Raw genomic sequence first — 118,659 nt, 5'->3', positions numbered from 1 at the left:
CTGAGAGACAATTATTGCAGTAATGCACACTGTACAGGTTTACTTTCAGCAGAAAGGTTTGGTTTTGTCACACGGCTGTGTCTTGGCACTGCTGCATGTTGAGCTCCTGTCTTCCACATCTGACAGGTACCTTCTCTTCTTGAACGTCTCTGTGGTGCTTCTGTGCTACACTGTGGTAGGTAGTGTTTCATTCATCCTCTGATGCCACTGGATTATTTTCAAAAATCTGTGTTCTAACACCAGGTCAGGAAACGAACAACTTGTATGTGACAGGTTGTTTTCTGCACACCGTACCTTGGTCTGTCCTCCTCAATTCCTGGGCCAACTGGCACAAGTGTAATCCATATGAAAGTATAACTGATGTGATATTTTCCTGATGGTCAGAATCTGGAATACCAAAAGTAGTATGTGCTGACCATCAGTTGGACAGTACAGTAGGAAGGAATGATGTCCTGTAGCTACCGTTTTTTCTCTGCAAGAGCTTCTTAAAATGGCAGGCATCATTCTTGTCCATTTGGCTTTTGTCCAGTACACTGCAGCCTTCTGCTTCAGCTCGCTTTTGGTTTTATCACCCATTCTGCCTGAGGATTTGCACGGTAGACATCTAACATGTACGCATCTGGATCCAAGCAGTGCTGACCTGAAACAGAAATTAAAACCCATGAATTATAGGATGTTTTGAGCACATCGGGACAGAGCTTCGTTAAATGTCTTCGAATGTTTCTCTGACTTGCACATAGCAAGCCTAGTTTGGTGTGTCCAGCTAACATCTTGCCAGGACACACAGAGGGCCTGTGATAAATTTGCCAGTGATCTTATTCTGTGGGAATCATGAATGCACTTTCACTTCCAGGCAAGATGACCTGCATTACATCGAGTTATGGACATTTAGTTAAATGGTGAACAAATATGTTTTTTTAAGAAGCATTAACAACACTCTTACTGTAAGTGCTACATTATGAGGCTTTTTATTTCTTTGAATTTACTAGGCTGGAATTACGACTCTCTGACTTTGTTGCTACACTATTTTTAAATGCTGAAAAGGTAGCTCTGTAAACAATGTGTTCCCATCTAGATGGGATCTTGCAAAGAAATACAGGGATTATATCAAGGTTTTAGATAGTTGCCATTTGGTTGGTTAAAATAAAAAAATAAATAAAAAAAATCTTCCTAAGGCTGTTTCAGGGTTTCATTAGGTGGTGATTGGGAAGTCCCTGCTGCCTTTGCCAGAATGAGGCATTTGGTGCCTCTTAATTGAGTAATAAGGCAATAAATTCTAGAGTTAAATTGATTTGTTGAACTATATTACATTTATGTGGGGTGATGAAGTCATTTAACTGGTGAAGTTACATTGCTGTGAGACAAAGGATTATGGTAAAATTTTTGTACAGTTACTTATAAGGTCACTGGGGTCTTAATGATTTTATTCAAGTGAAAGCAATATAAATGAATTAATGCCTAATCAGCTGACTAAGGTACCCTGAAGTATCTAGACTATAAAATAATTTTAAATGAAGATGCAAATTAAACATCCTGATTTTTTGAAAGAGCATGGTGGGAATATTTGGGATTGTTTCATAAGGCTTTTAGGATCTTCTTCTTTTTTAGCATCAGTTGGTCATCCTGTTAAGCCAGGCAAAAAAAAGTCACTAATCCAATTTAGCTTTGTGTGTCGTCAGTAATAAAGACTGCTTCTTGTTTGCTGCTGAACTAAGTCTGTGATATTTGGTAATAACTTTACAAAAACTCTTCTGGAGTGAATCAAGAAGAAATAAGGAATAATCTAATCAGATAGTTGACAACAGACTTGAACAGAACATCCAGAATTTTGGTACGAATAGAGAAAGAAGAGAGCCAGGATTGTGCAATATCAAATTTTGACCTTCAGGCCAGAAACTTGTGGGGCAAGTCACTGTTGTTATTACAAGAAGTGGGACTGCATGGAACATAGAAGAAGACAAAAGCCCTACTGCAAAGAATTTGCTATCTAAATAAAGCACATGGATTACTATAAGTATAGAACACCCATAGGTACAGGGAGGTGAATTCTCAATTCTGTGTTTTTTATTAGAGGGAGGTTAACACTTCAGTACACTGAGGAAGAAATAGGTCTTGGGAAAAGGCTTGACAACAAGGTGGAATGTGCTTGCAAGAGGAAGACTAAGGATCTCTTAACCACGAAAAAATGATGAGTTATGAGAGAGGTAAGACTGTAAGGGGTGCTCCTGTGGGGTGCCCCTCTAGTCACGCTGGAGTTGTAGTAAATCATGGCATTTGTTTTAGCAGCTTTTGGGTCAGGCTCCTTTCCTCCAAATGCACTGGAGGGTAGGAGTGACCCAGCTGTGTCAAAACAGTGCTGCCCCTGAGGTGTTTTAGGAGGTTAAGGACATTCAGAATTAAATCTTCAAAAATGAGACCTACCTATATTTCCTCCAATTTCATGTAAACTTTGGATCTGGCCTCTCATATTCTGTGATGATCCACGGCTAGGATGGAAAAACAAACTTTCAGTGTGTATTTCTGTTATAACCACTGCCTTATCACCCACCATCTATGGTAAGCAGAAGTGTGATATTTTTTCCCCTGTGAACTGCCTTATCAAAAGCAGGAACTTCTACCAAATGGACCACTACAGAATACTGAATCTGCTACAGAGGTAGATTACTGCATCACAGTTAACTAAACCTTCTATATTATTTATTTTATATTATATTTATTCAAAGAGCAAAATTATGTGGTAACATGGGAAGACTACAGAAAAGACTTCCAGATACAATTTACCATTTCCCATAACTGTTAATAATTATTACCTTACAGAAATAAAAGCATTAAAGATTTATGGACAGGTGTAAGACAATTCTTTTGGGTTCTCTATGCAGCAAGTCTATAAAATATATGTTTTATGTACATTTTTAGTAGTGATGTAACAGAGGGCAGATTGATTCTGTATAGGAACCAATTATTAATTAAAATAAAAAGAATAAAATCAGAGGTTAAAATTTCTTTGACCAACATAACCATAAATTAGCAATTTTAAATTAGAAAAAGAGGTTTTGTAACACAATGAATCTTTGAAAAGGGAACAATCCATTTATAGTTCTGACATTGTCGTTCAGGAAAAACAAAATGTTCTGCTTTACCCACCTGTTTTCACAGTGGAATCGAGCCAGGATGTCTTTGGCTTTTGTTTGACTGTTGAGCTGAATTGCCATAGAGACTTTTGAATGCAGTGGAGCATAAACTCTTATCACCCCCTCGGGTATGTCAGACTGCAGGTATGGGGGAAAAGTGACAGCTCCCTAAAATCGATATTCAATAGAGTAAGTCTAAGGCAAATATTACTCTAGCTCCATTCAGAAGCAGTTCTGCAACTCTTTTGAGGTTGCTTGCAAAAATCAGTGTCCTGCACTCACTTGATTATTCAAAAGACATATTTACAGTCACACAAATGCAAATTTGTAGATGTAGTATAGCGAGATGCAACACAAAGGCCCAAACTCCTTGGTAAGTATCACATAAATGCATACAGAGTAAAGCCTTTGAATTTTAAGTTATTTCTGTTAACATTGTTCGGTGAGCCAACAGCTTACGTAAAAACATATAAAAATTATTAGAAGTATCTGTTCTTCCTTTTAAAGATGAAATTCTCCTGAGGCATAAAAATCCAGTTCTCTGTTTCCGCTTCCTATAGCTTCAACTTGATTGAAATGTGTGTACAGTGAAATATCAAAGTACCATATGGTTTCTGTTAATTTGAAATTTGACCTTGTATAGGGTTCAAACAATCATCTATGATGCTTATGCGCTCTTCCATGATTAATGGTGGGTAAATCAATTAGCAAGGTTTGCATTCCAGTTCTAATCCAGTTAATACCATGCTGAGCAGAACACAATAGTCTCTCCAGTCTCTGTCTCTGTGTAATTTAGAACATCTGAGACCTGGGGATTGTATTAAGTGCTCTCAAAATTCAACTCAGTTATCCAAACAGAGTTTGCCTCCAATTTACTCTTCATATTTCAGCTACCTGCCACAGCTACCCTCGTTTTTATTAGATGTAAAGCCAATTACTACAATCAATGGACTTGTCTTCCTGAAAGTGCAATGACCGCAGTAATTGACTCTCCTCAGAGAGAGAGCCTTTCTGTGTTTGTTCCAGGCTGAATACAACTTTGCAACACAGTAGTCTACATCACCAATTTAAACAAACATCTCTGTCTCCATTTGCAGCACTAGTGTGTCTCCTACACACAATATATATTGGTCAGTGCTGGCAAATAAATTCTCCAGAAAGTTGAATTAGCATGGATTCACAATTCATACATTACATTTATTTTTCTACTTTTTTCCCTGTACATTCCCTTCTGCATTTTCTCTGTTGTCTGCACTAGGCAGCTCATTCTCTATTTCTTATAATCTCTTAATATCACTCCTTCCTTATGTGTCTTTTCTTTTTTCTTCAAGACTGTTCTTCAGCAACTGTAGAGTCCTTGACCATTTCTTTAATTACTTCTCTTACAATTCACCAGTTTTTATTCTTTTAAACGTCCATGGAGGACCCTAAAGACTTTTTCTCCAGGTTATTAATGGTAGTTACTACATAGAAATACTATATTTAAGCTGCTATAGGGACTGTATATGTTGTACATGTAGACACAACATTCTTTGTTGCTCAAATTATATGTTGAACCTAATATGTAAGTAACTTTATTTTAGTTGTCTATCAAAGCAGCATACCTCAAGTAACTTCCTAATCTCCGTATCTAGGCAGTGGAGAAAAGTTGGTGGCTTTAAGATCTTCAAAGAAAGATTTTTCTATCAGATTTTCCTAAGTTGGAACTGCACCTGGAACCCTGGAAATCCTCAAAAGTACTGACCTCTCTCCTCTGACTATACAGGGAATAACAACACGAACTACTTCACTGGGCGCTTAACATTTAGACCCAATTTAGGTGTCTATGGCAGGCAAACTGGATTTGCTTTCCACCTAGGAAGTTAATGCAAAGCTCTAAAACTAAACCTTGCAAGGAGACTATCAAGTGGCCTGGAGCAGGGCATGCATAAATTCAATTAATCCTAATACAGACTATTCTACTACTCAGCTACAGATCCATGCACTTGTTGAACATCTACAGATCACTACTGCCAAGGACAGTCCCCATATAACCATTTTCTTATGAAACAGGTTAAAAACCAGCATGCATTTGTAAACAGCTTACAGCTTGGGCTGCTGGAAATCATTCTGCCTTCCTCACCTCTTCTCATCAATTCCCAAAGCTTTGTCTTATCAGGATGTTGGACTGAGAAGCACATCTTTCAAGATAGCTCCCTAATCAGCTAATTCTATATGGCAAAATTTCCTCCCTGCCCCCAGTAGTTTTCATGAGATAAAGGAGGGAGGCTCATTAAAGCTGCCTTTGAAAACTATCTTTTTATCACACCTCTGGTCTTTCAGGTCTCTCCCGTTCCATGGTCTTTCTCCTCAGAAGTTTTCTCACTCCTTTGTCAAACATCAGCTGTCTCTTGCTGTTGTTCATCGCTGCCTCATTCATTTTTCTCACTTGGGAAATCAGGAAAGATGGGACCTAAAGGGAGGAAACCAGATCTAAGAATAGTCATTTTCCCCCCAGCATTGCTGTTGGGTCTTTAGAAATGCACCAAATTTTAGGCAGCAGAAATTCTATTTATTCCTAGAAGATACATGCAAATTGTAGCTCTCTCTAGCAGCCTACAGTTATTCCTTCGGTGACACTGTAGATCTTCATGCCATATGAAACTCTTAGTGATGTTTGAAGTTGCAGGAACTTCATTAGGAGGTAGTCTTTGCAATCCTCATCATACCCTCCTTTTTGGGGAAACAAACTGAGACTGCCAAAATCTTCATGCTAACCTTCAGCAGCCCAACAAGTAGTACACACTTTTGGTCTCATATTGCTATGGGCTAGACTCTAAACAGACATTTAATCTCACTCAAATTTAGACATATCACCTAGACATCTAGATTAAATCACTCTCTTATGCATTATTCTGTACAAACAATGGTGTGGGACAGGTCAACTCGTGCTAAAATAGATGACTCAGGTAAGTGAGGTAACTCAATCCACAGATATCCGTCACCCTATCTCATTTTGGATGTAGAAGACTTCAGCCAGTTTCCCAAGAAGAGCCAACTGTTTCTTCTTGGAAGGTCAGTTTACCCTGATTTCTGCAGAGCTCCTGCATATAGCAAAATACTGGCCTGTACTGGAGCCCTAAAGAGGGAACCAACATTACTCACTGTCCACAGAATGTCCTGGTACCGAATTAACAGCCGCACGATGTGTGCTGTGGTGGCAGCTGCTTGCATTTCTTGTTGGTTTGCACGTTTCCCTTTGTAGATGAAGAGGTTTGGTGCAACAATCATAGAAACATTCCACAAATTCATCTTGTTTTTCCCTTCATTAGCAACCACCTTCTTCAGGAACTGAAGAAAGGCCTGGAAAAAACCAACACTTGTTGAGTCTCATGAAATAATTTGCTTCTGAAATGCAACAATTGCACAACATGTCAGGCTCAAAAGCTGATATAATTGCACTTAAAGGTGAAATTTAGGGGTTTTTTGCATTTTAATTTGGATTACTCTGTTTGGTAGAACCACCTGTGTCAATCACAGAGGAACAGTTAATGCTATCAAAATACACATTAATAAATTATCTATCACTTAGAGCATAATCCCAAATTTGCAAGTTAAGTACAGTGTCTACGCTAAGGTACTGAATACTACAGTGGAGGAAAGATGTACAGGTATTGCAAGGGAACAGTTACTTTCTTCATAGATTTCCAAGTGTCCGTTTTGATGTATGTAACCAATGCTTTTTATATAACCATCACCAGGGTGATCAGTCTTTCTTCAAATGTGCACCAGTCCCAAATGTGATTTGAAAAATTTCTGCCAGCAACCCCCAAACTTTTATTTTGGGATGATGAAAACAAGAAGAGCTCTGTTGTTATTCACTGATGTTACTTCTGCACATGCATGGCAGAGTCAAAGAAAACTCATTTCCCTTTTGGGTAGTTTGTTCAGAATTTTCTTTGAGTGACTGAAAAGGATGAATTGCAGCTGTGGTTAGAGTTGAGGTCTACCAATGAGTCCTTTTGCAATACTGTTATGGTTTCAGCTGGGATAGAGTTAATTTTCTTCCTAGTATCTGGTACAGCACTGTGTTTTGGATTTAGGATAAGAATAATGTTGATAACACACTGATGTTTTAGTTGCTTCTAAGTAGTGTTTACACTTTGTCAGTGTAATCTTTAGTTTCTCAGGCTGCCTGGCCAGTGAGGAGCCTGGGGATGCACAAGAACTTGGTAGGGGACACAGCCAGGAGAGCTGATTTCCACTGACCAAAGGGATATTCCATACCATATGGCGTCATGCTCAGTGTATAAATGTGGGAATACTGATCTGGGACTGCTGTTCAGGGGCTGGCTGGGCATCAGTTACAAACAGTTGTGATCAGTGGTGAACAACTGCATTGTACATCACTTGTTTTGTATATTCTAATTATTTTATCGTTATTATTTCCCCTTTCTTTTCTGCCCTATTAAACCGTTTTTATCTCAATCCATGAATTTTTTTTTTTCAAATTTTCTAATCCATCCCACTGGGCAGGGGGAGAAGTGAAGGAACAGCTGTGTGGTGCTGTGCTGGTTGTGGCTGGGGTAGAGTTCATTTTCTTCGCAGTGGCCAGTACTGGGGCTATGTTTTAGATTTGTGCAGAACACAGTGCTGATAATATAGAGATGTTTTTGTTATTGCTGAGCAGTGCTTACACAGAGCCAAGGCCTTTCCTGCTTTTTTTGTACTGTCATGTTGGTGAGGAGGTTGCAGCTACATGAGAAGTTGAGAGGAGACAAAGTCAGGACAGGTGACTACAATTGACCAAAGGGATGTTCCATACCATATGACATCATGTTTAGTATATAAAGCTGGGGGGGGGGAGAAGAAGGAGGGACGGGACTTTTGAAATGATGGCATTTGTCTTTCCAAGTAACCGTTGTGCGCGATGGGGCCCTGCTCTCACGGAGATGGCTGAACACCTGCTTGCCCATCGGAAGCAGTGAATTCATTGTTTTGCTTTCTTTGTGTGTGTGGCTTTTGCTTTTCCTATGAAACTGTCTTTATTTCAACCCATGAGTTTTCTAGCTTTTACCCTTCCGATTCTCTCCCTGATCCCACTGGTGGGGGCATGAAAGAGCAGCTCTATGATGCTTGGTTGATGGCTGGGGTTAAACCACAACAGGTGTTTAGCTGTCTCCTGTGTTAAACCACAAAACCCATACCATTCAAACCACTGCCTTTGTACACCTGACATTGCAATTAAAACGTTTTTACAAACCCAAGAATTACAAAATAGAAACTGTGTTGGAAATATTTCTAAAATCTCATTATAGATAGCAAGTAGAGATGCATAGTGAGTTTTGCCATCACTTCTATTTTTGTAAAAAATAACCTAGTAATAATTAAGACTACTCTTCTAGCATATGTTTTCCATATGCAGCTCTATACCAAAGTGAACTTCAGTAGCAGAAAAAAATTCTTTACAGAGCACTACTAGGAGACCTCCAGATGCTTTAAAGAGGGTTGTTCTTGTCCATCATTACTGTATTTAAAACTACAGGTAAAGAAGGCACCTGAACTCGTAAAGTTATATGTAAACTGACTAGTGGGAGACTTTCAAAGGTGGGGGACCTGCATGGTCCTGATAAGCAGAGGACCTGATGAAATGTCTGGGGGCTCCCAGGCAGCTTGTTCCCTTAGGTTTCCTTTATGTAGAAAGAAGCCTGAAGATGCAACCAGTGTCTCCTAGGGTCAGGACATAGCTGCAGTCAGATTTGGGAGCTCCCAAACACCCAAGATGCTTGAAGCCACTGTGTCTGTATCAGGAAGTAGTACAGCGGGGTGGGCATGGGTTTGTAAGGCCAGCCAACTGAGGACGAGATCCTGACATCTGTGCTACAGATACACATTTTTACTTTGGACTATTTCCAGTCTGGTCCAGTGCTCCAGAAGCCCTTCAATCCTGGGAATGCACTAGGCAAGTTCCTTGAGGGCAGCTTCTCATTTAAATTCATCCTGGAGAATTTCTTTTATACAGAAAACCCAGAAACTGGACTTTTTTTCTCCAAACTATGTGAACTATGTGAGAAACACGCTTATTTGAAATGGGTGCCCCAGAATAAACAATGCCTGAGACCCAGCAGTTAGGTACCTCCAGCAACTGTTTCTTAATTGCTTGTAAAAGAAATCACAGCCAGGGAATTGGAACATCTTTTCAAGGAGATAATAAAAAACATGGATGAATTCTTTCCTGGTGAATCTTCTGAAAAAAAAATGTGTCTCATTTAAAAGTCAAAAGCACCACAGATGGCAGGTGATGCCAAACAAAGAACTTACCTTGGCTGTATCTCTGTTGGCTTCAGGCAGCAGCATGATCAACAGATGCAAAGCTTGTAGCTGTAACTTGATCTTGGAGATTTCTAAGGATATGAATAATTAATATTTCTGAAATCCCAATTGCAATTGGTTTGTTCAAAAACCTTGTGTGTCAGCAGTTCTAGAAATAACAGCTAGTACCTGGTTGAGACTAGCATGTTTAGGTGTTGTTTAGGTGTTGATTTTATATTTTCCAAATATAAAATATAAAATCAATTTAATGAGTGGAGTTTTCCTCATCCCCTTGGATGTTTGTCATATGGGGAGACAAGGCTCTATAAAATTCTGTCTACATAGTAACAAACCAATATTTTTCAGCACTAGCTAGTTTCTCTTAGATATTTGTGTATTTGTTGTAGGGAATAAAATAGTTCCATTCTGCACAGACACCTCCTCTTCAGTCTTCTCCAAATGGCTAAGCCATTGTAACTGCATGCAGTCTGGGACTCTCAAGGAGCACACTCAGGTATGTGAAGGTTACAGGAAAGGGACACCTCCTTCTGCCCTGTAAACTACCTAATGCAGACACTGAAAACTTGGCTGCAATCTTAGGTAAAGTTCCTCAGTTTTCTGTACCAAGTTGCCTAATTAATTCATCATCCTGAGAGTTTCACTCTGTACTAGCTCAAGTGACTTTACAGTGAAGTCATAGGTATGGCAAGGTACAACTGCATTCTTCCTGGAAGAGAAATGAACAAAATGTACTGAGAATGAAAGAGTGTATGTACACTGAAAACAAACCTGACTGCCTGAAGCTTTCTGTGATCACACTTATCTCTGTACCAGTATTCTGACCTCAACATAAACCTTAAGAGAAATAAAATAGATCCAAGACAATATTGGCTAAAGGGCTGATTTTGAGTTCACCTTGCAAAAATTTTCATTTGTAAAACTTATAACTGGTGTGAATCAGAGTCTATATATGAAAGTCATTTCTCAGCCATTGTTTACTCATAGTTTTCAAATTTTACATTAAACAGTTGTGTTATTCATACAATACGCTTATAGTACTAGCTAAATGCAGATACTTTTTTCTATTTGAAAACAAAATCTTGCAGAAAATTCAGATGTTTAGGCAGTGCACTGGGCCTGTTTTTCTTGCACTGGGCATGTTTTTCTCTCTACTTCAGAGAGAGAAAAAAAGCACATTTTTTTTCTCAGTACTTCAGAAAGAGAAAAAAATGTAATGTCTACTCTTCCATTCTATCTAGATCAGTCCACACTAACTCCATTGCCACATACTTTCCACTAGCGTGATAAAAGCAGGCAGATATTCTACTGTGAAGAGTGGGCTTGGGAGTTCTCTGATAAACATTTTCAGCAGTCCCGCTGCATCATTATTTCGTACTTGGTCCCAGTCAAAAGTGTCTTCGTAAAATTTTGCCTCAAGTTCTTGATGGAGATTCTGAAAGATAAAAGAAACGTTTGGCCTTTAATCATTGTTGCTGACCCAGCAGTTTGCCATCACTTCAGAAGTCCCATTACAAAGAGAATGCAGGTTTTGCACAGCACTTGAACTAAGGTAGCCCTAAACCACTGGCAGTCTTACACCCACATGGAGTTAAGAGCAGGTTAGCAAATCAAATTCCTGGGGATATTTGGCAACCCAGGCTAAATATGGTTTGCTACAGCTAGATTTCTGCCAGTGACCCCTTTGAACCATTTTAAAGCAAGACAATGTTGTGCAATGTCTTAGAACTAGAAACAGAAAACTCAGTTAACCGGGATCTTTTTAACACAGCTGTTCTTTTTGTTTAAAACACTCTCCAGAGGTTTTGACCCTTAAATCACAAAGGAGTGGTGTTTCTTCCTCACTGCTAGTGAACTCGCTAGATAGACTGTTGGCATCTGAATTCATGTGCCTTTAGCAAATGGCTTTAACTTTGTGTCTTCCTGTCTTCAGAAGGAAATTTTATGTCAGAATAATTATAGTTAGATTTTGTCAAAGTGCAGGAAAATAAAGGTATCAAACCATTACTGTCAGAAAAACCTCCACTTAAGGTATAACCCCCCCCAACCCCTAAAACTCAAAAAACACAAGAGAGGTCTAAGAATTGACGATTATACCATTTTAGATGCCCATTTAATCCTCTTGTTCTACTATGTAAGCTGCATAATAGAGGTCTGTTTAGTTCTGGAGGGTCACTAATCAGAGTTCAACACACGTGTGAATGGGAAATACTTAGCAAGGTTCCTAGTAGGAACAGAATTTGGCTTCAAACCCATATGACTGGAAAATGCAAGATCCTCAAAAAATTGTTGAGTTAAAATGATTGAAGGATGCTATTGTAATATAAGGATATCCATAAATAACACAGCTTTCATGATTATTACTGGCCAAACACTGTCTTATCCATAGGAGGGTGGTTGCTGCCTTTTATGAGACCATTTATGACAAAATTGTATCTGTAGCAAATATTCAGGTTTCACATCATGTTTTTGTCAAATGTTCTTTAATATTATGCAAAAAGTTTAGTCTGCTCAGGCAGAAAAGCTTTTAAAAATGAATTCTGTTTACCACGTCTCACATGAATGGAAGGAAATTACATATCAAATACAGTCACACATAATGAAGCAGAATGGTTGCACAAAAGGAAGTAGAAAGTCATTCAGGATTTGGCATATAATGTTACAGTCTCATTTTTACTAGCACATTTAACTGGTTGTAATCTGGGCTATCTCAGCTTCCTCTGTATTCACATCCCTTGCACATAATCCATACAAACACCTAGACTAAATTCTCTCCTGGTAATTGACTGGGAAATGTGGAACAGAAATCCTCACCTCATCAAAAGCACAAGAGGACAGATATCTACTCCACATTTTTCTGCTGAGAACTGGGAAAAAGCCGCAGAAAGAGAAAGCAAGATCTTTGAAACACAAACATTTTATATATATATATATATATATATATATACACAGGTAAGAATATATTTTATACACCCAATTCCCTCCACCCCCCATATATGTATGCATCTAAATACTTCTAAAATATGTGTTTGCAGTTTTTTTTAAACATGACTGACCCTACACTAGACCATCCTACATTTTTTGTTCACTGGAACTTCTGTTACAAACCAGATTACAGAGGAAAACTTGTATTTCTTTATTCTTTGTTTTATAGAACAGTAACCTTTAATCACTTCCATACGCCTTTTCTTTCTCCAAACAAGACTGAAATAAAGTTGGAATGCCCTCAAATCCTAATGTCATAATAATGTATGAAGGCTTTGAAGGATGAAATCTGGATCTGCTTTGAAAAAATCTCTCTTGCTCGTTGGCTCGTTGGACAGACTTAAATAAAACCAAACCTCAAATAATTTACAACTTTCATATGGGCAGTTTAATTTACCACCCAGTATAAGAGAGTTACATATAAAGTCATACCTTATTGCAGCTCCCTGGATATGGGCTGTGAATAAGAAGTGAACAATACACAGTACATCGTACACAAAGAATATGAAAATAATTGAATTAGAGCACAGCCCTGTGCTGTAATCTCCCTGAAGAGGTTGGTAAGATTTGAGATTGTGTGAAATAACATTTAAGCATTCATATGAAAAAAGGAGGAAGCTGAAAAGTACAGGGCAAATTAGGAACTTCCTTCTGCAAGATGAGGCACTTTTCAAGCCACTGGGTACTTTTATCAATCCACAGAGTCAAAGGAGCTGGGATACTACTGCCTATCTTTGGTGTGTTTCACATAATGTTTCTTTTCCATGTACAGTCATTTTTTATGATTCGCAGCCCCAGCCAGTTTAGCAATCCCCAACATTTGTATGGCTGTCACAATGTTGAGACTTCCTACCTCAGAAAGCAAGGCTAACTTTCTTGAGGATGAGAAAGTGGGAGTAAAATGCACTATAAGGTGTTTCTTAAACCAGAACAAAAAAAGCCTAGGGGGAAAAAAAAAAGGCAAAAATGTGGGAATGAGGTAGACACTACTAAGCCCAGAAAAAAAACACCAACCCAACAAAAAACACCTTGTTTTCCTAATTTGCCTGTGCCAGCTTCCAGAATCAAGTTAGTCTGGAGAAACAATAGCAAGCATTACTGCCCCACAATGTCAAGAGACTGGGTACCAACTATCCTGTGTTCACAGCTCGAAAACAGCCTGTGAAAATGCAGTACTTCAGGCTGCCAGCAGTGAACATATGCCAAATTTCTCTCACTTGGAACATGAAATTGTAAGATCACAGAAGATAAATGAGAAATAAAATGCCACAGAGGTTAAAAAGACATAGAATAAGATCTTTATCTGATGTTCACTGAGTTTAGCAACTTTGAATTTCTGAAATAAATTAAAACAGAGATAAGATCATAGCAATTTTGGATGACAGAGATAAACTGAAAGGATCCCTCACTGTTTCATGGAGAAAAACTGCATTCAACATCAAGACTGTGCTTTATATAGAACACTAACTAAAGAAAGCAATGGACTACATGTTCTGTGCATTATTGGTTCCCAGGAACCAATCTGACCTGTCACTGGCAGGAGAAGGAGCTAGACACATCAGTATTTATGTGCAGTGTGAATTTATGTGTGTGATATATTATTTTACACAGAGTCTGCGGTCCAGAAGATGGAAAACTGGCATGAGTGTGTACCTTGACTCTGGAGGCAGATCCAGGAACCCGTAGAATTCCTTCAGTTTCCAAACCTGTTTCCTCAAGCTTGAGCAGCAACTGAAAGACAACAAAACACTCAGAAGGGAAAATACTCAAAAGCACTTAAGAATACTATTCACTTTTTTTTTCAATCTTGGTATCCTTGAAACTAATTTGAAAAAGATACATTTCTATGGAATTTGCTCATGAAAAGATGCCAGCTCATGTAAATAAACCTGCCTAATTTGTTCTCCATATTCCTGAACCTGAAATAAGGAGTATGCAGCGTATGGAAAACTGCTAATGAAATAGGCCCCTCTGTCCTAGACTTGAGAGTTGTCACTGCTATAGAACAATTAACACATAAATGAATAATTAAAAGAGCAGATACACTGGGTAAAATACAGTGGTGTACTGAAGGACAAATAACCTCTGAGAAATGTTGAAGTATGCCCCAAGAAGCATAATGGAAAGGTCCATAGATAACATATGTTTTTGGGAACTGAGAACTCAGATTAGAAAATGATCCTAGGATATTCTATTTTGAAATTTCTGTGAATAGAGGAATAAGCTTTCCATTCTAATTCTTTATTAGAAAAATAAATATGTTTTCATTTGACATAATTTTGAACATTGTAAAAAAATAGTTTCCTAGCATTCAATCATACAGCTCTGGATTTTCACCACCAGATCTTCTTCCTGCCCTAACTTGGATTCTTCTAATTTCCCATGGTATTTTGACAGGGGAGCTGTAAAGCTAAATGCCAAGTCATGTAAATGTTCAAGTTGTGTCAGTCTTTCCCCTGACACTCCACACCACTTTCCCTTTTGTCAGTATTTACAAGGAAATTTGTTGTAATTGCACATGTACTTGTGTCTGTGTACCTGTCTCCAAGACATCCACTAGATGTCATTGTACTGCCAAATGGCTCATATAAGTGTTGTCTTGTCATACAAACCTCAAGGAGAATATACCACTTCTATTCTGGAAATAATAGCTAAGTAATACCTACAGTTTCAATTAATGTGAAATTAAAGCTCCTGAGACAACTCACATCTGCCATTTCTGCACATACATAATTTTGCCTGGCTCTCTAGTTTAACAAAAAAGGGAAATAGAAAGACATTTTTTTCCTAAAGTTTCCTGTGTGGTTTCATATCGTTACAAAAATAAAATGAGGTCCCCACCACAGATAAAACACACAAAAGGAGTAAATTTTGTCTCCTTGTCAAGAGGTTTTCAAACCACAATATACAGTCAGACAGCCTGCACGCACCCGCAAGTCTGTAAGGCCTGCATCTTCTCTCATCTGATGACTCATTTGAGTGTCAATGCAAATGATAGAGAAGCAAATCTTATTGTCCAAGCAAGCTGAGTTATACTCACTTTTTGGAAGATAAGGGGAACTTTTATTCCAGGAACCTTCTTTTGATCGTTCTCCAGCAGCACAGTGAGAGGGACTCCGAAAAGACCATTCTCTTAAAAATAACAACAACAAATGTGAAAAAAAGGAAACACAGCCTCGTATGCGCCTTCTTTGCAACGCTGATCGACACAGGCAAGTGGCTGCACAGGGGATGCCGTAGCACAGTACCTCGTCCCCGCACTCTCTCTGCACGGTTCCTCTTCAGTTCCACCCCCAGCGCATCGTAGAAGGCTGTTAGCTCAATCAGGGAGAGGTAGCGGATCTTCTTCATGTCTTCAGGGGAGAGGTCTCCGACCTCTGTCAGTCCAAACCGGCTTTTCCGAACAACGAATTTCTACAGTAGAGATGGGTCGCATCTTTATTTGCACAAAAATTGCAAGGAGTGAATTTTTGTTTTGAAGGAGGTGCCCGTATGTGATAGGAAGTCATGTTAGGGTAGATGGATAACAAAAAAAAGATGAACTATAGCTCTGTATACTGGCCTGGTATGATGACATCATTTGTGTCCACCTGAACATAAAGTTGAGCTTCTTGCTCACTATGTTCCCTTGCAGTTTGACTGGGAAGTGGTGTTGGAGCACCTCTGTGCCTGTACTACAGCTAGGACAAATGAGTTACATACTACTTTCAAACTTCTGCCCTGTTTCAGCAGGATGCAACATTTTGCTCTGCTTCTGCCTTCCCCAAAATGTCTTGAATGCTGTTGAAGTAGCTGACACAGTTCACCATGGATATGGTTGTGTATCAATCATGTGTCTGTAACAAACACATGCCTGCTTAGCATAATGCTATTAATTTATGAGGTCTAACAGAAGAGTTCAAACTAAAGACCTGTGGAAAAGCCCAGAAGCAAAATCACTTAGTCCTCATGCCAACCTGCCAATTTACTGGTATTTTTTATTGCTTAAAAAGCATTTGGGCTTAGAAGCAGGACTCCCAACAGCTAAGAAATAATTTATTCAAGTAGACTTGAACTAAATGATACTGAGGAATTTGAGGGCATGTGAAGATTTCTACATGTTTTAGAAACTGCAGTGTTGTAGACCGGAGACAGGAATGTTGCCTCATGACAGACACATTTGTACAAATGTCAAAAAGAACAAATACCCATCAGTTTCTAACATAATTGTTAGACATAATAACAAAGTTACAGTAAAAAACATGCTTTTCAAAGATCTTTGGTATTGTATGTCTTTTTAATTTAATTGTACTTTAAAAAAATGTTAGAGATATAAACAAATAGTATTACAAATCATCTCCTCCCTTTAGGGATCTGAGTGGAAACCCAGCCTTTAATAATGTTTTGCTTCTGGAGATTTCAGCCCAGTCTTTCTTTTTTTTAAACAAATTTGGACTCAATAGGTTTAAACCATCTTGAAATGAAGCCAGTCAAACTAATTACATAAAAGGCAAACAAAAAAAATTCAAACATACACCGGATTTCAAAAACAAGAGACTACAAAGGACATCTAGATCATGTAGTTTAGGACTTCCTAAATTATACTGCACATGGTCAATAGGGGTTAATAATAATTGGGGCAGAAAGAGTTCAGGGAACAGAATAACTAATGAACATGCTGTCTGTAGCATTTTAGCCCAGAATATTCCTTTTGTAGAACAGAGCAATTCCACAATTCCCTTATGCTGAAACTTAATAATGTAACAAAAGTTGCATTCAGGACAGTCTTCTGAAGATACATGAAATACTAAAGAATATCTATGCATTTTGGTTCCAGTGATGCGAAAAGTCCAAAATCAGTCAAAGCACAATAAATCACCTTGAAAATAAGAAAAAAAATCAGATAGTACACGTATATTTTCTGAGGGGAAAGTGAAAAGGTATGTTTGCCCGTGAAAAAATTCCAAACACTCAAAACTGGTTACAAAGGGTGCTACAATGATTTTCCATGGTGGCTGTTTGAGTTCTAGGGTCACTATGATGTGATGCTATGGTTAGCACAAGGTTTGGGGCTGGGCCTCTTTCTTCTGTCTTGTGTCACAATTTTCCAGTGGTTTTTCTTATGAACAGTCGTGTCAAAATATGCATCACTAAAGGAGGCTGTGCTATCCTGAAATTTGATTACTAATGTTTTGGCTAAGGACCATGTCTGATATATTTTGTGATGTTGTTTCTATGTGGAACTATGTAGTGTATTCAGATGGGCCTGATATGCTTACTGACTCGTAGCTTTGTAATATCTTTGACTAAGTCACATGGATTATGGTCCCGTGTTGGGGAAACTGCATGTAACACTATGCAGCCAGGGTTGTTGAGGTGGTCATTCTGGGAGCTGCATGGGACATGCTATTTTATGACATACAATATATCTTTGTGCAGCTCTGTATACGCTATCCATGACGTTGGTTATGTTGTCAGACCTGCCCTGGAGAAAGTATGATGTTGCACAGTCTTCGGTCTAGCCCCATTGGCCCACCATGGGGAAGGAGGGACAGTCCTCCAGGGTATAGAAGGCTGGTTGCTTGGTGTAACAGAGCAAGAGGTGAGGCCCATGACAGTCTGAGTCATTATGGGAAAAAAACAAATACCATGAGTGACAGCAGATGAAGTACGGGGAATGCCAACATCAACAGCTATGACTGCTGACTTTATTCAGAAATCTCTCTCTGTAATGACCTTTCTTATTTCTTGTGTACTCATGAACTCACAAAATTATGTCCTGTATGCAGAGTAGTTCAACCCCAGCACAAGACTGGCTTTTTCTAAAACTAATCGATTATGAATCCACAGATCCATGATATTCAATGTGGCATCTTCACTCTTTGTCAGCAGTTTCCCTCCTCTGTCAACTGCAAATTTTCTGAGCTGTTGCAGAGAACAATCTGTGTGTGTGCGTGTGGTAGTAAAGGCCAAAATTATGATGAATGCAGAAATACCCTTACTTTCCACAGGACACCAAGTTATCCCCCCAAAAAAACCCCAAAACAACCAAAGACACAATAAAACACAGGGATTTCACACAAGTTGTGTAATCTACTTGGTGTCTTATCTTTTGACAAGCAAGCTTACTTCTGCATCTCAGCTTCTTCCTTGGTAGAGTCTGAGATGGACAAATGAACGTCTGTGTGGATTATAACAGCTTCAGATTAGTTCAGGATCTCAGAACATCATGACACTCAGGAAATGCTTCCAAATAATTTACAGCTGACATCATAGATGTCACTAAAAAGGCGGCATATGAAGCACTAAACTAATGCTTCCAGTGATGGAAGTTGTGAGGGCTGATGGAAGTAGAAAACAGATTTCCTTGACTTCACGAAATAATTCCAGATAATGATAAAACTGCTCAGTGTATGTCTGGTTGGATGATATGGTAAATTTTTCTTTAGCCATTCATATAGTATTTCCTATAGCACTGAATACTGATTGGAAACAGTCAGTACTGCTGCAGGTCTAAGGTTTGCTTTCCTCCCTTCATCTATGGAGCAATTTTAAATCCATGTGTTAACTAAGGCAGATAATCTGTGGGGGAATAAAGTAGGAAAGCAAACCCATAATGAAAATGATTGTTAGTTTTCATGCCAGTAAGAGGTTTTTATTTCTGCGTGAAAAAATTGTGGATGATGCAATATTTGTGGAATGAGTTACACTTGTACTGTGATGGGTACAAGTAAAGACCTGGTTTGGATATCCATATTAACTTTGGTGCCTCTCTGGGAGTCAGTCACAGGCAGAAGGCAGGCACAGGAGGCAGTCTCTACAAAGCATGTGTCTAAAAGGACAGCTCATGTATCTTAACAGACTCCAACAGTGCTGGGGTGTAAAGCAGGAAATTGCTGTATTAAAGAAAACAACCAGGGAAATATGTCAAGAACAAACTTACAGGCAAAGCCGAGTCTTCTTTTTTGAACCTCTGATTTTTTGGCCACTCTTGGGTTTTTGGAAGGACTGTAATGGATTCTGAGAAAGAGACCTCATAAGAGAGCTCTTCTGTTACGGATGGGCTGCCTTTATCTAGTCCACAGTCTAGACAGCTATTAGCTGAAAATAAGGGAAATAATATATGAATGCTGAATATATGCTTGCATTTAGTACAGAGACATTAAAAAATTAAACCAAGATGACAAAAGTCTTGAGACAGTAATAAAGGAAGTGCTTCAAAGAGGAGTTTCAGTGCAAACCACAGCATGTTCCTGTTTTGTCTGGAGGAAATAACCCCTTAGAAATAAAATCCCTATTTTCAATTTAGATTATTTAACTTGTTGCTTTCTGTGAGAAAGATAGTCAAGCTGGAACTTCCTGTTTATCAGGAATTGCAAAGTTTTTGTACTCTGTCCTTGTCTACCCAAGCCAGCAAACTGTGGTAGCACTTGTCTAATGAACAATTAAAAATTAAAGGTCTTGACAGAAAAATGCTGTTGACATAGTTTCTTAGGTTACTTATAATCATAAGACATTGTGCATATATTTTATGTGGTCACAGACATACATTTCTCAATGTTGACAGTTTAGTGTATAGCACCGAAACAGGACACAATGTACAATATTCCAGTTTGAAAAACACTGTATCTACTGGCATTTATGGTAGATACTGTGAACTGACTTATTGCTCTTTAGTTACCTCCTGAAATTAGTGGATGCCAGAGGAAAACTTTTGAAATCAGTACAATCAAGTTCAGTAATATGCTATTGTCATGGAATCCAAAGTGTGATAACATACATGAGTTCCAGTGTTGCCAACTTTCACAACAGATCTCTCATATCTCAGGTCAATTTTTATTTTCCCTTAAGGTCCAACTCCTAGACTCACCTAACTGGAATATAATCATAAATTTAACTGAAAGTGAAGTAAAATTTCATCACCCAGGACTTCAGGAAAGAATTTACTAACATGACCCAAATGTGTTCAAAAGCCACGGAAATCAGAAAGTGAATTAAAAAACATTACATATTTTATAAACCTGTGCATGTCCAATGTTTTTTGAATCACTGTATTAACAGATACAAGGATTTAAATATTTTTTGCAACACCCTTTGTTTTGCAAGTCTGATATGAAAAAAGCTAAGTGTGTTATTGAGTGGCTTCCAGTTTTTGAACTGTGGATTTAGATTTTATCTAATAGCCAAGCCATTTAAGATGTTTTCCATCTCTTTCCCCCCTTGGACCTGAGACCACAGACTGTCTACAGTAGCACTGGGAATTTGGTTCCCCATCTGCTGCAGTACAACTGCTTGAAGAGCAGAACTATCAGGAGAGCAGCTTTTGCCACCAATGAAAATGCCTGTGGCACTATACCCAGAGGTAAACATCCAAGGGACTAGTTTAGTAACTTGGGAATTAATATTAATTTAGTTAAGCCCCGAACAATGTGGATGGGAAAAGCATTCAAAATAAAAGATGGACTTTCTCATGGAAGGCTACTGACAGTTATTCAGACACTAAGTAGAGTAGAGCTATTGTTTTCATTAGCAGTGCCAGTCACTGTCAGGACAAAGCATTTAAGGGGTAACACCATTAGTGGATCAGAATAATAGGGCAGAACCACAAAAATGATCCATTTCTAATACTGCAGTTTCTGCAGTACTAGAGAAATGTGGAGGAAAATAAGAATCTTTCTTGTCATCATATGCAAAAAGAAAATACACTGATGACATAGATTGGACAAATTCTGCAAAATATTGTTTAGTGATTGTTTTAACAATCCCAGCCTTGCAATGATCAGTATTTTTTAGATGCTGATGCCTCAAGGGCAGCAGTCTGAGTAGTACAACACTGGTCATTAATAGGAAACTTTGGGTCCTGCATGACAATAAGCTGACAATGATTTTAAGGAAATATATGCAGCACTGCCTCAACATGAAAGAAGGGACTAACCCCTGAACCACAAAAGGGTCTGTCTATCATTTTTCCAGGAGAAAGTGAATACTGGTTACATGTTGTCATACTCACAGGTAACTGATTTCCAAACTGCCTTCTGCCCAGGGAGCTGGATACCGTTAGAAGGAACTGGTGGCACTGGAACTGTCTCAAATGTGAGCTGATAAGCAAGGAAAAATGATCAGACTACAGTGAAGGTAAAAGTCGATGGACAAAAACTACTACAGTTCAAGCAACAGTGTATAATTCCCAGCTTACACTGTTTTGAAAAGATAGAACAATCTGTTGTGATTCTCAAGAGTATATTTTTCATAGCCAAGACTGAGAATTAATTTTGCTCATCCTGTATAGATTTGGATCATGTTGAGGTCAGTAATATTAAAGCTTGCTGTACCTAATGAGTCCTGTCCTATATAATGACTGAAATTAGCTAAGCAAATTGCTGTACAGAACTATGCTAAGAAAAAAGTCCTCGCAGAACTGTAATTCATCCTGCTTTTAATCATTTTGGCCACAAATCTTTTTGAAGAATCTTTGGCACATGTTGAATATCTGCTGTTCCCAGGCATCTGTCTTCTTTGGTGTCTCTTGCAATTTAGGCACCAGCAAGTTATTAATGGGCAGATGTCCTCCCACATACTAACATTTTTATCGGTGGACTGCAAAAAACGTTTTGAAGGAACGAAGAAATTTTCTGTAGTAAAATTAATTTCTTTCCACTCCAAAAGTCATTCTGCACTGCAGAGAAAGAGCTTAGTAGCCCAGGGGGTGACTTTTAAGCAGTGTCACCTCTTATTTGCAGTGGAATTTAGGCTTTGTTCTCAGCAGTTCTGTGACTCATAAAGACAAATTCGAGTGTTTCTGTGTACATGGGGCAGTAGCAGCTCATCTATGTGTTCATGGGTAAAAAAACCAAAACTACAAATCAAGGTCATGAATTAAAGAAATAGTCTGAAGATTACTCTGTGAAAATGACTACAATATTCCAAACCTTTCTCATATTTTTTTTCTGCTGTCTTCTGCATCCTTGTGGGAGTCCTTGGAGCCTCCGCCTTTCTCAAACCTGCTGCCTCACCCTCTTTGAACCTAATGGAGCAGCTCCAGTTTTCTAGCTGAACCTGCATCTGAGAGACCCCATGAGCCCTCAATACCCGCTCTTTAAATTGCTTTTTAAATTGCTAAATCGGTTGTTTACCAACAGCCAGCAATGCCTCAGGGCAGAAATTTTGTCTTCCCCATTTGTAGCCAACACACAGGAGCAACATTCAGGCTGCTAAAAAATGTCATATATTTAAAAGACAGGCAGCTCTTCAAATTGGAAGCCTGAAATAATGTTGCAGTTGTTTTATTCTGCCTTATCCTCTGAGCTATTTGGGTAACAAAGTCAAATGTAACATGAACAAAATCTCTCCTGAGAGACTCCATTCAATAGCTTGCTAACTTGAGAGCAAACAGGATTTAAGTCACACGGACTTCCTTTGCCAGAAGACTGTAAGGACTACCGATTTTTTGAAAAGGAGAACTATAAGATGCTTTTATGATAAAATCCCACAACATTTACATAAAAAGCTTCAGGACATTAAAAATACTATAAATTTCAGGTGGGAGTATGGAAGTGGAGGAGATGGTTAGACCTGTCTCACCAGTTTGGGAAAATCAACCATAAAAGTACTTATGCTTCTGCTTAAGTTCCAGATGGAGAAATTAATGGTAAACATTAGCAACTCCCTCATTTACTTTCAGTGCTCAGAATGTCTGACCCTTCTAACAGTTTTCAGAATAGATTTACAATGAGTCAAGTTTATTAAGGAAAAAAATACTTCCAGCCTTGTTACAAGGGTGAATTCAATAGCAAAGCACCTGCAGTAACCCACTTCCATAAAGCACAACAGAGCCAGCAGAAAGGAGCAGACAACACACCTCTGCTTCACACCCATCAGGGCTTGCAACAGCCCGTGGGCTGCTCTAGCTTCTGGCAATTATAGAATAATGTGGACCATGCACAGTATCAAGCTACAATGTCATATTCTCAGTCTCTTTTCCCAGCCTCCACAGTGAGAGTGTACAAAGAAGCCAAATCTATGTCCCTTTTGTGAAAATGTCTTCCTTCCCCCCCATTTTACTTTTTTAAAATCTTAAGATAATATGAAAAAAAGAAAGGGAAGACTGGGAATAAAACCTTTTTAATACATGAATTTTAAAGATCCAGATTATTTCTGTAGTATAAAAGAAGAATAAAAAACTGTGGAAGATCTTAATGAATGTGAAAGACCAAGAGTCAAATTGTGTCCTTAACTAAACTGGAACAGCTTTATTCATCTGGCTGGGGCTCCAGCTAAGGTGAAGCTTCTCATACCCTGATTTCTGTCTGAAAGTGATTCATTAGACATATTAAAAATGAACCCACTGTTTACTGCCACAATGTACACAGGAATTTCCAACGGGGAGAGGAAATCAGAAGAGCAAGGAGAAGCTAGAGATGAGGCTGACAGTTCTTTAGTAGCTACCCTCATCGTAGAAGATGTAAAACCAAATCATTGCAGCACCTAAGCAACCAAATTCTATTGTCAGCCCTGTAGCTAAGGGAAATAAAGGCAGAGGAGGATAACCTTATAGTTCTGGTCAGGGCATAATTTGCCAATGCTTTGAATATATTCATATTTCCAAGCACTGTCATTACAAACACCTTTTCATGCAAATAGGTCTGGGTTAGTGATTTCTCCTTAATCAGGACATGATTTTCTCATGCATTGCTGAAGTAAAATGCTTCCAAAAACTCTTAAGGAGTTTCACAAGGCATAGAGCTGGGCTGTTAAGGAGCATGATGCACTTCCTCCCTCCAATAACAAAATCCATGTGTGTGTGTGTCCATTTGTATTCTGCTGATTTTTCTAGGCTTTGAGCACTAGCAATGCCAATGGCTTCTGATGGAAGCAGCAGGGTACCAGCAGTAAGAAAAATCAGGCCACAGTGATTAATAAACCATCCAATTTAAAACTCGGTATTGTGGCTGTCAGTCAAGGCTCCTGGCTGTAGACCTGTCTGAAGCAGAGCAAAAGCACCTCAGCTGGGACAGGCTGCTCTTCCAAGGCATGGCTCTTGCAAGGGTGATGTACCACAGGGGCAGCATTTTGCCCCCAGGGATCATGGCACCTTTCCAGGATAGGCAACAGAAGAAAAAAATCCAAACAAAACGAGGAATGGCTGCATTTCCCTTTGAGTCCACTTTGTCTGTTGAGGGAACACTCCTGCCCTGAGGGGACGGACCTCAAGGCAGGAAGACTGAAAAAGCACCCTCTGCTCTGTGTTGACTCCCACAGAGGCTGGCCACCAGGTAGTAGTAGTAGCAAAACATGTAGCAGGGAGGCTTTTTTTTTTTTTCAGAACGGAGACAAAAAACTAGGGCAAATTTTTCTTTTCCCCCACTCCAGATGACAACTATTTACGCCTCTTTAGTGATCTCCTAAATCTCATCTCAGGTGACCTTACTGAGCTAATCACCTTTTATCTCATCATTAGCCACAGAAGACAGTAAACCATTCTGTAACCCGTCCCTCTAGGCTCTTGCAATTCTTAGGTCGTTGGGAAGAAGGTGTAAATCCATCCTCCTAATGGAGAGGATTATAGAGTTATGTGAAACAATTAGAGCTGTTTTGCTATTTGCACCATGATTACTTCTTCCTTCCCAACAGAAAGGCAGGATGGGAAAGCAAAACTTCATGTCATTTCAAGCAGTCTCCTTACCAGCCTCTCTTCAGCAGCTATGCTGAAAAGATTTGCCCCTTCCCGTCTCCTGTCGCTCTTTTCTTTTTGCTGGGTTGTTTTTAATGCGGATCTCTTTCCTAAGCTGATTCATCACAAAGATTCACCGCCAGCCGCGGTGCAGTGCCCAAAGAGGCAGCAGAGCGCGAGGGACTGCTGATACCCCCTAACAAAGACTGCTCGGGAAACCCTTAGGTCAGGAACACAAGCTCCTCTGAAGTGTGTTTATCCCTGAAGAGCTGATAATTAGCACAAAGTTCCTAAATCCCATAATAAGCAGCAGAGATAGGAGCAATGGTCAATAGGAAAACCAAAAGGGTGCTGGGAACCTTGCAGGCTTTTAGAAATACAATCTTTCACAGTCCATTGGAGGGAAGTGATGGTGTGTTCTGCAGTTGTATTTGTGCATCTGTGTTTAACATTTAGTTAAGTACCTGCCTAACTGCATATTTTTGTGGGAAGAAAAATTTGAAGACTTAATTATTTATTTGATTCTATCTTTTAGACTTTAAAAATGCAGAAGTAGTAAGTGAACTGAATTTCAGAGGAAGTAAAAAAGTGATTTGAAAGGCAATTGGCTCTGAAGATACAAATTCCTCTAGCAACTGAGAAACTTCAGAAAGTGAGAAAGTAGAAAATAAGCAGGTCAAAGATAAATCAATAATGTGCCTATCTGAGAGAACGGGTACAACATTTATTTTTCTGATTGAATTTTATTAGGAAACTTTAGTTTTTTTAAACACCTTAAGGTTTACAAAGACTTGAGTCAGGAGAAATGTGCTAATCTAATTAGAAGAACCATCAGCTTTTTAACGTTCATGCAAACATGCTTTTTTATTTCTCACGAAAGAAAGTCTGACCACAAGAAACTACTGGATACTTCTGGATGTATTTGTGGGATATCCGTAAGAGGTTCAAAAAAAACCAGATACTTAAATTCGGAGACAAATAAGTTAACTTTCTGCCCATTATATCTTTTTGATTTTATCATAACTATGAAGCTAAAATTTTGTATCCCAATTTTTTTTTGTTTTAAATACTCCAGGAAGCCAAGCCTTGAGGAGAAGATAGGACAAACAGAAAAGGACAAAGAAAAATCATAATGAAAAAGAGTTTCTTGGAGTTTTGTGATGGCAAAAACTTTAATATTAATTTCAAAGGTGAGACCGTGAGCTTATTGGTGACTCCCATTTAAGGTATCATGAGTGACAAAGGTAAAATCATGCATGTTGCTTTGAGCATTGAACTAAATTCACACAGTTTACTGCATTCAACAGAGTCAAAACATGTAGTGCTAGGAATTGGTTCATTTAGGGCTATCCTCAGGGAAAAGCAGAAGAAACCACCAGAGGTAACATTCATTTCTGAAGCCATGAAGCAAATGAACAGTTAATAGATTTTCATTTGCTACATAAGTGAAATGTAACTGCCAGTGTACCAGTTGCAATCATGCTGGCAGGTGTTTAATTGCTTATGCATATTTGAACCCCAGTTGCTTCATTAGAGAAGTTTTACTTCACCACTGAGACTGCTGAGTAAATAGCAAGTGTCCCCAGAAGCCGTCAAAAATTTGAATAGCTGCCAAGAGTAACTCACCAATTTCCAAAAAATAAAGGAGTAAATGTTAGTCTTGGTAGGAGATTGCAGGAGGAAGACTGGTAAAAGATACAACATTATGTTACAAGTTAGTTGCAAAACTGCGTACCATCTATTGTGTTTGGTGCCTTCCTTTCTTCTCAAAACATAGCATATAGAGTATTAAAAGTCTGATTTTAGGGTCAGGAGCTGCCACTGGCTGGCTGTACATTGTCAGCAGAAAAAGGTTCCTGTCTGGCAGAAACTTTGGTGAGCTACTTGCAAATTGCATAAAAATTAAGATCAAAGGGATACTTACAGAAGAGTCATTGGTGCCAAAGATGTCTCGCACATCCCGGACTGTGTGCTTGTTCTTCTTCCTCAGGGTCTGAGTGTAGGTGTTGTACCTCTTCTGTACGGCAGCAGCTTGAGTCCTGGTCAGAGTGGACAGCAGAGCTTGGCCATCCTCCTCTTCAGCTCCAGAGATCAACGTAGATAAACCTACATCTTGCAGCCATTCTGCCTCCAGTTCCCCTTCTGTGAAGGAAGAGAGCGTGTTACCAGGCCTGGCAAGGAAGGGCGAGGGGGCTGAAGGAAAGGAGATGGCATGACGGACTGCTGCCATAGCCTTTACCTTGACAAGACTCCAATTCCAACCTTTTCTAGGCCAGAAGTGCAAGTAAAGATGGTTTTGTCAACATGCTCTCCACTTCCAGTTTGTCAGTGTCTGCATAGGAGAGGCTTACAAGAACAGAAGAGGCATTTCTAACCTGTGCATCAGCATAGGCTGTGAAAAAGGCAACAGAGTAGCAAGCCTGACACAGCAAGGTCCTTAAAAGCTAACGCCTAATGCAAGAGCACAAATCTCCTCAGTTACCACTTATGCCATGCTTACCATTTTTAGCATGCTCTACTGGATAAAGACATTTGGCTGATGGAATTTAAATTGGTATTCGAATTCAAATAAACAAAAATACTGAAGACGTATACAACAGAATAATGTATTTGCACACTAACAATGGAATTTGAGATGTCAGAGGGCCAGCTGGTGGTCAGACTCCTAGTGAAGAAGCCACACTAAGAGAAGGGTGATGTCCACCCAGTCCAGCAGATTGTTTTGAACAAGATGATTAAGAACCAGAGCTGCTCACTAAAGAACAAGGTTCAGGAAGGGGTAGGTATCAAAGAGGTCAGGTAGGGGTGGAATATGCAAAAATAGCCATCCTTGCATGCTAGGTGTCATCCTAATTTCTGATAATGAAAGACTCACTAGCACTGTACACCCCAGCATTTCTTGGTATTTTAATTAGTGACTAATATCTTGAATCTTGTTTCTCAGCTGGTTCAACACTGTAACTGGTTCCATAGTGAGATTAGGCACTGTGTGAAAAATTGTTTTCTATCCTGGCTCTATTGGGGGAAGCTTCTGGCATCTTTTCACAGAGCCACACTTGCAGTCCCCCCGCTACCAAAACCTGTCCAGGCAAAGCCAAGGCAGGTTTTCAGCTTGCTACTTGTTACATTAAATTAATATGCCTTGCAATTATTGGACTAGCAGAAGCTCCCAGTCTACCTTCTCTGAATCATTTAGTGATTTTAAATTTTGCTGTCATTGCTTTTTTATTTGTCTGCTTTTTAAAGTAAATAGTCACAGTCTTTTAAAATCTCTCATCACATAGGAGATTTTTGAGGTCCTTCATTTCAGTTTTGGGAGCAATCCTAGCTCAGCAGTATGCTGCTTGAGACAGGACACTAATTTCATTACGGCTCTAACTGAAGAAGAGGTACTACAAATAAACATGTCAAACAGGAAATGGATTAATTTGCAGCATGTTCTATAAAACAACTAGTCAATGCACTTATTGTTCTTGTCCCAGTGCTGGTCTTAATGGCAGGTTGGTATTTCCACTCTCCCTTTATTGCCTCTTCTTGACATCAGAATGCAGGCTGATTGATGGACACCAGTTTGCTGCACTTTGGCAGCTAGATACACAAAAGAGAAAATTACAGGACTGGGCTGTAGGGACAAGCAAAAGCATCTTATGCATGTGCCATCACTGACTTCATTGTTAACTGCCCTGCCTCTTTACAAAACTCTACAAAAATAGCTGCTTCTAAAACCCTTGCTCTGTGTTAGCCAGGGGTGTGACCAGCCCTGTATGCCGTGAAACAGCTTCTCTGCTCTTATCCTTTCTGTATCCACAGACAGGAGTACAGTGTTCCCTTCCCATCTTTGTAAGTTTCGACCTTCCCTCCTCACTCTTCTTTCTAAGAAGGTCTCTTCTCATTCTTCTGTGCAGCTGTTGGAGCCACATCTGTCCATGTTTCAGTTTTTTAATTATATTAATTTTAGGTTTTGTCTTGACATATTCTTTCCAAGTATTGAGTTTTTAATCAAACTCATTTTTCATGATGCTATGAAAAATAGTAAGGCAGACATGAAATTCTGCCTGCTTACCACTTGTTTTCTCTGGCTTTTGGCCTCTTCCTGTTCCAACCACTCACAAACAATAGACTAAGAAATAGCAACAGCAATCAGAGGAATAAAACTATCAAAGAGAAGAAATTTATGCATTAAAAAAACTTCAAAATCTTATGTCACATAGGTTTTAAACATAGGTTAAAAACCCCTCATGTTGTTATACAAATCTTATTTTGACAGTTAGCTACTTATACAGCAGGGTCTTGATACTGTGCTCCACCAGAAAATAAACAGATAATTGTGAAAGTAATTATCTTTTTCTCATAGAGATTGCTAGGAAAGAGGTGTGCCTTGCTTTGAATTTCAGATATAATCTGAAATAACTCACAGATATAATCTTAAACAATGCACAGCATCCCAGCCTTGAAACATGAAGTTATAAAGCAGCTCAGTACATCACAGACATCTTAAATACCCCGTCTTCCTCCTCCCCTACATTTTCACATTTTCACCCCTTGTGTCACTTGTTATAATCTTCTGTTCTTTTTTGATTGTATTTACTAACATCAGCAGAGTAAGTGTGCTGTTGTCTGTCCCTTGCATGTGTTGTCTGGCAAACCACACTGTGGTTTTGACAGCATCAGTAGTGCCTGGCCACTATCACCCTTTGGCCTTCTTTTTAAGGATCCTGCATCTCTTCCTCTCAAAGACATCTCAAAAGGGCGACGAATATTAGTTTTTATTTTGTCCCAAGGGTTTTCACATTGATTTGGCAAGGAGATTTATCCTATTAGGACCTTAATAGAACTTCCAAGATTTATAATCCCAAACTGAATATACTCCTGATCTTAATAACTAGGACAAACATTGTCTGGTTGTGTGTGAGTGTATGCAATATATATATATATGTTTAAAACAACAAAACGAAGGTAAATGAAGTATGGAGATGTGCTGCACTTTGACCTGCAGTCTCATTTTTAATTCATGTCAGAGGGGAAAAAATCAATGCGTTGTAATGAGATGTAATCAGACAAAGGGTAACATAGGACTGCAGCAGAGTTTGGGCTGTTGTGACGATTTAGTTCAGCAGTAATGAAAGTGATGGAAAACTTTCTGGAAAATGAGGTTCTGTACTGACTTTCCCTACTAACTTACACAGCTTGGTAACTCACAGATTTGTGACACTCTCCTGACAAGTCAGAGATGCCTGTCAGTTCATGCTGAATGAAGGAGAGACACCAATAGGTTCACAACCTCTTTCTAAGGTCTCCCAGTTAAAGAGTATGATCAGACAAGACTTTTCCCAATAAGAAATGGAGGAGTGCAGTTTAGATTTAAGCTGACCGACCATAACCCTCATAGCAGACCAAGATTTCTGGTGAACCCGTCTTCTCCCTTGGCTTCCAAGAGAGCCCTACTGGGAACTACTGAGTGGGAGGTGTTTCCAATGGGAACAGTACGTGGTTGGAGTTAGATACCTCTGTATAAGTTACTTACCATGACTGATTACATATTTGTTTGATTAATAATGTAGTACTTTTCCCCCCTTTTCACCATTCTTCCTGGGAGCAGAATTAATTTGACATCCCATTGCGTGTCAAAGTAAAAAAAACCTCATCACCACTTGTGTTAATAACTGCAAGGAAAGAACACACCATTGCTTCAAAATCTATCCCTAGATCAGTAATTACCAGACTAGTAGCCATAAGCCACAAGATGTTCTCCAGAAAGAGTTATCAGTGGGTCATGACCTCAGAAGAAATTCTTTTTCATCCTATAGTAACACCTGGTATTTTGTGTTGCACAATATAATGCATTTGTAAATGGGGTCAAAACCGGAAAAAAATGTGAACTGCTGTTCTACATGTTATCAAATCTAACACAAAGCTGTATTGCAACAAGCCAGCACAGACTATTATGTATTTTTCCAAATACAGTACAAAACAAGAGAGAGGAAAAGGTTAAGATAACAGAATGAGGTAGTAATACCTTCAGGATATGTTGCATAAGTGATGAATGAATTTGGTCAAGTGGGGAGTCTGAACAATGTAGGCACCCATATATTCAGACTTACCTCTGAACTAAACTCTGAACTCTTCTTGAATTATATCTAAATTGGGTAATCTCATAGAAACAGGCAGTTATCAAATTCCTGATAACACTAAACAATATCTAACCAAAAAATTCTCCAAGACTTAATTAACTTCTGCATCATATCCAACCAAAAGCCAGAAAATTTAAAATTCCAGCATATTAAATGAATTATTAACAAAATAAATTTAACAAAATAAATTGTTTCACTTTAAATGTTTTGCTTTAGTCTATTTAATGCTGGAGATTTAGCTTTCATTGAGTGCCTCTCCTTTATGAATTACACCGTATCTGTTCTCCTGAAGCACAAAGTCAATGCAAAAAAACCTTACTTCAGAAGTTAATTACCAGCTCCAGTTATAAACCAGAGTGAATTATTGCTTCTTTCCAGTGATTGACTGTGATGTTCAGAAGCAGAGCTACAGTGACCCAGCCTAGTACTTTTGCTCATACTGAGTGACACAAGAAAGGAGATCTGGGCACGACTCTTTAGTGAGAAGGCAAAGCCAAGGCATAAGGAAGAAGTGATGTTTGTGTGCTCACCATCAGCAGGTTTGAACTCCAAGACTGTTGCTTCTTCAGATCCATCTTCTCTGCTCTCCTTGATGCTCTCCACTTCACACCAAAAGTCCTCCATGGAAGTGCTGTCCATGGAGGCCTGCGAATTGGAGCGACTGAATGTAGGAGGAGGAGCTGACTCATTTGAAAGCATCCTGTTAATTCTTCGACAACGAGAGAGGGACTTTCTGAAGAGACAGTAATACAAATAAAATTATCTTTCTATCATGCTAACTTGTGCCATGGAGATGAAGCAGGCAACTAGGGCTTCACCTGTGACTGTACCAGGGAGGAAGGAACAAGATTTCAGAGACTAAGTAAACAGTTCTAGTAATTGTAATGACCTCTGTTGCTCAGAACAATTATGGCTAGACATTTATTTTGCATCTAATAATTTATCTATTTAATGTTTAGTGTTTCTCACTCTAGAGAGAGATGCAGGAGATGAAATTTCTATTTGTAATACTGATATCCATCTAATGACATGCTGGAAAACTATTTTACCTTTTTTATACCTCAGTTTCTCTTTCTATCCCTTCTTGTTTTGCTGGCTGGCTGAAATTTTTCAGTGAAAACTCTGGGGAAAAATAATGAGACTTAGGAACCCTGAAATATTTTATAAACTTATACTGGCTCCAGAAAACAATTTAAAACTTGAAATACTTTAATTCAGAGAAATCATTACCTTTTATTTGAAAAGATTTAAAAAAAAATTTAAAAAAGATTTAAAAAGATTTCTTTTTTTTTCTTAAATTAAGCTAAAATAGAAAAAATTTTAACAAAATTTGTCTTTGAATTGAAATAGTATATTCTGGGTCAGGCAGAAGGCTTTGATCACAGGTTCAAAAAATTATGATTCACTAAAAATCAAGTTTAAACCTAAGATTCAATACAGTGATTGAATTAAAACAAAGTTTGTTCCTTACTCTTTTGTTCTGATCTTTTCCCACTGTAAGTACTTGCAGCTGAAGACAGTTATATAAGTTAATTCAAAATTTAATACAACATCCACCATGAAAGTTTCATCTGACTTTGCTCTTTTACATTATTATGGCTGCAATACTGTAAACAGCTTTTGTAAGTATAATTGTAGTAGATACAGTAATCAGTAATAATAACCACAACAGTATTTGTACAAAAGAGTTAGGAGGTAACACAATCATGGCAGAGAGCTAGACTACAGGAATTAATGGAAAGTTCTGTCATAAGGTCTTCTGGCCTTCGCTTATCTGAATTAATTCAAATGTAGTTTCCCTTTCTCTTCCTTTTCTGCATTCTCTTTCCCTTTCTCCATTCTGCCAACACGCCTTTGTTTAAAAACACAGGCAACACTTTTACTCCACTAAAAAAAAAAAAGAAATATTTCCTTTTCAGTATTTCCCTCTGTGTCAAAGTTTTGGTAATGGATGTATAAAGAATATGTTATTTAATAAAGCTGACCAAGTATGCTTTTTCCTCTTTGTGCTGCTGCCTCTGCTTCATCCTTCCTTGCCAGTGAAGGGCTAGCTGCTTTCTTGGGGCTCTTGCAGCATCCTTGCTCTATCTGAGTGGTTCCTTCTGGGCTAGGTCTGAGCCCCAGGTTAGGGAACTGTGGTAGAAACAATGGAGCACATCAAATCCAGCTTTGGATGTGATCAGGCTTTATAAAAGTTAAAGCTCAGGCCTTTGCCTTTTTCTGAACACATGCAGCTGTTATATGGATGATTCAGTTGCCAAAACTGCCCATGTTCTCTTGGAGAGCTGCTGAGAAGCAAAGCTTTGTGATGGGTGACAACACTGCAGGAGAAAATGTGCTATGGGGCTGTGGAGACATGTACTCCAGGCAGAGAAGTGCTATCTTCACTGTTTTTCTCCTTTTTCCCCCTTATAAACAGAAAATGATTGTTTACTTTAAAACACAGTGGTGAAACTGTTACTGTTTTAATTAGAACAAGCCACAGTCACCAAATCTGAGAGGAATTTGTGACACAACTGTGGTTAAAGCTATTTGAGTGTTTTCCACATAGCTTTCCCTCTGGGGAGACGTGTTTCAGTCGGCTTTTGTTTGCAAAGCCTCAGATGACTAGGGTACCTGATAAATTATAATCACTGGGATTATGTATTCTGGATGTGTCAGCCTCTGGTTTCTTATGGGTTTCCCTTTCTTTTATGGATTCAACTGTCTCTCTTCCCTGCGTCAGCAAGTAAGAAAAAAAAGCATGTCTCACTATCATGACCTAACTATCACGAGTTAATACTGTATCAAGCATCCCCAAGCAGAGGTTTTAACCAGCAGAAGCACAACTCCTGAGAAGCAGCCAGAAAACCCCATCTCTTCAGCTGGGAGCTGGCAGGGGGATGGGGGAAACAGCTACCACTGACCAACTACTTGCTGCTGTGAAAAGCTGAGCTCTTTTGTTTAAAAGGTGATAGTGAACACAAATAAGGAAAAAGGCAAAACTTCCTGGCACTCTAATGGCGTTTGGGGCCCCTGTTCTCTGGACATTGTGAGAGCAGAGGAGACAGCCTGGGCCGGTGCCTATCCTCCTGCCGCAGACTGCCCCTCACCAGCCTCCGCTTCAGCTCAGGGCTCTGCCTGAAACCCCGACACTGCTGCCCACTGAGAAATTCATGTCCCTACTTAACATAAACCTTTGTGAAAAATAAGTTCCTACATGTGCTATACAGCACAGCCCATAGATCTCAAGCCAGCAATTGCAGTACGGAACACTCTCACCAGTCTGGAATCAAACATGTGCTAGGAGGAGAAAAGGGCAGCTCTGATAGCATCATTGGATCCCATAATTTAATCATGGTCAGAGAATTTAAACATTTCCTGCCCTTCCAGTGTGAATCTTGACCATGACCCTGCTCCTTGGGCCCCGACTCCATCACCACTTCAGCTGGCTCGAACTATGGCTTTTTATTTCACCATATTAGGAAGAAAGAGGCTTGGTGGGTTGCTGCTTTTCTCCCCACAGCGAGTATGCTTATTTTGTAATACTACCATACCAAAAAGCTAAATGCAAAACAGACCATGTAGCATGGCAACAACTGCTGTGGCAACCAGCTTTACCAAATACGTCTAAGGTTCCTGGGTAATTAATGTGCATTTACAACAATATTAAAGTACAGAGTTTATTTGGAAAATCAGCTGAACAAAGTCTCCTGAGAACTTCATCTATGAGGCTTGTTATCTCAACCTGGATTAAATCAAGCTGTGTAAAATTTCTATAATGAGAAAGGTTAGGCAGAGGTGCTTAATCCTTATTGGTAAACATCTGAAGCTTGCTTCCAGGTGGTCTGGTACAAACTTTCTTCAATTATTGTCAGTCTGCCTATTAAAAGCTCATGTGTTTGAAAGACCTCCAGCTGCTGTTTTGACCCATATACCTGTGACTCTTGTTCTGGAGGAAGTGGTCTTGCCTTTATGTGATAATGGCAGTTGTCTCCCATTTCCTCCAGCCAAAGATGGTCAAAACAGTTTCAGGAAAAAAAAATCCTACTGAGGAAGCAAAGCATATTCTTCACTGCTTTTGATTAATTATTGAAGGACACTAAATGCCCACTGACTCAGCAATCAGCCTGCCTCTCAGAAATAGTTCAAGCCCAGGCTGCCTGTTAACTGGGAACTCTCGCAGCAGAAAACCTCTGTTCCTGACACCTTTTTCACCTTCAACCCATTCTGTCTCATTTGCTCTTTTTTTTCCTCAGTGTCTGTACAGAAGTTTAGAACAATAAAAAGTTTTCACTAAGCTGATTCTGTTGCTCCTATAGAAAAGCTGAAAACTAGTCCTGTTAAGTAAGCAGCAATCAAAAAGCTCGTGCTCAGTTTCTTTTGTTCACACACATGGGTAGTGGTGAGCTAATCTAACACTGACTAAATTAAACACAGGAGGGATCTCAGATCCTGGCTTACTAGATGGAAAGAGCTGGGAGAGAAGTATGAATCTAAAAGCACTGAGGAACAATTATAGCAACTCCACTGAACGAGCTGAAATTGTTTTCAGGGTGGAATAAAAAAAAAAAGGAGAAAGGGTTAAAGAGTGCCAGTAAGGAGAAATATGATGATATAATTTAGAAAGCTTTCTGCGGAAAGATTTTTGCAAGGAAGTAGGGTATTTCCATGGGCACAAGGAGACTGATTCAACTATGTGTGACTGGTTTTGGTCTGGTGTACGTTTAGAATTCTGATGAAATGCAACAGCAAAGCAGGCCTACTGACCCTAAATTTTATCTTCCATATGTAGTGCAGAAGTGTGCTGTTCAGGATCTGATACCACACATTGATTTCAGGATAGCCAAGCCAGATCCAATAAGCTATTCTTATCCTATCTCCAAAGTAAAAGTCTGTCAAACCACATGAAGAGCTGGCTCAGTGACACCTAATGATTGCTCACAGGCTCAGTAATGATAAAGCCAGGCTTCTGCTTTGAGTTCAATTAAGTAGTGGATAGTAAAGAATCCATAAAACAAATAGGAGCAATAAAGTCATCTTGTAGTTAAAACCAGCACTTAATCCTTGTTTACAGAGAGAGACAGGACATCTTACTTTTGTGGGCTGTTATACTTCATTTAATTTGGTGGGTCCTGAACCTGCTTCACCACAATTAATCACGTTTATAGGAATGAGGAAGATGAAGGAAGCATTATAGGATGAAAATCCACCTTTTCACATTGCAATCATTCTGGCAATATAAATGCTCAGCTCTTCTCAAATGTAAAAAAGAGGATGGTAGGTTGCACTGACAAGGAAATAACATTTATTCTTCTTTTTTAAGAATTGTTCTGAATTGTTAGGAAGCAGTCATGTACCGTTATTTATCTTCCTTTTAAATAAAATGTATACAAATTCCAGGCAGAGTCCAGCAATGGGAAATAGTATTTTTGTGCACAGTTCACTGCACAGTTCACCCTTGCCCCAAATCTCTCACCTTCTTGTTCCTTCCTGGAGACCCTATATTGTTTGCTGTCTGCTTATTTCCTTCTCTCCATGCTCGGTGGCTTCTGATCACAGAGAGGGGTATGTATCAGACAACATTTAACCCCCTAATCCATCTATACACTTCTGTTTCTGATTATCTCGCAAATGTTAGGCAAGTTGTATACAGTAGACCCTAAAGTTTCCCAGTCCTTTCTCTAACATCTAGCATAGCAAATATTTAAACTATCAAGCTCACTGATTTCACAGAGCTGTCACTCAGCCCCCCTTGTAATGGAGAATTTGAGTGAGAGGCAGAATAGGATTTTATTTCATTATTAATTTTCTCATCCTGTAGCCCAGCAGAATTCTGAAAACATATGAATCTCATTGCTCTTTGTTACAAAGCTCTGTTTGAAAATAAGCTATCGTCTTATTGTATCACTTAGACTTGAAACCACAAGAATTCTGTATTTTGCCTGTCTTTGTATTCTACAAAATATTCTTCAAAATATCATTCTGTCAACTTTAATTTTACTTCAGATTCTGCATCTGGGAAAGGTCAACTCTGGATGTACGTATAGTCTAGGGAACGAGATGTTGGAGAGCAGTGCCACAGAAAAGGGATCTGGGGGTCCTGGTCGATGGCAAGTTGAATATGAGTCAGCAGTGCCCTGACAGCCAGGAGGGCCAACCCTGTCCTGGGGGTTATCAGGTAAAGCATCACCAGCCGGTCGAGGGAGGGGATTGTCCTGCTCTGCTCTGCACTGGTGCAGCCTCACTTCAAGCCCTGTGTGCAATTTTGGGTGCTGCAGTTTAAGAAAGATAAGAAGCTCCTTGAAAGCATCCAAAGTAGGACTACAAAGATGGTGAAGGATCTGGAGGGGAATCCTCCAGAATACAAGAAGTGAGTGAGATTGCTTGGTGTTTTCAGCCTGGAGGAGACTAAAGGGAGACCTCATAGCAGTCGACAGCTTCCTCACCAGGGGCAGGCACTGATCTCTTCTCTGGTGACCAGGAGAAGGACCTGAGGGAATGGCATAAAGCTGTGTCAGGGGAGGTTCAGGTTGGATATTAGGAAAAGGTTTTTCACCCAGAGGGAGGTTGGGCACTGGAACAGGCTCCCCAGGGAAATGGTCACAGCACCAAACCTGCCAGAGTTCACAAAGTGTTTGGACAAGACTCTCAGGCACATGCGTGATTCTTGGGGCTGCCCTGTGCAGGGCCAGGTGTCGGACTTCAGTGATCCTTGTGGGTCCCTTCCAACTCAGCATGTTCTATGATTCAATGATTCCATGATTTTTGGGACCCAAAGGAGTTGTCTAATGAGTCTTAAGATTTAAAAGATTTAAAAGAGAAACGACTTGTAGGATTTACAGGAATTAAAAATTTAATTTATTTAATTATACTTTGTCTGCAATTCATCGAGGTACTAACAGAAGTTATGAGATTCAACTGTAGAGTCTGCATGGCAGGTTACCTGTCAACATTTAAAAATGTGTTTCACCTTGGGTTCTTCAGCTGTCTCATATGTAACTTTTTTGTAAATGTTAGGGAAGTCCTCTGCTGTAACAAAGGCCACATTGTGACCCGCTCTGTGGCTGATCATGGAGATTGCAGAAGAATCTCTCTCTGTTTGTGCATTTTGATGTGAGGGCTCTCACAATCAGACCCTTTGAGCTAAGGGAGTGCAGGGAATATCTAGGTATTGCCTGCTGGCAACAGTGACCTTTGGGGACATAACCCAGACCTCTCCTCCACACTGGCAATCACATCACTTCAGTGCTAGCCTGATGCAACAGAGACAGTGCACTACATGGCTGCAGTGTGTCTGTCAAAATCTGAAAGGGACTCTATTCCATCTTCTTTCTCCTAACAAGGCTGTTCCTAAAGGGCAGAAGGGATTCACAAACGATTAACACTAACAAGAGTATGTTCTGTTAACCATTTTTTTTTCAAGTGAATTGAAAAGAATTCTTTTCATATATATTAAGAGGAAGCAGTATAAGCCAGTTTTCAATGTTGAAGACTTAAGAACATGAGCAGATCATGGTAGAATATGTTAGATGTAATTTTCAGTGTGTATGGGTAAGATAAGAAACATCTGGACAAGGCCTAGAGCAGGCAAAAGCTGGTTGTAAGCAGCCAGTTTAAACATCTTACACATTTCCAACACATTTTTATTGTTAGAGGTGACAAATTCTTTTGTTGTGTTGATGCTTAAGTCCAATTGTTTTTATATGAAAAAAAAAATCCATGCATCCACGTTGGCCCTGTATTTGGGCAGGCCAAATTTTCCAGCAGGAAACACAGGCACATGAGCCACGTACTTTGGGCTTAGAAAATCCTGTTCTTCCAGAAAATGGTTGATCTATTGTGCCTCTACAGTATAAATGTACAGTACAAATGTACAGTACAATGATTTGTGCCTGAGCATTGAACCCAATGGATGTCACACTTTATCAGCTAGAGCTGATGAAAGCCTCCAGGAGCACCAGGTTCACTGCGCATGCACTGTACAATGTATCCACTTCTGTTCAGTAGATGCCTCCAAAAATTCCATCTGGCACTCACTCAGACAGATTCTAGTTAGCTTAGCACCCCAAAATTCAAGGCAAACCCTTCAAATTCCACCTGGACCAAATCTGAAAACAAGATGTATGGCAGCCCTGGATTTACTACTGCAACATTACCAGTCCTTGGCATGGATTACTCAGTCAAGCCACACAGTAAACATGAAGCTGACACATCTTGTTCTGCAGTTTGGTGCAAGCAGCGACCCAGCATCTCACCCGAAGTAGGAATCAAAGATGAAGTAGTCACATGAATGAAAAAGAGAGGAGGAAGCACAAATGCATTACATTGTCTAAACTCTAGTACTGCACAAAGTGTGATGCTGTTCACTGCTCAGGCACTTGGTTCCTCCTCAGAGAGCTATCTGTAGCAGTGAGGAAGCTCTCACAAAACGCAATGGAAAAGCTGTGATTCTTTTTTGCTTCCTACTGCTCTGGTAGTGTCACTTGTAAGGTAAGCAACAGCCCTGTAAGCACTTTCTGGGGACAGCACAGTCTCAAGTCAACCGAAGTACATGAGGCCACTAAGCATGCACATGTGTGTGACAGTAAGGAGGTTAGAAGGAGGAGGAGAGTAATGTGCAGACTAATCCAGAATCTTCTTTCACAATAAAATTGATAAATCTCTGCAAGCAACTCACATTTAGCCAGATTCATTATTTATAACACAACAGGATACAGTTAAAACGGCAGGAAATGCACAGGTTCAAGAGCTCTAATGAGGCTTAAATCATTCATCAAGCAAAGAAGCAAACCAACTAAACCCCACAGAGGATATAACCTGGATAGTGTTAAAAGAGTTTTGGCTCCAAAAGCACAAATTAGATTTTTTAAAGAAAAATAAATATTAAAATACTCAGCAGGTACAATGAAACACTGAAACATAAGGGGTCAAACCTTCTACAGCTTTCAGTACATCTTATAACATTGCCTGGATTTATGTGGCAAACATGCAAGAATACATATATTTTTAATTTAGATCATTGTAAAGGAGCTATCCTTTCAACCAGCATGATTATTATCACTAAGAAACTCACAAAATTTGTGGGACATTCTCTCTCTGAAACACTTCAAAAGCCAAATTTAGTCATTTTGGTTGAATTAAGGTAATAATATTAAGAACTGAACTATACTGTTTACTGGAAGGCAACTAAATACATTTCAAGGGTAAATATTTTAAGGTCTTGATATAAACAATGTAGGGAGGCAGATAAATCTAGAGAGGGAACATGGAAGCTAAACAGGAGCTTGAAATCATGCAATATGTCTTTGAAGTTTTCTTGGTGCTTAGTTTTAAGTGAAGTCCAGTTGTTACTTTCTTCCTTCCTATAACTAATGCATGCTTTTAAGTAAATGTCACCACTCCACCCATTACACTTTTTTTTCAAAGGCTTCAGGACCTAAGCAAACAAGCACTACTTATTTTTGTGAGTTACTGCGTTTTCCTTTAGATGTGTTTTAACTGTATTGAAAGCCATGTCTGACCTACAAAGTGTCAATATGTAAACTCTAATGTATTCTTTTACATTTTTGTCATGAATGGTATTGGTTACCATACAATTAATGAGAAAATGTTTTGAACGTTGTGCTTAACAGTGTTTACAAGACCGGACTGAAGTAACATAAAACAACACACTGAGCTTTTAAAGCTAAGAAAATACAACCTTTAAAGCTACTTTATTGAAAAAAATGCATATGCAATGAAGATACTCTTGAATCTTTTGACAGAGTGAGGAGCAACTTTATGCTGCCATTATAAAAATCCTGGATCAGATTCTCAGATAATAATAAACAGTTACAACCCCGCTGGCTTAATTTATCCCTTATGTTTAAATTCAGAACATCCCTCTTTGTGGTACTTCTAATGTTGAAGATATTACAAATTACAAAATTTTCATAAGCAAATGTACACCATATAAATTTTTCTCAGCAGCTCTGGGTTCCTGTCTGGCAATTCTGAACTCTCAGTTTGTATTTTTCATCCTGTATTGTACTTTGTGGTATACTGAATCAGTCAGAAGGAATGAAAAATTTGCTGGAAAGTTCTGCAGCCAAATAAAAATCGAGATGTGAGCATAATTCTATTTTTTACCACTCAAGTACATTGGTAAAGATTGTATGAGTTACTCTGGAAAGAGTCCCACATTTGCTGAATAGGCTGTTCTTTTGTTAATGAAACTGCTTAAAAAGCAGTGTAGATAAAGAATGTGAATGAATAAAGAAATGTAGATGGATCCTGGAGAATATCTCAAAGCACTATGCTGAAGAAAAATGGTTACACAGTCAGGAAACTGATGGAAAGTACATCAACAGGGAAACTCTTGTCAATGTCCTGAACAGTCTGTGACTATTCTTGATGACTTGAAGCAACGTGGAGCCTCATCTCTAACTCTTGTCTCCCTTTCCGTCCCTCTGTCTGCAGCTGTCTCTGAACCCCACTTCTTTCCCTTCCTTTTCCATTTTCCAGAAATCAGGTGCTGGATGAGAGATTCACGTAAGGATGGAGCAAGCAGGGAAGTTGAGAAGGGCTCTCTACGCAGGGAGGAGGTGATACCATTGCAGCACAGGGGGACCAAACACAAACACACAAGGCACAGGATGGGAATTGCAGGTGGTGGATGCATTCCCACATGCTTATCCAACAGCATTTGACTGTCATATATCCTTATCAAAAGAAGTCACACATCAGCCCCTCTTTCCATTCAGTTCTAAATATTTATAAAAAGCTCAGTCAAAGCAACCAAGGCACTTTACGTTCTAAAAAAATTTATGAATAAAAAATCCCTAACAGCCAGGTAATATTAACAGAAGTAAATCCTCTTGGCTCTGCTGAGCCAGTGGAAGTTTTGCTAATGTGGCGCACATTTTACCTTCAAGCTTTAAAAGGAAACCGTATCAGAATAGGTTTTTGACCTACACTTTTTCTTGGAACAATGAATGACCAATTTCTTCCGAATTCACTCATGTTTTTTCAGTCAAAATTTCAGGCTGTTTCAGTCACTTTAAAATTAAATTGCAGTATATTATTTGATAACCTCTCCCATTCAGGACATAAGTAAGCATATAAGCATAACTGTGTAAGCATAAAGCTAAATTTAAATCAAAACCTGGTAGAAGACTCCTACTGGAGATTGGTCAAGACATTTTTCATTTATAATGTAAGTACAGAAACGTGTTGGCAAGAACCGCTTGAGTTGCCAGATGAGTCTAGTAGCATTACCAGTGCTATGAAAGGTCATGGTGAGATGATGGCAGATGTCACAATAAGAAATGACAGAACAGAGGTGAAAATGAAGAGTGGAGGCTAAAATATGGCGGAGACAAACAGACAGGGAACACCAAGTAGAAGATCACAGAGCAGAAATTCCCATTTTCAGAGGAAACAATGGACCACAAAATCAGATTCAGTTTATTATATTCTCAGGTCTTCAACAGAAGAATGAAGAGGTCAAGCAAAAACAACAACAATGCATTTTCTTCTACATTGGCTATATCGTTCCAATCTATGGAGTATAAAAGGTTTTCTGTGATCTTAAAATGATTTCTAAGCTTATGTTAAAGAGATAGACAGAACATCTTCATGAGAATTGTGAATGCAACACCCTAGTTTTTAAGTGGTATTTTTCTAATTTCTGTTCAAACGTTTATACTATGTGCCTGTGAAAAACATGACCTTTCTATGTAAGAAGTTAAATGAATCAGTGATGCTTCCAAACCACTTGGACTCCAGTGAGAGTTGGAACTGTTGGACTAAGCTACACTTCCCCACAATACCCATTAAAAAGACAAATGTCATAATAAGAAAAATCACTTTTTAAATGGTAAAACTAGTCCATGATGCACAACAGCTTTCTGTTTTCTTTGAATTTTTTTTTCTTTCCTGCTTATATGATTTTTGAGGTTTATCTCAAATATTTCATTCATGAGCACTCTGAGGGAAGCTGCAGTGTGCCAGGTATTTCAAAGCTAGGTTTTCAAACATACTGCAGCTCCTGAAGGTCTTAGAGCTCTTACAGCTACAGAGACCACTAATATTTACAAAGCACAGTGCCTTTGTCTTCATTACCTCAGTGATGTGAGTAATTCTGAATCCCACAAGCAGGCCTGCTGAAGTCAGCCAAATGACTCCCGTGCATAGAGTTTGAATGTTTAACTTTCTTAATATTGATGCTAGAGGAGTTAGATATAGCTCTTGGAAATCTCTGAGGAAAATGAGCTCTTGTTGCATGGAAGACTGCAAGACTCCAAAGACATAGAGAGACAATATTATCTTTTCTTGAAGCATCTTAACATAGGCACAAAATGCCTGTTCATGTTCTCCTGGGAAGCAGAAACCTTAGATGGCCCAGAACTACACTGGAAAGCTTCTCAGCACCTTTCGTGCTGTATTGCAAGAAGGGATTACTCTTAGTTATTTTGACATTTACTGGTTTGTTCTGGCTTTTTGTAAGCTCTTCCGAGTTGTCTTCGGACAATGGAAAGAGAACTTTGGACAATTACCTGTTTAAGCTCTGTTGAGTTCTTCCCCGTCAATCACAGTCTGGAGTCTGAACTCAGATATCAAATCATCATGCAGTGGATAAAAACAGCAGAACCAAGAATTTGGTAACTACCAAAACACCCCAACTCCTCTCTGTAGCATTAACTAATTACAACCACAGAGATATCAAATAAGATTTACAGAGGGAGGTGAAGTGAGATCTCCAAAATCACATGGATGTTTTGCCACAGAAGAGGGTTAAAAATATAAGAGTTAGTTCATGACTTAAAGCAATGGCACACTTTGAGTAAAAGGACTACTAAATTTCCGTATGTCCTACAGAGCTTGGCTGAAGTTTCTATCTGACCTTTTTCAGCCCTGTACATATTCTTGGCTAGATAACCACTAAAAAGTAATTAATATTGCTATGCAAACATAGTAAATCATGTTTGGAAGCTCACATGCTCATGTCAAAGGAGTACAACTAAGCTGTTGTTGTGCCCTCTGTCACTGTAGGTTCACGCTCCTCTTCCCACACCTGGCTAGATAAGAGCCATGATCCATGACAGGAGGTGAAGATTCATCGGGCATTCATCCATCTTTTAATGATTGTATTAGATTTTTCAGTGTGCAGGCACTTTATGAATGTTGTGAAACTGTAATGCTATCCTTCCCGTGAGGACATCAAATTACTTATCCATGCTTTTGATATAATGCATCTTGGCTGAACTGCTGCAACTCGCTCTCTCCCTGGAAGATTTCCAGTCAAAGGCTATATTTACGTCAGTTACAATTGATTCAAAATGCTTCCACAGGATCTTGAACAGGCTAACACATCTTCAGAGTTTAATCCAAACCAGATGATATATGGCTTTCCAGTAAAACAGGGGAATAATCACGCTTGTAGCTCTAGTTCTTTGGTTTGAGTTGGTATCTCTGCTGGCATTCAGCCACTGCTTGGACCAGCATATTTTTGGACTTTCAGGTGACTACAGATTACACTTCCAAAAGGGACAAAGGAGGGCAGTCACCTAACTCCTATTTTCAGGAAAGACTAAAAGATTCACAAACCCTATGGACTTAATAGGGAGAGTAAATGCTCCTGGTCTCAAAGTCAGTTTTGACTTAGGCTTTTAAGTCACAGAAGCGCTTTTGAACATTTATCTTCAACTTAATTGTATACCAATTGGAGTTGGAGTCTTTGTCCTTGGAGTCCTTTTTCTGTGGGCATTAAGCTTGCCTGGTTTTCTGGGACTTTGACCACCTAAATTCAAGTCTTATCTTTTAAATTTGGCTTTGACTAACACAGCTGTTATTTACTCTTGGTTGGCAGCAGTTTCTGCAAGCCTGTCATAAAGTCAGCCTATTTGTATTGTATTCTACCGTTAATCTCCTTTTCCTTTATGATATACATGGACAATATCCTAAGGGGAATATTACTGTACATTTGTACGGATTCATGCTCACATATAAATATATGTATGAATACACAACAAAGATAGGAACAAGGGGAAGGAGCATTTTAGTAATCTCCTAAAAGCTTTTGTGAAAAAGTCTAGATAACACATAAAAAGGAATGTTTTATACAACATGAACCAGGGGATTGACATCAATTGGTTGCTTAATGAAAACATAATTCAAGATAAGAAATGGAACAGATTTTATTCAAAGAAGTTGGAATCATTTGGGTGCGAGAAAGATCTGTCAAAGTAAGAGGCTGCTATATTATTATGATAACTTACACACCACTCACCACCTAAAGTTTTTCAAAATAATGTATTTGAAGAGACTTTCTAGTAAGAAGTAATTAAAAGAGTTGAAGGAAATACAATATTTCTTAGAGTTGCTAGGTTAATTTTCATTAGAATTTGATCATCATATTAAAACAGCATCAACACTGGAAAATTTGTGGCTATCTATACACATCTACACTTCTGTGCTGTGCAGAGACTTTCTGAATTAGGAATTATTTTGTAATTTTACTGCAAAGCCCTGCCTGAAAAAGCCCTAACATCTAAGTGTGAGCTGCCTTTTCATGGCAGGTACGTGATCATCTTCACTGGGAACAAACAGGAGAAAATCCAGTGATGGGAGATCCCTCAGAATCCTTCCATTCATATGAAAAAAGAGTCACAAAATCAGAAAAAGCAACTTGGACAATCATTTATGCCAGTAAGCCCTATCTGCCATTCCGACAGAACACAGCTGGGACTTGTAATGACACTGTATTTACCAAAGAAACTACTGGTGCTAAGAGTACAACTCTCTAGAAGATTTCTTAGTAATCCCACTTATTTGATTATCTTTTCTAAACAAATCAATCAAGAATCTGGAGAGCAAAAGCCAAATCTCCAGGGATATTTGCTGCCTAGACTTCCTTTCAGTGAGACTTCATGTTTGACAAGGAAAGAAGAAAGTAGTTGCCCTTTCATCCTGATCGAAGTCAATTAAAATCTATTATGTACTTATAATTTGGCCCACGATCATCACTTTGTGCTGTTCTGCAGCATCTCATGTCATTTCAGACTTCCCTTTGATCCCCAGAATATAGGCCTCATGCTGCCCCTACAGAGGGAATATTAGGGTAAGAAATCCTTTGGAAGTTTTCCCCAAGGCAAGGAGTATTCTTTCAGCTGATGGTCATGACCTTGGCTCATAATATTTTGCTGCATGGGGACTTTGGAACCGGAAAGGTTGAGCTGGCCATTTCAGCGTGTGCAAAATGTCACAGAGCAAGAACAGCTAAAAGAAACTCCTCGAACACTCCTGATGTTTACTCTGGAGGTACAGAGCTGTAAGCATCATGCCAGCCAGCCAGCAGGAGAGGAATCCCCTGGAATCCCTCTGCAATGGATGAGAGCGCCTGTTTTGAGTGCTAGGTTGATGCTCTATTGTTTTCATTTATTTAGACTACATAAACATGCTTCCAGTTTCCTCAGAACTATGGGGTCAAGTCCTAGTTTTCAGCTCCCTTGAATTTCTCCAGTTTTCATTACTGGGTAAACAGTTTTAGCTGCTCTTCCTCACCAGTCCCTTGCTGCCTTGGATTTTTACCTAGTTACCAGTTATAAGCACTTTCAAACAAGTAGCCATTAGAAGGAGCCTGCACTACCTGCAAATCCCTGCCTGCAAAATGTACAGGACCAAGCCAGATTTGAAAGAAATTTGAAAAATGAGGATTAGGATAATGTATTTGTGAATGTAGAAGCCCTTTAGCTAATTTAGTCCTGTAATCTTGATGAACGCATCACTTAAATTGTCAGACCTGGCTTTCCTCCCATGGAGTAAATCCTAAGTTTCTCCTTTCCATACAGCTAGGTTTGTATAAAGCTCTACTTGTGCATGCTAGAGTCAGGCCATGACACTGAGCTGAAATACATGTAATTGCCACAAACACCTATATGAGAGCAGAAGGCAAAACTTGAAAAAGACAAATTTCTGACCCCAAATCAAATGAAAGGAAAAATGGGAAAAATTGTGAATAATCCAATTTGAAGTAAAGATTTTTCTCTCTCTGGAATATTATTTCAGAGGAACACATTTTTAAATAGAGTAATTGGTAAGAAAAACATTGCATTATAACAGAGTATAACTTCCCAGAAGCACACCTCATTAACAAAACCCTAAAAGGGCTGATGTTAATAGATTCTTGAGCCATATTTTCACACAGCTTTAGTCAATGCAAACCATGCATATGCCCATTCTGAAGTTGCCTATGTTTGCACTCTGTCCAGTTGTTTTTCTACAGTGGATCATTTTTTTTTTGTTCCAGCTTTCCTGCCTGGTAAAGCTGGAAAATTCCACTAGTGATAACTTTGACAGCTTGCTCCCCCTCCTGTCCCTCATGTTTAAGGAAACAAGAGGGAGGGAACAAGGTCTGGAAGGCTGAGAAGTTACTGATTTAGTAAATTTTATGAAGTCTTACCTCAGAGCAGAATAGAGGCTTGATGTTATCCTTAAAGAAGCAGAGCTGAATACTTCTTAAACCCAACTTCTTCATGCTTCTAGTGGCAGTCAGTCCCTCCTCAGCCTATGATCACCAAGTTGCATATTCTGGGAGTTATCTGACAGCCTGTGATAGGATATTCTGCCTCTAGGCATACAAGGGCTGCAGGAACAAAGAGTGGTGGAGCTTCTGGCCCTTCTGGGAAACTGACACTGCTCCATCACTATTTAAAGAGCAGATGCATTCAGGATAAATCCTCTTAGCATGTTTTCCTGTTTGTGTCAGAACTTAAACCTTTTATCCGTTTCCTAAGAGGAGAAATAAAAATGTAATCAGCACTAAGCTGCGCTGTAATTCAGGAGAGTCCCTGTGGGGTGGCTCAGAAAAAGACAGAGCCAGTCTATGTGTTTTCTTCTAAAGAGAAATGAGACACTGCCAATAGCATAAAGCAAAAAATCATAAATGGCCAGATGCATATTAATGAGGAGCTCTTTCTGCATGGAGATGGCTGTTCCACCCATAAGAGAAGCGTACTGTGCAATGCCAGTGAGGAAGGAAAAGCGAGACAGGGTACAGCTGCTAAGAAATCAAGTGTTTATGGGGAAGCCTTTCTTACTTTTCTTACAGTGGGATGATCAGACGAATACTAAAAAAAGCATTCACCAGGTTTGTATGAACAGCGGCCCAGAACGGGGTTGTGGCCACAAGATCATAAAGCTGTGATATTCAGGGATGGTTTTGAGCTGCAGCTGGGGGATGAGAAAACACACTGTGCAAAAAGTTCACTATCACAGGCAGTAAATGCTGTCAAAGGAGCCCTAAGAAATAAGTCTTGAGCATGGAAAACATATGAGACGGTCAAACTTTACTCCCTCCCTCAAACCTTTGTTTATGCATTGAAATGCTTAAATGGGTCTATTAAATTTACAGCATTCCTATCATCATTCCTCCAGCCTGAAATACAGGAGGAAAAGCTGACATTCTGGTTATAAGCATTTTGACATCCTTCACTTCCTCCAAAGATGTGGCTAAAACCCTACAGCAGAATAGAGGGAAAAGAAAGCCTGTTATTTAACCAGAGAGAGAAAAAAAAAAAAAGACTGAAACAAAGGAGAGAGAAGGGAAAGGACTTCCTGAATCAGACACAGATTTCCTCAGGGGCAGAAAAGAGCAAAACCAGAAGTGGCTTGGTTTTACAGTTCATCTTGAAGTTAAATTTGCTCTATGTTTTAAACAGGACTTAATGTTACCTTTCTTCTGGTGAACTTTTATGATTGCATAAATCCTTGAAAATTTTGAAAACTTCTGGTAATTTACCATGGTATGTATGTCTGTTTAAAGACTGATAGATCATGCTTTAAAGGACAAACTGCAGGAAAGAGTGAGCATGGCTCAGGAATTTGGAGCTGTGGGGCTGTTCACGCTACAACTGTAAATATGCTAGTCCAATATCATCCCCACTAAATGCCTCTACAGTGTTACCTCCTACAGGCATTCAGAGGCAACCTCTAGGCCGAATAGCTTTGAGACTGCCTTCTCTGCTTCCTTCAAGGATGTCCTCTCCTTCTGTTTAGTGGTGATATACTGTCCCTGCTATTATTCTCCTTGAGCTATTGCTACATGAAGAAATGTAAGTTATTTTTTTACCTCATTCTAGGCTTTGTCAGAACAGCCATATAAATATAGTTTTTGGATTGCCTTTTCCCAAAGTTGCTCTGTGATGGAATTTATACAAGCCTCGATAACAGTGACTTAGTTTTTCCTAGAGATTAAGGTGACATTTGGTTGCATTGTGTAAATATGAATTTTTCAACCCATGTCTCTTGCAGCTCACTGCCTGTGTGGTAGAGAAAAATGCTATTGCAGAGGGAGAGGAAGATGCAAAGATCGGCTCACTTGCAGCAATTCACAATGAATGTATCTTCCCTCTGGCTGCTGTCAGCAATTAAAACACTCCCTGTGTTTCAATAAATGCTGGATCCTCTCATTTAACATGAAGTGTTGAACCAGGATGTGTGAATTAGCATGCTGCTTGCCACAGGCTTCTGATTACAGCCCACAGAAAGAAAGTCACCTCCAAAGAGCAATTCAGCTCACCTACTGATGAGAGGTCTCTCTTGCTGTCCATAAAGTGAGGGACTCAACAAAGAGCTATAAGATGCTGGAAGTGGGTAAGCGCTCACTGGGCACTGGGTACATCTAAAATTAAGGGAAGTGTGACCTTCTACCTCCAGGTCCTCGTACTTTAACATATTTTACCTCCAACAATACAGTATTTTCTTTAACTACATTTTAAATAAGCCTTAGGTCAAAAGTCTTGCCATAAAACTGTGTAAATATGTTTAAACATCATTTTTTTAGCCTTCATTCTTTCAGGATCAGCACAGTGGTGAGCCTTAATCACATCTGTCCTACGAAAAATAAACAGTGGTGAACTCATATACACAGGTGTCCCTCCAAAGCCAGTGGGGATTTGCATGACACAGAGATCTGTCTGTCCTGGCATCTTTATTCATATTTGAGTATTCTGTTTTATGGTTTGTACAAAAGTAACTCTGAACTAATTCCATATGTGGGAAATAATGATGAAATATTTCAGCCAATATACTAAATGTCATGCAATTGATAAATGGTTTCATGCTATTCTTTTTTTAATGTTAAATGCTATAATCAGTCACAAACAATTAGCTATGTAAATAACTGATTTTTTTTCAGGGCTTTGTCCAAACCAGTAATTGAACAAAGTCTTCATTTAAAGTTAATCTCAAACTAAGCCATTTTCTTTTCCTGTAGAAATTCAGAACAATAAACAATTTGATCTCAGAGATTTGTTTTACTTTTCTGTTGAAAGTTAAATCCACAGAAATTAGAAAGAAAACTGTTCATTTAGAAGATGTTGCAATGGAATGTTTCAGCTTTTTCTAATTTTCTCCTGTTTTTTTCCTTGACTCAAAACATGCTCCGTAGATTGTTCTGATCAACCCAAACTTTTTTTTTTCCCTTGAAAAAAAAATGTTCCCTTTCTATTTAGTCCCACTTCTGAATACAGTCTCCTGTTTTAACAGGTCACTGCTGCTGGGGAATAGCTTTAAGGACTTGTCTAACTGAGGTCATATGGCAGGCATGAAAATAAAACTATAAGAAAGGAACTGGAACAATTAGCACTGGAATAATTATTCCACAGAAATAAAACTGGCATGATCATAACTATGTGGTGGTTTCTTCTGAAACATGACTGCTATTTCCAGAGTCTCTATATATTGATCTATTCCAGCTGTAGTGAGCAAAAACCAGAGGCTCTTCTGCAAGCCGGATTTTACATTAACACTGGGATACATTTAGCACACATGCTCCAAATCTGGCTTGTTTTTCGTGGTATAAAAATGGCAACATCCTAAAGTCTAATAAGTGATGTATTTGAAAGCAACTATGTAGATAGGAAGAAAATAGTCATTCATGGCCAAGCAGTCCAGCTCCTCAGATGACATGGAAGATTAAACCTTCCCCTCAGAGATCTGAAGATCTGCTTCTTCTGTCTGGGCTTTGACAGAGGATCTGTGAAATGTCCCACCTACATCCATGATCGATTAAGATTTAATTGTGGTCTTAGCTCTGCCTGGGAGACCATTAATTTACAGAATACGGTTTTTCAAAAGAAAATACTTAACCTCAAGACCATTTAGACATAAAACCAGTCAGGCATGAGAAGAGGGTTTACAGAGCATGACAAAAGAAGGATTGCAAAATGCGCAGCAATGATCTATGAAAGCTGTGGAACAGAGAAATCCTTGCAATGCCTGCAGGAAGGGTTTTGTTTGGCAGCGCTCTTGTGCCTCCTTGTAGGAGCCCCACTGCAGACCGCTGAGCTGGGCTTCAGAAATACGCTGAGGCAGCATTCTTTATCTGCAGGAACGCTTGGTGTCGGCTGCGAAGGTCACCTTGACAAATGAACTTGCCTGGCGGGAAAAAACCCTCCTCCACTGGTAAATTAGCAGGAAGAGACTGAGCTTGTTTTCCAGTGCCCATTGCGACAGGGCCATATGTACACTGGAAACAGCATGTGGAGCTACGTGTGCTAGATTTGCGAGCACAGAAGGTTTTCTCAGGTGGCTGTTTGATCTTTGGACAAACACTAATTGTTCTCTTAATTTTCAGTCAAATTGCCAAAGGTGACTTTTGGCAAGATTCTCCTATTAGACCCTCCAACAAAAGCATGTATCGCTTCTTGCATTATATCATAGACAAGCTGCTAGTTTGTTATCCTAATCCCAAAGATTTACAGTACAATTCCCTAAGGAAGCCACTTAGTGTCCCTTAGAGTCATCATTTCTTTCAAAACTAAACCAAGAAGACCAAGAATAAAAAGATGGCAGTCTGAAAGAAGAATCACTGACAGAGGAGGACACGAATAACAAACACTATCAGTCACATGGCAAGAAGATGAAGAAAATAATTACTTGCTAATATTGCTGATGTATTTTCACCTGGAAAGAAGGACCTGAGCAGATTGTCTCTAATGCTACTTTCACCAGGACCAATTTCTGGCTTTATCTCCTCTGCAACAACAGCCTGACAATAGAATCATAGAATAGTTTGTGTTGGAAGGGACCTTAAAGATCATCTAGTTCCAACTGCCAACCATGTTCCAACCCTCAACCATGAGTTCCAATCATGCTTACTCCCTGAACCAGGTGTTGCCCTGAAGAGGCTTTTCTAGGTATAGTTTGGATCACCCCTCGAAAGCAGTGAAATTCTGATCTTTAAAAGCAATCTTTTTTGCTGATCCTTCTCCATTTTTCTTTTTCTCATTCCAAACCATCTTTCAAACTTGACTTTCTGCAACTTCTTCTGCTTGATGCTGCTCCATGTCTTTGATGCACAGGGAAATGTTAGGGGCAGGGTTTCTGCAGTCTAAAATGATTGTCTGCCTCTCTACTCCAAAACAAGAATATTCATAACATATGATGTGGGCTGAAGGTTCAAAGATTATTATAAAGAGTATAGAAAACCCAGAATGCATGATATCAAGGCCTGAAGTATTATTGCAGCTTGAGCAAAAACAGAGGAACATTGTCTAAACCCAAACAAAGCCAAGCAATGGGTAAAAGCCCTGGCTTACTGATCGCCAAATGTAAGGCATTACCCTCCCTCCTCCCTTAGATGTTAACCAAGTACTTCTAAACTAACTGCAGCTAAACCACTGTAATGTATCAGAGATATTTTTATATTAACAGATGTTCTTCACAAATGTGACTTTTAAAGTAACTGCCAGATTCACATTTGGCCAGTAGCTTTTATTTTAAGAACTGGGGTGAGTTTCTGCTGTGTTTCTAGTGCTCTGTCGACCAATTCACTTCTCCTTAAAGGTGTGGTTTTAATTTGAACAAGAGACCTTACTACTTTCACTCATTAGGTAATGCTAATTTAATCAGCAATATTACTTGAGCGGGACTGTAAACCATGAAATGTGTTCCAGTAAAAGGACTTTAAAAAAGCCCTAACTAAACAGGCATTACATCTGAAAATTCTGTTGGACATAGACAAAGGAATAAAGAAATTTTTACTTTCTTTATGTAATGACTCTGAATATGCTCAATGCCTTACAAATGGCCCATCTCCAAAGTTCAGTCCTTTAAACAGAAACATAAGTCAAAGACATATCTAATTACCATGGATAACATAAATATTAGGTTAGTCTAAAATTTTGTTAATTATTTGACATGAAAGCAGAACTGGGCGTGGCAGTCAAGCAGAATTTGGGGTGCTTGTCTTGTACAATACAGTGAAATAGAGGATAGGAGAAAACAAACTTCTATTAGCAAGTTTAAAAGAAGGAATCCATATTATCCACTCCACTGTGAATCATCACAGATATTTCTAGAAAAATAAAAATATAAGAAATTTGAAAATATTAACATGATGTTTAAAAAAAAAAAGCAGCAGCCTCCCTCTAAAAGTAAATGCAATGCTATTTACCATGCCACTGGGCATTAAGAGAGTGAGAGTAGTTGACACCACAGATCTCCCTTGCCTGACTTCAACCCAGAGACCTAGAGCCCACCATGCTCAGCACTTGGCCTGCCCAGAGCAGCCAAAATCTTGTCCATGCCACCCAAGGAACCAAGACCATCACTTGTGGTGTTTTGCCTTTCTTGTGCAGGTCTGAATGGCTGAAGGTAGTGGAGACACAGGCTTGCCAAGGCACTTGCATCCGCTTGGAAAATGTACCTACTCCTTGTCAAATGCAGATGCCTTCAGAAGCCTGAATGAGGTTCCTGCTTGCTTTCAAGATCAAGGCTTTTCTCAAGATTTAGAAATCTCTGTCTGCAACAGCACTATCCGAGCAAGATATACCCAGACTCATTGTTTTCATGAGCAGAGAGATACAGAGGAGCACTTCTTCAGGGCCAGCTGTCACCTGCTGTTTCCATACAGCTTTTCTTTCCCAGTTCTCACACTTGATCAAACCCAGCTGGGAGGCCCGAGGAGGACACCAGCCATGTGACAATGTCGAAGATTTCATGTAGTCCTGCAAGATCTGGCAGTCATTTCCTTTTGCAACACTGTCTCCTGCATCAAAGCTCTTCAGCTCCTTGTTGTTTGTGTAGCAGCTGGTACTGACCCCACACCAGTGGTTTTACTGGCAGAGCCTTTTTGGTATTGGCAAGACGGAATAAAATTGCTGATTATGACTACCAGAAAGTTCTGGATCAAAGTAAGGGAAAATTCAAGATATTTGATAAAAGATGGTGTTTCAAAAAGGCTTTCCTGGCAACACAGCCAAAACTACACTAACAGCCTTGTTTGCCAGCTGTTGCAACCACAGGCAGTGCTCTTCAGATGGTCTGATGGACAAGTGTTTCACATGACCCCGTTAAGAGCTGAGAGGGCAACTTATGTGTTACAGGACATGAGTTATTAACTTAGTGGTGGGTTATGGCCAACAGGTTCTAAAGGGAAAGCAGTGAAATCTGACGATGTCACCCACACAGGACACATACAAGAGCTATCTGATGAAGATGCCCCTTACTCCTCTGCCCCACCAACATCTAGTTGGGGGTTTGAGTACAAAAGACCTGCTAAGAAGTTCCCTGGGACCATTTCTTGGTAGGGTTGTGGTGCTGTGTCTAGTATTCTGGACCATTCCAGCATACAGCAAGGTCTGTTTATAGTACTCATGAAATTTCAGTCTGCTGTTTAGGCCACCTGTGCTTACTGCATTTGTTTCTGTGTGTTGTGAAAATGTTTGTTGTTATTATTTTTTATTATTATTGTGATTATTATTATTATTATTATGCACTGAGGTGTGAGTCAGAAGCAGAAGTTTCCTGGTTGCTGTGCTTTGTACCACCTACATTGAAAATTACTGTTTACCATCAAGACTCTGCAGTCCACCTGTGCCCATGCAGAGTACTGTGCTCCCTATCCATGTCCTGATTGTAGTTTAGGCAGAAAATGTCATTTTATACCCCTAAGATAGCTACATTTTCAGAGATGGGATCGCTTCTTTCTCACTACATAAACTCAGAAAGTTAGGGATATAGGAAAAGCGTTGCAATAACAACAAAAAGCCAGAGTCTTTCCCATATTCAATTACATGGCAATTTTAAAGCTGCTGTCTTGGGGCCTATGAGGCATAGTACTCTGCTCCAGTGAAGAATGATTTCTAGACTCAGAGGATATGAACATATGTGGAGATATACAAGGCCATAATCTAATCAATGATCCAGGACTATACTTTGTCTTTTTCAGGCCCTAGGCCAATTTCATAACCGAGGAAAAGAGGTTAATATTTCCTTTATCTTTGTTTTTCTTTCTGGCTGGCTGTTTAGAGAATATAGCAGCTATTTGAAGACAGCTGGAGGTTTGCAGTGCTGGTAAAAATTTGTTGTGGGGGAAATGGAAAATCAGCAGGGTGTAGGTGAACAGGAATGGTATTCCTGGAGAGTGTTGTTTTCCACATGGCTAAAATGCTGGGTGCCTGCACTTTGGCACCACAGCTGATGCATTGCACCACGCTGAGCACGTGCACACCCACCCACCCCCACCCTACTCCCTATGGATGCACAAATGCACATGGAGCACAGGAGAGACCATAACACAGTATGTCTGTACACCTTGAGGATTTTTAAAGCATTAATGATCAGCTGATAGGGGAATTACGCAGCCTGACCCTGAAACTAAAACCTTGAGCAGATTTGCCATGACTCTGCTTGCTTCACCATCCCTTTCTGACTACAGTCTTCAGACTGGTTACAGATCTGGCTATGAATTTTGAAAATTTGCTTAGGAATTGTAATTTACAGCAGCTCTTTGCAGAGATTCACTGTTATAGGAAAGAGATGGAAGTTGAGTGCACGGAGGTTGCACATCATGTTGACAGCCACGTTTAGAGCTATCGACTTGAAATATTTCATGTAGTGTATGCTGTCAGACACATCATGAATCCTGGTTTACTAGGGATTTCTTTGATTTGATTTAACAGCTTATTGCCCCTTTGGAACATATGCTGACTCTGCCTGAGAATTTATTACACACCCTCCCTTCTGCCCTATAGCTGAAGTTTTTCTTTTTCACAGGTTGAGCAAAAGGAGTTTTGAATAACTCTAAGTAGAACAGCAGCTCAAGCAAAAATATTGTCCCCTGGAGTTTCCTCAGAGGCCAGTGGTCTCTCCTGGAGTTTCTACAGTGGGGAACCAGTGGCCTAATCCCGCTTGGCACTGACTATTCAGAATAAAAAATATGGCGGTTGGAGTGGAGAAGGAAAAACCTCAGAAGTGCCAGGGCTCAGAGCTGGAAAGAGTTTTTTCTACAAACCTGAAAAATTAAGCAAGATCTGGTTCCTTTGAGGTGCTCAGCACGTTGGCCACAATCCAGTAAAGCACTTAAATATTAAGTGTGCTCTGGAGAGTGCCCTAGGAAATAGTCTAAGCACTAAGTACCCAGCAGGATCAAGCTCCAAATAGGGACCAGACATAAAACAGATGGCATTATGCTAGCTTTGCCATATTAATAAGCTATTTGGTTTGCATTTTCATCTCTGTCCTTTTCCCCTCTTGCTTGCTTTGCCTTTTCTATAAAACAATCCATGTGTACCAGGAGAGGACGGCAACGTACTGAAAGTGCGCCTTATCACCTTTTCACAAGTACAGAGTTAAAACAAGAGATGGGAAAGCTGTTGCTTGATTTTAACTTAAATCAGCAGTGCTTGGACAAGAACCATCAGGAGTTTGGAGCTGCTGAAAGAAGGAAAATGCTGACTGTCCTCTAATGAGCTCTCCAAACGTGCCTGCGTCAGAGGTTATTGCAATGCCTTGGAATTTTTTTGGGGATTGTGGCAAGTGGGATGTCTGAGCGGTAACAATGGAAGACAGCTCTCTGCCTGTTTATAAACTGGGTTCAAACTGAACTAGAGTAGTGCTCAGCACTCATGCATCCACTGAGGTCACCTGCCAGAAGGCAATGGGAAGAAAATCGAACTCTATTTGCTGCTTTGTTTTTTTTTAAACAAGCTCCTACCTTTCCACTTTTTCATTTCCAGTACTATTACAACTATCTCCAGAACTTCCTCAGACCTGTGATTTGTGCAGATGCCAGCTTTTACATGGATGTTTTTGAAACTGAGTGCTGGTTGACTGGAAGCTATTCTACTTGGAGACACTTTCCTACACAAAGCCGAGGTGGGACACGCGCCTCAACCTCTGCACTGCTGGCACTGCTGACTCTCAAGACAGAGCAGTCTGGGCTCAAGTCCAAGCCTCAGAGCCTGGATTAGGGCAAGCCAGCTGGCTGCCAGGCAGGTTAGGGGTACTTCTGTGCAGGCTGCAGCCATCATTTTGTTGGAGCTGTGCATGCACGTGGGTTGTGCAGTGAGACTTAAGAGGAAATTTCTGTGATCATTTTAACATTCAGGCAACTGAAAAAGGAGCTGACAGAGGCGCCAGGCCTTTGCTTCCATGAAAGCATTAATCTTCCCCTGGTCTTGGAGAGAAATTTTAAATGAACTTAACATATGTTCTCAAAGAGCTTTCCTTCTCAAAGTTATTTGTGCTGTGGGTCCTGCACTGATAAATGATAATCCCAATGAATTGGTCAATGTAAATGAAACTTCACTTCATTATAACTTTAGTGAGGATGCTTGATGCTGTGTTGTTATTTAAGAAGCTGACAGATGACTACCATGGACTAGAACTTTTAGGAAACATGAATTTTCTCGTGACAGAAGTTGGTGGTGGAAACAGGAGGAAGGACTAATGCCCCTTTATTTTATATCTATGTATCACCCAAGAAAATTTCTTTCTTAGGTGTAGTTATGGAGTTCTGTTGGTCCAGGGAAAGGAGCTTCAGATGAATATAATTTTAAGAATTAAGAAAAATAATATTATTGCTACTGCTGGAAAAGTTCCTGGTTGACAACTGTCATGTTAAAGTTTAGTCCACGGCAAATGCAGCATAGTTCAGAGTAATTCTGCCATGAAAGAAGTAAAAGCCTAGTTATTTTTTATTTGCCACATGCTAAGAGCAGGTTCCCGAACAGTTATAAAAGTTCATAGCGCAAGTGGCGGCTTATTTTTTCATTGTAACTTGCTTGTGATTCTGAGTCCTCATAGTCTAGGAGGGAAAGAAAGTAGTTTGGAGATAGATGACTACCAGAAAAGCACCTGTGAGCCTGGTTGGAATTCGACAATAACTTTTGATCAAAGAAGGAACAAACTGAAACTAAGCCATTTTGCATTTGTGAACTGCCCAGTCCTCTAAAGTTTCCTCCAGAAAATGCTCACATAGGTGCAGTTTTCACAGCTTCAGGCAGTACAGGAGTCTATGGCCAGGTATTTTGTTTGGTTTCCCTACACTTTCTGTCCATACATTCACCACAGAACTACATCTGCGAAAACTGTCAGGGAAAGTTTTTTGGCTTCAATGTAACACTGAGGCAATGATCCGAGCTGGGAAATGGATCAGGAGTGCCTCAGAGCACCCTCTGGCACATCCTGCAGTCAAGCTTAGAAGTTGTCTGAGTTTGTTCTTCATGAGCAACTGGACAACGCAATTAATTCCCCCAGGTGTCTATCTATGACAAATTTTTGTCAAAAAATTTTGTATACAGAACATTTCTATTTGAAACAGAATATTAATAATAATGTGTGAATCAGGCCCAGCAAACACTGGAGGAAACACAGGGCAAGTGCTATTAAGAATAAGTTTATGCTTAAGTTTGCGTCCAATGAAAATTAGACAACTACAGCAACTCAGAGAAGCCATAGAGCTGCTCTTATTTGTCTTGTCATTAGGGCTAAGCCAGCCTGTACATCAAAAAGTGTTCGAAGTACTTAGAAATACAGTAAACCATAAAGCTTTCTATGGTACAGACAGTACCAGTGTATAAGTCAAGACTTTCTACTCAAGATATTATCTGATTGCTTTTTTCATGCAAAATAAACTAATTGCATTTCTGTGAGGCAAACACTGGATCGTAGCATGAGGTCACAGCTAACCAAGAACCTACTCTCTTATCGTAAATACCCGAGGAAGCAGGACTTTCCTATTTACATATTGTATAGGATAGCAGTCAAAACTCAAATACAGTGCAGTAAATCATGTAGTAAGGCATTTCAAGGGTTGCATCACAGAAATGTACAGACCTGACCTTTCAAAAAACTTCTATCATATCTGGTATAAACATGTATTTTCTGCCTTCGGGGAAACACCTAGTGACATCAGTCTGTTTCAATTACTTGTTTAGTTCTGAGTAGCAATTTCAACAATCCCTATTCAATATTCTAGTCACCAACTTTCTTTTCCACATAATCCAATCAGAGAACTTTTCAACAGCTTTGATTTCAACAAGTGCATGATTAAACCAGTAATTTAAATAAAGCACCACATCAAAACAAAACACTGAATTCAAGAATAAGCTTCAGCCAAAGAATTTTGTATGATCTTTCATCTACTTTCATCATGGTTTCAGTCTGTCTGTCACTTTACTACTTAGTAATGGAAAAGTGTATCTACTCAGCAAGATCTCTTGCAATGCTGTCAAACATTTCTCATTTTCAAAGAATGACTAGCTAAGTTTTTGTTGACAACAAGGTAAATGCAAAAAACCTCCTCATCTGCGCAGCAAAGGCATTTACATGAAAGCATGACTGTCGTTAAAGCAGATCTTAGGTACAGTTTCTTTTCTACTTATGTACTTCTAATTTCCTTAACTAATTGCCACTTTATCCTTAAATTTTGAGTTTTCTTCTGAATTCCTTTAGGTTCCTTTGATGATTGGAAGTTTTATTGGTTAGGGTTCTGATTTGTGCTGTACTAGTTAATTTTATCTTTACATAAACTACGCATTCTGAAAATACAGATAGGATGATATAAATCTCCACCAATCTTCTTATCTCAGGCACCTAAAATTATATCTATATATATTTATATTCATTTGAATTGATGTCTATAATCAGACTCAATTCAATGATTCATCTCTAGAAGGTGCAACATCAACTACAAAGACTAAAATACCTTCCCCATTCTTAACATTCATAGGACTTATTCCAAAACCACAGAAGACCAACTCATCAAAAGTCAAAACTAATACCAAAAGCACAAATAATGTCATCAGTAGAGGAAAAAAAATCCCACAGCTTGATACTTACAGAATTCCTTAAAATCTATCTGTTTCTTTCCAGCTGCCGGCCAGAGGATTGCTGTGCATGAGGCAGAGACACAAACAGTACATCCTTTGTTACCTGTTCACAAGGCTGTTTGAAGTCTGCTAAAGAGCAAACTTCAGAGCAGATAAATAATTACAGAATAAGATGAAGGAAAAGCACATACATGATTTTGAGTCAGCTCTTTTGCTTTCTGCACAGCAATTCTTATGAAGATTGCAAGGCAGAATATTTTTTTGCTGTTAGTATTGCTCATTTGGAGTTTTTATAGCTGTGTGGAGATCTGCTTCATTGTATTTGATTTCAGCTAATCAAGCATACAAATGACCAGGAATGCAGACACATAGCACTGTAAAAAACACAGAAGGAAGTTTTTTCAAACAAAATCCCTTTATTTTGCAGTGGTTCCAGTGATGCAATCAGAATAGGAAGGAAAGTCTGTGTTGCTTCATTGTTTTGTTTGGATTTTGGGGTCCAGTGCTAACTTGTGATAATATTTCCATTCGTAAGTATATTTCTCTGAGGGCAATCCAAAAAAGTGACTGTGATGAATCTAAAGGGAAAAATATCTCATTGAACTTGCTAAATTTTTCCATCATGAGTGACTGTTACAGAATTGCCCCACTCAATTATCTTTCCTGTGTAGTTCAGTAGCTTTTGGCTAAGTTTATTGTTTTTTATCAAAGTCCAGTAAATTCACAAAGTGAATTCAACAGAAGTGTAATTACAGAGAAATTCAATAACTGATTCATATCCACGTGGAATTTAAGAGTTTCTAAACAAGACAATGGAGTGAATAGGATAAATGACCAAAAAGAAGTGCTGCAACATGTATCAAAGGTACAGTTGGTTGCAGGACCTCCAGATCTTTAGAGGCAAGCCCAAAGCCTACTGTCACTAGGAGGAGTTTTAATCTGACCTTAATTGTGGTGAGATGTCAATTACCCCAAAGATTCAACTCTGTAGCCTCCACAGTTCACCCGTTAAACCAAACACATCCTCTCTATAGATGTGACTTATCTGATTGGCCCATCACACCCCGTAACTCTAAACAGGATTTTCCAGGTGTCATGTACAGAGCACTGCATTGTCCCTCTGGCTTTAGGTAGCATGGTTTAAGTGTGAGAAAGGGCAACGGTGGCAGAAATGTTAGCTTGAGCAAACACGATTTTTCGTTATGTCTCCGATACCTAAAATGCAGCAGTTTTGCAAAATGAGCAAACTCTTTTCATCAAATGTAAAATTGATATTAAAGATTAAGAGGTTTCCTCCCCTTCTGTAAGAATATGTCACTGCCCTCACTGTACATAGTATGTGTTGTTCATTGTTTATCCCTGAGACCTACTCACTCGTTCAAGTGATCTTCAGAGGATGATAAATTTGGTCTGCTACAACCACATTATAGGGCATTACTCACTTTATAAGTAGTTAGAAATGACAGAAAAGTGGTATTAAGTTTTTAACTAAATATAGATCATAGAAAAGTATAGAAAAATAAATACTGAGCTAATTATCATCAGCTATACCAATTGCTTAAGTATACTGATGTCAGTCAATGTTTTAAGATGCCGTGAGGATGGCCAAAGCCATAAATGTGTGTTTTGTCTAAAGATATCAGAAATACTCTTCCCACTTTATTTTCTATTATTTTATTGTCTGTTTCTGGTACCTGGTGCAAATTTCTGTACTTAATTTCAAAGATGAATGCTGTACTAAGTTTAAATTTATTCAAAGTCTTCAAAATTTGCCTATTAAATGTTATCACTACTGCTATGTCCACTGAATTCATGGGATGGGCCCATCTGTGGGCTTTAGGGTAGCCCCACAGACATGTACCATGTCAGTGTTTGGGTCACTCCTGTTGTTCCACAGCCTGAGATCCCCTTTGGTTTGGATAAATACAAAATCTATGTCAGAGATGGAAACTCATCACCAATAGACTCAAAGGAGGTAACTTTATCTAGCTGTCCACTCCACTGATATAATTAGGAATGCACTTTGTCAGCCTTTGAGGGTTTAACTACAGCTGGCTGGATTCAAGGCAGTCTCAGAAACCAATCTGTTCTTAGTAACACCATCTCCTTCACAAAATTACAGACATACTTTCAGCAGATATACCCAGCTGACTGCTGAATGATGTTTTTCCACCCACTTTTGCAGTGGTCAATGTTTTTTTCAGTGTAACTGAAGCTCTGGATCAATGCCATGACATGATTCAGAAACCAAAGGCTGAACTGACAGCTCAAGAATAAAGGTTATAAACCTTATTTACAGTGTTTGAGTGTGGCTCAATTCAGCCTCTGAACATAATCATATTTCTGATCCAGCTGATGAAATTTAATTAGAAAAGAGATTCTAACGGACATTCAGATGCTAACTGGCCTAACTATTGTTTAAGAAACAGAAGATATTTTAAGCTCGCTTCTCCTGGAAAATCAAAACTCTACTCTTCAGATGGATTAGCTAAGCTAGAGGGAAAAAAATCTAACCTAATAAAAATTTAAAATGTTCTTTGAATTTATTCATCAGAACTAGATCTGGATCCCTGCTGTACCCTTAATTATTCTACTGTAGTCTGCAGGCATTCAGATGATGAATACTTTCATAATGTTGTCAGTAAGCTTTTCTAAGTGAATATCATAAGCACCACACCTTTTTCATGGGCTTTGCTCTGGTAGGAATCTGATTTACACAAATGAACAAGATATTTTACTATGGTTCAGGTAACTTGGGTGAAGCTTCCCCTTCAGGCTGCAAAGTATTTGAGAAAAGTGCAGTGTAACTTTATACCTGTTTACACCTCTAGACTTGAAAATACCCAGCCTAACCTATTAATCAGCAGAGTGGCCTGCTCAGAAAAACACACACCCTTTTTTTTTTTTTTACCTTATCAGTCCTGAAGCATTAGTCCAAACACTTTGAATTCCAGCCTTCAAGTTTTCACCTCCAGTCATGTCAGTGGGCTGGACTCAGGTTCCCTGGGGCCAGAAGTCCTATAGTTGTGGTAGTGCATCACTGTGACTGCTTGGTGGCTTGGGCAAAATTCTGTGCTAATGCAGCTGTACAGCTCCTGGACACAGGCAGAGGGAGGTCAGATTTTCTTGCAGCCACCCTATAAAAGTATATTCTGAATTTCTGTGTGCAATCATTATGTTGTAATTGTGAAATTCACTAAAGCCACAAATTAACTCTCTTGCTGTTAAAACCATATGATGTCAGACTGAACCTTTTTTGGGTTTATTTTTTTCTCATTGCTTTATTTGGTTCCTTTTTGCCTGTAATGCAGATTTTCAGTAGGTATCAGAATACAGACATCACAGTTGGGCCTTAAATACCAACAGCAAATAAATTCCAGTGTCCTGTGTTTGAGAGCAACAAAAAAAAGACTGTGAAATAAAAAAGCAATACACACCTTTATTGCTTCATTAAGTCTCCATGTAAGTAGAAGAAGGTTAACTCTGAAAATTATAACGTACTATATCTTTTACAATTCTTGATAGCACTAATGTTGTTAATTATTGACAATCTCATTATCCACATGGATATCATACCCCATGTTTGAATGTGGAAAGAGAAAATGAGTCTCCAAGGACATCCTGTGACAGTAACTCCACGTACAAATGAGCGATTACGTGAAACTAGTGACTCATTGTTGCATGGCATGTACTGTAATTAATTACAGATTTACTTGTGTTCACTGTAGACTGAAGCAAGCTGGTTTGGTTTGCACAGTCTTACTGCATTGCTGAGTATGGTGCAGTTAACTTCAGGCCTCGCTTAGCAAAATCTTATAAAACAAATTCAGTAGTTAAAAAAAGCTGTAAGAGCTGGAGTCCACTAATGATGAAATGCATTTTGGCCACACAACATAGATGCAGAAACAATGTACCTCCCAAAAATCTGTGGTGTGCTTCCTAAATACAGAACATGGAGGTTTATACAATGAAGAAGGTTTTTCAAAAAGTGGTGTAGTAGGTTCCCTTGTTTATTTATTTCTAATTGCTACTTTCTGTCACAAGCAAGAGATGGTTTGAACAAATATACTTGAAGAAACTTCCAGTTAATATTTGACTTGTGGGATAAGTAATTTTAATGTTTGCAATATACTCTGTGAATTGTCAATGACACGTGGGTAACCTTAAGCTTCATCCTCCATCTATGGACCTGCATGTATTGTACACGCACACATAAATTAGAATAAATGAGTATTTTCAGAAACTTCCAGTAATGTTATCCTTACATTCTTGTGGTTTAGTAGCTTTTGCTAATTGAAAGAAAGAAGAAGGGAAAAAAGCAAGCAAGCAAGACAGCATCAAAAGATTGCAGCAGATCACTGGAGCTTATGGCGAAATGTGTCCTCTGAGTGAAAGATGTAAGAAGGACCCTATACAAAGTGGACACAATTGTTTCAGCAGACAACAAAAGATTCCCATTTATTCCAAAGACCCCTCTCCTGCGCTTGGCTAGCTGTCCCAGCTTCCTTCTGCCAACCCTCTCTCCAAAAGTGAGCACTTCTAATATGAAATCCTGTTTCAGCTTGAGTACAAAGGCTTCCCTTGTCTCTGTTCATCAGGATAAACTCACTGTTTCCTTTCATTTCCTTGCACATACACGATATGGGCACCATCTGGCCTAGAAATGGTCAAGGATATCCAAGCTTGAAAAAAACATCTTCAGAGAATGCCCTAGGCTCCCCTGCTCCATGTTGCACCTGTAACTACATTAAAGATTTTATAATCATCTCTGATAAATCCAGACAAATATTTACAACTCAAGTTTTCAAAATATTTGAGGAACGGAGAGAAGTATTACAAAAAAAAGGCAGGCCTAGTCACCGTTATGTTTTAATTATCTAAGACTTCATACTGGTGTCCTATTCTGCAAGAATACCATTAAAGAGGAAGTCAGCCTGAGCTGAGAGAAGAGTTAGCATAATCAGATCACGCCCTGTAAGCAAAGTTATTGACAAAAAGATCTGAGTTCTGATGTGATTCCATTTCCACTGAATTCAGAGGTAAAACCTTCATTACTACACCTCAGTGTCCATTAATTCAGTTCATGTGTATAAACAAGGCTCAAAACCCACTCGATGTTTCACTGCAAGATTTATTATTGACCTTTTATTAGACTAGAATAGAAAAAAAGACAGAGCACTTCATATTAGATTGATACAACTATCCAGTTCTTGCTCTTCTAGTAATGTTAACCTTAAAAAGGATTTGTCATTCTCACCTTTAAATTCCTTCTTGACCAATAGGTATGATCATCACCAGGCTGGGAAATAAGCTTGAATGATATTTGTTCTGAGCTTTTATTAGCCAGAGAAAGAGATGGTGAGGATGCTCTCTGGTGCCATACCTAGAGTTTGCATTGACTACCCCAGAGTCTGGGTAACTGCAGACTCTATGATGCTTGCAGGGTTGTAGTTAGCTAGGAACATCCTATTCCGTGAGGCCTTTATAAATTTATTATTCCCTGCCCAAATCTGACTATTGGGAAGCTACTATTTTTCTGATTAACTGTGGTGAAATATGAGGACTTACAGCTCTATAGCTTCTTCCACCTTTGGGAGCAAACTCTGACAGTGACCCAGTGTCTGATGTCCTGACATCACCTCACTCAGGTGTTTAAAACACAGTTCCCTGACTTGCCTCTTGCTTTACTTGTCTTTCACCTGGTAAATGATGTAAACCCAGCTGGATTTCTACATCTGATACAGGTTTTCCACATATACTACCCTATGTCTCTCTCTGGTAGGGTTCTTCTACCCTCCACAAAAAGACTTATGGTCATTATTTTGCTTATTATTTGCTCAGAGCACCTTCTGCACAACAAGATGCTATAAAAGGCTTGTATAATCCTCAGATGGAAATTAAACAACAGCAATACTTAGTAACAGATTTCTGTCTCTATTTTGTTGAGCCTTCTTCTGCCTAAACATCCAACATACGTCCATCCTAAACTAGATGATTTTACAAATCTGAAAATCCCACAGATTTAGAATAGTGAGTGTTACACACAGCATCCTAAATAAGAAAACATAACCGTCTTTAAACGAACAAGCTGATAATAGGCTCCTTGCTCCTGTGTTTGTTCCACTCTCCTTGAAGACTATGACAGTGTCTAGAAAGTTAGGATGCAGGCAGAGGGAAAAATGAATTACAGAGATGAGGGAGCCCTCACAGATCATCAATCTTTTCCTTGCATTAATTACAAGGGATGCCAGCTCAAGCACTTCTGCTGATTTCTGCTGAAATAGTCCTTTAGGGTAATAGGGCACTTTTTCAAACAAACTGTTTTTTAAAACATTCCATGTTTTGACTTCAAAATCACCAATTAAATGCCATTCCAAAACCCATGAGTCTGATGGGATTGAGGCCCAACTGTAAATTCTTTTCTGACTCCAGCTTCTTTTATTTGCACTCAAGGAGAATCGGGTCACATACCTGTGAATGTGGTCCTTCTTCTCTTCTCCTTTACTCCCCTCTTCCCAACCCCTCTCATCCTTTTTTTGTCTCTCTCTTCTGAGTCCCTGGCACATACAACAGGACTTGGAAAACCCAGATGGAGTGAGTCAGTTTCAAACAAGACAGAAAGTAGTAGTAGTAGTACTAGTAGTAGTAGTATGGCCAGTCTTTGCAAACGAAGATTTGGGAAAGGTCATTACCCTTCGAGCCTGTGCAGTGGATTTTTTAGGTGAGGCACAGTGTGCACTGAACTGAGCCCACCCTTTAATCCTGAGGTTCAGCTGCCGGGGCCAAGCGAAGCTCGGACGGTGGCAACGAGGTCCTCAGGACGTAGGTTTGTTTAGAGTGACCTTCTCTTAGATGGATGGCCTTACAGGGCTGACGAGCTCCATCTGCCCGGAGGGTTCCCTGACCGGGAATCGAACCTGGGCTGCAGCGGTGAGAGCGCCACATCCTAACCACTAGAGCACCAGGGGGCCCCCAAGACAGAAAGTAGGAAGGAGGAAAAGGGCCCAAAATGCTGGGTAGGACGCCTGGCTTCAGTCACCACCCTGGGATGTGAACCTGGGCACTATTCCCTGGGTTTCCCTCCTGTGCTGTTTTAATGCACCCACCATGGTGGCACCTGATAGCCACACAGAGCATGGTCCTGCCCTTAAGGAGGATGTGTTACCAGCTGGGCTTACTCTGCTCGGCCAGCTGGAGCAAAGCACCAAAGCAGGCCAAGTGGCTGCTGTACTGTGGCTAGCCAAAATCCAGGATGTTAGCTTGATTGTTTGCTGTGGATACTCTGCACTATTTCAGGATCCGATTCTATATTTATACAGTACTAACCAGATGCTTTTCAGATATTGTTCTAGACTTTTACTATTACTCCATAGCTGGGTCTTCCAGTTGCCACCACTGCACATTTTCTGCACTTTTGCACTGAATTATTCTGATATCCCATGCAAAAATAACACTAAGGTTCTTGAGTCCTGATAGTTTGTTATGCCAGTGCTGTCAGACTGCCAGATGCAATCTGAATGTGTCTCTGTAGGGCACGCAGGGCTCTCAGGTCCTACCCTTTCTTGCAGGCAACTCCAACCCTCCTGTAATCAGAGATAAGTGACTTAGTTAAAAATGAATGGGGCAGCTGGCTAAATGCTCCGCCAAACAAAATGATCAAAGAGACAGGGCCAGATGTTTTTCATTAGCTCTACATATGGAGGTACCAGGGAGAGCAGCAGGAGCACCAAACTAAAAAGAAACCAGAGAAGCCAACTCTAGTTTCAACCATAACATGAGGAGCTGACTATAAATACTACATTCCTCAGTGTGGCTCCCAGAGGACGTGCTGTAAGTATTTCTAAAACCTACAGGAAAAGCATGTCTACTATTGTCTGACTTATTTATATGCATCCTCTTGGTAAATATTTCATTAAGAATTATCATTCTTAGCATCTATAAAAGTATACTTTAAAAATCATATTTTAGAAAGCTTTTATAAGTTGTAAAAAGCTTTTTTTCCACAAAATTTATTTTTGGCCCAGTTGGTGCCAATGCAGTCTTTTCCAAGACTACTGATCTGTGGGATTTTCTTTGACCAGTTTTAGTACATTTTAAAACTTTAATTTCATAGGTTTTGAGTCCAAATTACTGCAAGAGATCCCAGTTATGCCAAGATTTACTATGAAAAAGGAGCCAGATTTTTATTTTTGTCTTCTGGGGAAGTTTATGGTAGAGTGAGATAAATATGCAAAATAGTTAAGGTTGTTTATCCTGCATCACTAAGAAGACATTCTTGACATCATTTGTATATAACTGAGCAGAGGAGCCGCTCAATCTGTGCTGACAGAAATCCAACCCAGATCACCCAGCCTCAGGGTATACAGACCTCACTTCAGTATGATAAAATCTGCTTCTGTTGGGATAAAACCTGAACTCACACAGATCCTCTTGTCACAAAACAAATTTTGGTGCATAAAGGCTCCTCCTCCAGTTACATTCCTTCCAGGGACGCAGTCATAATTTCAGGACACTTTACCTCAGCCTCACATATTTTTGTAGTATCTTGGGGCTTGCAAGGGGGAATGAATATTACAAAACAATCTGGTGCCGTTCTTCTAAAATGTAAAGTGTAATGACTTTAATATTGGCCCCAAATCTGCAAGTCTTAGATCTGCCAGCAGGTAACTCAATCCACACAGTATCTTTCAATCAATACAGAAATTATTCTTTTTTGACTCTACAGTATAGTGATGTCTGCCTGAAAGTCACCCCTCCGACAGTAGGAGGAGGGAGACATGCTGAATGTAAAGAGATTGGAAAGGCATTTATCTGAAAACACTGGAAGTACCAGACTTGCAGTTGACTAGGGAAGAAGCTAATAAGGAGTCTTGGCTGCATTGATCAACGGTGCTGAAATCCACTTTGCCCTTTACCTATGTAGCAGGCTCCTAGGTTTGATAGTATATATGCTGCTCTTTGCATGAGTATTGATTACAGAGGCTGTTCCATGTACAAAAAGGTTGATGTGCACTTTAAAAGCTGCTCTAATCCCATTCAGCAGGAACTAAGCTCATGAATGTGCATTTTCTTTCCTCTGATTCTTATTTCATGCACCCATTAGCAACAGCCACTCATTGCAGCAAAAGTATCTGTGATTTGCAGTGCAGGATGAGTTCTTTGCTGGTAGATATGCTACTAGCAAACTGGTAGAGGAACTTAGTAAGTCTTATACTGGAGTCAAGGAAAGCTTAAGCATGACTCACTTAGGAATGCTTTGTCTTCCCCTAATTGCATAATTACCTTAGAGAGCTCGCTGGCCATTTGGCATAGAGGTCATGCCTGTTTCCTCTGAGCACAGGAATAACTCCTCCTAGCTTCTCCTAACAGGATAAAAAGGGGATGTGAGGAAGACATATGGCCATGGCCCCGCTTTTCCTCTATATAATCCAGGAGCAGTATTTGTGCACAACAACAAAGTCCTTCATTCTCTGAAATGAGGATGGGAAAGTTCACCATTATATAACATAAATCAGCACTTTCACCTTTGCATGGAGATAGTATCTGTATTGAAAGTGGCAGTGTGATATTCCAGTGTCTTTGGTACTGGTACTTGTAACATCTGTGTTCTAATAAATGGAATTAAAAAAGAATAATGAGTGTCCCACAAGAGCAGCAATCTTTCCCACTATACTCATATGCTATAGAGTTAGCCTGACTGCCAAGCAAAAAAACCAGAGATCTCCCCAACACCTTGTTCTTACAAGCAATAAATCAAAAAAAAAAAAAGATATGGCCAAAGTAAATGCTATCAACAACTACAATCATGCTAAGCAGATGGCAAGCAAAGGAAAGGGACCTTAATATTACATGAGAAAAATGGAAAATTAATTTGCTAGTTACACTAGCAGAATTAAAGGAAAGTTTTGCTGGAGAATTCTCCTGGACCTCTAGAAAATTCAACAGTACAGTTTTCAGGGCTCACCCCATGTACAGAACTGATTAAGTAAGTCTGCAAGATGCAAAAAAAGGAGAAAGATATAATTGAACAATATGGATCGCTGAGGCAAAGATGTTAAAGTACTGCTATCTTTAGTCCCCTGGATGAACTCTTGTTCTGGAGAATGGCTGGAATTTGTGGTCCCTCTTCTTAACCTTTTTATTGATGTTATCCAACATTACATTTGGAAGCTAGATTTCTCCTTTGCAGATTGGTGATGGCATCACTATGCAGTCAAACTTTCATCCAGCTTTCCCTTTCATTACTTCTATGAATTCTCTATCCTTCCTTGCGCACTGATGCACCTTCCATTCAAACCAACTAAAGCAAATCTTTTCCCGTTCCCCTTATAGCCCAGCAGCTAATACTCCTTAACTTATAATGGGGTATATACCCACTGGGCTTATGAATGAAAATACTTGCATCTGCTATACTTCATGCTGATCCTGATGCTGCCAGTGTGTTTTAGACATGCACACAGCCTGCCTGGATGGCCCTTCAAGAGTTACAGAGGGATGTGAATACAAGTGGTCTGATGCATCTGCTGGTGTAAGCTTCGGTGTCCATGCGCTTCTTAGCTTTGTGCTGGGTTGCAAAGAGTGTTTAAGATTACTCATTTGTTTTGCAGCTCATGATGGTTACTTAAGTCTTTCCTTCTTTTTTATCAGTCTCTTTTTCAATGGTGGGAAGCAGTGCAGTTAAATGTCGAATAAGGCTGCATTAGGTTCCCCTTTCTGTGATAAACCTCTACTTAGTAGGTTCCCAAAGTGAAAGTTTTTGCAAGAGAAAACAGCTGGAGGACACATCCAAGCCTGGTTCTGGTGAGTGGAGCTGTTCTTCTGATATAAATGGTGCATTACTCTAAAGTAAGAGAAATGCTAGGAGGAGAGAAAGGAAAATGAAGTATCTTGATTCCTAAGTTGAGAGAGAACTTGTCAGCAGTTTATCAAATCAAAGGCTAATATCCAAGACTCATTCTGTTCTCACAGATATATATCTCAAGTATGGACTTCATTAGAGTACATCTAACTTAACCTAGCTGACTTCAGAGGAAAGTCAGGCTATGGGTCCCAACTGCTTTTGTTATCAAACAAAAAACAGGTGACACCTCTGTTCTTTTCATGATTTTTTGAATAATTTTCCTGGAGAGCTAAGGAGTTAGCATGCCATAGTGCTGGTAGCTGCCCCTGGGATCAAGGCACACTATACAGAATCTATAATAAAACTTCTTGCATTGGGATGGCGGCAGAGGAAACTATACAGAAAATGCAGTCCAGGAAAGAGTTCTTAGAAGATGAAGTAGGGATTAAGCCAGAGCCTATTTTACCATTTGCTAAAACACTCAGTGCATTTGCCTTCATGGGTTCTGCATTCCAGAGGACTGCATGCTGTGTTAATAAAATTCGCCTCTTGAACAGGCTTTGGAAACTCACACAGCCATTGACTGCCCATATGGCAGAATTGGGCTGTTGCTATCAGACAGCTGCAGGGAACTGAGGACAAGAAAGGGGAGACAGCACCAAAATCTTATGGATATATAGACGTATAGAGAGACATAGGGCTTTTCCTCATGGCACGAGCTTCCAAAACACGTTCCCCATCAAAATGCCAGGATCCTCTTTTATTTTTTCTTTCAGGAACTGTAATTTGCACTTCTGCTTTTTGTAGGTGATACATATGTGATTTATGTATGTGATTTAAACCCTCATACACCCTGACCTTAAGCTGCAGGAACATTTTAAAACAATTAGCACACCTACAAGAAAAACAGCAAATCACCACATTTCTGTTGCTCACAAACTTAAAGAGAGATTGAGTTTAGTGCTCTTCCTAGCTCAAGAAATTGCATGCTCCCCAGTAACCCAATGCCAAACCACTGCTCTCAGTTTTGAGTAGCAAATGCCATTCTTATTGCATCTAAAAACTCAGAATCTGTTTCTTTTCTTAATACGAAATTGCGTATTTTGGTACTGCTCTCAAACAAGTTTAACAGAACAAAGGAGTTATCTTTATGAGACAGCCAGGGAAACACACAAAGAACAGGAAAATGTAGCTAATCTAAATAATGACATTGAAAACAAAACAGCTATTGGGCTATAAATAAACAATATGAAGTAAATTTCATCATTTATATTAAGAGAAGACACAGACTTAATTCCTGGGTATAATGCCATCTGCTATTTCCTCAGACTTTAGTTCTTATTTTTTCAGTCAAGCCACAAAGTAGCATTTCCTACTTTCTTCAACTTTTTACAGTATGAACTTTTATACCACTTTGGAGAAAATTGCAAAACTCAGACATGCATGGAGAGAAAGATCGGATTTTCTAAAACAATAATATTGCCCAGATTGTTAGTTTTTGAACTGCACAAATACAGGCATTCTTACAGGGCAGGGAGGTAAACATATACATGACTGCATTAATTAAGACAATACTTCGTTTCCTGCAACACAAAAGAATTTTCTTAATTTAGACTCAGTTTTTAATTATGCAGTCTCCCACTGTGTGCATGTGGGTGTGCAAAGCAGCAACTGCAATTTAACCAAAAAAAAAAAGAAAAAAAAAAAAGAAAAAAAGCAGAGACTGGTCCTGACCTGGTTGGTGAATGGAGAAGGAATTAAATAATCCTCTAAAACCAAAGCCAGAATCAACTTTCTGAGCGCCAAGCTCAGCCAGCCCAGCCATCTCACTTTCAGTAACACACTGCTAAACGACCTGAGCAGAAGCCTGATTCACGTGACTTTTTTTCCTGGGGATGGTCTTGTTGAGAGTATCCTGGGCAGGAAACTGGTGTGATCTGTTGACTCACAAGATTTAAAATAAGCACTCGCGTTTCCCCCCTCCCAACCCTGACCCGCAGCCCTGCCCTGAATCACTTCCCCGGTGGAGGCGAGAACTGTGCGCCAGCAAAGCGCTCGCAAAGTGGCCGAGTGGTCGGCAAATGCTCTCGGGCTGTCACACAGCCAGCAAACCTCACGTCCAACACCGGCACAACATCAGGACACGGCACCGGTCCCCGTCCCTCAGGCTTTACCTGCTGGCGGGTGAATGGCTGGGAGGGATATCCTGTAGAAAGCTCTGCTCCATGGCCGGTATCCTGGCCGGGCTGTGGGGATGGTAGGCTGTGAGGACTACGCTGCCCGAGTCCTTCATCTCCATGGTCATAGGCACATGTCGGCCCCGCTGCTGGTGACAGAAGCGACAGGGCTGTGCTGACGGGCCCCGACGGAAGGGCGAGCGAACCTGTCAGGACCACCAGCCTGACTCTGCAGCAGCCGCTCGCCACTGTCGGCTGTCAGGAGAGCTGTGTAACTGAGACACCGCTCCTCTCCCTGTCAGGAAAGCTGAATTAGCATATATTCAAAAACACCGCCCACAAAACAACCCACGGGGAAGTTACTACGTTCCTAGGAAACTGGAAACCTGAGATAATCCTGTACGGCACTGAGTGACTGCCCAGAAAACTTCTTGTTTGCGTTTTTTTCTTGTTTCCTTTTAACAGCAAATTTCTTAATACTCATCCTGCTTCTGAAACAGTCTTGTGTAAGTCAAACTATTTGTTGGTTATGCAGCCAGATGAGTGGAGAGCACTACTCAAACACAAAACATAGTTTGGTAGAGCAGGGAGTCTCAGAGGAGAGATTCAGAAACCAAGTGGGCTCTACTAGGTTTAAATCATCAAGGAGCAGAAGCTGTGATTTCCTGTGTGCCGGATCATTCTGTAGCAGGGAATCAAAATTGTTCTCTTCTGAAGCCAGATTAAGCGTTTTAGCTAGATTCTCCCTGACATGGCTGTGTACATTACTAGAAAGGCACTGGGAAATGAGTGAATTATTTTTATAATGGTCTATGTTCATCTGGAACAATCCCGTAAATAAATACACACCGAGATGCTCAATATCTTTTCATGATTTACCTTGATCTTTGTACACTAATATGGTAGTTTTAATTCAAAAATAAATACTCAAGCAAAAATATTGGGGTCCAATTCTGGAGTAACACCCAGAGAAAACTCTATAGACAAAGTGAGAAAGTACACACATCACTTTAGTTTCCTTTCCCACTTCTTCAGTGTTTGGGGTTTTTTTTCAAAGAAATGTTTCTGATAAATGCCAATTCCTGAAAACTATTGTCCTGCCTATGAAATCATGGGAGAGATGTCCCTAATTTTATTCTGTGGGCCACAGCTCTCTGAGCACCTTGTGAACACGTGTGAAACACCAGCCTCCATTCACCTTTGTCACAGCTGCCAGCAGCATCCCAAGCGTAGGTACTCTACAAAATGTTTGTTGGACTGCTCTTTCACATCCCTCTTGTGAGTGTGCTCTCTCTAGTGCTGCTATACAGTTGCCTAAATTACACTGTCAGTCTCTCCAGCTGGTGAAGTAGCTCAGGTTTTAAAAATTATTCATCTCACCTTCACCTTCTCCCTGAACACAGTATCCTGCCTGGAGGGACATGATGGTTTCGATCAAATATGTTGCTGCGACTCATGTAGGCAGTGCCCAAGTTAATTTTAAATTAGCCAGTATAGGACACTGATAACAGTACACTTGGCAGCACTTCTTGCCAGACTCACCCAGGAAGCATAAATATTTGAACATAAAGAGCCTCTAAGCCTGCTCTTGCTATGCTGTTAAGATATCCTGGATTAAATATTTTAAAGCCAGGTTGCCTAGGATAAAATCATGGTTGCTTCCATGGCAGCATGGAGGCCCTCTGGAAGCCTCCATGCAGCCATGTACATATGTTAGAAATGAAGGAGAAGGCTCTGAGCTACCTCTGGAGGCATCACTGCCCATGGCATCAAGACTGTATACTATGGTGCTGCCAGTGAGAACTGGGATGAATGGAATAACCAGTGCTCTGTGATTACTGCGGTATTCAGGAAAGGCATAAGGCCTGAAAAACTAGGATCAAGGCCATGATGGATCTCATATCAAAACTCTGTGGAGCACTGACTGAATGCCAGGCTGATGCCTGGCTTCTGGATCACCAGGGATGCTGCTGCCAGTGCCATTCTTTTCCCTTCTTACCTTGGCTTTATATTCTCCTCCTGCACCAGAAGGTGAGTAACCTTCTTATAAATAGAAATTTACATTTGGCACAACTGCAAATAGATATTTTGAAAATGGATCAGCCAAAATGCATATATAAAAATGAGAGAAAAAAATCTATATATGTTATAAAATATCTGCTGACACACTTTAAGGACATTGTTCGCAGTTTATTTCAAGGAGTTAAACTCTCAAAGAAGCACACATAGTGGAAGGCACCAAACACCATCAGAAAGGGAGTGGGTGTCCTTCAGATCAGATGCTGACAAAATATTGGCTGCAACTCCAGGAAAGTCTCTTTTCTCCCCTTTCTAGCCTCGTAACACTGGTCTTTCTCCAGTACCATCAGACAAAAAATTGATGGTTATGTACTTTAAGCTATGTGTAGATAAAACCCGTAGTAAAAATGCAATATATTTTTAGTATTATTTTTATTTCCTTTCTTTGCATGATAAAATACCTCAAACACCAAAGTGACTTACAAAGAATACACATACCATCTCAATAGAAAAATGCATATAAAGAAAGGAGGCCCACACTTGTTAAATGGGATTTTCTCTCTAAGAAAAATAAACATGGAAGATTTTACTTGGAGATTTATAAAGTGCTGGTGTACAAACTGGAGGCTTGTATGGAAATGGCAGACTATTTGGCCCAAGTACAAATACATATTTTGAAAACTAATCAGCCAAAAGACATATATCAAACCTAGAGCTAAAAATATTTATATGCTTAATGGCTCTTGGGATTAGGCATCTCCATATTATTGAAACCCAAAAATTATGCTAAATCAACTAGAGATACACATCAACCACCAAACAAAGTTTTAACTGGGCTAGAGATACAGCCATAAGAAAAAGGTACAAGACAACATAGGCTGGATTCCTCCTTCAGTTCTATCTGTGCAATTCTGTTAGATAATAGAGAATTTATTTTCCCGGTTTATAAAGAAACAAGTAGGGAAATATTTTAATCCAACATCTTTGTGTTTCTACAAGATTTCCTTGAACACTAGATTGTGAAGTACTCAGGACTGTGACAGTTCTAACTGTCTTTTTGGATAGTTGACAGCTTCCCAGACCTTTCAAGTACTATGGAAATGCCATTTCAGGGAGAAATAAAATATTGTGAGGGTGCTTGTGGTGGCAAGCAGTAAAGTGAAGGTGCAGCAAGAGAAGAGTCTGTAGGATGTCTGTGGCCAACAGTCCCGCAAGCAGCTGCCTTGGGTTTGGTAGGCAAGGGTTTTGTGCTTTCAAATTTTATGTTGTGCTTGTGTCAAGGGGAGTGCTTTTCACTTTCACACATTTGGCAAAATAATTAATGAAAATAATTATATATGGATCAGTGGGCCCAAACTTTGAGAACTAAGAGTGAGAAACCTTTATTAACCAATTACTTCAGAAATTTAAGTTAGTGGCTATATAGTTGTATGATCAAGCCTTCAGCTCCTCTGTCATAGCAGTATATCTGCATATATATATCTGTGAGAGCAATATACAAAAAGTATAAACACACAGAAAGTCACTAGTTAAAGCTTACTGAAATGAAAAAGTAGGTGTCATTGTTATTAATAACATTTATGTATTTACATAGAAATTATTAATAATAATTTGGACAGCATGATGATGGGCAACATTTAATATTTTTTGCTTGGAAAGGGATTTATAATGGTTTCACATGGATTTTAAGCATCTGTTCTAGTTAGGTCTAAGGGAGCTCTCACTGAGAGGAATGAGATTGTCAGCCAGGGGTTCTTGTCCTGGGATGGTGGGGGCATACACCATTATATTATAAGAGTAGACCCACAGAGCCCTGGAAAGTGCAAAATTCTCCTTTCAACTACAAATCACAAAAAAAATATCTCTGGTTATTGAATTTCGTTTCTTGTTTCCACCTTAAATTATCCAGGACAAAGTTGGACAAAATTAGCAAAACTTTGAAATTGATTTTGGACCAGTGTATTGTGAACTTGGGTTAGATTAAGTTTTATAAGGAAGCTGTTTAAAACGCAGCATTTTTCCCTGATGAAATCAAAGGAAATAGAATGGAGCAATACACAGAAAAATGTCATCCTAGTACTGTGTGGCAGTAAATCTGTACTGTGTCTTGCAATAACTTTTGTATTTGTCTGTGTGAAAGAAACCAAATCCAGAACCACTGTACTTTTCCATTATTTTGGGGGGGAAGGGGGGGGAGGGGTATCCCTTACTTCTCTCTAATTTTTCATTTGGATGGAGAGATGCTCTAAGGATGGGGACCAGAGAGCCCCACCATACCACAGAGTTGATGTGGGCTAAAAGCACCTCGACAGCCTGAAAACATGAGTGCCACAGCATTGCATAAAAGTCAAAGTCAGTGCTGTTTGCATTTTCTACTGCTCAGTACCAATTCCCATGAAAAAAGTGTCTGGGAAGGGGCTGACTCTTGTGTCAGGAGAATTTTTACTGTGGCTTGAGGTCTGTTTCCTTTCAGAACATTTTATGCATCAGGAAAGATAGTGTCTAATGCTTGGGTTTGCTTCTGAACATATATTCCTGTGATGCCAGAAGAATTACAGTCTATTTTTTTTTCCGCTATAGAAGTGAGGTGTTTGTGTGCCTCAGTGTGGGCAGCTGGGAATGTGAGGGAATGGGTGAGATTCATCAGTAGTACCAAAACATATCCACTGCTTTTATAACACTGAAAAATTAATAAGCCAAAATATAAACAAAATCGGAGGGAAAATCTTTGTTATTCTGCTTTGTCTTTTCAAACTGAGAATAAAAATGACACTGAGAAAACTGTTTCTTATCCTTTACAAAAAGCTTAGTTAACAAGCCTGTTTAAGCAAAGAGAATAGAAATCAGGTATTGTGGTAATTTGTGGTTTTGCAAAGGTTTTTAATTAAAGTATGAAACAAAACATTCATCTTTGTTAAATATAGCCTCACATTTTTCAGTCCCAGGCTCAATTTAAATATACATCACATTTTGGTGAACTTTAACATGGTGATTTTTTTATTGAGTGATTTACTACTGATTCTTTTATCCTAAAAAAGATACAAAAGCATGGAAAAAGAATTCTTTGGGCAACTTTGTGTAGCTTCTTGCTTAGCAATGACTGTCATTTACTTTCTAGGAGTTCAAAAGTTGGTTCTTCTTAGCCCAGATGAAACTACCCATATATTATTCCCATGTTAATTATGTACAGAAAAGGAAACTTCCTTAATCTGTCTGCCACAATAGGTCTTTCTGGAGGTTTACTTTAAGAAAAAACTCATATCCCTTCATTCATCCATTAGGTTTATGCTCCTTCATGATATGTTGATCTAACCACTTCAGCCGGGACAGCTGACAATCCACAGCTGAATGCTGTGGTCTGCTTTTTTTGTTATGAGGCAGTAAGTTAAAATTACATGAAGGAGTGGTAATGTGGTTAAGTTGGGAAAAGTAGCATTGGGAGAGGCTGGTCGCTTCTTTGAAATGTTTCTCTAAGCACAAGCTTGGTTTCTGCAGCATGGAAAGGGGAAAATGGTCAAGGATAGAGAGCAATGACCATTTTCAGTACACGTGTCTAAGTCCTGATACCTCTGAAACAGCACAACTGGGTTGGGTATTTGAATTTGGTACAGGGATATTGAGTCCTTATATTCAAATTATACACTTTTTGCAAATATTTATGTATTCCAGGTTGAACAAATAGAGTTGTAATGAAAAACAAAATAGGAAGATAGTTTCTTGTATAAAAAGCCAATCAGGCAGACATGTATAACTTTATTCTTTTAAAAAGTACTGTTTTCCAGTCAAATTCTTAAGCAGCTGTATGTATATGTATTTGCTTAGGATTTATGTATATACCCACATAACACCCCTAACCCTCCACCTTTAACCACTGTTTTAACATTTAAGAAAGGTATTCCTTTTTTTAAAAAATGCTATGAACAGCAAATGAAAATTCTGAAGTTAGTAATGATCAGGCATATAACAACAGACATTGCAATATCAACTATCTTGTTTTGATTGCATTCTACTGCTTTTAAAACCAAAAGCACTGTTTTTTACAATCACAGAGTCTAATAGCGCTGTTAACTGGATTTACCACATCTGCATCCAAGAGGAGAAACCTCAAATTCTCCTTCCACCTATGCTTTCAACAAAGCATAGGTTGCATCTTCATCCTGCTTTGGCATTCTGTGGCTTGATGACTTGAATTCCAGAAGTTACTAAATTTACTTTTGACTTTGCTATGTAAAAGTGAAGAAAGTATTCTTCTTACCTGCTAATTTCTTCATAGTACTGCCATATCACCACTAAAATAGTAATTGAGGTTGCTGGAGGAATCTTATTCTTTTATTGGTCATGCAAACATGATATCTCAGAATTTCCCTGCAATACCTATGTGCACACTGAAGAGAGGTGAGGATAAAAATAATATTTGTCATCTTTGCATGATAAGATGCAGAGTGATGCAGGTGTTCACGTAGCGGGTCTAGGCTATATACAGTGAGTCTGTCTATATACAGTACCCACTCCTGGAAATGCTGTGAGCATGTTTGCCATCACCGTACAGCCAAGCACGCTCCAGCTGACCAAAGAACTTCATGCAACACTCATTTCTTAATTTTGAATAAACTCAGGAGTTGCTATGGTCATGAACGGGAATCTGTGAACTTCTGCATTCCGAGTTTGGGTCACTCAGATCTAAAAGTCTAAGATATTGCAGTATGAAGTGAGTTAGACTCAAAAGTGATTTTGCTATTTTGATAGAGACATTTTTACAAGTCTCTCTCTATTTACTTCAATTTTAGATATGCTGCAAAAGTAAGTAGTTGTCTATTGATTTACACCAGCCCTAAAGATTTTCAATAAGAGGAGGTACAAATAAACTTAATTAAAATCTCTATACCTGAATTTAATACGATAATTTACATGACAAGTTTGTTATAAATTCAAATCCTAATTCTATACTTTATGAAGAGGAAGAAGAGAATATTTTCAAATTAAAACTAAAACAGATTAAATGTACCTAAATAAATTTAAAATGAAGCAGAAAAGCACTGGGTGGTACAATTATTAATGGCTATTTGGATTTTGAAATCATATTATCAAAGGCATTAATTTACTTTATAGCAATATTAAGTTCAACGTGCCTGTGGGAAAGGTGTGTTTCATTAATCCCTGTATGAACATGGTGTTTTAGGAATACAGACATTGAAAGATGAGCTGGTAGGGAAGAAGACTGGCCCGACTGAGCAGGGATCTTTTGCAGGAACTCAGGGGAAGAAAGGAGGGTGTATCACCTTTGGAAAAAGGGGCAGGCAACTCAGGAGATGTTTACGGGTGTCGTTAGGTCATGCTGAAAGAAAAGTAGAGAGGTAAAATCTCAATTAGAACTTAATCTGGCCACTTTCTGTAAAGGATGAGAAAAAGTGTTTTTATAAATACATTTATAAATATCTCCATTCTTTATTGGACACGGGGTGGGGGAATATAGTCACCAATGACAAGGAAAAGGCTGAGGTACTTAATGCCTTCTTTGCTTCTTTCTTCAACAGCAGGACCTCAGGGTGACTGCCCTCCTGAGCTTGTAGACAGGGATGGGGAGCAGAATATCCCCGCTGTAATCCAGGAGGAAGTAGTTAGTGACCTGCTGACCCACTTAGATGCTCACAAGCCTATGGGACCAGATGGGATCCATCCTAGGGTGATGAGGGAGCTGGAAGAAGAGCTCGGTAAGCCACTCTTCATTTATAATCAGTCCTGGCTAACTAGGGAGGCCCTGGATGACTGGAAGTTGGACAATGTGACGCTCATCCATAAGAAAGGATTGAAGGAGGATCTGAGGAACAACAGGCCTGTCAGCCTGACCTTGATGCCTAGAAAGGTTATGGAGCAGATCATCTTGATTGTGATCATGCAGCACATACAGGACAACCAAGGGATCAGGTGCAGCCAGCAGCCACCTGGCAGGGAGGACAGGTCCTGCCTGAACAACTTGATCTCCTTTTATGACTAGGTGACCCTGGTCATCTAGTGGATAAAAGCAAGGCTGTGAGTGTTGTCTATCTGGACTTCAGCAAAGCCTTTGGCACCATCTCCCATAGCATACTCCTGGAAAAGCTGGTAGCGTGTCCAGTTCTGGGCCCCTTAATTCAAGGACAATGAGATGCTGAAGCAGGTCCAGAGAAGTGCAACAAAGCACTGAAGGGTCTGGAGCACAAGTCCTATGTGGAGTGGTTAAGGGAGCTGATGCTGTTAAACCTGGAGAAGAAGAGGCTCAGGGGTGACTTATCACTCTCTACAACTACCCGAAAAGAGGTTGTAGCCACATGGGGGTCGACCTCTTCTCCCGGGCAATCAGAGATAGGACAAGAGGACATGGTCTTAAGCTGTACCAGGGTAGGCATAGGTTGGACATTATGAAGAAATTCTTCACAGAAAGGGTGATTAGATATTGGAATGGGCTGCCCAGTGAAGTGGTGGTGTCACCATCACTGGAGATGTTTAAGGGAAGACCGAATGTGGCACTTAGTGCCATGGTCTAGTTGACATAGTGGTGTTGAGTCATAGGTGGTGTTGAATCATAGTCTCAATGATCTCAGAGGTCTTTGCCAACTTAATTGATTCTGTGACTCTGTGATTCTGTCACTGTCTTTTGCAGGAAAATGCTGGATGCCAAACATAACTATAGAGAATCATAGAATCATAGAATCAGTTGGGTTGGAAGGGACCTCCAAGATCATCAAGTCCAACCCTTGATCCACTACTGCTGCGGTTACTAGGCCATGGCAGTAAGTGCCACATCCAGTCTCTTTTTAAAAATCTCTAGGGAAAGAGAATCCACTACTTCCCTGGGCAGCCCATTCCAATGTCTGATCACCCTCTCTGGAAAGAAATTCTTTCTAATATCTAACCTAAACCTCCCCTGGCACAACTTGAGACCATGTCCTCTTGTCTTGCTGATGGTTGCCTGAGAAAAGAGACCAACCCCCACCTGGCTACAACCTCCTTTCAGGGAGTTGTAAAGAGTGATGAGGTCTCCCCTGAGCCTCCTCTTCTCTAGGCTGAACAGCCCCAGCTCCCTCAGCCTCTCCTCATAGGACTTGTGTTTGAGTCCCTTCACCAGCCTAGTTGCCCTCCTCTGGACCTGCTCCAGCACCTCAATATCCTTCCTGAACTGAGGGGCCCAGAACTGGACACAGCACTCGAGGTGAGGCCTCACCAGTGCTGAGTACAGGGGAAGAATCACTTCCCTGGTCCTGCTGGCCACACTGTTCCTGATCCAGGCCAGGATGCCATTGGCCTTCTTGGCCACCTGGGCACACTGCTGGCTCATGTTCAGCTTCTTGTCAATCCAAACTCCCAGGTCCCTCTCTGTCTGTCTGCTCTCCAGCCACTCTGTCCCCAGCCTGTAGCACTGCAGGGGGTTGTTGTGGCCAAAGTGCAGGACCCGGCGCTTGGCCTTGTTGAACCTCATCAGCCTAAGCTGCCTGACTCAGTCCTGTGCCTTAATCACATGTGAGGTTGCAGCTTAATTAATCAGTATTTTGGGAAGCACTTTTGCAAAGAAATGGATAAAAAGATAATAATCAGCCACAGAAAGAGAACCACAATAGGAAATGTGGAGAACATACCATGTGAGCCACAGAAATGACACATCTTCCCTGGAAGTGGCTAGTTAGAGATTTATTCTCTGCACAGAGTATTTGCTGATTTTGATGGGGTATCTAGGGAGACTAGAGGGCTTTTCACCTAATGGTTTATAAATCATACATATTAGTCCGAAGTGGAAACACATAAATGAAAGCAACTTTGCTAAGCACATTAACAGTCATGTTTCTAGGCTACTTTTATGGCACAATATTAAACACTATGAACTTAAATATGTTTTAGAAGCACTGGAAATAAATTTTGTCACTGCTCCAAGGGGGTGGTTACATCATCATAGGGAACTAAATGAGCTATGATAATCAGAGGGTGACAGAAGGGAATTTTGCAATATAAATTATCCAGGAATTACTGGCTTGGGAGATGCCAGATATTTTTTCAGATATTTTTGCTCAACAAAGGTCAAGCATAAGTTTTTCCCTCTGTGATATTGGCACAAGGAATTTTGTTTCATAGCTAAAAGATATATCAAAGTTTAAGGACATGGAAATTTACGATTAATATTTACGAAAAATAAGGATTCCCAGGGTTATTGTGCTGATTTTGTTAGTGTAAATTGCTAACCTTCTTAACACAACAGAAAAAATATTGCAGGTATTCCAAAGGCATTTCTGTTAGAGGAAAAAAATAGCATGCAGTTATAATTTATTTGTTTCATTTTTTTTTTTATTCCCATGTTTTTTATCTGTGGTCTCAATGGGCTACAGTCCATGGTATGTGACTCTATTAAAACAAAACAAAGTCCCACCAGGGATGAAATAGATACATTTTCTCCAGATTAATTTAATAGAGGAATGTTTCACACAGTAAGGAAGCCAAGACTGCAGATTACTTGTTTTTGGTTTGGAACTTCAGGGAACAGATGGGAAAGTGGCAGCATTAATGTACCTTAATGGGTCCACAGGACCATGTTTATTATTTGGCTTCAGTTCAGAATTTTTTTTTTCAGTGACTGTGCCCTGCTGAATCACCTCTGAGTCTTTTCAGAGAATTTTTTCTTCATTTTTCCTCTGCATTTTTTACCCTCTTTTGATCCAACCTTTGTTGTCATGCTTGATTATAGGTTTCAGACTCAAAAAAGCATGGACAGTCTCTAGCTGTTTTTGCAAAGTGAGTACCATATAGGAACATGCTGAAGGGAATAGGCAGAAGTGTGCCCTCTTGGCCTCTGCTCCAGGGGCTAGAGGTATTGGGGAGTATGGGGAGAGAACGGCTCAGTTCATGTTCTCTTCCTAACCAGCATCTCCTATTGCTGCTGTTTGAGACAAAGGTAGATGGACTACAGAACTGACCTTCTGACCTTACAGGGAATTTATTGTGGTCTTCAGTTCTCAAAATGAGATTTTATGAACTCTTACTTACTTATTATTTAAATTACTCTTATTATTTGCTCCTCTCTGCTATCAGTCCACATGGTGCACAGTAAGGCTTGGCTCACTTTTAAACACAGCTTCAAAAATCTCTGGGCTGCCACTAATAGTGCTGTCTCTGCATATGTCTTCTGCATGTTATGTGCAGCATAGTTTTCTTTTACTTGTTGCAAACAGTAATTTCATTATTTCTCTTAAGTTATTTTGCTCTCTGACATTTCATTCTGTCTCACCTTCTACTGAATTGGAAACCAATACTATTAATTGAAGCTTTAAAAGAAAGAGAGAAACTATCAAACTCATAATTTATTAACTGTAGTTCAGCATGACTCAAATAAGGACAAAGAGGCACATAAAAAAATATAGATACTGGTACGCTGGGAGTGTTTTGTCCTCCTCAAAGTCTCATCATCTGATGGATGAGATACTACAGGTCTTTTACTATGTGAAAACACGTTTCTTGTGTCATCATGGTAAACATGCATGTCTCAGCAAAGATATAATAACAAAGATATGTGGATAAATCTGAGTTACAGCAAACATAGAATTTTATTTAGTCATCCAGTTTTTTACTCAGTGACTAAACTGGCATGTGTCAAATCTGGCCTTTTCTTGCATAAAAGAGATAAACAAAATGCTGAATAAACCTCATTTTCCTGGGAAGTTACTGGTATTGCAACAAACAAAAGTCTTTCACACACAGAATGCAAGGCCATGCATTTTCCTGGGTGATACATTGTATCTAGTGCCCAAAGTGTGCCTCACTCTTTCCCAAAACAAGAGATATAAATAGGCAGGCACTTTGTGCCATTTTAACGCTGAGTATTACACATTCCAGTAACTTCAGTTTTTCAGCTGGTTATTTTTATTTTCCTTTGTGGTGAATGAGCAAGTGAGCCCATCGTATTGAAATGCCACCCACTCCTTGAAAGAAAAATCTATGCATAAACTGAAAAGCCAGGAAAGGGCTCTACCTAGAAATACACTTGAAAGAAGGATGAGAGAATGCAGAAAACTAAATGAGAAGACTGATCTGAATGCAGCGAGTATTTTGTTTGAAAATAGCAATGAACTTTTGTATAAAAACCCCTGACTTCTCTGGTGTTAGTACAAGTCCCAGTCCCTAGTGAGGAACATCATTAGTCTTGGGAGGGATGAAGGAATTCTTTTTTGTGGTAAGTCAGAAAGCTGCCTGAAAAAACGTTATTTTTTTTCCTTTTTTTTTTTTTGGTTTGTTTGTTTGGGTTTTTTTTGTTTGTTTGTTTTTTGGGGTTTTTTTGGGGTTTTTTTGGTTTTTTTTGTTGTTGTTTGTTTGTTTTTTGGTTTGTTTTTAATTTTTATTTTAATATGGTCCCCTATTGTTTCTATACCCTGGGATCTGGCACTCAGAAAGCCAGTAATTTCCTCTGAACACTTTTAGAAAACACCAGGAATGATATGGAGCATTGATGTTCCTTAAAAAGCATTTCAGTTAATGGGAGAATTACTACAGTATGAAGATTTGTTTGTAACATATTACAGGAACTTCCTCACTCTGTTATCATTAGCAATACAGCCCTAAAACTTGCAACCACCATCCTGTTAGCAAAAATTCCTAAATCTGCATTCCTAAACCATAGCAATGGTTTTCTGGATGCCCTCTGGGTTACCAGATCTTGATGCAATGCCAAGTCTTTAGCGTTCACCTGACTGCTGAAATCTGTGCTGGACCTGTGCTCTGGTGTCCACCTGCGCCTTGTGTTGCCCATTTAGGCAGCCTGGAATCTGGCTGTTTGGGAATCCCACATGCCCTGATAGCAGGAAATGGCAAAGGGTTGCCCCTTTTCCAGGGACAACCACCAGCAGAGCCATCTGCCTAATCTTAGGCACTGCATTAAGGGTAGATGTACAGAAACAGAAAGTCAGAAAAGCTGCATCATGCTGGGTCTGTTCATGGTGAATACAACCTTGAAACTGTGTGTTTTGGGAAACTGAGGGTGTACACAATGATTTTCTGGTAGATTTACCAGCTGGTTTGCCCAACCTCGTCTGTGAGAGTACTCTAGAGGATAAACTCTCAGCAAATCTGACCTTGAGCTAACAATAAATAGAATGGCTTTACTGTCACTCTTCTGAGGATTTTAAAAGTTTAATAATGAATTATAGAAAACTCATGTTCCCGGGAAATATTGTCTATGTGGGATCATAACTATTCCACATACTGGCAGACTGTGATTCTTGTGGTCTCAGTGTTGATGTCACTGCAGTTTTATTCTGGGCTAAACTTCTCTGACCAAAATAGAACTACTCCTTATTTATGCCACTGCAAACAATGTTAGTACAAATGGTTGATCAAAGCAACTGCTCTGGATTGTAATGGCTGGGTTAGGACAAGTGCTAGGAGCTGTGACTGAGATTCTGTACTGCTCAGGAAAAGGCTCGTTTGCACAAAGCTTTGATACCCTAAACTTCTGCTGCAGTTTTGGTTCTTCGTTAGACCACCCTCCTAGCCTCTTGGCCCTCTGCCATCTCTCCAGTGATTCTTTGAGTTCCATAGACAAGGTTGCAGATTTGTTCTGTTGTTTCAGTTCTTAATTTTCTCTCTGTGGTGAATTTTGCTCAAGATGATTCTCTTCAGACGAATAGGAAGAGGCCAGTTCGGTGACCTTCAAAGAACATCAAAGTGTTTTACAATTGGTAGTGAATATACAGCAAACACTACAGAACACTGGACATCTGGACTTAAACACAGGAAAAGGCTTGAACATGACTGCATTTCCTGTGCTGCAGCCTGTACTCTAGTAATGGGTGTCTTTGGGCGCCAGCTTTTCCTTCATAAAATGATGAAAATGGGTATTTGTTCTTGCAGAAGCTAGAAAGGCTACCATCCAAATGTGGTCTGCTGTGTGATATGCCCAGGATCTCTCTGCAGTGACAGAAAATCTTGGTGCTGCAGATCCTTTGATAATTTGCCCTCTAGTAATCAAACTCCTATTCCCACTATGTGCCTGAGAACTGTATCCTCATTTGGATTTGGATTGCAAAATTACCGCAGCCTATGTGCTGAAAATAAGTTGAAAAAAAGGTAAAGAATATAATTTAAAACTTTCTTTGTGATTCTCAATAGCTACAAATATTTTCTTGCTTTGCAATTACTGCACTAGCTAAGAGAGATTGTCTGCAGCAAATCACTCAATAAAATGACTTTCTGTCAGAGAAGCCTGCTTACCTGACTTTGTGGAGAGGATCAAAGAGCTTTCTTACTGCAAATAGTGTGCTGATTCTATTGGAATACAGTGTAATTGTGATACATATGCACCATTTTAAGTTGCAAGTAATCACCTAAAGGGCTTTGTGCTGTTCTGCTTCACAGTGCAACAGAGGTGCAAAGAGGGAGGCACAATCCCAAAATTGGTATATGGCTCCCAGCTTTGGCTCTCTGACTGCCATGTATGATGAATTGTGTGTTACTGCTTTTGGGTCCGATACTGCTAACACACTTTTTAGGAAAGGGATGGAGTAATAGCAGTTATCATATTTATGGAAAAAAAAAAAGAAAAAAACGCCAGAAGAGCAAAGTATGCCCTTTCACCTGGACTGTATGATTAGAAAACAGAGAAGGCAGCGTAAGAAATGTTCAGCACAAGGACAGGAAGAGCCTGTCCGACTTAACATGCCCAGTATTTTCTTTGTGCCCTTGTTTATCTCAGACTCACTTCCCTTCTTTTTTCACTCTGCTCCTCTAACTCATTCTGAACTTGTCTTTATAATTTCCATCATTTTTTCCACTAGCACTACATAAAGTCTTGGCATAAAGTAGCTGTGATGAAAACATTTCCCACTTTCTTCTAAGTTTTGAACTTGGGGGAAGCGCTAATCTGTTTGCCTGTAATTTTAAAGGCCAGTGCAGACAGTGAGCACACAGTTTGTGTCTGATAGCTGTCTATGCTTTACAACTTTGCTGAGTTTTAAAATTCTTGTGCCAATTTAGATTAGCCTGAAAACTGCTCTTATAAACTTTTAGATAACCACAGTTACTGTGGCCATGCTTTTTGACCAGTTTGGCGTGGACAGTCTTTCTTTTCTCATTTTATCATTGTCAGGACAAGGGAATATTGGAAGAAATCCATAATTTCCCCTACTCCACCAAGTTGTAATCAACTTGGAAAGTTCTCTCTGGTAAGTTTGTGATAGTTGTGAGGGACAAAGTGGATATACTCCATCAGAAACTGTGGCCATCAATTTATAAAAGTCCCATTCAAATTACACATGCTTCAAAATTTTCAGAATTTTTAAAGCTTCAACTTCAACTAACCCTGCCATATGCAGTAATCTCTTTTCTTCCTTATTAATAGCAATGCATAATTTTCTTTAGTTCTTTGGGAGACAATTTTTATTCCACGCTAGCTCTTAGTCTTTGTTCTATACCTTTATCCAGTAATCTTTGATGAGAAGCAATGCTAAGTATCCTCTGAAAACCTAATTAAATTAGAATTCTCTATCATGGCAGTAATATCTTCAAAGAATTCCAACAAGTTAGTTAAGGTTGAATTCTTTTGCTTCAATATAGTCCAAGTGTTTTGAGATCTTATCCCCCTAACAGAGAGCTCTTTAAAAGAGTTTTGAATAAATTCTTAAAACAGTCTTCAAAAGTCATTGGATCTCCACCTCATCCTATCTCTCCCATATAACCTTTCTGATGATTGACCTTAATTATGTATCTTTGTTGTTTTATATAAGATCCCACTTAAGATGATGAACTTCATATAAGAAATAAAGTAAAATGTATGTTCAAAGGTTCTCTTTCTCCTCTTGCCTACTAATACTCATGGACACCACTTTGACTAAATGAAATTATATCAACCAATTAATTACATTATATACCTGAGAGAATATATTCTTTCCACTTTGACTTTGAAGACTGATTCCTAGCTGAGAGCAATTTGCTTAATATTTCCTCTTCAAAAAATGGAAACATAATAAAGACTTAATAATTCTATTGTTTTTAATCCCATAGTAACCTCCTAGTTTTTACTTTTCAAAATTTCAGTTAGTATGTAAATTTAATATATAGATGGAATGAGAGCATTTGTATTCATGTAAGGTCTTAATATTGAAAGCTATCCTATCACTTATGATTGATTAACTTCTACTTCAATTTTAAAAATAATTTTAGGGTTTGGGTTGTTTTTTCCCCCCCCCCCCCCCATAACAGTTTGGAAGTCCCACCTTGCCAAATCCTTTTTCACTTGCATAACGATAAGCATATCTTAAATTTACACTGGAATAATTTTATTTTTCTTAGTAATTTCACCTGTGCTTATAAAGTACTTACTCAACACTTGTTCTTCCTGAGCTGAAGGGCTGTCTCGGCTCATTCCATTTCTGCTGCTGCCAGGCACTATCTAGTGAGTGACCTTTTAGTTCCTTCCCCATACCTTCCACATCTGCAGTGAAGATCTGGGCCTCCACTAGCACTGAGTTAACAAGGCGCTTTTGCAGCCCTGCAAGCCATGGCTAATGAGCACAACTTACACAGGAGCGTCTGAGTGAACCCCCCTTCACTATCCTCATTTGAGGGCTTGCAGCAGCCCTGTTCTCTCCTCTGCTGCATCAGGGCACAGATCAGCTAGTCTTGCAGTGTTGTCCATGGCTGACGGCTTCTGTAGCATCGATGGTGTGACCACTGCTGTTTAAACTTAGGGACTTTAATGGTTCTCTCGTTTAAATTAACGGCAATGACAGGCATTTGCATGAACTAAACGAAAGTTACAAAAAATAATCAGAGCTATCTTGAACTGAAACTCCACTTCCGAGGCTAATGGCGATTTTGTTTAGGTGGGATATCGTGATATCCTTTTTGGCTGGTCTACAAGCATGTGTCAGACAAATGTTTTACAACAAAAACTTTTTGCTACAATCATGATAGATTGACTGATTATAATTTAAGAGACCTTTTGTTCTGACTCTTCATATGTCTCCTTGTGTGCTTACAGTCTGAGATTAATTTCTCTCTGAAATTGAATTCATATGTGCTGCAGAAAAGAATCCATCCCCTTAATCTTGCAGTATGAGCTCTTTTTTTCTTTCCCCTCATGACTGATTTTCGTAGTGCTGTAAATGATTCTTATACTCTGAAATGATAATTTCATAACTACAGGGAATGTAGCTCACAGAGCACAGCAGCAGTGAATTTCAGCCCCAGGAAGTAGGTAACTGCCTGGACTACCTGTGGAGAGCTGTGCGGAGACACAACTTTGAAAGAGGTGCCTTGGGCACATAAAGCAACCCAGCTGCTGCTTCATGGAGGGGACTCCCTGCTCTCATCCCTCCTAACACAGACCTCAGATACAGACATTAATTAATAGCAGCCTGCTGAGGTAGTGAAATACTATACCTATAAGAATTGCCTACAGTCACAAACTGAAACAGAGCCAGGAGCTGAACCCAGCTGGGAGTTCCAGTCTGATGCCTTTTACCACTTCCTTCTCTCTCATGACTATTTACATTACTGACCTTTGGAAAAAAAAAACAACCCCCCCTACTAGATATTTATATATGCTCACATTTGCACACAGGATCCTTACTTTTGAAACATTTTTAAAACCTCTGCAGTCCAAAGGTTTCTGTAAAGCCTAGTGTGTCCAAGGGAAAGCATATACTGAAAATTGATATTTGAATTCTCATAACATTTAAATAGAGATATAACCAACCTGGTAAATCCTGTTTTGCCACATTGTTTCCCTTTGACACAGAATAAAGGAATCTAGGGACAGCTGCTAGGTGGCTTCTAGGAAAAGTAAGAGTAGCAAAGTGTTAAGGTGGAAACAGTGGTTTAGCTCTTACAGGGGTTTCAGGACCATGGTCTTGATTGCTCTCCACTGCAGACTTCAAGCTACCAGCCTTGAGAGGAGAGCACTTACAAAGCTGAACAGTGGTCTTGGCTGCCTCAAACAGTTCCAGTTAAGCATATGGTGAACAAAGTGTCTATTTACTTTTTGGAAGTAAAAACTCTATCATTCGGTTGTCCTCTTCACACAAATTTATAAAAATGTTGAATTTATTGACTTTATTGGCTTAAAATTGAAATTTTTTAGTTCACTTTACTGATCTCAATGTCTCTTTGGATATCAAAATGTGTGAAGTGGCTCAGCTAGACTCTGCCATCAGGGCAAGTGCCCATCCCACTGTGGAGACTGTGCTGCCCCTCTTTGTTGAGCAAATACTTTAGCCTAGGTCTGCTGAGCCCAGTCCTAGATCACCAGCCTCCACTATCAAATACAGGATTTTGGCTTGGAGAGGGCACCAAGGATGCAATGAGCAAATGCAGCATAGCAGTCGCTATGGGGTTATTAGAAGACACTGTAATTTAGGAGAATCCCTGTAATTTAAAAGAATCCTTATGTCCTCTTGGAAAGTGAAACTGTTGTAAAAGCAGAAGAGTGATATATAAGTGCTCAAATTAAAAATAAACAAGAATAAGAATGACTCATCTCTTTGGGTTTTTAGAGCTAATACATCTAGAAGTATCATTTCATCAAATCAAGAGGATATGTTGCCCTTTTACAGTGGCATCTGACATAGATTAAACCAGAAAAAATTGACTAAATCTGAAATTAGGGGGAGTTTAAGTTAACTGCCTCCAAAAAGCTTTCTAAGAGAATTCTTTACGTGTCTATGTTATCAGTTCACATGCAACATGAACTGATACAGAAATATATGTTAAATACAAATACTGTATCTTAAGGCTCCTACATTCTAATGAAGGGTATGGTAGTTTGGAAAGAAAAAAAGATCGTTCTTGTATTGTAAATAAGTCCAAATGCACAGATGATCTTTGTGTATGTTCACGGACAGCAAAGTGAAAACACAGCTGTAAGGTCTAATTTTAGGGGCCGCTAACCTTGATCATGCTCTTTTAATAATCCTCCTGTTTGGGAATTCAAAGATTCAAGGAGGGCATAACCTTGAGTGTTTTAACCAGTCCTTGAAACTGGTATTCATGTGTCATCTGATTTTAGGAACAATATTATCAGACTGCACTAGTAAATAGTGACTTGACCATGAGGTCTTTCACTGGTGTAGGTACAAAGTTAGGGTGTCCCAGAAGCTGAAATATTGTCTTAAATGTAAACAACAGAGAGGGTTCCACAAAAATGTTTCAGCTGAAAGAAATGTGCTAGGAGTCCAATATCACATTCCTGTGTCAATCATAACATTGACAATGAACAGAAGTAAAAATCCTTCATTCTTTCCATCTTCTACCAAACTATCTCTTTTAACATTGCATCCCTCTGAAGGGGAACCATAATAGGGTTTTCTGGTAAATAAATGAGGAATTACTGAAAAGTCCTGAAATGGACCTTATGCTTGAATCTTCTTTCTTTTTCTTCAGCATTCCAGGTTGAATTTCACCAAAATAAAGCTTTCATACATTTTGGACCCCACTGCTGGTTTTGCAAAGTTGAAGTATTTGCTACTTCCAAATGTATCATTAATTTGAAACCTTCTTATATGACAGCTGACTCTCAGTAAGCAGACAACATGTGTAAACAGTAACTATTCATGTAATTTTTATTCAGTTAGAGAAACTTGTGATATGTGAAAGGAATGAAATAAGCCAAGTGTAAGCATCCATTTAAACGTAAAGCATATGGGACATCTTAGTCCTGTCCTGCAGTGACAGGGTGGTTCAATGGCAGCATTTGAAGGACACCCTGCACAACTGGTCTGGCAATTCTAGAAGGACAATCCCAATGTACTGCATTTCTGTAGAAGGGGATAGAACTAGGCTAAGCCTGGATAAGTTAAAATTGTACCCATCACATACAGTATTCTCGGCCGCTGTTAAGAATCTGTCATCTGAGCATTATCTGCAGTTTTTAGGTTTGCTTGTGATGGCATAGATGAATAATGTTCCAGGATGGTATTAAAGGAAAGTTCCACAGCAAAATCTACTCCCTATCATTTTTCTACCTTATGACCACAACTTTGTACAGTCCCTCCCACATAACTTCTCAGTTGTGTTTCAAAATCAGAATGATTCCCTACATTCCTGGTTAGCACATTCAGAGGTTAAACATAAACCAGAAACCAACACTGACTATCATTAAGCATTCCTGTGCCAAATACCTTGCTGAAACAAAATGATAAAAGTTCAGCACGTCATTCTTGGCAGGTATGACTGATTAGTTTTTTTATTCTTCTATTAATATTCTTGGTTTACTATGGTCTCGCGGCTACTTTTGTTCATTTATATAATTCCACTTTGCTTGGTCTCATGAGTTATTATTTCTAATTCAGTCCTGTGTCATGTACTGAAAAAAGACTGCAGCAGTTCACAGCTCATTATTACATATTGCAATGAACTACTGCGGGGCTAAGGTAGTGTCATGTCAGTTGGCAAAATGCCATGTGAAATCTAACCCTGAAAGGAACTGCAGAAAATGGGCACCTATTTTCTCACATATTTTTCCCACTTAAAGTTTAAAGGGTCTGTGTGATGGGCCATAGTTTGGCTTCTGCATCCTACCTATACTTGTATTTATTAGCACAAAGTGTTCCCACCCAGCTGTCAAACACCTTTCCACTGATTGTGTTCTTTAGTATGTAGGAATGATTTTTCCTTGCTGCTCTCTTTTAAGGGCTCCAGACACTCCGGAAGAGGGTGGAAAAAAAAGAGCAGTTCACAGGCCCTGGTCCGTGCAGCTACAGATCATGGAGATGAACTGGTATTCAATCAGTGCATCACTGATACAGCATTTTAAACCCTGTCATGATCAAAAATCACTTGTTCCTGATGATGCAAATTCATGAGGTTTTCTGCTTAGTTGCAACCAGAATCGGATACAAAGCCACAAAACTAAAAAATGAGAACTATGGCTATGGGAATAGTATAGACACTTATGGAATGACCTATCATCAATCTTATATGTTATACCTTGCTGCTTCTGGTCTTCTCCATACTCTGGTGCATTCATGTAGATTACAGGGTTGATAATGAGGCAGAGTATCAGTCTCTGGAACACTAATAGATTTGATTACACACCTCCAGAACTCAGAAGTTACATACATTACCAGGATCTTTCCCAATCCCATTCCTTCTTGCATGAAAGTTGATAAAAATGAAAATAGTGTCAGTACATGAAGTACTTGGCTGTGCAATTCCATTAGTTTTCTCTTCTTTGATAAGTACAGGGTTACGATAGATTCATAACACAATGGGTTCTACTTAGGCAATGAAACCCACCACCTTATCCTACCACTTGGAGTCCAGCAAGGATTGGCAGATATGACTTCCAAGAAAGGCTGCCAGATACAGGCAGAACAAGTCATGGAAAAAAATGGAATTCCTCTTTTTTTTTTTTCAGGGGGAAGAATTCAGACAATTGGGATTGCCTTTGTGTTTCCTGACACTGAAACAGATTTTTATACAAGCTGCTTAAAATAGTAAGAGGGAAACATTAAAAAAAATGCAAGTAACTGTGTAGTAAACAAAGTTATGGAATCCTCTTGAATATTTGAAATAGCTTAAAAATTTTGACTAGAATCCCTCAAATCTGATTGTCTGAAACAGGGAACTCAGATTCTATTTGAAACAATAATACTGTAATAAAAATGTGACTCACTTAGCTTGTTCTGGATTAGGTCAAAACAACTGCAGAGGTGTGAAAGACTGGCAAACAAAAAAAGTTTACATAGATGGATTTTCTTTAAAACACTGATTTTGTCTTTGATTTTCAAGGTCCTTATGAACATAACCAGCAAAAAAAAAAATAATTAAAACGTGCCTAGATAGTTCCTTTATAAACAAGAACAAATGAATCTTTGCATAACAAGGATTTTTCATCTCACCTTTCTGATAAAAGTAATTCTGACTTAAGAACTGAGTTTAAGCATTAAGAAGCAAAGATGATCTCTTCTCTCCTCCCTAAAAGCTCTTCCTCTTTTTTTCTATTTTTCCAACCCCAAACCCCAACTCCCTTCATCTCCCCGTAAGATCAAAAAATATTTTCAAAATTAGAAATACTTCTTCTCCAAGGATTTTGTGTGGTTCTTCTTCTTGATGACGTTTTCAAACACCCCAATGAAAACATAATTTCCTTGCCACAGAGAAATCTCCCAAAACACCACTGGAAAAGGCTATAACTGAGATAAAAACTTCCTTTTAAGGATTCTTGTTTTGCTAAACTCTCCTCTGTAAGTCAACCAAAACAGTTCACTCTGCTCTTAGGAGGTATCTCAGCACTACTTTTTTCTTTTGTCAACTGTTTCTCCCTTAGAAGAGGGAAAATTCTTGTCTACTTTGCTTTTTCTCATGTGTTTTGCTGTGAGTGTCTAAAGCTCCCATCAGTCTTATCAGAGACAGTTTTAGAGTTTCAGTAGTTTAGAACTTGGTTCTTGGAGAAATAATCCCAAAACAATACTTTGTAACCTGAAGTTCCTAATTTATGCACCCCTGTTGCAGACCTAAAGAATTTTTGAAAATAGGAGCACTGACTTTGGAAGATTTTCTGACTACATTTAAAGAGCAAAATGAAGGTAAAAACATTTGGCCATTGGCCATAGCTTTAGAAAATAGTTGTCTAGGTATCTTTTGAAATAAGGTCAATATTCTCTGTCTACACATCCTGATTTACCTTAGCATTTTGCTTTGTTCAGCAATGTTATCTGTCCTTGTCTACTTGTCATTGCTTGCTGCAGTGTGAAAAATTAATCTTTAAGCCTTTAAACAGTAAACATCACTGTTTATAGGCTGTCAATGTTTATTATTCTTCCTACCAAAATCCGTATTTGGAACAACAAGAATGAAGAAATATATTTTGACCTCTATTTAAAGAAATATAAATTTACCTAAGTATTTAAATCCTGTTTTCATTTAGTTGAGGTTAACCAGAATAACTTAGTTCATGCATCATGCAGTGTGACAAATCAGCTACAAGATGCATGGAAAAGGCTGAAGAACTTGAAAAAGTGTATAAGCTTAGTAAGTTGTTGAGTTTCAGATGCAACTACTGGGACATAAGAGGAGTTGTAGATGTAGCTCTAGTAGTCATCTTGTCTGAGAGGAGTAGCTATTAGGTGGTCATTAGACACTAGTTTCTTCCTGTGACACAGATGTGGGTTTTCTTTGAAACACCTGTCTGGCTACTGCTGGCTGTGGGCTGAAATATCTGTAACAAACATAAGCATCTGTTTATGAGCAGTTGCTAATCCTCTCTTACACGGGATATGAGATGTGATTGGAAGAAATTAATCTTGTAAGAGAAAATTCCAACATTAGAAGATAGCTTATTGAGCACAGAACATATTCTGTTCTAAACTTTTCTTATTCCTACTTAGGAAAAAAAAATTATTTATTGCTAAAAGGTTCTAATTGTTTTTCTTCAAATAAAAGTTGATTAAAATTTTATGATGGAATTAATGATCCTTTTGTTTATTTATTTATTTATTCTTCTAAATGACCTTATTAGGACTACATAATTTAACCTAGTTAAGTCTAGTTCTAATTTAATCTAGTTCAGATCACAAGAGCAGAAATCCATCTGTTCACCTACTTTATATGTGAAACCATTATATAACCTAGTTTTGCATGAAATATTAAGCCTAATATACTTTTCACCATACCTGGGCTGAAAAGAAACCTCAGCTTCTAAAAAAAATATAGAAATAGTTGATCTGAACATAATGAATGCTGAACAGTAGTTTGATATGCTATGTTTTGTAGAGGACAGAATTAGGCTTGGATGGTGTAAAGCATCATGAAAGCATAGTGTTTTCCATTTTTAATACTAACAAATGGTTAATTTATGCTATCCTGCTGCTTATAACAATGTGGGCAGATGGCTCTCAATGTAGGAGAGATCAATCAAACAATGTCAAACTGAACAAAAGTTGTGATATTAATAACCTATAAAATGAAGCCAGTTAAATATAGTGACTATGAGGAAAATATAAATTGATGTAACAATATTACTCTTCTGTACTAAGAGATCTGGTATTTAACAGGATCCATATTTTGGACTTAGTTTACCCATCCTATAAAATAATTAGTAATGACAAGCCTTTGCAGCCTTTTTTCTTTCCTACTGTAATTAATATTATTTTATAATCTTCAAACTATTCTGAAAGAATTGAGTCAGGTTGCTCTGAGACCAGAAATGATTTCTTACATTGCTAAGTTGCATAAATTGATCACTGTTGGTTTTAAGAATAGTTTTCTGGATGGATCTTCAGCAACTGTAGTTTTTTACAAAATTCTGGGGAATGAGGTATCAGAATGACAACCATTTCCAAATGTGATGAAAGGACTAGAAAGCCATAGCAAAACCAAATTTGCTAGGTGATAAACCCTTGTCACTGAGAGGGAAAAATTTAAATGCAAAGCATTTCAATTCTTTAACCCATATTGCTATTTTAAGTATTGGTATCTTTGGAGTGGGCAAGGTCATTTTAGAAAGGGAATAGCAGCTGCTAATTTGAGAGTTAAAATGACAATCAAAGGTATTTATGGTAGTTGTAACACTGTGAAGAATGACCTCCACAAAATCTCAAGAATCTGCAGGGGAGCACTCCAGAAGAACTACTCTAATTATTAACAAAGTTTCAGTTACAACCCACAGCACATGCCAACAGTTGTCAGTGGCTACCATATTAAAGATCCTTGCTGAGCCTACAGGGACGTAGCATAATCCTTGTTCTCTGTACCTCAGTTGTCAGAATTTATTTATTATTAATATTCTTATAGTACCACTATAAATATTTCAAACATAAAAGTTTTTTTTTGCCAAACATGAATGATGATGGATCTACTTAATCAGATCAGAAATGTAGTGAGCTGTCCAGGAAGATAGAGGAAAATATAGTAATTTGAACTTAATGAGAGAACTTTGAACTTCAGATTAAATTCATTATTCTAACCTGCTCTAGCTTCTCTGACATCCACTATTTCTTAAATGCCTCTATATACATAGGTAGACTTTGCTTCTGAAAAAATATCTTGCCTTGTTCCCAGGATGGATATAGTAAAAAGATATCACATTTTAATTTGTGATTCTGAAAAGACAGTATCCTGAAAATCAGATAGACCTATCCTACAGGAACCAGAGTAACCAGTTGGTCTGTTGTGGTTACTGAGACTGCCAAGCATTGTACACGCAAGCCAGGAGGTAAAACGTGGATTTAAATAAGGATTCATAAGAAGTAAGCCTCATGCAGATATGGAAAACTTTGGACAGGAGAAGAGTGGAAGCAAACGGACCACTTTTCACAGTAGTAGAAGTCCAGAAGACAACATGAGTCTTCTTGAATGTAGTTGCTGTACTCCCAAAGATTCCCTTGAGGAAGGGTAGGATACATTTTACTTTTAGGATGGCTTTTTTTTTTAGAAGAAAAAAAGTGCTAGAAATTTGTGAATGGCAACTGTGTAAAGCAGAAACACTCAAAACTGCATGAAGATCCTGAGAAGGATGGGTGAAGTGTTTCTCTGGGAAACTCAGTATCAAGTGTTTGTCTCGGCCTATTTGTCAGAGGAGATGGTCAGCAAAGGTCTTCAACTGAAGAACAAGAAGGTACACAGAAAAGGAAATGCTTGTTGCTCAGTGGCTTAAGGTGGAGATTTTCAGTGAGTGAACTTTGATGAGAAATCAACTTGGGCCAAATTTAGTGATAATTCATTACATCAAATGACAATATTATGTCTGCCTACATTCGCTTCTGTATTCCATTCATGTACACTTTGCACAGTGTACATCTGTAGTGTAAATCTATAGATTTTTCTAATGCTGCAAAGCCATTTTATAACAAAAGTGAATGACTCCACAGTAACCTGTAAAGTAAGCATTTTATCTCTATTTTATGGTAATCTGGTGCACTGGCTGATTAGTTGACCGACCTGATAATACACCCAATAGAGTTGTGGCAGAACTGAAAGCAGAACATTGATCTTTTCCTGTGGCTTATTACCCCGTGCCTTTTTATGACAGAAAGTCAAACTATTCTGCTTTCTTTCCCACCAGTTCATGTCCTTTGTACCTGGACCTTAGCCTCAGAAATCTGCCTCAATACCTTCAGATCCGTCCTCCTGCATATTTTCTGGGAGTTTTCAGAATTTTTCAGCAATTCTAGCTGCCCTCTTTACTCCATCAGTGGTCTGTGAGGTGTGTGCCATAGCTTGGCCAGCAGGTTATGTGCCAACCAGCTCATCAACAGGTGAACCCAAAAGAGACGATTAGTTAACTTACACTTTTGTTCCGAAAGACTGCTAACTGGGTTTCTCATCTCTAGTCATGTTACAGTTTTCATGAGACTTGTATGAATTTACCTGTCTTTAATATTTTTATTCTTCCATCACACCACTTTACATTACCTAATTAGGTCAAATTGCTTGGGGCTGGGGGGGGGTCTTGACATAAAATGTGATCTCAATACACCTTGCCTCCAAAGAAATCAATTAAAAGCAAACCTAATATAAATGAAATATAAACTCTGTATTGAAGAATAAATTACATTGAAACAGTAGAAATAAACTTTTGTGTGATTGTTCCTAAAACAACTTACTACTGAGCTTCTTTCACTTCCCTTTGTAACTTCTAGTAATTGTAAATATCTGAGGCAAGGAAAGAGACTTCAAAAGTTAAGGCACAAATCCTTGGGTCTTCTTTTTTTTTTTCTGGTCGGAGAAGAAACTACAATGAGGAAATATTCCATAGGGCAACTGATCTATGAAGCTCAGCTAGATCATTCAATCTTTCATCCTAATCATTTTATGGATCTGTTACATATCAGGATTTTTCCTAGCCAATTTTTGACTTAGAAAAAGGCTACAACTTGACAGATGGTCTTTTGGTTCCTGTTCTGTCTGAGCTTCCTTATCCCCCTTTGTTTCTGTGTCTGGCATTAGCCTTCTGTTTGGCTGAGTTACAGGTGGGTAGTGTTATTACACCATGAGTGCTTGGCTTGTGTAACTACATTTCTGTCAGTATTTATCATAACAAACTCTTTTTCCCTTTCAGTGGATTCCTAATTAGAGTCTGAAAGCTGGTTCAAGGCTGTCTTAATATATCAAAGGCCCAGTTCTTCTTTCAATTACATAAAAGTAAGACCAGGGCAGCTAATGGAATCAATATAGATTTATGCCAGTGAGATCAGAGTCTAATCCAAGTTTCTGCTGAGGAAAATGTTTTCAACTATTTGGGAAAAATAAGTAACTTGATATATTTCTTGTGTTAATAGCTTGATGAGAAAATGGCAGTTTCCTTGATGAAGGTGATTTTCCCTGTGCTTTATTCACATGGAGAATGTGTGGTTGTGACAAACACCTGTAGGTGAGAAGGCTGCGGGTAGCATTATTGGATGTAGGGTCCAGGTTAGCTGTCTGTAGCCAGCATGGGTTAAAAGCCTTCAAAGTGCTACAGCAAGGAAAAACAGTGAGGACAGGCTCACTCCACAGCTGGTGACAGGACTGTCCCAAGGCACAAGCTGTTTTAGGGCCTCTATTGCCCCTTGTGCAGATAATGTCAAGTACAGAAGAGTGATAAGGACATTTCTCGAAGGAATGTAGTGTCTCCTATCTCAGAAACAGAGAGCTAAACTGAAGATCTATTCACACTTGAGCAAGCATGCTGAAGTGAGCATGCTGGCACTCAGGGAGTTGCTTTAGGAGGACATAATACAACAAAATCACCAACAAGACTTCTAGCTGCCACCCCCAAAGTGAATCTTGCATACAGATAATGTAGGTGCAGGAGTATTTTTTCCACTAAGAGATACTTCACTGTGAATGAATCCGCCAAGGGTTGGAGATATTCACATAATCTACTATAAACACACAGCACAAATGAAGAGCTTAGTCCTTTCAGTATGACCAGGAGACAGAGGCACGTCCAGCACTATCATGCTTATTCTTAAAGCAGTTTGAGCTGGTTTGCTTTAACAGAATAGATTCAGAACAATCATAGGTGATTTTGATTATTTTCAGTAAAAAAATGAAGTTCTACTCTATCATGCAAACAATTATAAGAGCTTTGCCTGGCAAAGTCTTATACAGAAATAGATCTGAATATGACATTTCTTTTTCCTTAGGTCAATGTGAATGGAATTAGTTCTTAGTTCTCAACACTTTGCTATTTTCTATTGCTTAATTTATAACTTATAACGTCAGTTATAATTCCCAATTTAGTTTACATATGACTGTTTATTTTAGTTACAGAACATCTGAAGTTCATAGTAGTTTTGTTATTGAATTCAACATGCAAATGTGGAATTAGGGCAGTAGAGCAGGAAGCAGATGCCCTGCAGTTTACTGCCAAACCAAGTCTTAACTGTGTTAAGTCCAATATAAATACTTAGCTCTCTTTGATTTTATTTTATACCAGGTCTATCATCTGACCAAAAGGATCAGATTTAGACCAATGTTGTGTTTATTCTGACTATTGATAGCTAGAAAGAACATAACAGAGGAATCACTTGTTGATAAAGGATGAGAAGGTAGGAAAACAACTAAAGTTTACAGTCTTGGTCGATGTTTCTTTGAGAAACCTATGAAATAGCTTGTTAGTTTGTGCAGGGTAGGTATTTTTATTTCTAGAACTCCAGAACTAATTAGTGTGTGTGTCACTCTGGTTTGTACCTCGTTTTTCCACCTTAGAGCAATTACTTATGGCTGATGTAAAACAGCACACTGTCATGTGGAGTCTTACAGCTGTATCTGTCTGTATCAATTAGATTTGAATATGGCATTAGCAACCCCTAGCACATGAAAAGCAAATGTCGAGAAGTCCAAACTGCTGGAATGTTCTTCAGAAGTACTGTATCCTGATTAAGTGATTCATGATCTTGTTTACAGGAACCAATTGATCCCAGAGTACAATATGCTGAACATCACATTCCTGAAAGGAATTTGTTGATATATTAACAAACAGTGATCCTAAGCTGTCCTGCTTTAAATTCGATCAAGCACTTGATATCCTAGCAACATTTAAAAGGAAGGCTGAGTCCTGAGAAGAAAATGAGAGTAATCATTTGTGAAACAGCAGTGGCATCTTTATGAAGAAAGCCAGCTGATGTGGCAGGGTGTTTTCAAAATTTTCTTGCAGACAGATGTTCAATTGAAAAAGCTCTGATTTTCCTGCAAACTTGCAGGAGCAGGCATGGGCACTACGGGAAGGAGATCTTTTCGCAAAATCACTTCTGTTTGATGTATCCCTCACACACAGATAACAAACAAGATAATCAAGCCAATGATCACAGCTGTTAAAAAACAACTGTGTCAGGAAGAAAGGCATGTGCTAGGAATTTCCCATAGATATGCTTTGAATAATAGAGTTACTTTGCTGCCCATTATGTAGATGCCTTTTTGCTTTTGCTGAAATTATACACACAGTATAAAGCTATTTCACATAAAATCTACATGTAAAGAATACTTTAGACTTTTAAGTTACTTAAGATACTTATGTAAAATTCATTACCTTTCCTTCACAGAAGTTGTAACAGAAAGATAGTTTTAATAAGATTTTTACAGAAAGCTGCAAGCTTTATATAAACAAGCTAAAGATTCTTAATGAACAAAGTGCTAGTCTGATATCTGAGATTAAAATTTATAACTGTGCATTAATTTTAAACTGCTAGGATGACAAATTTCCAGAAATCACAATTTTAGGGTAGATTTTCAAGAGCTCTGTGCCCATATGACACAGTTTAGGTTTGTATCCTGGAGTTAGATTTTTTTACTGTTCAGAATTTGTTGAACATGTTAAGCTTTAAGTGTCACTTGATCTTTCAGGCCATTTCCTTTCTTAGGACTCTACCTAAGTGTATGGGGGAAAATATTGTCCTGATTTTCATAGGTCAAATCTTTATCTTTTGTTAATTAGTTTAATCAAATTGATTTGGTACTTTTAAAGTCATTGCAATCATTTAGATAATTATGGTGCAAATAACATAGGAGTTTAATCAGTAAATATTTCACCTCTTCACTGAGGAAATGGCTGATCCTCTTTCAGTAAAATAACATTGGATAGATTTCAAAATGCTTTTTTTATGAGCTACGGTGGAGCCAGATCCAGCTAAATGGAGCTAGAGGAAGAATAAAAATTCTAGAGTTGCAAGTGTACAGTTTTCTTCTCCAGAACTAAAAAGAATACATTTCTTAATGCTAAACTGTCTGTAGATTGCAGCTACTTCTGGCTACCCAACACATTTATTCCGTGTTTCTTTGCAGCCATTTGGTACTGCTATTTGAGTGTCTTTGAGTTACTTTGTAGGGATGCAGACCTATGAGATCCTGCCTGAATGTTTGGATGGCAGTATTTGGGCAGGGCGAGAACCTTCTCCTTTTCATCCTAGGTTGCACAGGAGCATGGACACTCATACAGGATCTATATGGTCGTGGAAGCAGGATTGCATATCTTATGTGGAGCACACCTACTTGTGCATTATAAACACGGTTTCTAGGACTTCAGTCCTTGAAGTCAGTACACTTTCAAGCATAGGACCACTTATATTTAGAATTGGGCTTTTTAAAATCTTAATTGATTAAAAATACAGATAAAAATCACAGAGAAACATAAATAAAGAGTCTTAGAGATATTTATAGCATTAAGCAATAAATCCCTTGGGATATACAATAAATTTGTATTAAATTTTAAAATAAATTTTATGTGATATTTATAGCATTAAAGAATTAATCAGTTGGGATGTCTACCTTCTTTGAAACAAAGGAATATTCTATAAGAGAAATCATGCAAACAGAATTGCACACACCTTGGCAAATATTGGAGCTGAAGCTGCACAGCCATCCAAACCAGTGCTGAACATGGGCCTGTATTAAAAATATGGTCTGGCTCAGATAACAGTAGAGGCAATGAAGTCCTGAAATGTATTATATATAATGTTTGTCATGAGATACAATATTATTAATGGTATATTAGGTAATTGTGCAACTCTTCCAATAGAAGATGTGTTTACAACAGGCTGAAAAATGGGAATCTTTTTGCCAAAAAATTCCCCTTTTTCTCCTTTTTGAAAGGAGAAAAGATTAAGCTGGGTATGTTTACAGAGTGTGATTGCACTCAGCTGAGTGCTGTTTAAAAGGAAGCTTGTTTAACTTTAACTCAAGCCCGTTGAATCAGCAGAAATAAGAAACCATCATTTGAAAACAAAATCTATGTAATGCTACCTGTGTTCTCCAGGTAGGACACATAGGATGTGTGCTATCTTGTTTTGGTGCTCTAAAATAACATATCTGTTTAAAGTTAGTTGTCTATTGCTCCAATTCAACGACAAAAGAGAAGTACATCCAAAGGGGCGATTTTTCACAGCTGAAAGAAAACTTCTGAAATGACAAAATTTCCTTTAGATAGGTGAGGAAATGAGCCACAGGATCACGCTGCAGATAAAATTTTCCAGATATTCATTCTTACAATAAATGCTGAAGAAACAGTGCAATGGTGATTTAGAGTGTCATGCAAAATGAAGGAAGCATTATTTGCAGAACTATATGATTTAAAATGATACAAAAGTGCAAAGCAATGTTATTCTGAGGAAATTATTTCAGCCATGGAGACAACAGAGAAACTTAAAGCAAAATTTGTTTCATGTTCCAGACATAAAAGCATTAAGATTATTTGCAAGTACTCAAATATGTATTTTTAGCAGTATTACTTTCTAAACAGGAGATGCAGATGCATTTCTCTGCTTAAGATGTTAACCTATCCTGGTAAGACAGTTAAAAATGAGTTTACTCATTTTTAAATGAGAACGAACCATGTTTATTATGAAGAGACTGTATTCTGCATATCCTGTTTTTTCTAAATTCTAAAATGTAATTTATTCCAGCAATCCTTTACCAACCAAAATCTAATTTCTTTCAATCATAAGAGCAAAGGCAAATTTTGATAAAAGGTTAAGGCAAAGAACTTTATGAATGACAAGATAGAAAACACGCATCTTGAGTTAGTTGCTGATTGAATTTGTGAAGACAAAACAAGTCTGAGTGATGCACACAGATTTTAATAAAACTTTACAATTTAAACATTATCTCGGAGATTTCCTGTGGCAGTCCAGAACTCTCAGAAAGAGTCTTCTCTTCAGTAAATCTAAGTACAATGTAGATTTGCATTGAGAAAGACAGACTTCACATTCTCGTCTGTTTCATATATTATGCCAGTGTTCTGCATCTAAACCAAGTTCATTTGATAATATTATTGGACCTAAATACATTAAAAAGCAATCATGCAGAACTTGAAATGCTAGTAGACAATGAAGTTACAACAAAGAAAGTACAACATGTGTTAGGAACCATGAAGACAGAAGCATCGAGACAGATTTTCAGTGAGAAAGAGAAAAGTATGAAGTTAAAAATCAGTCTAACAAATCACTCTACCATAGTCTTATCTCTTAGAGACATATTTTGAGCCATGAGAGCTTAAGTGCAGATAAAAGTACAAGCAATAAGTGATATATCTGAGAAATCTCAGGCAACTGCTGATGGAAGCAGAAAAGGTAAAACTGCAGTTCTGCAAGGCACAGATAAGGCAATAAGAGAACACAGTCCCTGCCAGAAAAATCACTGCAGGCATTGGCACTACCATGGTCCTTAGGTACAGAATAATTCAGGAGACCAAAATTACCAGTATTGCCAAGTCTGTGTAAGCATGGTGGGAAACTAAATTCTCATCATCTCAATTAAAAGTAGGTAAACAGCTATAAAATTAACTATCTTTGATACAAATAAACTATGTGTTTCCGGAAAATCTGAGCTTAGACTCAACTGACTGTTCAAATTTTAGCTCTTGAACATTTCATAGAAGTGACAGAGCACCACTGCTGACCAATCTGGTTACTAAGTGCCTAACTCCTGATTCCTAAGGGCTTATTGAACATGATGTGCTACATGTAAAAATATTTTGCCACATCTAGTATAGCACAGACAGAAAGGATAGTATGACTTGTTAGTTGCCTCCCATTGGCCAGATAAATTTCCCACTAGCACACAAAGTAGTTCCTATGTTCAAAAAATAATAATAGTAGGAGTAACAGATCTAAAATGAACATCTAAAAGGAACTTTGATCTCCTAGTTCATCCCTTTGCTGAAGTGTCTCACCTAAGACTTTTCATTATAGAAGCAAGAAAAAGGATAGGTTCCTATGTCTTGAAGGGAATAATATATTTTCTAGATCCTAGTTTGGCATTTCCCACCCCTGTTTTTCTTTCAAGAGCATAACTTGGTTAGTCTGTGTTCAGTTTGTGTTCTGTGTGAGCCAAGTGGCATTTTTTACCTTGAATTCCTTTCTGTATCTCTATTTGTGTGACTAAGCAGTCCTACTTATTGAAAGATATAATAATAACATTTTGAACTTGTATTTTTACTCCTAGCTTGCTTGGAACCCCTTACAGGCTTAATTTGTAAAGTATCTATCTCTACTGTTCAGATCATTAATTTTAATATGTAATATTGCCAAATCCATGACTTTTTGATTGCTTTGGTATTTATCCTAATTTGTACATAATTATCCTTTTTTGTACGTTAATCATAAGCTCTCCAAAAAGAAAGCTTGTTCACAGAAAGACCTGGTACGGTTTGAGCACCGTCAGAATAAATGCCTTTCACTATGTCAGCAAATCCTCATCCATCTGTGGATAATACTGGACTGTGTAAGAGGTCATGAAAATTAAAAGGGAGACACCCAGAGGACAAAAATAAGGAGTGGACCCTTCTGAACTATGAAACAAACCCAAATGTTTCTGTTCCACCTGATTCTAGGTGAGCTTTTAGTGGTCTTGTTTGTTTGGGATTTTTTTTTTTAGTGTACACTAACCTTGTTCCATTTTACAGTTCACCATTTTTTGTATAATTTTCTTTTTTTTTGTAAAAGCCTCAATGCTAACATTTGTGTTGATGAGCTTTGCTGGTGTGAGAAAGCTTAGGAGAAGTATAAAGACAACACTGAATGCATCAAGAGCATGCTAAATTATATGAATAAGGATTAAAAAAACAAAATTTGGAAGAATTGCTAATGAATGCATATGCCAGCTTCTTGATCAAGGAGTCATTTGCTCTTTGAACAGGCTACTCTATAAATTTCCCAATCCAGAATTCAGAAAGGTAGAATAAGAGTCAAGTTAGAAACAGAACATATAAAAACCCTTACATTTGGACAAACAAGGTCCTGAGGTGGTCAGCATTGCACTTGGGAAAACTAAAAAGACCTACTTCAAAGGGAGAAAACCTTGTTCTTTGTGCTTGTTGACCTCACCAGGCCACACTGGATGGGGCTTTGAGCAACCTGGTCTTATGGCAGGTGTCCCTACCCATGGCAGGATGTTGGAACTAGACACTCTTTAAGGTCCCTTCTAACCCAAAATTATTTATATACTCAGTATTTGTTTCACCAGGCTGATCCTATTAAATCCCTTTCAGCATTATTCTACATTTCAAACACAGCACAGACTCATTTAAGATAAATAAAGAATGACATGAGTATAGTAAGTAGCAGTAACCCAAGGACAGACTTATTTTTTCTCAGTGAAAAGTGGTAAGTCATCTGTAAAACTTGAATTCTTCCTCAAAGAAAAAAGATGTGAAAGATATCGAAGTGGATAATTACCTAATGAAATATGAAGTGTTGTCAAATTTGATGATTCAACATTAATCTTCAATACGGAAGAAGGAAAAACTTCTGAAAAAGAAAAAGATTAGAAATGCTCTGTTGTCTAAACCTTTGGAACTAGAAACAGTATCTGTTGCTATGATGTTTAACATAATATTTATTTACTGTAAAGTTTACAGAATCAAAGATCCTTCATATATTCTAAAGATTTTGCAGAAGACCGATTTTGGAATCCATAAATTGTTTCTAGGTATAGTAGTCAATTTTTATCTTGATTGATATAAGTGAACCTTGACTTCAGAGGTCTACAGAAGAAATCAACTAAAGCAAGCTATTAAAGGGTCTACTGAAGATTTTTCAGATGTCTGCAAACATAAATTCTCTCAGATGAACGGTATTAAAATATGTAAATCAGACAATTCAGTTCAACAAACATATCTGCAGACAAATCATTGTAGTTTGTACAACAGTTTATATGCGCTCATGTCCTTCTGCACTGAACCCATCGCTGTCCTTCACATTAGTTTTCTGCAAAATCTGATGCAGATATGATGATGTTCTAAAACTTGGTGCTGCAAATTTGTGCTATGACTGCTATTTAACAATTTATTCTTAATGAAGCAAATAATCCAGCTTTCCTGTTTTCCTTAGACAAAGTCACTGATGTTGCTTGCAGCAGAACTACTTTGTGCAAATCCACTGATAACTCCTTTGGAACAGAACAACAGTAGGACAAAACTAAGCCTGCTTAGATCCTTGTGCCAACATGGGAGTGGATCATACAGTAGTGAATCACACAAATGCAACTTTGGAGAATCATTTATAAGTGTCTTTTCCTTGCTTTCAGCAAAACCTAATTGAATCCCATTACTGTAAACTGTCTTCTAATGATCAAAAATAATGGTCCAGTTCACTTTACCCTCTAACTAAATTAGTCCCTTTAATTAAAAAACCTGAGGTTTAGCATTCCTAATTCTACTTTATTTGGCAGTTTTAATCTGCAACTTTTTAGTAGTTCCTCACAGTTACTGATTTTGCATTTTAAGATTATACTCTTCAGGCTGGAGTTTGCACTTGCAAATAACTGCCCACCATCAGGCATACAATAAAGAAGTTTTGAATTTCCATTATATTGAGATGGCTTTGGATTCCTTTTGGAATCCACATGGTTATTTTCTAAAGATCCTTAATGCTTAACAATCACTACAGGAAATTTCAGTTAAATGAAGTTATGTTGGTGAAGGATAACAGAAGGATAAAACAAAGCTGTTTTAGCAGCTTGTGTTTTTTTGAGAAACAGAGGTAAGGGAGAAACTACCCACACGTTCCAGGGTGACAGAGGCAGTAAGAGAACGTTCTCCCTTTTAGCTTTTCAGTACTATGATAATCAACAGAGCTAATAAAATGCAGCATTCCTTAGGCTTTTGGCAGTGTGAGTCTCCAGAAGGACATAAAATTACTGCCAAAAAAAAAAAAATCTTAAAATCTTGGTTTTAAAACAAATATCCTGTCTGCTTTCTCTAGCAGCACTAAATTGTCCCTGAAGTTGGCAGTGTAATCTGTCTATCTCCTCTTATCTGGATTAGATAAAGGAAATGAGGTTATTTATCATTGATCAAAACAGCTGTATTAATGGCCTCCTTTTGGATTGGGCCAAAGAGACTGTCTACATTTGATATACTAAAGTTGAGAGAAAGCCTGTGGTGTTTGTGAATCCTGGGCCAGTATTCTGGGTACAAATGTGTGACACAGAGTCAGCAGTAACATGCTGACTACTGCAAATAACAGATGGTAATATTCAGTGTGAATTGGTAAGGTTAGTCAGTCCACCACAGCAGCCAAAATCTTTGCCAAGATCGTCTCTCTCTCTGAATGTACTCCTACCCATTGAGGAAAACGCTCTCTCACACACTGTTGCTATAAATGCTGAATTTATGAGAAACCCTAATGCAAAATTTTTACTCTTTCTTGCTTTCCCTCACAGGGAGCTGTTCTATTCATTACCTGGACTTAATCTAATCCCACCCCAGACTGAGCAGGCAACTAACTTTGCCAAAACAAATGTTGAACAGGGCTGCTCTAAACTGTAGCATTCAGCTATTGTAAGACATGCACAGAGTTTACTTGGCTTAAAAATCCCACATCTGAGAGAGTGGAAAGATACTTTATAAAAAAAGAAAATTCCTTGCACTTACAGTCCTTTAAAGAGAATGCTTGTGTTTACCAATTGGCAAGACCAGTTGATATAAAAAGGGCATCTTAATAGTAAGTGTCATGGTATAATTAAGCTGTCAGAACAGGGATCAATAAATCTTCACTGGTCTCTGGACACTCCAATATCCTGAAGTGTTGGGGGAAATCTTGTAGAAAGGCTGCAGAAACCCTGTGTAAAATTCTCTTACTTTCCCACATGCTCCCCTCAGCCTGGCTCCCCACTTGATGTATCTGTCAGGTCGTGGAGTCTGATGCACCTTTACAGCAACTCTGTTCTGCTGCAGATCCTTGCTTCTCCTTTTTATTGCTGGAGTTTGCTCCAGGTAACACGTATGAAGAAGAAAGGGATTTGAGCAACAAAGTACAGCCAGCTCCATCCCTGGTCTATGCACAGAGAACCATAAGGGTGTTAAGAATAAAACAATGGGATCCAAGCCTGAAATGTTGTTAAAAATCATGGCCAGAGAATTGCAAGAAGGTTGCTTCTGGAAAAAAGAGCTTAAAAGAAACTAGAAACAAAGCATTTTATTAATCAACCATACAAATCCTAGTTATGAATTCTTTCAAGCTATTTCCTCTTGGCCAGCCTAGTTTAGCTGGAGGGCTGCTGCAGACTGGAGGTAGCACAGCTATAGCAGCTCACTCTGGCTGAATGCTTCAGGAAAACAGAAATGAAAGATAGTTGTTTTACGTTCTTAAAGCCAAGGTAATTAAACTGTGAGGTGGACTTGTAACAGCTCAAGTCAGATTTCCTGGATAAAAACGAAGAAAAACCCATGAAAAGCAGTGAACCTACAGTTGTATTTCCTCTGTAAATTTGTTTAAAAATGTCAGATAAACACAATTTGTCTTTTTAAGAGAAGGAACAAAGAATGCTAGTAAGTAAGTAATAAGTGTATAATGGCAAATTGTTCAGAGTGGAGTAGTTTGATACAATTGTAGAGTAATAGCATAAACTTCCCATGTTTTAAAGTCATGCAATGCCAATTTCCCCCTGACAATTCCTACAAATTCCATCTGACAGGAAACCACTTAGTATAGAGAAGGAGGGGAAAAAATATGTGTGACCTGTGCAACCCACATACAGTCAGGCGGCCTCAATGAAATAAGATTCCTAAATTTTTATCACAAAAAAAGTGTAGGGAAAATGGTGATGAATTTCTTACCCCCAGAAATTCGAAAGGCTCTCACCACAGCCCCAGCTTGAGTCTGAGGTTTCTCAGCACAAATGAAATCACAATAGCTCTGCTTGTGCCGACCAGGACAGGAAGATATCCAGCACACAGCTGGATAAACACATCATGCAGTGCGTGAGCAATTGACTCACAGGTCGAGCATGGAGGATAATAGTGAGTGAGGTAACATCAGACTGGTGACCTGTCACTAGTGGGTTTCTGCAGGGCTGCATCTTGGGCCCTGTGCTCTTCAACATCTTCATAAATGACTTGGATGCAGGACTGGAAGGGATAAAAGCAAGTTTGCAGATGACAAAACTGGAGGAGCTGTTCACTCCCTTGAAGGAAGGGAGATCTTGCAGAGAGACCTCCACAAATTAAGGAACTGGGCAATCACCAACCATATGAAGTTCAACATGAGGAAGTGCTGGATTCTGCACCTGGGGTAGGGCAACCCCAGATTTTCATACAGACTGGGGAATGAGATGCTGGAAAGTAGTGGTGTGGAAAGGGACTTGGGGGTTCAACAACAAGTTGAATATGAGTCAGCAGTGCCCTGGCAGCCAGGAGGGCCAACTGTGTCCTGGGGGTCATCAGGCAAAGCATTGCCAGCTGGTCAAGGGAGGGGATTGTCCCACTCTTCTCTGCACTGGTGTGGCCTCACCTTGAATACTGTGTGCAGTTTTGGTCACTGCAATGTAAGAAAGACATTAAGCTATTGGAGAGTGTCCAAAGGAGGGCAATGAAGATGGTGAAAGGCCTTGAGGGGAAGTTGTATGAGGAGTGGCTGAGGACACCTGGTCTGTTCAGCCTGGAGAAGAGGAGACTGAGGCGAGACCTCATTGCAGTCCACAACTCCCTTGTGAGAGGAAGAGAAGGGACAGACACTGATCTCTTCTCTGTGGTGACCAGTGACAGAACCCTGCAGTTGTGTCAGAGGAGGTTTAGTTTGGGTATTAGAAAAAGATTCTTCAACCAGAGGGTATTTGGGCACTGGAACAGGCTCCCCAGGGAAGTGGTCACAGCACCAAGCCTGACAGAGTTCAAGACAGTGTTTGGACAATACTCTCAGGTACATGATGTGACTCTTGGGGATGGTCCTGTGCAGAGCTAAGAGTTGGACTTTATAATCCTTGTGGGTCCTTTCCAATTCAGCATATTTTGTGATTCCGTGAAGAATGATCAACGGAGAAGGGAAAGAGAGAGAGAAAGCAATGCCAGATGAAAGTTAGCCTGGTAGCCTTCAGGATGGAGTTGTTTCTCATAATGATTCAAAAGTAGACTGGTCCTGAAGCTATACTAATTTATCTAGGGCTGAACCAGTTTGTGGATTGGAAAGGTAATCAAACCCTCCTTTTCTTCTTGCATTAAGGATATCACAGAATGGCTGAAGTGGGAATGGACCTCTAAACATCGTTTAGTGCAATCTCTCCTGCTCAAGCAGAGTCACTCAGAGCCAGTTGCCCAAACCATGTCTAGATTTTGAATATCTCTAAGGATAGAGATTCCACAACCTCTCTGAGAAACCTGTGCCAGTACTCTGTCACTCTCACAGCAAAGAAGTGTTTCCTGATGTTCAGAGTGATCCTTCTGTGTTTCAGGCTGTGCCCATTGCCTTTGGCTCTGTCACTGGGCACCACTGAAAAGAGCCTGGCTCTGTCCTCTTTGCACCCTCCCATCAGGTGTTTGTATACATCAGTAAGATCCCCCTGAGCTTTCTCTTCCCCAGGCTGAAAGCTCACTGCTTTCTGAGCCTTTCTTCACATGTGAGGTGTTTGAGATGCTTAATTATCTTTATGGCCCTTTGCTGGACTCTTTGCAATTTGTCCATGTGTGTCTCATACAGAGGAGCCCAGAACTGGACACAGCATTCTAGGTAATGACCTCACCTGTGTTCAGCAGAGGGAAAGGATCACCTCCCTCAGCCTGCTGGCAGCACTTTCTCTTATGCAGTCCAGGATACCACTGGCCTTCTTTGCAGCAAGATCACATTGCTGGCTCATGGTCAACCTGGTGTCCAATCCCAGGGTCTTTTCTACAAAGCTGCTTTTGAGCAGAATGGCCCCTGGCATGTCCTGGTGCCTGGGCTTCTTCTTTCCCAGGTATAGGACTTGGCACTTCCCCTTGTTTAACTTCTATCCTGGGATAGAAAAGAATCTGACCTATTATTTTTCCTACTACTGGAAACTGTACTTTTCTAAAAGCTTTGAAAAATGTTATTCTATTAATATATACAAATATATTAAATGCATAATACATTTTTGAGTACAATTTTTTTTGCTAATTCTTAGATGCCAAAAAGGTATTCAAATCAATTTTGTTTATGTCTATTTCTTTCAGGTGTGAGGTTTTCAGGATAAATGCAAATGAGAAGTGTAGTTCTGGTATGTATGAATACTGATCAACAAATTGGAAAATATTCACCTTACTGAAGCAACACTAGGTTTTCCCAGGCAGGCCATATTTCTCAAGGTATCCACTAATTCTGCACTTGGTTTGTACTTGTACTAATTTACTCAGTGAAGAAGTCAAACTTAGAGGTTTCTTGATCCCAACAGAGCTTTAAAAAAATTCCACATCTGTGATACCACAGATGTTACACTCCAGTCCTCAGGCACCATGGGAACCTAAGCCAGAAGTTAGATAGTGCTGTTATTAATTTAGCTGTTTTATCTTTGAGATCTCTTAGAGCTCTTGGGGGCACATGATCCAGGCTTGCGATGTTTTTAGTGTTTGTTTCGTTGTTTTGCTGCATTGCCCCGTCCTACAGCCACTTCAGTTTCAGACAGGCCCTTTGCTGAGTCCACAAAGAGAAGAACACTATAGAGGGGAATTTCTCTTATTTCCACAGTGAATGTTAAGGAAAATAATTTGCATAGCTTTATATCCTGATCATCAGCTGTCCCTACTAAAAGTCTGTGGGTTTCTTTTTCTGATGTGTTTCAAGAATTTAGTATTAATTTTTATTTTATTTTCTTGTTATTAGTTTCAACTTCTGGTTTAGTCTGCATAGTTTTTCTTCTCATTTGATATGTCTGAATTTCTATCACACTCTTTGTTTTACTCAGAAAGAGTGTTGATCTCAGAAATTCAAAAGATGTTTTTCTGGTTTTAGCGAATTTTTTTCCTTGCCGTTCTGTCTTGCTTTCATCCTGATCTATGCCTTTCTTACTACAATGCAATATATACAACACCTGTAAGAATTTAACTTTCCTAGCTCCTTCTTTTCAAACTTCCTTTTCACAGGCTCCCTCATTTTTACATAGTTCTGTTTCTTCACGACTTCATGAAAAAGTGCACAAACTGGAAGAATTGTTTTGCATTTGGAATCATTTTCTTCAGCAGTAAGGTGTACAAGGCCACAAATTATGTTTCCGTAGCACCAATTCCTGTATGTTAAAAACCAACATGATTCAACAGAAATGGACTGGACGACTTTTTGAGTGGTATTTGTATCGATTGTGATGGAGAATGTTGGTCCAGATATGATCTCCAGTTCAGGAAGTCATTATCTAATTGCTGAAAGCAGAAATGGTGTACCATGAGAAATATTACCCTTTATGCATTCTCCATCCATATATACCTCCTTAAGCATACCAATCACTCTCTAAGACAGGATATTGAGGCAAGTAGCTTTTTTGATTTAACTCCATGTGCTTTTTATAAAAAGTAAATCTGTTGATGTCCTAGTTAGGACAGCTGAGACCAGTTCATCATGGTATGGGTGTAACCCAAAACTGTGTATTCTATAGCCTTCCACGCCATTTCCCAGAAATTGTTAGCAGTAGAGGCCTGTAGATATTCCTGGGCATCCTCATACCCTTTTATGGAATTCCTCGCTCTGAGGGGAGGACTGAGCATTCCTGCCTGAACTGGAGAATATATAAACTTGGAGTTTTGGAACCTTTTTACCACTTATGGAATCCAGAGGAAGACTGCAGCTCACCGCTCTCAACCAGACTGAGACCACCAGCCTCAACTGGACTGCAATCACCACTTTTGACCAGACTGCAGCAGCTCTCCCACCAGCAGGTTCTTCCCCTCTCCCTTTACTTTGGACTCAAGCAGGGCCCAAGGAACACCACTTTGTTCATGCCCAAGGGTGCTGGGTTATACATTTGGGTTTTGTGGGTTAAGACCAATTGTTTGTTTGTATAATTGTACTTATTGTATTATTTTAATAAATTGTTATTCTGACTTATAATCTCTCTTTTGAGTTGAGTCCATTTCCCTTGCTGGTTAACTTTTAAACCAGCACAGTTGAGAAGAAAATGCTTCATAGAGTGAGGTAGATTTCCCCAGAACTCGATTTCACAGGAAAACAGCAGAAAAAGTTCTGAAGTTATTATTTCCCTTTTTGGGAATCTGGTTGCTTGTTTACTTTTGTGAAGTGCCTTTATACAAATATGCACAGCATGGGGAATAAACAAGAAGAGCTGGAAATCCATGTGCGGTTGCAGGGCCATGATCTCATTGCAATAACAGAGACATGGTGGGATAGCTCACATGACTGGAATATTGTCATAGATGGTTGTGTACTTTTTATAAAGGACAGGTCAAAGAGGCAAAGGGGTGGAGTTGCTCTTTATGTGAGTAAGCAACTAGAATGTATTGAGCTTTACCCAGGGACAGATGAACAAGTTGAGAGTTTATGGGGGAGAATTAAGGGACAGACTAATAGGGGTCACACTGTTGTGGGTGTTTACTACAGGCCACCTGATTAGGAGGAGGAAGTATACAAGGCTTTCTACGGGCAGCTGGAAATTCACTCACAGTCACAGGCCCTGGTTCTCCTAGAGAACCTCCTCTTTGTTGGAGGGACAACATGGCTCAGCACACACAGTCTGGGAAGTTCCTGCAGATCACTGAGGATAACTTTTTGATGCAAGAGGTGGAGGAGCCAATGAGGAGCACTGGAACAGGCTACCCAGGAAGGTTATGGAGTCTCTCTCTCTGGAGACATTCAAAACCCACCTGGACGTGCTCCCGTGTAACCTGCTCTAGGTGACCCTGCCTTGGCAGGGGGTTGGAATAGATGATCTCCAGAGGTCCCTTCAAACCCTAACAGTTCTATGATTCTGTGAAATTATTCATTCTAAACCTACTTTAATTTTAAAAGTATCAATTAAAAAAAAAGCAAACAAAATGAAGTGAAAAAATTTTGTTGCAACATGAAGTTTCTCATGTTCCAAAAGTATTTTTCTTCTCATCTCTTCCTTTCAGAAAGATGTCACAATGGTCATCATTGATCCTTTCAGAGCATCACAAATCTTGCAATCTTGCAATCTTGAAAAACAAATCAAAAGATTCAAACCTTGAAAACCTGAACAGTCTCAAGAATGCACAAAATTAAGTCCTTCCTGGCATATGAGAAGAAATTTGGTTATATTGAAACAAAAAGCTGCTATCTGGTGTTTTCTTGCAGTTTCTACTATAAAAAGCATCAAGGCAAAATTAGATGAAGAGATGTAGATTTAAAAGTAAGCTACAACCAGGATGATGTCCTCTATTATGTACCTCTCAGTCACACTCCACTAAGCTTTCACCTTTATGTCTGAGTTATGGTTCTTCCCTTGCTTACCTGGCTTTCATCCTGTGAGCAATGGATGTAGGCTTTTTCTTTCGTTCTTTGGAAAAACATTTGATTATAAATGTCAACCGACTTTAAGGCTATTTGGTGGTGATCAATTTGAAAGAACACACACAGATTGTTGTGATCGTGAGCTGTTTCTGAAGGTCTGCCTTACAACCTGCTCCACTAGGCATTCCTGTGAATTTGGGATGTTCCTGTTCATTTGGCCTATAATGGAATGTAAAAATTCTGAATTACATAGTAAATTTTAACTATTTAGCTATGACATGTTTATCAATGCATTCCTAACTTCTTTAGGTAATGTCTTGTTCTCCTTGCCACGGCATTGTACTGACTTTAAAAAATATAAGTAAATAATATAATTTTGTTACATGATTTAATATTTTATAACATTCATATGAATATCTTAATTAAAAACATATTAAATCTCATGACGAGGAGCAGAAATTTGATCATTCTTAAAAAGCATTATCTGACTTTGAACAGGTTAGCATAACTGAGGTGAAAGCTGTGTTTAAATTAAAATGCAATGCTTTAAAATTAAAGTCTGAAGTAAAATCAACTTTATTATATCCAGTGAACACTTGTGTTGCAGGAAAGGCTCAGTACTTTTACTGAAAGAGCTCTTATCTTAAATTACTGAGAAATACTAATATTAATGCTGTACTGGAGGACTTGAGCATATCTCTGGTAGGAAACTTACTGTGTAGATTTAGTTTTAATGGGACTTTTCTTGCTAGAGAAAGGATAATATAACTTATTTTAGAACCAGCCCTGTAGTAATAACTTGGGTGCAGGTATCCGAAGCGACGTACATATTTCAGAATCCACAGTGCTGAGTTAATTTTCCTCCCGGCGTCCAGCCTTACTTAAAAGGAAGGCTTTTTTCAAAGAAATCAATTTATTTTGGTAAAAAGTCTCAGAAATACTGGATTTTCCCTTACTTTTTATCAGGATGTGAAGTCTGCCTTTATAGCTTTCCATGTTTTCTGTGAAGCCCTGAGCCAGCTCTGTCCCTGACTGTAAAGCTGTTACCCAGCTGTCATCTTGTACAGTGATACTTTTAATAGCTATGATATCTCATGGTAAGTCTGTTTAGGCTTCCAGGAAAGATGTGCTCTTGGATGTGCCTTTGATGTGCTCAAGTGCACGGCAGAGTTACTCCTTACTGTCTATCACCATATCTATTCAGTCGATGGTTTCCCTTGTCACAAGAGAAGAAAGTGCAACACTTCAAGCATCACCTTCATTTGTTGACTCCCAAGCCTTGCAACTTGCCTAATTCTTAATCCTTCTATCTTTTCCCTTTTTTCCCATTGTTTCTGCTTGGTCTATCTCCTTCCTCTGCTCTTACTCAGGCACGTATGTTGCTGCATAGGAGGCCACTCTGCTACCTCCATAGCACAGCCCCAAAGAAACAAAGATTTTTCTTCTTGTCTCCCTTGGTTTTGGAATTGAAATTAGTGCTCCCAAGATTTTCCCCTCTCATAGTAAGCAATGAATCATAGCCTTAAAAAAAAAAAAGGCTGTCACAGAACTGCAGTAACAAAGGATTTAAAAAAAAGATTGAAAAGAAAGAATAGCAGAATACTCCTATGAAACCGAAAACACAGCTGAAATATGTCAACACCATTTTTCTTGCTGAAAGGAAAAAAAATCTTTCTAAAAGAAAATATAAAAGCTATTGTTAAAATTGGACCTTTTTGATAAAGAAATATTTGTTACATTATAATGGTAATTTATAATTAG

The 118,659-nt window shown here is 39.0% G+C and overlaps 1 protein-coding gene across 1 annotated transcript; it reads right to left on the bottom strand.

Moving 5' to 3' along the window:
- Positions 1 to 238: 238 nt before the first annotated feature.
- Positions 239 to 73,559, bottom strand: ARHGAP28 (Rho GTPase activating protein 28). The gene is made up of 15 exons (XM_018081538.1): positions 73,301 to 73,559; positions 31,736 to 31,938; positions 26,999 to 27,216; positions 21,415 to 21,502; positions 19,348 to 19,505; positions 15,674 to 15,839; positions 15,466 to 15,557; positions 14,079 to 14,156; positions 10,713 to 10,875; positions 9,432 to 9,514; positions 6,276 to 6,473; positions 5,440 to 5,583; positions 3,145 to 3,299; positions 2,422 to 2,486; positions 239 to 640 (listed from the first exon to the last, which is right to left on the bottom strand). Exons 1-15 carry the CDS (start codon positions 73,429 to 73,431, stop codon positions 549 to 551), a joined length of 2,034 nt encoding a protein of 677 aa, XP_017937027.1. The 5' UTR covers positions 73,432 to 73,559; the 3' UTR covers positions 239 to 548.
- Between the last annotated feature and the right edge of the window lie 45,100 nt (positions 73,560 to 118,659).

Source organism: Manacus vitellinus, unplaced genomic scaffold (genome assembly GCF_001715985.3).
Source record: "Manacus vitellinus isolate BGI_N305 unplaced genomic scaffold, ASM171598v3 scaffold_1_pilon, whole genome shotgun sequence".
Taxonomy (NCBI): domain Eukaryota; kingdom Metazoa; phylum Chordata; class Aves; order Passeriformes; family Pipridae; genus Manacus; species Manacus vitellinus.
The sequence above is the reverse complement of the archived record's forward strand: the minus strand, read 5'-3'. Positions and strand labels throughout refer to the sequence as shown.

What these genes read in the sequence shown, in the direction of transcription:
- ARHGAP28 (XM_018081538.1), bottom strand. Translation starts at nt 73,431, where the DNA reads ATGACCATGGAGATGAAGGACTCGGGCAGCGTAGTCCTCACAGCCTAC. An exon ending in CGATTCCACTGTGAAAACAG is followed by an intron (nt 2,487 to 3,144) that starts GTGGGTAAAGCA and finishes TTTCCATCCTAG; the next exon opens with CCGTGGATCATCACAGAATA. An exon ending in TGAAATTGGAGGAAATATAG is followed by an intron (nt 641 to 2,421) that starts GTAGGTCTCATT and finishes TTTCTGTTTCAG; the next exon opens with GTCAGCACTGCTTGGATCCA.